This window comes from Ictalurus furcatus, chromosome 5, assembly GCF_023375685.1.
Source record: "Ictalurus furcatus strain D&B chromosome 5, Billie_1.0, whole genome shotgun sequence".
Taxonomy (NCBI): Eukaryota; Metazoa; Chordata; class Actinopteri; order Siluriformes; family Ictaluridae; genus Ictalurus; species Ictalurus furcatus.
The window spans coordinates 27,867,035-28,011,213 of record NC_071259.1 but is presented as its reverse complement, the minus strand read 5'-3'; the positions used below and the strand labels follow the sequence as shown (position 1 = coordinate 28,011,213).

At 39.5% G+C, this 144,179-nt stretch overlaps 1 protein-coding gene across 2 annotated transcripts; it reads right to left on the bottom strand.

The window, feature by feature from the left end:
* Positions 1-41,570: 41,570 nt before the first annotated feature.
* On the bottom strand, positions 41,571-133,831 carry LOC128608122 (fibrinogen C domain-containing protein 1-like). Of its 2 annotated transcripts, XM_053625582.1 has the most exons (8): positions 133,669-133,831; positions 133,058-133,523; positions 106,114-106,593; positions 96,322-96,490; positions 95,785-95,918; positions 77,163-77,259; positions 54,569-54,748; positions 41,571-41,876 (listed from the first exon to the last, which is right to left on the bottom strand). In XM_053625582.1, the coding sequence occupies exons 2-8, from the start codon at positions 133,103-133,105 to the stop codon at positions 41,614-41,616; spliced, it is 1,371 nt and encodes a 456-aa protein (XP_053481557.1). In that variant the 5' UTR covers positions 133,106-133,523; positions 133,669-133,831; the 3' UTR covers positions 41,571-41,613. The 2 variants fall into 2 exon arrangements, with proteins under 2 accessions (XP_053481557.1, XP_053481556.1); XM_053625581.1 differs by having other exon boundaries at positions 133,058-133,831.
* Between the last annotated feature and the right edge of the window lie 10,348 nt (positions 133,832-144,179).

Below are 144,179 nucleotides of genomic sequence, written 5' to 3'. Positions count from 1 at the left end.
ACAAAATAACCTAATCGAACAAAGAGAATCTTTGCAGATAAATCCATGTTTAATAGACGTGGTGAATCAAATCAATGAAAATATGTCATTACCTCCCGTTCAGAATATCGTCTCGACTCCAGAAAATGCTCAGGAACCTAGACCGTTATCTTCTCATGATATGATACACGAACTTAATCAAAGTCTTATGAGGATAAATGACAGTCTTGTTAACTTAATCGAAAACCCTGACAATATTGTACAAAATTCGGAAAACGATAATGAACACAACCGTCCGATGGAAAACATACACTCGCCTAATACCCAAGATTCCCAAATGGAAAACATACACTCGCCTAATACCCAAGATTCCCAAATGGAAAACATACATTCGCCCGATACCCAAGATTCTCAAATGGAAAACTCGCCCGATATCCAAGTAGAGCAAGAGGGTGATGGATTAGATCCTAATATTAGAATAATTAATCGGGAAAGATTCAACAACACTGAGATTAGGAGAAGAGTGAATTTTTCTTCTATCGCGAACGTTGACAGCTTTGCAGATTTTTATAATTATGTTTTAGAGATTTTAAACAGCGCGATTGAAATCGCTAACAATTTAATTTCTGCCAAGGATGTAGTCACCGTTGAAATTAGAGGTGATACGATCAATGTTTCATCACGCGTTCAATTAGACAATGGTGTCATCGATTTAGGTTCTTTTCTGACCATGCTCGAAAATGCAATTCAGAGTAAACGTGAAATTTTTACCGATAATACCCTCGAAATAGTCGTCCAAATCGTTCGACCACCTCGGGGTGGTGGAATTAGAAGGAAAATAGGCCATATATTCAAAACAGAAACCCTGCAGAAGAAAATGCAGCATCTATACATTTTTCACAACAGAGACAACATGTGCTTTGCCTTGTGTGTTAGCCAACTTTTGAATCGTGAAAAAAATGATTTTGAAACCGAACAAATCGCTAGAAAATTACAACACGATGTGGGATTATCCGTAAACACCGCTGTCAGCTTCGCTGACGTACCGAGATTTGAGAGACATTTGAATTGCAAAATCGTAATCGTACACTGTTCTGCTAGCAAAGCCGGATACTCTTTCTTTCAAACTAGCAAGAACCCCCACGAAAAAACCATTTACTTGTTTTTACATGACAACCACTATTACGGGGTTAAAAGTATCAACGGACTTTTAGGAACGAGTCATGTTTGTCATTTCTGCCATTCGGGGTTCGACGTTTTATGGAAGCATAAATGCGCTTATAGCTGCAACGTTTGTCACGACCCCGATTGTTACAAACACCCTAAGAATGTTACTAAATGTCCAGAGTGTCAGAGACTGTGTAGCTCCCAATACTGTTTCGAGAGGCATAAAGCAAAGATTCAATCGCACAAAGGCGAATATTCTATGTGTGAAACGGGATTCTACTGCGGTAAATGTAAACGTGTGATAAGGGATAATCCTTCTAATCGTGAGAATCACGTATGTGCCCATTCGAAATGCATACTCTGTGGCCAAAAACTCGATGAGGATATCGAGCATAGATGTTTTATACAGAGGGCCAGGAAAGAAAGCGAAAATACGGATTATGTGTTTTACGATTTCGAAACTAGGCAGGAAACAGGAACACATGTAGCTAATTTCATATGCTGTATTGATTTTAAGGGAGAGGAGTGGGTGGCTGAAGGGGATGATTGCGTCAGTGCCTTCTTTAAAAAGTTTCGGTGTAATGCATACCGCGGATACAAGTTTATAGCCCATAACGCTAGAGGGTTCGATTCATACCTTTTGTTAAACCATTTAGTGAAAGAAGGAATCACACCCGAAATCATAGCACAAGGCGGTAAAATTTTGTGTTTCATCGATACCGCGTTTCGTCAGTCCTACATTGATAGTCTATCGTTCTTACCCATGAAATTGAGTAGCATCCCAAAAGCCATGGGTTTTTCGGAAAGCAAGAAAGGCTATTTTCCCCATTTCTGGAACACCGTAGAACATCAGGATTACGTAGGGCCGTATCCTGACCCTAAGTTTTACGGTGTAGATGGCATGATGCCTAAGGATAGAGAAGAATTCTTTAAGTGGTACAGAACGGTTTCTGACAAAGTGTTTGATTTCAAGAAAGAGATGGCGGAATACTGTGTGAACGATGTAGAAATTTTGAGAAAGGGTTGTATAGCTTTCAGACAAGAAATTCTGGATAGTACAAAGGTCGATCCTTTTAAATGCATAACGATCGCGTCTGTGTGCATGAAAATCTTTAGAACCAACTTCCTGCGTAAAGACACTTTAGCTATTCCGCCTCTTGATAATTACATCACCACTCAGAAATCTTTCTCAACACCATCCATACAATGGCTCGAATATGTTTCAAAAACGCAAAACCTACCCATTCGCCACGCGTTGAACGAAGGTGAAGTCAGGTTCGGTACTTATTACGTAGATGGTTACTGTGAGGAAGGGGAAAACCGTAAGGTTTTTGAGTTTCTTGGGTGTTTTTATCACGGCTGTGAAAAGTGTTTTCCCTCAATGACCCCGCATCCTCTTACCAAATCAAATGCAACCTTCGGAGATATCCGTCAAAAATCGATGGAGAGAATTAAGAATTTGCAAGACACTCTCAATTTGCAAGTCACTCTGATGTGGGAACACGAGTGGAATGAAATGAAGAAAAACGACAATCTCGTGCAAAATTTTCTAAAAGACTTTGACTTTCCTGAGCGTTTAAACCCTCGAGATTCTCTTTACGGCGGTCGAACAAACGCGTTAAACTTGCATTATGTAGCTCAAACCGGTGAGAGAATCGATTATTTCGACTTTACCTCGCTTTACCCATTCGTAAATAAGACAAAGACATACCCGATCGATCACCCTATCATCATTTATCGTGACTTTCAACCTCTGAAAAATTACTTCGGTATCATTAGAGCAAAGGTATTACCACCTAGGGGTCTGTGGGCACCTGTTCTACCATTTCGTGTAAAAAGCAAACTCCTCTTTCCTCTATGTAGAACGTGTGCCGAACATCAGTTAAAACATTGCGATCATACGGCTCAGGAGAGAGCTCTTATCGGAACATGGGCATCTATCGAAATTGAGAAAGCCGTCGAAAAAGGTTACAAAATTCTAAAAGTGTTTGAAGTGTGGCACTTTCCTAAAAGGTCTGATAAGCTTTTTACGAGATATATTAAAATGTTCCTCAAGACCAAACAGGAAAGTTCAGGTTATCCGTCCTGGGTCGATGATGAATCATCTAAACGTGAGTACATTCGCAAATATGAGGAGAACGAAGGGATTACGTTGGATCCGAAATTTATCACTGTTAATCCTGCCAAAAGATCCGTGGCTAAACTCGCACTAAACTCGTTGTGGGGTAAGATGTGTCAAAGACCAGACAGATCGAACACGACCTTAATTCGAGATCCTGCCGAGTTTTTACAGTTCATGTTCTCCGATATTTATAATGTGAGTCAGTTCTCTTTTTTGAATGAGGAGGTGGCGATGGTACAGTGGCGTTACGCAGACGAGAGATTGATTAAACCGCTAAACGCTAATGTATTCATCGGCATTTTCACTACAGCGTACGCTAGGCTTGAGCTGTACAATTTGATGGATCGATTGGGTCAGCGTTGTTTGTACACAGACACAGATAGCGTCATTTTTAAAAGTAAGGAAGGTGACTGGATGCCACCCTTAAGCGATTACTTGGGTGGTCTTACCAGCGAACTAGATGATGGCGATCAAATCGTGGAATTTGTAAGCGCAGGTCCTAAAACCTACGGTTACAAAACCATGAAAGGAAAAACAACAATGAAAGCTAAAGGCATTACTTTAAATTATATCAATTCTGAAATTGTCAATTTGAAATCACTAACAGAACTGGTGGACGAGCGAGTGAAAAATCCGGATCATACAGGTCATCTCGTAACCACGCATAACCAAATCGTGAGAGATAAAAAGGGGTTTCATTTGAGAAACAAAACACAGTTGAAAAGGTTCAGGGTTGTGTACGATAAGCGTGTTTTATTATCTGATTTTACAACTCTCCCTTACGGATATTAAGACTATTCTTGTATATATGTGTATATAGTTTCTGTTGATGTGTTTTGTAAAGGAAAATATGAACGTGACTGCTTTTGACGCTAGGATGCAACTTCCCTTTTCATGTATCGTATGTGGACCGAGTAATAGTGGAAAATCTTTTTTTATCAAAATGCTGTTGGAAAACTGTAAAGAGGCAATGTCGGTTGTTCCGGAAAACATTGTCTGGTGTTATACGTGTTGGCAGCCTCTGTACGATGAATTATTGACCAGAATAAAAATAATTTTTCTTCAAGGAATCCCTGATTCTTTGTGTGATGACGAACTATTTCCTCCAAATAAAAAAAACTTGTTGGTAATCGATGACTTGATGGAATCCGCCAGTAAAAATGACGAAGTAGAAAAGGCTTTTACAAAATACACACACCACAGAAATCTGAGCGTCATCTACCTCGTTCAAAACTTGTTTTTTCAAGGAAAGACCAGTAGAACAATCAACCTGAACACCAACTACATGGTTCTTTTTAAAAACCCTAGAGATAAATTACAGATCAGCATACTGGCTCGTCAAATGTATCCGGGTAACAGCAAGTATTTTTTAGAATGCTTTCTCGATGCCGTCTCTAGACCTTACGGGTATTTATTTGTTGACCTGAAAGCACAAACGCCAGAAGAACTTCGTCTCCGTTCAGGGTTGTTTCCGAGGGAGAAACCGGTTGTGTATGTTCCGAAGAAGAAGAAAAAACTTTAAAGTATCGACAACAAATGTCTGAGCGATTGAAAAAAACCCTCCCGTTGCTGAATTCATTACACAGGTCTCCATCCCGAAGGAGAAAGGATATATTACGCGATGCGCCCACAGATCTCATCCTGAGCATATGTGAACTAGCTTTAAACGTGCTCAGGGGAAACATACCACTGACGACAAAACAGTATCGGGTTTTAAAAAAACAAAAAAAATGGATCAAACTATTTGCTGATAAAAGAGCATCCGTTGAAAGAAAAAGGAAAGTTATTAATCAATCCGGAGGATTTCTTCTGCCTTTGCTCAGTGTAGCCATTCCTTTTATAAGCAGCTTAATCGCGTCCCGCAACAATTAACATGGAGACTGCTGAGAAAATGTATTTAGTCCCTCAACATCAGATCGATAAACTTAGAAACATCACCGCGGAGAAGGAAACCATAAGAAAGACTGTTGAAAACAACTTGGACGATGCAATACGTGGTATTTTATCAAGGACTGATCTGAACGATTACGATAAGGCGAAACTCTACGCGTCTGTGCTGCAAAATTTTTTAAACTTGGTTAAAGTAGGAGAGCAGGAAACCGCCCAATTGACCCTGTCTCTACCTAAAATATCGGAAAGCAAAACGGAAGCAGCTGTGACCGAACACCCCAAAGACGAGATCGTGCAAGAGGTCCTCGCTAACATTTCTGCTAGAAACAAAAGAAACGCTTCGTACGTTATGGAAAAACTTTTAAAAGCCGGGGCTGCGTGGAACGATAGCGGTGAATTCATTTTTAAAGGAAACACTATCAAAGGATCTCACATGGTGGATTTGCTAAAAAATCTCACGGCCCCTCATCGAGTATCCGACGAACGGAGGCCTTTAGGTTGGAAAGAGTTCTTACAGACAGTAGCCAACCTAAATATACCCTTTTCAGCAATACCTAATGGCGGTGTTCGACGCAAAATATCTGACATAAAAAGATCTAAAGATATCTCTCATCTTGTTTCCCCACCTAAAAGCAAAGACCACGATTCTGAGCCAGTTTTCAAATCCCCCGTTTTTAACCGTACTGACTGGTTTGATTTTTGAAAAGGACGAGGGACAAAGCATGTTATGTTATGTTATGTTACCCTTTATTTCAATAAAATAACTATTGTTTAACATTTTTCTTGTGAAGCATCGTCATTTAACATTCCACTACATATGCAAATGAAACATATCTAGAGAGTTAACACATTGTACACATGTAATTGAATGCTTTTTATTTACTCTAGGGTACATTTTTTTAACGAATGACACAACAGTGTTATCATTTCTAATTAAATCTTTGCTATACATAGACATAATACGGTTAAATGAATAACCTTTAGCTTTGTGACACAGAAAAAACACACAGTGTTGCCCGCAGCAAACCGACGTAAAGTTTTGAACTTGTACAGGGTTATATTTTATTTTGCAACAGTTCTTTGTCAAAAAATAATGAATCGATCGAGGAAAGAGTTCGTAGTCTGGAGGGTTTCCGTACGAGTCAAAAAATTCTCCTGTGTTTTCGTCATTAAGGCATAACGCTAGCCAGTGCTCACCCGGCATGTGTCTCGGATGTGTGTTTACGATGAATAAAGCTGGAAACTTTCTCAGAGTACTTGTAGGTAGCTCGTCACAGGCCATCACGCCATGAAATATTTTATCTATTTCAGGACAACTTCTCATAACCTCCGTTAGTTCTCTGGTATCCATGAGTTACTGGTAATCGATGAGCACGTTTCTTCGATTGTTTATTTCTAGAATGCTGTCAAAACTGGCATACACTATTAGATTCACCGTGATCGGAAGTGGTTGACGAAATCTGAGTTCCAATCGCATATTGCCCGATTTTATTAATGACAAATGTTGCCCACAATCGTCATCGGGATTCATGTTGAAAGCGAATAAAGTATATCCGTTAAGGTACTCTTCTATGTTTATCGACAGTGCCTGATCTTTCAGCTGCTTTCCTGATGCTAAAATTAGAGAATGGAATTCACGGACCACGTTACCGGACTGAAAAACAGGCTGAAACGGTTTTGCGGGATATTGCGTACCATCTACGTACAGCGCGATAAACTCTGCATCGTAATGTTTAAAATTAAAAGGGTTTTTATTGTACGACCCGCTGAAGGCGTCGTTGTCAACCATCCCAAAGATAATGGTTTTAGGTAAGGGACCGAGGAAGAGGTTCTCTTGTGAACAAATGCGGCTCCCTGCAGCTAGACTGAAGGTCTTCAAACAGACTCTTTCGATCGGATACTTGGCTGTGGCGGTGAGAAGTGCTTGTCCGTGACCGATTTTTACAGACGGTGAGACGGTTACTTTCTTCACAAAAAGAGAAGCGTTGAGTATTTTCAGATTGAAATTTGCATTTCCTTCCTTCATCAAACAGAATTCAGCTTTGCTGCGAACCATTTTAATCCTCAAATCGATCCCGTTCAGTAAAAGTTTATCCTGAAAAAATATATCCGAGTGAATGTGTCCAATCAGGTCGAAGGTGTTGCTTTCAGCACTGAAACTGGCCCTTTTTTTGAGGCCTTCGTTTCGTCCGTCCGGGTCTGTGGCGTCCATATGCCCCGCTGTGTCTTTGTAGAATAGCCCGGTGCAAAATTGTGTTTCCAGTGTATCTTTTCCATAGTTGATAAGACTTTCAAAGGTGGCACGGTATGGGTATGTACTGCTAGATTGAGAAATAAGACGATCCCCGAGCATGACATCCACTTGTGAAAAAAGTGAGGCTACGGGGTAGTTAACGACCCCAACCTTTGCATCGTTAGCTATATTGGAACCGTCGGGGTTCACGATTTTACAGGTCAGATGTAAAAAAGTGTTGTTCAAGTCGAGGTAATCCTCCCCGTTTCCAGCCACATAGAACTCCAGGGGCCCGTTGTCCGTAAGAGCGGAAAGTGGTGGTATTTCGACATAAGTGTACTTTTCGATACTCGTTTGGGTAAAAGGTAATGTGAAAATATCCAATTCTGTCTTGGTACACTCTGAGGATAGACTGTGTAAGAACGCCATGATGTTAGAAAATGTTCAGCCGATTTCTCTTGTGAGAGATGTAAGGGTGCCTGTTGCCTCTCTGCTCGGTCTTTTTCACACTGTTCTTGATTTTAGTAACCTTACGTCTTTTATTAGGAACCACATGTCGACGCCCTGGGAGCCTTTTAGATTTTTTACGCGCAGTCAACGCAAGCCCCGATCCGTCTTGATTCTGAGCTTGTGTCTTGCTCATAATGTTGTTGAATACGTCACTTACGAACCCTTTAGCAGCTGTTTTTAAATGAGGCTTTGCAATAGCAAAACCCCTTTTGAGGAACGGAACCGCCATTCTAAAAAGACCCTTGAACAGTCCTCCTAGCCCCGACCCATACATGGTGGGGGCGCCTTGAAACCCAGGAAGACCATTTCCAGCCTGGTGGACATAATAATCCACGTAGGTCTGCGGATGAACGTAGCCCCTATCCATCATTTTACATACGGAACGAATGTTTAGCGGGTCTAAAGTGTAGTTTAGCAATAAATTTCCCGTAACTAAAAGGTATAGGCTTGTTCTGATCCGTTTTGACTTCGATTACTATATCGGTAATGTGGTTCTTGGTGAGAGGTACGTAATGCAACTTATCATAAGTAATTGTGACGACTTTGTTGTTTTCACCCGTTATATGTACGCATCTCAGTAACGGAGCAAAACTGTCACCAACTCGTTGATACTCGATAACGTCTGTATATACATACATCGTATAAAAGCCTGCGTGAATATCAGAGGGGTTAGGCGCTTCTGGTTCTCGGGCCGTTATCGGAACACCGGGGTTCATACCGAGCATATATGCTAATTTTCCATTAGCTTTGAACGCAAAATGTTTTTGGGATACGATGCGTATTTTATTTTTCATAGGGTTATAGAATAGCTCTATTCCGAGCTCCATTTTCTTTAAGTTGTTGTTGATTTCACTAACCACTTCATCGATATTTTTATAATATCCTGGAGTGATATTAAAGTTACTGTTTAGTGTTCTCTTTCCATCCCTCTGAATAATATGACACATACTGTCTTCCTCCGTTAACGAGTACCAACTCTGGATATATTGAACCTCTGCGAGCGATACTTCCCATATTCCGTTCAAATCGATTGGTTTGGCGAATTTAGTAGTGTAATGCGAGATCTTATTATTAGGGTAAATATCCAAAGACGCGTTGCTTGGAAGGGTCACAAAGAAACCACACTCTTCCATGGTTTAATGAGTATAGTTTTCAGTTTTGTTCACGGTGATCCTTTTGTTATGTTAACTACGTCTTCGACCGGAACCCACGAATTAAATTTATCGGGCCAACCCACCCATTTCACCAGGCAGATTTTTTTCTGGTTTCGGGTCTTTTCAGACAAGATTTTCTCAATTTTAAACGTCTTGTCCTTACCGATAATGATCTTTTGTAGCTCGGGTTCATAAAATGTTCCGTCAATTTTTTCACCATCATAGTCTCGTAATTTATACACTGGGGGATCTCTCGGTATCCGTTCGGAGATTGTAAAATATTCATCCGTAAAGTTTTGCTCGTATCCTTTCTCAAACTGTCTTTTTAAACGAGAAATTCTAACGATATCACCAACTTTAAACTTGAAATTTAGTTTCTTTAATTTAGGTGTGAACAATCCGTAGAGGGTTTTAAATACTCTGAAGGAATTGGATTCGTTGACCTCGGCAGGTTTCATTTTGATGCTGGAATGGTAATTGTGATTGTACGCTTGAATCAAATCCTGAACTATGTCGATGTATTTTCTCGTGTTAAAAGCGGTAAAATATCTCCACATCCTGGTCTTTAGCGTTCTGTTGAACCTTTCACACACCGATGCTTTTTGCCCCGTACCCGTAGCAAAGTGAATAATGTCATGTTTTTTCATTAATGTTTGAAAATTTTTGTTAAAAAACTCCTTCCCTTGATCAGTTTGTAGTTTTCTGGGGACCCTACCTTCATTTAGAATGGAATCAAAAGCTTTAGTTACTTCGATTCCGGTCTTGTTTCGTAACACACGTACCCAGGCATATTTGGATAAAATATCTATACACGTGATCATAAATTTCGCATTGTCGTTACTCTCTGACAAGTTGCTCATATCGACTAAATCAGCTTGCCATTGTTCATCGATGTTCTTCACAAAAACCTTGTTTCTTTTAAACTTTGTAGATACTGGTTTATGTAGACTGTATGCATCCTGCTCTGCTAACCAGTTTTTTATTTCAGTATCATTAGCTCTTTTACCTATTTTCTCAACAATAGCTCTTTGCAAACTCTCAACACCACCGTACGAACCAGGTTCTGACGGTGTATAATATATATTCTTCATCAATCGTTCAGTCATTTCGAGTGTCAAGGCAAGAATGATCAAATACCAGTGTAGAATAAGCATTTATCTCAGAACACGTGAGTAAGGTATTACATATTCAATCAAAGTAACATTTTCCATTCTAAACACACGCAGGTTTAGATACATGTTTAGTTTACATTCAATTGATTCAGCAATACATATAAAAAAAAATTTAAAAAAAAAAAAACTTGTTACACACCTATGTGTTAAGGACACACGCTATTTACGAATGTCTTCAGCATTTTTGTTTTAATCGGCTTCAGCCTTTTCTCGCAGTTAGAATAGACGTGGCTTGTTTTGAGGTTTCCCATGTATGCGATGGTTCAGCAGGTTCCAGAGATGAGTGAAAGTTCCAGTAATCTACGACGTCTTCGCACACTTGCTCGTTGAAAACGTCTTTGGTTTTCTCCTTGACCTCGTTCAGCACGGTTTTGATGTGAGGCTCGTCTCGCCATTCACACACGGTGGCTTCAGCGATGCCTTGAATTTTTTCCAGGGAAGGAGTGTGTTTGATTCCACACAGTTTCAGACCTCTTGCCAATGTGTATTTGAACCATGGTTTAAACAGTTTTTTCAGCAATCGGTAGGTGTTTAGGTGTAGATAGTACTCTTCAGGATCGAACAAACACGCGTGTTGGAGTTGACTCGGGTGATCGATCGCGCAGCCGTGACAGTTGTCCTTCAGATCTTGTTGGATAACTCTGTCCAGCAGTTCCCCCGTAACAGCACGTATGATGGTTAGAACAGTGTTGGTTATACACCCGTCGGCTTCATCGTTCGTTGTCAGATAGGTCAGATTTCTTTTTCCTAGGCTTTCACCGTCTTCAAAACCCGAACTGGTCACATCATCATCATCATCATCATCATCAGCAGCAGCATACAGGGTTGCATCAGAGGTGTAGAAAACGGGGTTGATTTCACAAGACATATTGCTGGTTGACGTTCAGAATACTTTGGCTCGATATGTAATCAGACTCATTTATATAGCGTGTGGGAGGAGTCTTGGGGAGGTGGAGTTTCTGATCAAGAATAGTATATTGACGATCTCAGAATAAGACTTCTTCTAGCCTTTTTTTTATTTGCATCATTTCTTTGTCTCTTCCAGTTTTTTGGAATAATTCATCGATTTGCCGGAAGTAGCGTTGCAGATCGTGCCAGCTGGTTCGGTCATACCTCACTTCACAATTCTCTTTGTTATCAGGGGCGTTGTCACCGGTTAATACAGCAGCACAGTGCAGTGAAACTTGGTTCTTGGAGAAATTTGTTGCTCTGATACGGTATTTGCATTGAAGAGACGTACTGTTCCATTTACGTCTGTACGCATCCGGGGAAAAGAAATCCATTCTAACAATGTAGTCAAAATCCTTGCACCATTTTCTGAACTTTTTCCAGTCACCTTTGTTAAAAGTTACGTTCTCTGTAGCACGGCTCCAGTGGATGTGTCCCGGGACCGAGAACTTGAAAAGCAAAACGGTTCCTTTTTCTGCATCGAAAAAAAACCCGGCTGTACATCCGTTTGACATTACCCAATATTGAATCTTTTCATGTTCTAACATTTTTTCTATTCTTCCCAAAAAAGGGTGAGCTTTTTTCGGCGCGTTAGGACAAACATCAGCCATGTTGTAAGATCGCACACGTTGTTCTAAGTACAGAGTATTATAAAGCCTAGAGGGATGCTCGACTTTTATAAGCAGGTTTGTATGCATGCGTTTGTCTGTACATGCACGTGTGTGTTTGTGTGTGTGTGTGTGTGTGTGGGTGTGTGATATTTTTGTTTGGATGTGGGATACACATGGCCGTACCAGGTATGGTCACGATTTGGATGTGAACCAGATTTAACAAAACTATATATATTTTTATGTCCTACCACAGAGAGTTTCATATTCTATGTGAAAAGATGTACCAGGTGTATGCAACTTGTGTCTGTGTGGGGTGGGGTGGGGTGGGGTGGGGGAACAAATGGTCGTACCAGGTATGGTCACGATTTGGATGTGAACCAGATTTAACAAAACTATATATATTCTTATGACCTACCACAGAGAGCTTCATATTCTATGTGAAGAGGAAAAACATGAGTATGCAATTTGTGTCTGTGTGGGGTGGGGTGCAGTGGGGTGGGGGGGGTGTGGGGGGGGTTGGGGTGGGGGGGGGGGGGGGACACATGGTCGATGACCTACCACAGAGAGCTTCATATTCTATGTGAAGAGGAAAAACATGAGTATGCAACTTGTGTCTGTGTGGGGTGGGGTGGGTGGGGTGGGGGGAACAAATGGTCGTACCAGGTATGGTCACGATTTGGATGTGAACCAGATTTAACAAAACTATATATATTCTTATGACCTACCACGGAGAGCTTCATATTCTATGTGAAGAGGAAAAACATGAGTATGCAACTTGTGTCTGTGTGGGGTGGGGTGGGGTGGGGTGGGGGGAACAAATGGTCGTACCAGGTATGGTCACGATTTGGATGTGAACCAGATTTAACAAAACTATATATATTTTTATGTCCTACCACAGAGAGTTTCATATTCTATGTGAAAAGATGTACCAGGTGTGCGCAACGTGTGGGGCGGAAAAACACACATGGCAGCACCATATATGGTCACGAATGGAGGTGATCCAGATTTAACATAACTATTCATATTTTTATGATCATGACCTTTGATCTAGATATAGAGAGTTAGAATGTGTATCTTTTTGACCTTTGACCTATACCTGTCAAAACTACGGTTACAATATATACAAACTATCTCTCTCTGTAGGCTATGAACTAGTGGGGAAAAAAGCAGCACATCCTAGATCTTTTTAGAATTGTATTAGTGTATTTCAAGAATGGCACCAAGATCAGGATATATATTTTATTTACTCACATAAAATGGCAAGTGTATAAAACATTTACTGGTACAACACATCAAAGTGACAAGATGTGGTCAGGAAATAGGTAAGTCTGAAATTTTCAGGAAAATGGAATGTAAGCTTTAACTCAATTAAGACTTTTACCCATGAATCTCAATGAAACCCGCAAGCATTTTTTTTTAACTCAATTTATAGCCATTGAGTATTCCATTAAATTCATTCTACTTATTATATTATATACTGGTCTATCTCAAAGCCTGGCAATATCCTTTATCTTGTGTTTTAGCTTTCTCATATGCTCTAGCTTATGAAACTGAACTATAATGTCATATTTTGAGATAATGCTATGCAAAATGTTTACTTGTATGTCAATATATGATTTTTGTTGTTTTTGTTTGTTTTTTAAATATGTTCTAATATGTACACACACACACACACACACACACACACACACACACACACACACACATATATATATATATATATATATATATATATATATATATATATATATATATATATATATAAATAATCTCCATAAAAACATGTGTATAGAATATATCAGATTGGACACTTGTGAGAGTGGATAGTATGTTGAAGTGGACTTAGGAACTCTCATGGTTTGAATGTTTTTTCTTATTGTTCATGTACAAATCTGTGTCTCCATAGATATGAGAATTTTATACTGTGTGCTTTGAAGAAATGTAAATGCAGCCAAGAGAAAGGTCAAATCATACTTATGTGAAGCAAGGTTGAGCTCGTAGCACTTCTGTATTCAAATATTCAGAACTGTTAAAAATAGAGTACGATTTGTTTATGCCGATCTGTGAGTGAAAGTGATGCTACTGTTAATTTCAGATGTTCCAGGAATTGTATACATAATTAAATACACTTTTACATGTCTACACGTTTTTCCTTGTTTTTATTTTTCTCTGGCTTTCACAGTTGTCCTCAATGTAGAAATAAATAAAAATATTTTTAGGTATATTTATAAGATTAAAATGACCTGGTATTCATTGCAGTTTACAGCCTAGCAGTAATATAATAATGTTTTATATAGTCATTATATTTATCCTTATAAACCATATATCACGATCTCACGGGCGGATGGCGCTGCGGCGTCGACGTGCACAGACAGCTGGAGAGTGCGCGCGTGCGCGAGATTACGTAATGAAGACTGTTTCCTATGGACACGTGCCTTTGTTTTAGTTTTGTTCTCTTCCTGTTCAGGTATTCGTTGATGTCCGAGGGTGTGTCATTATTGGTCCCAGCTGTCTGTGTTCAAGCGTGATTATGTTTGTTATTTAAAGCCCTCGTGTTGCTGTGCACTTAGTGCAGTATTAACTGAATAACTGAATGTTTAGGTGAATACGTTTAAGTATGCTAAGCGGTCGTGTTTTCGTGTCCTGTTCTTGTTACATGCTTAAACCTCGATTATCTCTTATTATCAGTCCTCGATAACCTCGATTATCAGTCTAGACCGCGTTTCATGTTTATTGACTTCCGTTTGAAAATAAAGACTTTGATCTGCGCTTGCTTCCGTTCATAGTTTCATTCCGTAACACCGTAGTACATTTGATTGAATGTTATATCAAAGGTATAGTGGAGGAAATAAGTATTGACTGTGTCAACATTTTTTTTTTCAGTAAATATATTTCCAATGAGGCTATTCATATGAAATTTTTGCCAAACTTTGGTATTAACTCAAGGAATCCACACATATAAAAAAAAAAAATCCAAACATCAAAGTCCATAAATTAAGTTATATGTAATAAAGAGGAATGACACCATAAAAAAGATTATTGAATGTAATTGAATTGACACTAAATCTGATTTGCAGTGGGTGTTGAATAATTTTGATAGCAACTGTAGTCACAATAAGAAATATATGTACTGTATATGAGTCATGCAGAAATAGCTAAAGTTTTAGTCACCCTATTTTTTTTAGTACAAACTTTGCTATAGATTTTTAATTTTATGACTTCTACTTTATCGAATCAGAATAAAAAACATTTTAGATTCCCAAACATTAGTTTTCTAGCACAAATTTAAATGTTACAGAAAAATGTTTGTATGTCATTAAAGAAAGCAACAGATTACATAAGAGACACTTTTCAGACAATAAAACACAATGAAGGCTGCTGGATTTTGCTGTAAAAATAGGAAGCAATATATATATATATATATATATATATATATATATATATATATATATATATATATATATATATATATATATTTTTGGACAAAGCATCTCACACTGTTTATATGTCCCTCTTTTATCCTTCAGTCCAAATTCAATCTGAAAGCAGTGTTTTATCATGCTGCTTTAGTCTTCCTTGCTGCGTGACCTCACACTGACTGGTTTCTCTCAGGGGGAGACAAACCAGTTTCAAATTCATGGCCCATGTGCTCATGTTGATAATAGAGTCTATAAACATGCATGTGTTCTGCTATGAACCACAGAGGAATTTAAATAAAGCCAGTCAGTATAGGTTCCACAAAATATCTCTAGACTTGAACTATATGTAAAAATGTACATACTGGAGAATCCGTTGGCTGTTTTAATGACCTCAGCTGCTGCCCTGCTGGTTGCAAAGATTCCTGACTGGCATTTTGAGCTCATTAATAAGTTTTGTTAGGAGGAATCATTGTTCTCTCACCGCTCTCGTCTCCACCACATGAAGGAGCAGCTCTTCCCTCTGTCGCTCCCCATGAGTTCCTGTTGCCATTAGTCCACTCAGCGGTCTTCTCTTGCCAAACACTTAAAGCTATTTTCTTTGCTGAGCCTGAACAAAAAAATTCCTTTCATCAAGCCACAATCTGATTGAGTCTAACAGAACTGAATGACATAACTGATCCCAGAATGGTGTATAAGGCAAGTCTTTATCCATAGCAACACTTCATGCATCGTTTTCAGCAAGTAAGGAATAAAATGCAATAGAAGGTGCTGTTATAGGAAAATAATTAGTGATAGGATGGTGTGATGGGCTGCAATGATAAAACTGATGAGTTACTGTTACTACACTTAACAAGTTGATTATTTTCCGATAATAGCACACTCCAAAGTGTTTTCTCTTATTTTTTTTTTTTATCTCTTATAGCACAAGAATTGTCCAACAATTACAATTGTTCATTTTGTTAATGAAGGAGATTTTATCTGTTTATAATTAGACTTAATGTTGTGGAATGTCTGTGAACGCTGCATGTTATTTATTCTTGCATTATAATGATAATGATAATGAGTCTTTATTGATCACATATACACTACAGCACAGTGAAATTCTTTTCTTCGCATGCCCCAGCATGCCAGGAAGCTGGGGTCAGAGCGCAGGGTCAGCCATGATACAGCTCCCCTGGAGCAGAGAGGGTTAAGAACCTTGCTCAAGGGCCCAACAGTGGCAGCTTGGCAGTGCTGAGGCTTGAACCCCCGACCTTCCCACCTTATATCAGCTATAAACTGTTGTTCTCTCACCAGCCTGTCTTTTTTCTGTCTCTTAAAGTTAGAAAGGCAAGAAAAAGAAAAAAAATTATTGTCATGTTACCGAGAGACATGGTGGAAAACTTGTTAACTGTTACAAAGCACTGACACCGGAGACTCCTTCCACAAATATGAAAGAAATGTCTCCTTACAGAAAGCTTGACCATGTTACCATTTGGAAGTTTTTCTTTGTTCTGCATTTTTATTTGTTTATAATTGGGATTAGATTTATGTATAGCATCTGCCATACAATTACCTTGAGATTTACTTGCTACCGGAGCTACTGTTAGCTACTGCTTAAAAAAAAAAAAAAAATCATGACCACCTTCTGACCAATCAGATTTAAGAATTTGACTTCAGTATAAATGTATATTACCACCCCTTTTATTTAATTTAGATGTATGCTTTAAGGCTTTTGTGATCAAATGCTTTTGTAGTTGATTAGACATCAGTTCTGGATCCCCGGTGGCTCAGTGAATTTCCTTTCATCTACATCTGTATTTTACTATAGTGAGCGTGAACAGATGGTGAGGAAGTGACTGATGTTTTCTAGCCACATGAACTTGCTGTGCTGATGATTCAAAGGTGAATGCAGTGCATGCAGCCATGTTCACCGTTTTTCTGCTTCACTCATCATGTTGAGAACTGGCTCACGGTCTCCTGATTGTGGAATGCAATTTCAGTCGTTCCCTTGTTGAAAAGGAAAAAAGATGTAGGATTCGACAGGGGGTCCAGAAAATAAAACTAATGAGAGTAAAACTACATATACGTAAATTTGTATTTATTATTTGCAACATATTCTCTACATGTTCACCTCTACGCTCATGTTTTTTTTTCACACGGATTTTGATCAACATATTCAGATCGACGTATTTGCCAACATATTCCCATTGGTTCCTGACTTTCTGGACACTCTGTAGTAAATCATATTCTTGTAGATGTAATAACATTTATCAATGTATACAATCAGCCTCATGTCCAGTGTTCCCAGGGTAGGTTACATAGTCACGGGAACCCTGTCCAGGATAAAGCGCTTGTTTATTAAACATGCTTATTTTGATAGCATGTACAGGAAGATTTACAGTGTTAATTCCTATATTTCTGCTGTAGATTGTACTTTTTTTATATATGCACTTTCAAGGCAATTTCTGTTTCTGGCACAGAATAAATTAATGTGTTATGGTTCACTCATTACATTGTGTAATACATATTTCACCACTGGATCTTCTATAGCAAGTTGCATTGCATTGTTCCTCCATAGCGATGAACTTTAAAAAAATCCCTCTTTGACATATATATATATATATATATATATATATATATATATATATATATATAACACACAACAATGATAAACTAGAAATACAATAATGAGCATTTCTAAAGCCTCATATTATTTATAATTCATTCATTTATGATCCCATAGACAATCTATTTTTTACAACATAGTGTGCAGGCCCGGACTGGCCTTCAGGAGCACCGGGAGAATTTCCGGTGGCCAGACAACTGATTTCGCCTGCTGCCCTGCTGGTTTATTTACTAATTTAATAAAATGTATTAATTATTTTATATTATTGAGTGTCCTGTATACTCAAGTGGTCCTTTCCAACTTCAGCATTTGACAATAAATGATAATAAATGCTACCATTCTCCTCAGATCCGGTGAGCGGTTTGGAACAGAGTCATCACTGCACAGAGCGAGGATGGAGAGGAATCAGCCAGGTGGAGCAGAGAGGGAAAGGGCACACAAATAGAAAGCCCTCTAAAAAGAAGCAATGGAAATGTAACAAAATTACCGACCAGTTCAGGGCTTCAAGTGCAGGTCAGTCTCATATTATAGCTTTGTGTTCGCTATCTTAGCTAAACAAGTATTAACCACAGTTTCACTACTAGCAAACGTTAGCACTATTACTATCATCACTCAAAATATGCTAAAGGACAGCATTGTCTATTGTACAGTTATAGGCTAAAGGACAGCATTATCTATTGTACAGTTATAATACTAAGTAATTTATCAGACAAATATCCAAATTTATTATTTTAAATGTTGAAATTACACATACAGCTAAGGCAAATGACAACAACAGCTACAGCAACAAGCACTGTCCAAAGCTATGAGTCATAAAAGACTGAGTAATATCATCCAATATCCAATATTAGGATTTTTTCTAAGTAGATATTGTCATGATTTAATTAGTATTGTGCTTACAGATATTTAGGCAATTTAGGCAATTATCTTCCCAAACTTTTTTCTCCTATTTTTCACAATAAGGTGGAGAGAGTGAACCTGGCACTAGCTCTGGTGCAGTGGTCACACTTCAGGGTCAATCTGAGATGACCGGTAGAGGTAAATTAAGAGAAAATAAATATGCTTTAATATATTTGAATGAAATATAGTATGGTTAAGTGTCAGGTATTTTTACGTATTTTTAAGTCTTAAAAAACCCCAAAACATTGTCCTAAAATGATGCCTTCATTTTAACTAAAAGAAGTTTAGATGTTTAGATTCTGTGCTCACAAATTACAGTGAGGTTAAACAGTTTTCTTTTTCCAACAATGTGGAGACAGTGAGAAGTGAATAATGACATGTACATGAAAAATGGCAAAAAAAAAAAAAAAAGGTGTCTTTTGTTTACCTTTTGTGAGTGAAAAGTAGAGAGTTACTGGCAGCTTTGCACTTCTGGTGTTTGTTAAATGCTTGGCATACCCATGTGATATAAATTAGGATTGCTTCACTACCTCTAGGTTTCTTGTTTATGTTTTTTATGGGATGACCATACTATGTGTAATAAATTGAATTCAGGAAAGAAAAAATAGGGTTGTCAGTGGTTTCAAAATTTGTTGTGGGTGTATGAGGTGGCCTGGATGACTGTGAGACTTCCGGCCTGAAATTACATCCCACTCCGGCCCTGATAGTGTGTCTGCTATAATCTGCTGTAAGTGCACTGCCCTATAAGCCCTAATTATGTGTTTATAATAGAATACAGAAATGGCAAAACAACACCATGTTCTAATTAGAGGAATATAATAATAGCATCCCGATCTTATTTCAGTTATGCATTTTAATAATTCTTCTCATACTCACAGTCACTCTGTTTTTATATTCATCCCTCTGCCTAGGCAAAGCAAAGCAAATATTAAAATGACAGGATCTGATGTAGTCATTGGATTTTGAATAATAGAATGAAAAAGGAATCATAAATATAGGCACAATATAACTAAATTTGAAACATATTATCTACAGATTTACCTCAACCCCCCGCCAAACAAACAAAAAAAGCAAAACTGATTACCTAAAGAAGTGAAAAGTAAATCTAGACCACTTAGAGTGCACTCAGCAAAAAATGTGCAAATAAAGCACATTAAGAAGATGGAAATGTGCTACATTTAGAAATGGCTTGCTATTTTATGGTAATAAACATCATATGGAGTAACAGGCCGAGGCAGCCATTGGTAATCTGTCACTCTGGTGAGAGATTTAAAAAAAAAATCTATAGGCTTCTTTTCATCCATTAGGCAACATTTCTCCAGGAAAGTGATGGTTTTCCTGGTCTGGCTGTTGTAATAATCATAACAAATGTCTGTTATATGTTAAAGATGTGAGATAAGTCTTGCTGGTGTGTCACAGATGTAGAGAAGATAGAACTGTTTTCTTCCCTGTTACAGCCAAATTACACCCCATTCACTGAAGACAAATCCTGCTGTTTCATTCGGTCTTTTTCATTAGCAAACTCAACTGTTCTACCGTTTGAATTTATATAATGCCTTTTAGAATAGGAGTACTGCTGTTCAAATGTGACTCCCTTTAGCGTTCTATCCCGTACATGAATAAAACACAGAATGACAAGCTTAATAAATAATAAGCCTTTTGTCTGATTTTTTTAAAAAACAAATTAATCTCTGATAACTGAGTCCATCCATGCCGCTTAACCTACACTGTTTCGCAGGGAGTCTGGAGCCTATCCCTGAGAACTCGGGGCACAAGGGGGAAGACACCCTGGACGGGGTGACAACCCATCGTGGGACCCAATCACACACACATTCATACACCCATTCACACACTACGGAGAATTTGTAAATGGCAATCAGCCTACAAGACATGTCTTTGGTCTGGGGGAGGAAACCGGCGTACCCGGAGGAAACCCCCACAGCACAGAGAGAACATGCAAACACTGCACACACATAGTCATGGCAGGAATTGAACCCCCAACGCTTGAGGTGTGAAGCGAACATGCTAACCACTCATGGATATCAAAGAATTGCAAACACAACACAGGTTTATCCAAAAAATATATTTGCTAAATATAGGTGTGCAACAATTATTGGCACCTTTTTAGTCAATACTTTGTGCTACCTCCCTTTGCCAAGATAACAACTCTGAGTCTTCTCCTATAATACCTGATGAGGTTGGAGAATACATGGCAAGGGATCTGAGACCATTCCTCCATACAGAATCTCTTCAGATCCTTCAGATTTCAACATCCACAGGCTCTCCACTTCAGTTCACCCCACAGGTCTTCTATGGGGTTCAAGTCAGGGGACTCGGATGGCCATGGCAGGACCTTGATTTTGAGGATTTTGTGTTGATTTTGATGTATGTTTTGGATCATTGTACAAGATCCAACCATGGACCATTTTAAGCTTTCTGGCAGATGTAGTCAGGTTTTCATTTAGGCCATGTACAGGAGTCCATGATGCCATGTATCCTAACAAAGTGTCCAGGTCCTCTGACAGAAAAACAGCCACAAAACTTTAAAGAGCCACCACCATATTTAACTGTGGACATGAGGTACTTTTCCATATGGCTCCCTCTCTGTGTGCCAAAACCACCTCTGGTGTTCAGTGGCAAAAAGCTCTATGTTGGTTTCATCTGACCATAGAACCCGATCCCATTTGAAGTCCCAATAGTGTCTGGCACACTGAAGACGCTTGAGTTTGTTTTTGGATGAGAGTAGAGGCTTTTTTCTTGAAACCCTTCCAAACAACTTGTGGTGATGTAGGTGACTTCGGATTGTAGTTTTGTAGACTTTCTGACCCCAAGACGCAACTAACTTCTGCAATTCTCCAGCTGTGATCCTTGATTTTTTGGCCACTCGAACCATCCTCTTCACAGTGCACTGAGACAATATAGACACATGTTCAATTCCAGGTCGATTCATAACATTTCCAGTTGACTGGAACTTCTTAATAATTGCCCTGATGGTGGAAATGGGCATTTTCAATGCTTGTGCTATTTTCTTATAGCCACTTCCGATTTTGTGAAGCTCAACAACCTTTTGCCGCATATCACAGCTATATTCCTCGGTCTTACCCATTGTTATGAATGACTAAGGGAATTTGGCCTGTGTGTTAACTCATATTTATACCCCTGTGAAACAGGAAGTCATGGTTGAACAGTTTCCTGTTCCTAGTCACCCAGGTGTACTAAAAATGTAAAATATTAATGGGAATATACTTCAAATATATTTTTATACATAATTACCAAGGGTGCCAATATTAGTGGTGGGCATTGTAGGTGGCATGACTAGCTAGGAGTCATGACGCTAAACTAAAGTTTCTGTTAAAAAAAAAAAACTGCCACATATTGCATACACAACTGCATATTGGATATCGCCCATTACACACGTCTTTTCCAGGAAAGTGTAGATATATCAATATTCGGAACTATGATTAGTGTGTCAGCAACTGGCTAATGCTAATTGGTGCCAATCAAAGTTTTCTTTTATTTTTTGGCATCAGAATGAGGAATTCCTAGTGCTTGATTTAACTAGTTTATTCATGTTCTGTTTGCTATTTTTACTTTTGTGATTGCATCAACTTTTTGTACAACTGTGCCTTTTTTACTAGGTGTAGTTCAATCTACTTCTTGAATAAACCTATAAATCATTTCAAATGTATGTGTAATAGTACTCATACAACTGTGCTGTGGGTGGAGTCACATCCACATGGCTATCCATACACAGATCTTAAGCTGTAAGCTCTAAGCTGTGAACATTCCCCACACCGTTACACCACCACTACCAGCTTGATCACTTGACACAAAGCAGGTTGGGTCCATGGATTCATGCTGTTGATTCCAAATTCTGACCCTACTAACAGAAATTAAGATTCATCTAGATTTGTCCAATTTTGTTGAGCCCCAGATTCTTATTATTGTAGCCCATCCATATCAAGGTTTGATATATTGTGTATTATGAGATGCTTTTCTGCTCACCATGGTTGTAAAGAGTGGACTCTCCTGTAAGCTTGAACTATCTGCTCATTCTCCACTAACTTTTCTCATCAACAAGGTGTTTCTATCCACAGAATTGCTGCTCACTGGAAAGCTTTTTGCCACATCAAAGTCTCTGAGATCATATTTTCCCCCACTTTCATCGTCGATGAGAACATTTAGAACAAACAATACCAACAAAAATGAGTGCAATAATGAGTCTGCAAGTTTATAAAGGCAAGGGTTTCAGCATGGACAATGACAATGTTATGGAGATGACAAAAGACAATATAGAGGTTAGGGATGGACAGTACAATACCAACAATTGCAAGACTGAGAGCCACAGCTTTCCCAAGTGCCACTTGGAAGCTATAATCAAGATATCCAGCTTGTCATTATTTAACTTTAGAAAATGTGTAGGCATCTGGTGTTTTAAGTTGTGTGAACACTTCATAAGTGAGGCAAGTGGGAGGACAATGGAAGCGTTAGTGCTACAGGTAAATTTGCATATATCTACATACCTGTAGAAATGGTAGAGCCCATGGCCATAGATAATAGCACCAAGAGGAACATGTGCATAATAAAAAGTACCAAGTGCAGATTCTTGTGGTGCACCTCAGGGGAAAGATAATGTGTGAGATTTATAATTGCCTAGTGAAAAAAATATATTTGTCTAAGAGGTAGATCTTATCTTAATATCAAATATCCCTAAGTGAGATTGGAGCCAAGAGAGGAGAGTATTATGATTATCAAAAAGTTATCAAATCAGCTTACTCAATATTGAGTGATTTGGGTTAATTGTCTGCAAACTGAACTAATTAGAAAACTGAAGAATTTTAAGCTGAGAGAGCAGTTTCCCACTTCTCTCCCACACAGCGACCTTCACACAGCTTTTGATTTGTCAGATATGGATTAAGTCCAGGTAACATGGTTCCTCAGAATCAGTTGGCAAATGGCCACCATGTTTCCTCTGCAGTGCCAAATTATAATTAGTCAGATATACACCAGTGCATACAGGGGAACCGGTTGACCTTGGGGCATGTGGAACATCACACAGCATGGTTTAATCTGACCAAGGAAAATATTAGATAGCATTAACTGAAATTCTCCAATTAAAGTTCTTAGAGGTCAGCTGTATTTTTAGTTAGAATTCAGACTGTTGCTGAGTTGTGGGTGGATGAAAAGCTGAGCAAAACAGGAAGGATTTTTTGCAAACCTGTAGCTGAATAAGGACAAATTTGAATTCCTCTATTCATTTCAATAAGCTCAAGTTATTATATTTTACGCTAATGCTCAAAGCAGTACTGTACTACTGAGTCAAATGAGTAAAATAGTGGATTATGAAGGGGAGCTTTAGCTGGTGCTGGGGTGGGTGGGGGTTGAATTGCTCGGAGCCTGTCATTTGGTTGCTGTGAAAAATGTGCTTGGTTGTTAATGCCAGATCAGCTTATTCAGCTATTGTCTAGAAAAGGAAGCACACAGACAGAACTGTGGATGTAATGTTTCACTTCTGATAAGCAAATGTGCCAGCACGGGCCACTGCTCTGAGCTCTCAGTAATGATGGTGTTGTTTAGGCCAGTGGAGCCGGATTTTCAAACAATCTGGTTTATTAAACATGTGATCGCTTCGCAGTGTTATGAAAATGGTTCCTTCACATGTCTCTGAGGAAATAGAGAGAAAAAGAAAACGTAAAATCTTTGGTGCATGAGTGTAGCAGTAAGGAGAAAGCTTTCGGAATACGTTAATTGTATTTGTTGAAGAAAAACAAAAGCATGGCTTTTACCATGTAAACATACATCCTCGATAACCTAGAGAAGCTCACTTGAAGATTCTACACAGTATACGTCACAAATGTGGTCATTTTACACCCTATAATGTAGCATCCATCCATCCATCCATCTTCTATACCGCTTAATCCTTTTCAGGGTCACGGGGAAACCTATCCCAGGGAGCATGGGGCACAAGGCGGGGTACATCACAGGGCACAATCACATACACACACCCTGGACACTTTAGACAATCAGCCTACCACGCATGCTTTTGGACTGGGGGAGGAAAGCAGCCCAGGAAGAACATGCAAACTCTGCACACACAGGTGGGAATCGAACCCCTGACCCTGGAGGTGTGAGGTGAACGTGCTAACCACTAAGCCACTAAGCCCATAATGTAGCATAAGTGTGTGAGTCAGAACATCAACTGTGTGAGTCACACCTCGTGTGAGTCAGAACATCAAATGTTAGTTACAACTATAAGTTTGTCTTTCATTTTTATGCAGACTTTTTTTTCCCCAAAGAACTCAAATACTAATTTAAATTATGAGATGCGATACACTACTTCTCATATAACGATTCATATAAAGGGTGCACTGTGGAGTAAATACTGGGGACTAGAAAGCATAAAAACAATGCACTTTCTCTTTTACTGGCAAACACACACTTACAGAACCAAAAGCAGAGAACAGACATAGAACTAAACTAGCCTAAGAAACTAGTGTGGGGTAACAAAACCCCACAGACTTCCACTGGTCAGTAAACACAAACATAAAGCAACATGCTAGTTTAACACTGCTGGCATGGACAACCTGTTAACAAATTTCTCAATACAATATTATATGCATAAGTGTAAAATTATAATGACTAAATCTGACCTATCAGATTTGGCCTCACTAAGAAGAACTTTCAGATAAAAGATTTTTTTTTTTAATTAAAAATTCTCATTTTATACAACAGTTGGTTCCAGTCCACTAATTTGATTGGTCAAGCGGCGTTCCAAGAGTGTTTATATTTCCTATAACTTCACTGGGACATTTTACTGTGTATATTACTCTGCTCCTCTGAGTGTGCACGTAAAATTCCACTTCCTAGTTTAAAACGATTACTACAGAAATGTTAGTGACATCATCAGCGGACATGGCAAACAGTACTTTTCAGGAATATAAGTTTTGACTTAAAATACGAAAGCTCATGAGATGAAGATGAAAAAGAAGAAGGGATGCCAGTTTTACCTAAAGCACCTTTAACGGGAACGTACAACTCAACATGAGCTAGGCCAGTGGTTTTCAAAGTGGGGGCCGCCAGGGGGCGCCCGGGGGGCCTCAACAATTTGGTGTGAAAAATAAATAAATACATGATTTTCTTACATGATTTTTTTTTCAGACAACCACACACACACACACACACAATCAATTCCTAATGTAATGTAATGTAAAGATGTAAGATGTAATTATTAATAAAAAATAATAAAATAAAAGGGGGATATATTCAGAAGTCTTGCAAAAGGGGGGGCTCGGTCAAATGTTAATGTCATTTGGGGGGCCTTGCCCTGGAAAAGTTTGTGAACCCCTGAGCTAGCCGACATTCTAGAAAGTGAGAGTAGATTCTTCGAGATCTTTTTCCGCTAACGGTGCAAAAATAAACGGGACATTTGGTCATATTGTGTCTGAAATGTCACTTACTCAATATTAATTTCTTGTTTATAGAACAGTTGTATAAAAGCAATGTCACACTCAGTCACAGTCGTAGGGTCAAACTGAATTTTGGTATGTTTGTGATTAGCTACTGTATTCAGCCTGCAGGCTCTTCCTCCAGCCAAATCACAGCCATACCAATATTCATGCTTGTGCGATATTGCTAAAACAAACATTATTATGACTGTCACGATTTCTTAAAATTAAGTTTTATGTAGTTTTGCCTGTTTCAATTTGTCTAGATTGTCTCATTTTTGCTATTTGCAACTTGTCTTTAAATACATAATGTATCTAATGCATTTAAAAAAAAAACAGCTGGGGGCGTGGTTTAGTGGCTGAGGATTAGATGGTGGTGTTTGGGGGATGATCTGCAGGTGTAATGACTAACGTAGCACACCTGCATCCTGTTTTTCCTGCTATATTAATGTGATCTCTCGCTTTCCTTGAGTTGTGAGTTGGGAAGCAGCCACATTATTTGTGTTGAAAAGTTTTAGTGTTGACTTATTCCTGTGCCAATGGAGCAAAAAGCTCATCTGTGATCTTGTTGCATTTCTGAGCAGTGTTCAGCTGACACTGAGAGAGAGAGAGAGAGAGAGAGAGAGAGAGAGAGAAAGAGTGAGAGAGCAAGACAGAGAGAGAGAGCGAGACAAAGAAAGAGAGAGAGAGCGAGACAGAGAGAGTGAGACACAGACAGAGAGACAGAGAGAGAGAGCGAGACAGAGAGAGAGAGAGTGAGACAGAGACAGTGGGAGAGACAGAGAGAGAGAGCAAGACAGAGAGAGCGAGGCAGAGAGAGAGAGAGAGAGAGAGAGAGCGAGACAGAGAGAGTGAGACAGAGAGAGAGAGCAAGAGAGAGACAGAGAGAGAGAGAGAGAGAAAGCGAGAGAGAGAGAGAGAGAGAGAGAGCGAGAGAGAGAGAGACAGAGAGACAGAGAAAGAGAGAGAGAGCGAGACAGAGAGAGTGAGACAGACAGACAGAGAGAGAGGGTGAGACAGAGAGAGAGAGTGAGACAGAGACAGTGAGAGAGACAGAGAGAGAGAGAGAGAGAAAGCGAGAGAGAGAGAGAGCGAGAGAGAGAGAGACAGAGAGACAGAGAAAGAGAGAGAGAGCGAGACAGAGAGAGTGAGACAGACAGACAGAGAGAGAGGGTGAGACAGAGAGAGAGAGTGAGACAGAGACAGTGGGAGAGACAGAGAGAGAGAGCAAGACAGAGAGAGCGAGGCAGAGAGAGAGAGAGCGAGAGAGCGAGACAGAGAGAGTGAGAGAGAGAAAGCGAGAGAGAGCGAGAGAGAGAGAGACAGAGAGAGAGAGAGAGACAGAGAAAGAGAGAGAGAGCGAGACAGAGAGATCGTGAGACAGACAGAGAGAGAGAGAGCGCGAGACAGAGAGAGAGACAGAGAGAGAGAGTGAGACAGAGACAGAGGGAGAGAGAGAGTGAGACAGAGAGGCAGAGAGAGCGAGACAGAGAGAGAGACACAGAGGCACAGAGAGAGAGAGAGAGAGAGAGAGAGAGAGAGAGAGAGAGAGAGGAGTTTTAGCCCAGGACAAAAGGCTGCAGCAGCAGGTCTGGAGCACAGAAAGAGGATCTGGATAATAATCAAATAATGATCAGACTAGCAGCTTATAAGTGAAGCACGGCCCTGTTACTAAGGAGCTTCCTCACTTAAGCTTATGCAGGTGCAAAACATTGAAACTTCCCAGAGTAATAAAGAGGCTAGGCACTGATAAATAAGATTGCTGCCTTGCTTCTGTCACTGGTCTTGCTTTCAAGCATGAGGTACGTGTATCATTTACCTTAGTAGGCCCATGAATGGACATTAATGCCTGCAATTTGCTTTTTTAAGGCTTCTTTATTTTTTAAGGTCAAATCATATTACTCCAATTTTATTCATATTACATTGGCTCCCTATTAAGTTTGAATTGTCTACAATGTTTTGATGATGACATACTGCTCAAAGATCTAAATGGTTTAACCCCGGCATATCTTCCTGATCTTCTGAAATGGTATAGCCCTTCTCGTGGGCTTCATTCAGCTGATGCAGGTTTATGATTAATTCCTTGCAGGTTGTAAATGTTTTTCCTATGTCACCCTTAAACTCTGGAATAGTGTTCCAGAAGCTATAAGGAACACGGGTTCTTTCAGATGTTTTTAAGTCCAGATTAAAAACGTACAGACTCAAACTGGATTATTCTTCGTTCCTGTCATTAACCTTTATTTGTGGCTGATAAATCCGTGGAGATTTTATTCAATATCTATCTATTGTTTTACTGTGAATTGTTTTATTAATATGATTTATTCACTGTTCTGCAAACATCACTGTTTACCTTTTATCTTCCATGATTGTTTTTCTTTTAATTATAAATAAATAAATAAATAAATAAAGATCTTAAGTTCTTTTCATCTTAACTATTTTTGCTTAATAATTACTTTTTTGTGAAAGATTTTGGACTCAAAATGATAAGTGCTATTTAAATAAACATCCTTCTTCTGATATTATTGTTGTTGTTGTTGTTGTTGTTGTTGTTGTTATAGCTTTACAGAGGAACAACATAATTTCTACTCACTGTAACAATTAAAGGCCAAAATTACATTCACAATAGATAACCAAAAGCTGACATGGTTTGGAGCAGAACATCAGCACAAGATTATGTTAATACAGCATGGAAATTTGTATGATCCAAATTTCAACGCTTGTCTTCTGCTTCTTTCTGATGTGTTGAAAATGTTTCTTTTTTATCACACTCAGCAGCGATTTTTTTTCTCCCTTCCATTTTGGTTGTCATGCCACTCACCATTACATAAACCAGCTCATTTATAGACTGAACAGGAAACAGCAAGGACTTGTATACACCAATACAGCCATTTCACAGGAAATGAAGCTCTCTAACTAACCAATGTGACTACATCTAACTTTGCAAATAATTCAGTTGCATCAACGTTACTTGGAGAATCAACTGTTCCTTTGGTACATTAGTGTGTTAGAATACCCAGCTAAATGAGAAGCTAAATGAACTCCTAAGGGTTCCAAAAACGTAATGCTGGTGTTGTTACTGAACACTTGCTTGGGTTAATGATTTGAGGCAAGGCATGCATTTTCAATGACTATCAGCTTTAATGTATCTAATCTCATTTGGGTAAAGCGTTGGACTGCGTTAATGTTAAAACAGTTTGCTCTTAGATAACTGTACTATTCTGGTAATGTGGAGCAACTCAAGGATGACGATGATTACTATCAAACTTAGAGGAACTGAGTAAATATCATCAGCAGTTAGAGAACGCTTCATCGCCCTAGTAATAATATTGTAGTAAATATGGACACAAATTAAGCCAGACTAAATGGATAAACCATGACCATGAAGGTATGTATCAGAACCTGTACATTTTACTGTTCTGAGATCTGAGAGAGCCTGAGGCTGACAACAGTGTGAGCTTACCAGTCATGGTTCCTGCACCTGTCTCTGTCACCTATGTTTCCTCTCCTGATCCTGGCCCAGTCCCTGCTTCTATTTCTTGTTCTGACCTTGTTTCACTTCCAGGCCCTGATCATGTCACTTCCAGGCCCTGATCCTATCCCTGTTTAAGCTCATGATCCAGATCACTCACTGATCTCATCCCTATTTCAGTCAGTATTCCTTATTCATATATTGAAGATGAATAACAGTGTGTCAACTGTCAGTCCTGTGATTTTGGTTGGTTTTATGGCAGGCACTTGCAATGACTTAGGAGCGCAGCAACTTCCAGACACCTGACTGACACACTGGAGGGAATTTTTAGCAATGTATTAAGTGACGCTTAATGTCAGTTAAATGTCAGTTAATACATTCACATGCTATGCAGCCAATGGCGGACCGGCAAAACTACGTTTGACTAGACTTGTATTTTTTTGCATTTATCCCCAATTTTCTCCCTAATTTAGTCTTGGCATATTTCCCACCTACCAGTTAGGTGTCCCCTATCATGCAACAGCTACCCATCCATGTGAAGATAGCCAACCTCATCTTTTAAAACTGCAGGAGCTCATAGACATCCATGATTGTCTAGTGTCAATGTGACTAATACGGTAGAGAGTATGCCACCTGTCCCACTCAATGAGTATGAGCAATTTTGTCCTCTTGGACTCCCGTCCATGGATGGCTGCGACGTTGTCGGGATTCGAACTCGCGATCTCCCGACTATAGGGCGAGCACTTTTCTTTATTTGCAAATGCTGAATCATAGTGATTTGTATGGTAAAATTATGATGGCCATACTATGATGACCAGGTAATGAGAGAAATGAACTAAACCCATGTAAGTGATTCTGCACTGTAGTCCTCTTCAGGCTTTGTCCTTGAAAGTCCTTCCTGTCTGTGATCATTCCTCTGCTGCAGATTATGAGTCTTAATCAGAATCCTTCTTAGAAGTGGCACTAAAGCTTCTCAGCATTGAACAGGCTCTACGAACCAAGATAATTACGCAGCTAGAGAGTCAAAAATGAGAAAAGACTGTCTAAAACCCATGAGCTGAATTCCAGTAGGATGTTTTCCATTTTTGAGCACAAATTTATAACATGGAGGAAAAATGGATTCCGAGTTACTCAGGAATTTGTTTTGTTTTAGTGTCAGATTTAATCAAAGATCTGGGGCCTTGGCCAGGATTTGCTACAAAAGCAACCATGCTGTCAAATTAATTAATGCAATGGACAGTCTGTAATCTCTGTTAAGGCTTATCGGGAGCTAAGGCTTTTTTTTTGGGGGGGGGGGGGGGGGTAAATCTCACACCCAAGGAACACTACAGGCAGCTGTTATCTCAGGATCTACTCAGGGTAGATTTCACACATTGCTGAATCTTTGGTAAGACAGTAAGCCTCTTGTGCCTGGCTTTTGTGGTTGGGTCATGATTTGTGTGGGATATACAAAGATTATAAAGATGGAGGAAGTTCTTTCTAATTCACTGTGTAGGTGTGTAGCCTTGAGCATAAGCTTAGTGTAATTGATAAGCAAGTTGTTCCACCTTTACAGACCCAAATGTTGCCGTTTTATACAACCAGGGTGCTGCCTTATTCTATTCCAAGTGTCACACTGGAAAGCTTTTATTATACAATGTATGATTATGTGAAAAATTCAAATAGGATTGTGCTTGTACAGCATGTGGGTGAAACATAAAGAACATAAAGAAGAAGGAAAAAAAAAACATAATATTTGTCATTGTAGGATTCCACTGCAACACAGTTTTTTTTTTAATTATATATTTTTATATTATGTTCCTGGTGTGTATCTGCCTCTACACTGGATCTCTCTGTATTAGACACCACTTGTACCAGAGGCAATAGCTGTTGTAAAGCCACTGGCAAGAGAAAGCAATATCCACAATAATGAGAGCAACGAGAGCCACTTCAAAAACAGAATAGCATTTTCAGCATCTCTATACTGCATTTCTGAAACACTGGGAGATACAGCTCAACATTTTTCATGTTTAGACATTATTCATTCTACAACCCCAATTCCACAAAAGAAAAATCTCATAAAGCCTTATGTTATTCACAATAGAACATAGAAAACATATCAAATGTGTAAACAGAGGAAATGTACCATTTTAAGAAAAAAAAAAGAAAAAGGTAATTTACTAACATAGACAAGAGCTGTTTTCCTTTTTGGAGATGCAAATCTGCAGCTTTCAGCATGCTTTTTATTAATATAAATTTTTATAGTTGCCTTTAACCCTTTCTTGCAGTATACTAGTTTTGACTTATTGGACATTTTCAATCAGTATAAACAAATGAATTATTTTATTGCCTCAAGTCAAGATTATAAGATTAGTCAGGACAGTGTTGGGTTTCTGTGTGTAGAGTATCGTGACTCTGTGTTTAGCTGCTGTTGAGCAGAGTGATCTAAGCCCGCTGCTGGGTAAACAATTCACACCTTTCCACAGTAACATTGGTACAGAGATAAATCAGACAGCTCGACTAAAGCGCTTTTGATAGTAAAACCCTGTAAACAACTGCCCCAATAAAATTATAATATTTAAACCTTGTAGGCTAGGTAAAAAAAAATAAAAAATAAATGAATATATAAGAAGTACTTATGGTCATATGAGCGAATAACCACTACTGTGAAGTGTGACATCACAAATAAATGCTGAACACAGGCAACACCAAAACAGGTGGAAATTCCATTTTTGGCTTCTGGTAAAAAGAGGTAATGTTATGGAATGTCCCTGAAGCAACATCGTCTCTCTTTCTCTCTGTTGAAGTGAATAAGACAAATTGGAGCGTCTCAGAAAGTGCAAACTCTTCTGTCCTGAAGACTTTCCCAGGTTGGAAAACGTACTGACTTACTAGAAATGGTCACATACCAGAACTAGCGCATTATTATAAACACTACTGTCAGAGCTGCTGTTCTGGAAAATCTATACACCGAGTACATCTCCATGAATCTATAACACAAAATAATGTCTCAATATGTTAATTAATTGATTCAATAATAATAATAATAATAATAATAATAATGTAACATTTCTTCTGCTGATGATGCTGCAAGTTTGCATGTTTGTTTGTTTCCGTCTCATTGCACCTCTGCGGCCTGGGGTGTGTGTAAGCTGGTCTCCTCTGTCACTGCCATGTGTGGTTTGTTTTGTGCGAGGAAGTTGTGTGGTAATTACAGTGGGTACGCAGGTGCCCTTCAGGGGAATAGACAGCAGGTGTCTGGCTCTCTATGAGTCCTTAATTACAGAAGCTCTCATGTTCTGAATCCAGACTACTGTGATCACACTCAGCTTTCTCCCTTTTGGGTTTGCTTTTGGACAATGTTTTGGCACCATTATGTTTTCGCTTGAGAAACATATTCCCAAAAGGAAAGGCCTTGATATGTAGGTCCAGGAGCTCGTAGAGTGAGTGAGTGTGATGTCATATGCAAATATCATAAAAATGTGTACGAACTTAACCATTAAAGGGTTAATGCCACGGTTTAATAGTCAATAGTAATTTCTTTCAAGAATCTGCAAAGCTTGAAAATTTTTAAAAGCTTCTAAAAACAGGCTGAATAAACCTTTTTTTTTAATTAATTTGTAATAATCTTATAGTAAGAAATATTTGATCAATTTGCCCATTTATACGATATTTTCACTTGCTAAGATATTAAGTTTTTTTTTTTTTCAGAACTAAGTAACAAAACGTTATTGCTCAGCTGTGAATATATGAGCTATTTTCCTCCTATGAGCTTCGATTTAAAGTAAAACTCAACACCAAATCATTATTGCATTCTAGTTGTATGCAGTAGTTTGCGCACCCCCTGTCAAACTGCATATTTTGTTGATTTTCGAAGGTAAAAGATAAACTAAACACAACCTCTTCAGCAAACTATTTGTAAAATAAAGTAACGTTTTGTTTCTGCAAATATTACTGCACTTTATATTTGATACCTATGGCATGTGCAGTTGCCATTGAACCTGACTTTAGTTGACACCTATGGCATTTCCCTTCTCAAGCGGACACGGTGCGTAACACTCTGTAACACAGTATTACTCTACAACTTGACAGCATGATATCAAATGATATACACTATCATAAAATATTCATTAATTTGATGTGTCTCTGTAAAATAAGCTAGGACAGGGTTCATAAGTCTTCTCTTAATAACACAGGCAAGGGCTGGGGTTTTTTTTTTTTTTTTTTTCTTTTTGTTTTTTTTGGAGATGCAAATCTGCAGCTATTTTTTTTTTTTTTTTCATGGTATGCACCCTGAATATTGAACAAGGCACTTGAGCGAGTGCTTTTAATATGGCTCTATTCAGTAAATCAATATGAGCAAGCCAGAGAGATGAGTCAAATCATCCCAGCATGCATGAGCATGAATTATTCAAAAGCGATTTACTAAACAGATAAACAAATCCCCAGTTGTAGTTGATCCCTCAGGGCAACGGTCAAGTTGACACTGTTTTATTATTATTATTATTATTATTTTTAAATAACAATTACAAACTGCTTTGAATGGATTTTTTAAAAAATTATTTTATTATTTAAATTTTTTGCGAAGACTAAAAGATTTCTTTCCCCCTGACTGAAGTTGTACTACACAAGTGCAGAATTAGTCTAAAACTATGGCCTATGTTTACACATTAACTTTCTTCTTGACGGGGTTATTTTCAGAAAACAGAATAAAATTATATTTATGAGACCGTGCTGCAGTGAGAATAGAAGATGAACACAAGAAAAGAAGTTAAATAACTTGCTCCACCAGGACAGCTGACCATGCTGCATGATGGTAAAACAATCACTCAAACCTTCCTCACATTTCCCCAAACCAACCTTTAAAAGATATATATATATATATATATATATATGACACTTCAAAAATAGTGCCAGGAGTCACAGTTCTACACACCTGTTGTGGATGGTCCAATATGGATACCCTAAAGATGTACGCTTCCCAAAACATGTTCATGCCCAAGTTTCTTTCCTCAGTGGATAATCTCACCTGGATACTGCAGACTTTCAGCACACACGTAGTACTGGTTTGCTTTACAGTATATAGGTGCAGAAGATTAATCATTTTTAATCCCACTCTCTGATGTCACCCCTTTGAGTCGGGTTCCTCTCAAGGTTTCGTCCTCATGTTGTCTCAGGGCCGTTTCCTCACCATGGTTGCCTCAGGCTTGCTCATGAGGAATCTAAATCTACATCCAGGTTTCAGCAAAGTCTATTGGTCTACTATGCAACTAAAATGACACTTAATTAAATTGAATTAATTTGCTCTTATAATATCCCCAGCTGCGGTTGTGTTTATGTTTGTGGATTCTGTATTTAATGATTAAATACCAGAAAAGTCATTCCACTGCACAATCTTTTGGATTTAAATAAGAGTAATTCACCTAATTGGTGGTTAGAAGGACCAGGTCAGACTGTGCATGTTTGAACTCCCGTGAACACAGGAACATGAATATGCCTGATAAAGAGCCCAGGATCAATAATCCAATATGACCCTTACTCACATTATCATTACTGAGCTTGTGCTTGTATACTTATCTTTTTAAGCAGCATAATTCTTTTTTCACACTTTTTGTATACACTATATGGCCAGAAGTTTGTGGACACCTGACCGTCACACCCATACAGTATTAATAAGTCTTTATTGATCACATATACATTACAGCACAGTGCAATTCTTTTCTTTGCATAACCCAGCATGTCAGGAAGTTGGGGTCAGAGCACAGGGTCAGCCATGATGCAGCACCCCTGGAGCAGAGAGGGTTAAGGGCCTTGCTCAAGGGCCCAACAGTGGCAGCTTGTTAGTGCTGGGGCTTGAACCCCCGCCCTTCCGATCAGTAACCCAGAGCCTTAACCGCGAAGCCACCATTGTACATGCTTTTTGAACATCCCATTCCAGATTTAGTCCCGATTTGCTGTTATAATAAGCTCTATTATATTCTGGGAAGGCTTTCCTCTAGATTCTGGAGCATGGCTTTGGAGATTTGTGCTCATCCAGCCACAAGAGCATTAGTTTAGCCAATAATTGTTGCACACCTACACTATATTTAACAAAGACATTTTTTTTTTTTTTTGATAAACCTGTGTTTTGTTTGCAGTTGTTTGATATCCATGAGAGCAGAGTATTTCTGTGAATTTTCTGAACAAAAGATTAAACAATAAAGACAAATTTTCACAGCATTCTTTGCTCATATTTACCGAGGGTGCCAATATTAGTGGAGGACACTGTATAACATGACTAACTCCCAGTGACTGAATGGAAATGGACCGTGACAAAGTCTTGTTAGCATTCAATTAATTCTCTTACTTAAAGAGAGAGGTCTGAGAGATTTAGAGTCAAGTTTCGGGTACCAACGACTGAACCGAACGTTTACCTCCATGAGGTCATTCTTCACCATGAATCAATTACAGTCTTAATAGATAACCTGGCTATGCCTGTCTGTTTTCATTGAACCACCAGCACAGCAGTGACTACTCCATCGAAAAGACTCTTGCCATACGACTAAAAGTGTGCAGTAAAGAGAGAGATGTAAGTCCTCCTAAATCACCACGTAGGCATGTAAAGCCATTAATGGATGCATAGAGTGAAGTGGTGATTTGAAACCCTGACCACACCGCACGTTATCGATCAGTCATGGGCAGGAGTCATGAAAGGTCTCAGCCTGGATAAACACTGCAAATCCCATCCTGTTGTGGTTGCCCGTCTTGTAGGTTTAGCATGCAGAACATAATCACAAAGGCTAAGACATATAGGATACAAGCGAGAGCAAGCTAATGGACAAGCTTATGATTTGCTGAGCGGTCCGGCAGCACTCAAAAGCAGACCTTGCCATCGAGGACATATCGAGCACTCGCCTCCTACACTCGGCCTTCTCAGAGAGAACACTGCAAACACAACTGAATATGACCTTGAAGAAATAAGTAGGAGAGCGAAGCAGAGTGCAATAGAGGAAGGAAAAATAATCCTCTAGTGTATTGAACTGAACGAGAGAATGAAAACCTTGGACATCAAGATCTGTTTATCTCGCATACGGGCTGGAAAAGTCAGATCTAAAATTGTCATGCATTTTGCGTAGTGACCATTTTCTTAAATAATAGTCCCCTTTAACCCATAATCCCATCATTAGCTAAAGATTTCCCATTAGGATTTTTTTTTTTTTTATCACTAAGAACGGGAAAGCCATGTGGAATAGCTGTGAAAAATATTGTAAAACCATTATATCTGAAATTCATCATAGAGATTAGCATCTTTATGATGATAGTTTATACCACAGCGCTGTTGAATTCTCGAATCTCATTGGTCAGAAGGTTTTGATTCATTTTCTCAAACAGCAGCTCTGACAAAGGTTTATATTAACGCACTCGTTCTAATACATCGTCGTTTCAATAGTAACGGCTAAATCAGATGAACTTGTAGGGCAGACATAATAACAGATTTTTCAAAAATCCATATTGTTATTTATCAAAGAAAAACATATAAACATCGAAATGGTAAAAGTGTTCCGTAAGGACATGTTTATGTAACTTTAACATTTAGAGAAGGAGTCTCCAGTGTCAGTGATTTGTAAGTTTTCCACAATGGGAAAATCTTCACGAAAGGGGAGTTTTTGAGTAACATGGCAACTTGTGGTGTTTTTTTTTTTTTTTTTTTTGTCTTATTAACTTCAAGAGATAATAAAAGAAAGGCTGTGGTTGTGTGAATTACGGTTTATAGCTGCTATAATGTAAGAAACAGGAACTAACTTGTTTTGTGGACATATAACAACATTATATGTAACTATAAACAGATAAACTAGTATGATGTGTCATTCACAAATAAATGTTTACATAATAATAATAATAATAATAATAATAATAATAATAATAGTGTGGTCGAAGAGGAATATAACACATCAGGGTGGTAAGAGTAACTCTGCTTCATGTTGGGCTGCATCACACAGCCCTGTCATTGATCTTTTTTTTTTTTCCTATAAAGGCACGCCCTGTCGTTTTATTCCATACGAAAAAAAGACGTTTCATTTGTGAAAATGATCGTCGCTACACCCCGGACTGTAACTATTTTGAGAAAGTGAAGCTACACTATAGTGCACCGTAGTAAAACGTCCTGTCAGCTGAAGTAATTTTTAATTTAAAATAATATTCGAAGTGATGTAATGGGACATGATGCCATGCAAATGTCTGCCCTTTACCTTGTGCTGAGAATAAGGGAGCATTACTCTTTTTATAATTGCAATGTAAAAATGTCAAATAAGGTGAAGCGTGGCCTATTTTACACCTCACTCTGCACACGCAGGAGGCTCTGAGCACCTCTCTGTCACGCTGAGATACAACGCGTCATTTGGTACCAGGCAGTCATAGTGACTTCAATTTTAATGAGCCCCATCAGTACTCGTTCTGTCCTTAAACTGAAGCAGAACAGATTGAAAAAAATAAAAAAAATCCCCCCCCCCCCCATTCCTCTTTTTCTGTCATCTTTTATGTCAGCTGCTGTGGCATTTCATATAGTCCTCACCTGGAAGACGTGTCTGCAGTGCTTGCCAGTTCCTCACCGAAACAAAGTCTACTTTGCTGCATTGTTCGAGGTGACTGACAAACAGAACCTACCAATTAATCTGTATGACAATGCGGCATGTCCAAAATGTCTACGAAAGCGTCTTTGCTTAACAATCTATATCTGACCGATGTAGACGCTCACTTCCTAATGAGCTGACCTTTGGCTGCTAGCTCAGGCCACGAGGAATAATTACAACACCCTTCTATGGAAAAACACCAGAGATGTTAAATAGAAATAGAAATTTCCGAAGTTTTATTCCATGTCATTCAGAACATTGAAACACATTTAATTTAATAGATTCAGATGAGAAATGAAGAGAACGTAGGCTTACTACAGACCAGACCAGAAAAGGTAAGATAGGATAGAAGACGTGACTACATCAAATGACCAGAGTGATTTTCTGCATTCCTACTGTACTTAACCTGTATCCCTCGTATAGTTAATTACTGTTCTGTTTTAGTTCTTCAAAATCATCTCATCTTGAGCAGTCAAACGCCCTGTTTAGGATTAACACGGGGTGGCCTGTGTAAATGTGTCTGTGTAAATGGGTCTTTTAGAAACCCACAAAGAAACTGTCCCGGTAACTAAATTAACTTAATTTATAAAATGTGCAATCTGTACCAGCATGAAACTCCAGCATCTTTAATAATAATAATAATAATAATAATAATATATGTACAGTATTAGTGATATGGAAAATAAAAGAATCATATTGATTGAACATTGTGACTAACTATTAAAGGAAAAATCCACCTTGAATCACCTTGTATATTCATTTTCAACATGCTCTTCAATGGAGTCCAATATTTTTAATTTATAAAGAAATTCTGATTTGAATTTATTATTTGTTTTATTTTCTTTGTTGTTTGTTTAAAATTCTTTCATTGACATTTCGGTCTATTTTCACTTTCGGTGAATGGTTTCCTGCATTATCCACAATGTTGTTTGAAACCTGCTCATAGTGGCGTCAGTGTATTTTTTCCTCTTGCTTCATTTCTACCTAAAGAGAGTGATGCAACAAAGCTCAAACAGATCAGCTTCCAAAGCATCAACTTTCATGCTAATCCCTCCATCAATGCCGTTTCGTAGATCACTCACTAGCAGAGCCGAGCAACTGCGTCGTTGCATTCTGGAGCTTTGACTCCATTGTGTGCTGTCTCCACTACTTCTACATTGGAATTGTCATTAATATGACGTTTATCGATGACGGAAATGGTGAGTGAGAAAAGAAGCTCTTGCTTTTGCGAAAGCTGGCTGATATCCCTTATGTTTGAAATTGAATTTTTTCCCTCTTTATTAAGCAGCACTGTAACTGCGCTAGCAGTGTCACATCAGAGCAACAGACAACCGCCAACTTCTCATAATGAAAATACAGGACTAACCAACAAATCAGCCCCACCATCAATAAATACTCCACAAATATTTCAATCGAAACATATATAAGATGTTTCAAAGTGGAACTTTCGTTTTAGACTGAAAATACTGCATTGCTTTGGATGGGCCAAACTATATTTTTTTAGTATAGTATATTCCCATTTGAAATAATTTCTTCTTTGCCTGTAAGTGGACTGGGCAATAAGACAGTACATTGATCTGAGATATTACAGATGTCATATCATCTTTTAATAAATATTATACCCTGAGAGCTGCTGATTTGAGGTTCAAAATTTATTTTAAATTAAAGTTTCATTAAATGTAAGTAAAGCGTTAAAACATTATTTTCAGTGAGTATTGTTGTTTTGTTTGTTTTTTTTTTTTTAAATATTAGAAGAAATCAAAACTGTCTCTAATTGAGACCAATTATGATCTGGAGTGATGTAGCTGATGTTGAAGAACTGTCAGAGCTATTTCTACTCTGGTATTTCTACTCCTGTTTCATCCTGTGGGTTTTCCACTGTTTCTGGCAACGTAGTGGTTAATACTGAATTCATAAATAAAATAAATAAATAAAAGTTTAGGCAGCTCCCACTTCTGTTTTAAATCTGAATACAGATACAGATATTTGGAGCACTAAAACAGATACAGATAATGCCACCCCAATTTTTCAAACTTGTGTTTGAACAGCATAACAACTTTGTTTTGAAATACTGAATGCTACAATATATGGCCATCACACCCATATTTTCCAGTTGAACATCCCATTCCAGATACTGTATAGTCCTCCTTTGCTGTTATAATCACCTCTGGATTTAGATTGCAAAGCGTGGCTGTGGGGGATTTGTCCATTCAGTCACAAAAGCATTAGAGAAGTTGGGCACTGATGCTGCACGAGGAGGCCTGGGGTGCGGTCGTGTTCCAGTTCATCCCAAAGGTGTTCAGTGGGGTTGAGGTCAGGGCTCTGTACAGGACACTCGAGTTCTTCCACTCCAACTTTGTCAAATCATGTCTTCATGGAGCTCGCTTTGTGCACAGGGGCATTGTCATGTTGGAATGTGTGATATACAACTGTGTGACTCCAACTTTGTGGGGAAGAACCACATATGGGTGTGATGGTCAGGTGTCCACAAACTTTTGGGCATATAGTGTATATACAGTAGAAGCGTTGAGATAGATTTACAATCCCAGAGCAAATCTAATTGTTTCTCTTGGTCATTTATAACAGATGAGACGTAGCTAAGAAATTCCCTTACTCAACTGCACATGACCATCAGCAAGGACTAATCGCCGTAATCTACTCCATAGTACTCCATGTATATGGAGAGCACTCCCAATCAGAAGTGAGCATGTTATTATAATAAGGTTTCCATTAATGTAATAATTCCTCCCACTCCTTGTCCCTCTGGCACACTGTGATTAATTACTGAACAACATGATATGACAAGCTCTCTATGAACAGGGATTCGGTATCTCTGCTCCATTTATAATAGCCTCTCGGTAATTGTGAATTTTACTTGTTGAGCTTTTTTTTTTTTTTTTTTTCTCCTCTCTGCTTTCCTGCAGGCTCAAGTAGCTGAGATACTCCGCTTTCAGGAGTTACCAAAGCTTGATGATGGAATAAAATGATTTTTTTTTTAAAAAAACAAACAAACAAAAAAACATCTTCTGTACATAATATAATCTTTCTGAGAACAGGGATAATCATTTGCTTTTTAAAACAAAAGTCGAGACAAATCCTTACTAAATTACACAGGAAGTCTTTTTTTTGTTGTTGCTTTCTTTTTTGTTATACATTTCGTCAACAATAACCTTAAGACAAAACTGACTGCATGGTTTCATAATATACAGAGAAGTAACCAGCTAGAGTGCGCTTCATCACTAACACTACACTACGACTGGAATTGGTGGACGATGGAAAAAGGGTTTGGAAACAGAACTACGCAAAACAGGAGGAGAATACATGGTCACGGAGTCCTCGTACATTTCTGTAGCTAGTGTCTCTAACACCTACATGCTGAAGATCCTCTTGTGCTTCACTCATTCGTTTTGCTCGCATGTAGGCCTGATTTTCATCTCCGTGAATTTAAGGGAGTACTGCAAACCAGTCCATGAGTACCACTCGATGCCGTCGGCGTAGGACGAGTGCTGGCCGCGCAGGTACTGTCCATTCAGGTTGGACATGTGGCAGTTCCGGTACCACCAGGCTCCGTGGTAGAAGGACGCGCAGTTGTTCTCCGAGTGATCGTTGTCCTTGTCCTTTGTAGTGAACTTCATGCCGTTATGTTTGAGCAATGAGTCACCTAAAGCAAAAGAGACAGGCAGGATTACTCTGTGAAACTGTGTCTCGGAGTCAATTTCAGAATTATTGGCACCTTTCAAGAGAATTACTATAATGGAGGAATTATTTAGCTCCATATTGGTATGCCTTACTGTCTACTACTGTCATATATATATATATATATATATATATATATATATATATATATATATATATATATATATATATAAACTGTGACTTGTCACAGTCTTTTTTGTCTACACTGTCCTATCCTGAAATAGTCTTTACAATGTCCTGTAGTGTTTACAATGTATATCTCACCAGAGAGAGCAGTGAGACAGTGTTTCGTTATGCTGTACTGTTTATACGACAATAAATAAATCCGAATTGAATTGAACAGAATCGAATTACCAACTCGGCAACCGCTTCTATCCTGAGGCAGTCAGATTAATCAATACACTGCTGCCTCCCAGCACCCACATGGTCTAATCAAACCCTTCCCAACACCCACCCTACTACCACCATCACTTCACATCTGCACTTTAATATGCCATACGGAGACGCTTTTTACTGTTGGGTCTTTTTTTTGGTTTTTTTACCCAGCTGCATGATAGTGAACAAGAGGTATATTCAAAACCTTCCCCACTTTTCCCTCACTTCTCAACCATGAGCACTGGACTAAACATTCTGAATGTGAGACATGAGGAGGAAGGAGTGGGGCTTCCAAATAGTGTCAGTGAATATCAGAGAGTTCAAAACGCCTGAATCATCATCTGCTGTTGATAATTTAACAAAAACAAACAAAAAAAAAAACTAGGAACTCTTATCCTACTCTGATCATAAAATGCAGAGCTCTTGCGCAAGATTCATAAATGTTGCCAGGTCTGAAATTTATTATTATTATTTTATATTTTGCTTTGCATGCCTCACTCGCAGCCCACGGTTTAATGACCTCTAGTGTAGAGCCTACAAAGACAACTGTTTGCACTGGTTCTTCCATCCAGTACAGTTCTCCTCTCCTGTCTAGATAGCGTGCACTGTGCCGTGTATTTACTGCAATTTATTGTTCACTTGTCTCACATTGACGTGTATTTGCACCTTATGTAGTTCTGTGTACCATGCTGCTCTGTTTTTTTTATGGATTGTACCACAAACCTGAAAAAAAAACTAAAACATTTCATTCCAATGTATATTGTAGTGCTGAGAAATGACAATAAAACAGTCTTACACTTTCCTTTAAAGAAAAACATTTTTAAATAATAGTATGTTTCCAAAAAAAAAAATGTCCTCTTTCTCTAAGTAAAAAAAAACACTGAAGGACATACAACAAATGCAATTTCTTTAAAAATTGCTTTTCAGGAACTTACATTGCCTTTAACCATGTTCAGTTTCCCTGTGGTATAAAATTGAGACTGCGCACATCTGTTTCAGTTTTAAAGTCGCCAGGAATGGATTAAGATGATGTATAGATTCATGTACAGTGTCATGAAAAAGTATTTTCTCCTTCCTGATTTCTTAAATTTTTGCACATTTGTGTCAGATCTTCAAACAAAATGAATATAAGACAAAGACAACCAAGATTTTAAATGATCATTTCATTCATGGAAGGATACAATGTTATCCAACAGCAACTGGCCCTGTGTGCTACAAACAATCAAATTATCAAACAATTAACCAAATTTAACTGATAATTAGGCTACATTTTTTAAAAACACACCCGCGTTTGATTAACGACAGCCCTGTTGAATCTAAACTTAGATTAAATACAATTGCATTGTGTTGTCTGAGATGTGTGTGTTGAATACATCGTGTTGTGAACAGACATCGAGGAAAATTCCTAATACATGTCAGTGTACACGGTGAATAAAATGATTCTGATTCTGATCAGAAACCTTTCCAGCAATGTGAAGTAAGCTGAAAGGTCTCAACAAGCAGCACACTTTGCTGCGATTAAAAGAAATTCCGGTAGAGATTTGAAATAAAGTTAGAGATATCAGTCTGGATAGGGGTACAAAGCCATCTCTAAGGTGCTAGGACTCCCAGCAAAAAAAAAAAAAAAAAAAAAGTGAGTGCTTTTATCTCCAAATGGAGAAAACTTGGATCTTTCCAGAAGTAGATGGCCTACCAAAATTCCTCCAAGAGTGCATCGACAACTCATCCAGGAAGTCAGCGAAAACCCTAACAAACACCCAAGAAACTGCAGGCCTTGCTTACCTCAGATCATGCCATTGTTCATGATTCCAGTATCAGAAAGAAGCCGGACAAAAATAGTGTCCATGTGAGAATTGCAAGGCGAAAACCACTGCTAACCAAGAGGAACAGAAAGGCTCATCTCTCAAAACAAGGCTCATCAAACCATGAATTCTGCTCTCTACTAGAAAACCCTGAAGGAGAATGTCCAGTCATCAGTCCGTGATCTGAAGCTCAAGTGCAATTGGGTTATTTCGCAAGACAACAATCTGAAGCTCAAGTGCAACTCCACCTCAAACAAAATTAAAGTTTTGGCATGGCCTAGTCAATCAGTACGTTTACACGGACAACAATAATCCAATATTAACCCGATTAAGACGATACTCTGATTAAGAAACAAGTATGTAAACAGCAGTTTTTTATGACTTTAATCCAATTAAAGTCATACTCGAAGTAAACACAAATTGAATTAAGACGTGTGGAGTATTCCTGCTTTAGTCGCATTATCGACGTGCATTACAGACATGTAAACACCTTAATCACAGATTAAGATTACTGAGATTACTATGTAATTAGATTACGTAGTCAGTGACTACGTTTACATGGACAGCAGTAATCTAATTACTGACCTTATTCTGAATAAAACAATATTGTGATTAAGGTGTTTACATGAGTCGCTTTTAGAATACTCCTTTCATGTTCCTGTTTTACATGTTATAGAACATGGCGTGATTAACGGCACACGTCATTACGTCACCGCGCCACGCCGTCCGACGTCCCTCCAGAATTTCACGTATCGACATACAGTTCGTCTTCGTTATGGGACCGTATATATTTAATTTAGAATTTTACGAACGCTTCAAGTGCAGTTAATTATTTGTCATGCTCTACGTGCAAATACACGACTGCTTGAAGCCGTGGGCTGCGTCTGAAACTGCGTACTTACCATCTATATAGTAGCTCAGATATGTGTATTTCACCCTATACAGTAGGTAAGTACAGGGTTTCGGATGCAGCCGTGCTCTCTTGTTTGCCGTAAAACGGTTGAGCGCTGCCGTGTGTGTACGTGTCCTGTCGCAAAATGCGGTGAAAACTCTCACACGACGTTAATAGTGTGATTAAAGTGTGTACATGTCTGTAATACACGTCGATAATGCGAGTAAAACAGGAGTACTCCACACGTCTTAATTCGATTAGTGTTTACTTCGAGTATGACTCTAGACAGATTAAGGTCATCAATAATCGCTGTTTACATGCTAGTTTCTTAATCAGAGTATCATCTTAATCGGGTTTATATCGGAATATTAGGAATGTCTTGACTTGAACCGCATTGAGATACTCTAGCAGGACCTTAAATGGGTAGTTCATGCTCAAAAGGCCTTTTAATATGGCTGAATTAAAGCAATTCCTCAAAGAAGAGTGGGCCAAAATTCTTTCACAGCGATATGAAAGACTGAGCTCCAGCCATCAAACATGTCGCAGTTACTGCTGCTTAATTTGGCAACACAAGTTATTAAGTTTAGGGGGCAATTAATGGTGTTGCATAAGCTTTTTCGTTCAATAAATTACATTTTCATTTTAAAAGATGTTTTGTGTTTCCTCATGTTTTCCTTGTCTTATATTAAACAGATGGCATTGGAGGCAAAAAGGAACCCAATGTTTCAAAATTGCAGTACTGTGATCAGCTGTGAGACACCACCTCCATAATAATAAGCTGGAAGGAATAATTTTCTCAAGAGTAAGGGTGCCGGTAATTCTGGACTTGACTGTAGTGTTGTCAAGGGGGGGGAGAAAAGGTAGAAATAATGTGGGAAGCCTAGAAAAATCACTGAATCGCTATGTCTCATTACTTCCCATCATGCAGTTCAATTACTTTGAATAACTGAGACTGATTAAACTGTAAAAACTATATTGAGTGTAATTTATCATGACAGACATTTTATTCTCATTGGGCTGTTCATTTTTGTTGTACATAATCGCTAAAATATCATTAATTAGCTTGTAAGTTTAACAAATGCAGGTATGAATGAATCTAAATCACAAGCTTTGGCTGTAGGCTCTAGTAATTCCTACCCAAGAATGTTACAATAGAGTAGAACAGAAGTGCAAAAGATGAATCGGCACAGCAATGCAGGACAGGAGAGAGGGGGAAAAAGAGCAACGAAGCAACCCAGCTGCTTAATGTGCCCTTTTTAAGCAGAGTGATGGACTGCAAATCTCAAGAATGTAATGTGGCTGTGAGTGTTCGGCCTCATCTATTCTAAACTAATCGCGGCTCTCAGACCGTGCTGATAAAATCAGGCTTTACTGCAGCACTGTGGCTCATGCTGGCTCTTTAACTGCAGCAAAGGAGATCGTAGCGATATAGTTATGCCATATCATAAAGAAGAGTTACATGCCATAAATCCTTCTCATGTGCCTCGAGAACTCATCAGTGTGTTTAGTGAGGTGATGAATGACCAGAATGATGACACCAATGAATGAAAAACAAGTGAATGTTAGAGTGTGAAGGGTTTCCATTAACATCTGAGGTCTATACAATGAGTGAAATATGTCCTATAATAACCTAAGTTCACAGATAGATGGTGCGGATTTTCAGGTTTAACTCCTCAAAACTTAGAACCAGGACATTCGATGTAAGATCATATCTTTTGCGATCCTGCCATTAATCAAAGCAGTTAACCTTAAGCCCTAGTCCAGGGGTGTCCAATCTTATCCGCAAAGGTCCGGTGTGGGTGCGGGTTTTCATTCCAATCAAGCAGGACCCACACCTGATTCCACGTGTTTAAGCAGTTGATCTTGGCTATCAAGAGACTCAGGTTTGGCTTCTGCTTGGTTGGAATGAAAATCTGCACCCATGCCGGCCCTTTCCGGATAAGATTGGACACCCCTGCCCTATTCAGATTGGATTAGATTTACATGGGGAAGTGGGGTAACATAATCATTACCATAGTATCCTTGAGATTTCTGTCCCATCTGAATTTGTCAAGTGAGTCATTTTTACAGGCTATCCACATACATTCATCTGGAAATATTAAGCCATACATCTATAAAATGACCAGTAGAAAGAACCCCAGGCAAAATATATACCATTTGAATTGACATTTTAGTAAATATTTTCATTACATGTGGGGAAAAGAGGTTTTGTGCATTTCCTTTACTCCAGGAATTCTTCTTTTCCATGGCTCTCATCGAAACCAAGTTTAAAGCACAGAACAATAAAATATATACTGTGTTTACACTACAAAAACCTGACATCTCAACCAAGTGAAAATCTCTTGAACATCGTCTAATGTATCTAGTATTTCCTATTATAAAACCACAAGAAACCATATATTAGATCATTAAACCTATTTCAAAACATTTTTTTTTTACTCATTTTAAGCTTTATTCAATTGGAAGATCATTTTGGTTCTTTCCAGCAATAAATGCTTAAAATGAACAACATTATCTGACAATAAAACCAGACTATTTCAAGCTTGAAATTAGTAGAAGAAGAAAAAAAAAATCTTATATTTGTGGTAGATTTATAAATGGTGGCAGTAATTTGATTAAGGTTAAAGTGATCAGGAATGTGGGTCAGAGAGACCATGTGAACTAAACCTGGTCAGCTAAACTGTGTCTAATTAAAATATTCTTCAGGGCACGTTTGGTTTAAATCTAATCCATGTTTCATGGTGAACAATGTAGTGACGTCATATATATCATACAAGTTTAGGAAATAAAATTTACAGTATGCAGTTTTATATTTTGCAGTGTGTGTTTGGATCTGGATGGGTCAATAATGCTGCCGTTTGGGACGTGAAGGACAAGAAATTCTTCAGTGTCAGAGCAAAAGTGAGTGCTAATTAGCTAACGTTAGTTTCAGATTCGCTGTAGTCTGCGTTCTAAGGCAGTAATATTTTGGTTAGGTTAACACAATATCCATCCATCCATCCATCCATCCATCTTCTATACTGCTTATCCTTTCTTCAGGGTCACGGGGAAACCTGGAGCCTATACCAGGAAGCATCGGGCACAAGGCGGGGTACACCCTGGACAGGGTGGTTAACACAATATCTAATGACATAAATCCAATCAAGAAAAATTTTTCAATGTCAGATAAACCTTTCCTGCTGTTTAAACTGTTAGTGCATCTGACTGAACAATAGCTATCTGGCATTTTGGCTAAACAAATCTGGTAAAAAAAAAAAAAAACAAACAAACAAACTGACGGGCAGTGGAAGAAAGCCCTCCTATGTTTTGCCCTCCAGGTGGGCGTTCCTATAAGAATGTGACATCATGTGAAAACTACGAATAGGAGCCCTTATTAAAACCGGCTAAAGAGAACGACTGAATTACTTAAACAGAAACTGTGATTTTAGTAAGAATGAAAATGAGCTCCGGGTCAAGCTGTGCTGTCGTTGGCTGCAAAAACAACAGCAATAAACTTTTTACGAATTCCTGGAAAATACTCATTTTGAGCACCAGCAAACCTGAAAAGAATTTCAGTGTAAGACGGCGCATGCCTTGCATTAAAAAATGAGCATGGCTTGCAGTGTTGAAGTTAAAGTACCTTTCTGAAGAATGCTTATGTGTGCTCTGATCATTTTGTGGACCAAAATCCCTCCGAAGTTCTGGAGCTGTAATGGGGATATATAAACGCCCAGCTGTTACCAAGCGGCGAAAGCGAGTGACCCAAGCCTGGCCTATTTTACTGCTATGCAGGTAATTATACACGTCTGTGCTTTTGTAATTTCACAGTTCTTCGCCATCAACGCTTTCAGAGAAACCGAAGAACTTAATTATATCAGTGTAGCTAACCTCGGGCCACAGCTTCACATCACCTGCCCAGTCATTAAACTTTGACAGGTGAGGCACTGTCAAAAGACGGTTATCGTGACACTGTAAAGTGTTGGTACTATGGAGCCATATGCATTTGTTTTTAGCCATTTTCACAAGTTTAACATCAAATGATCAGCCCGGAACATATGCTAATTAATTTCTTTTGTACTTTTTTGTAACAAACATTATTATAATGTCCGAGATACATACAGTATGTGAACATAGACAACAATGTAGTTCTTCCAAGTACTCGTCGAGTAAAAAAAAAAACCCAATATAATAAAAATACAAGAATCAGTAGACGACTGTAAATGACCAAAATGCCCATCCCTAATATAGAACACAAGGAACTTTCCATGTGACGAGTATGTGTACATTTTGAAGACTTATCTCGAGATTGCGTATTCTGTGCGAATCATACTAATTACATGATCATTACAGATGTCCTGCAGCAACACTACTTTACAGACATGCTTCCAGACATGCTTGTCCAGTCCAAAGAGTACACAAGTAGCTAGAACTTAAACCAGGAATGAATCTGCCTCCATGTTTGGGAGAATGAAGTGGTTATAATTTGGGTGGAATTCTCCGCAAAAAACGCCGCTATGTCTACAGGTGTATATTCACGCCGCAGTGCGCTTCAAAGCATAACAAATGTGTATAATTTCATACTGGAATATTCTACTCATACATTCAATCATCTTTTCCAAAACATTTGTTGGTGATGCAGCGCGTTACCGTAAAGGACTTTGTGCTCGTACATTGAACAGGTTTCAAAGCTAAAGCACCTTAATGGAGGAATAAAATTCAAATTACTCATTACTCGTACACTTATTCAGAAAAAAAAAAAAAAGCGCTCGACGAATACATTAGAGGAGGATTATGCATGCTTATACAACAGAAGTGTCAGCAAGAAAATCATGGCAGGCAGGCAGGCAGAAAAATCTGAATTTTACCACAAAAGCCCTAGTGCATGTCAGTGGCTCCATGCTATCAGAACAAATAATACACAGCACTTTCAGTCCCGGGCTTTTACTGATTATAGCCCACAGCCATGCTCTCTTGATTTTTTTCTATTTGTTCAAAAGACTGAAGCTTGTGAACTCAAAGGACAAAGTTCACCTGGATAAAGTGTTCGGAATTGGACGTAGCTGCTATCATAAGGAAATGCGCATATTTACAGCCTTTCTCCTTCTGGATCGATCTTTTCCACCAGAAAAATGTTAATTCACATTCGATCTGTTACTCGGACAAGCATCGTCGAAAGGCGTTAAAACCATCGCATGGCGTCTAACACCCGTGTGAATTCCAAAGTGTTTAAGGTTAAGTCAAGTGAAGTACTCAAATGGTTGATAATAATGGTAGATGCTAGTGTTTGATCCAAGTATGTCTTCATTAGAGGCCCTTTGACTAAACTTCTTCCACTTCCTATTGTATTAGAAATCAATTAATACCTGATTTCCCACCACGTAATTACCCATGCACTAGTACATCTTTCTAAACAGTAATCCAAGGAGGATTATGGGAAACTTAACTCTGCCTGCTATTCACCCCAAATCTTAAACCTCCTGTCCAAACTTGGCTTTCTCATTTTGGTGATGTCTGGACTCTGTGGAGCAGAGTTCCATTTGTTGGACACACTATTATTTAGGTTGTCGAGGATACAGAACTTTTTCACCCCAAACGTAACCTCAATCTGCTTTTCAGAAAAATTGCATTTCATGGGTTTCTGTTTTTTTCTTCTTCTTCTTCTTCTTTTTTTTTCTTTTTTTCTTTTTCAGAGCCTATGAACCTGTTTCACTCGCACAACGTAGCGGGTAATGGTGTAGACACCCTCCAGACTTAAGACCACTGCACACCAAAATGGATGCATTTTATTCATTTGAAAAGGTAGCAACGAACACATACAATTTGATGCACAATGGCGTCTGAGAAACCTTTTTCGCAGAGGAAGTGCAATCATTTTACTTCACGGATTTTTGAAGAAGGCGAGCAGTAGGTCCGAAAATGAGTTTGCAGTTGTTTTAATCTCAGAAAGTCAGAGAAAGAATGGGGGAAAAAACCTGCTATTGGATCCACAACGTTTTGAAGCGCTAAAAAATATAGCCAATTCTATTAGATCATTCAATTTTTATTTATTTTATTATTTTTTTGTTTGCCACATGCAATTCTACTTCTTCTAGTTGGAAACAGTTACTACAGTAAAGTTAGCGACAACATCAGTGGACATAGCAAACTATACCTTTCAGGAATTAAATTTTTAACTTATTATATGAAAGCTCATCAGATGATGATTAGAAGAAGGAAGGGACACCGATTTTACCCGAAGCATCTTTAACGGGAATGTACAGATCAATGTGAGCTAGCTTCTTATAAAGTGAGTGTAGCTCCTTGGGGATCTATTTCTGCTAGCAGAGCAAAAATAAACAGAACATTTGGGCCATATTGTGTCCGAAATGTCACTTACTCGATATTAATGTCTTGTTTGTAGAACTGTTGTATAAAAGCAATATCGCAATTGTGCTGTTATACTGAATATCGGCACGGTTGTAATTAACTACGGCACTCAGGGGTGCCGCAAGGGTTTCTGGGCCCCCTGGCTAATTTGTACTCCAGGCCCCAAGCCTCCACCCCCACCCCCCAATTATCTTTTCTTACTGCCATGTGTATAAACAATCATTATCAATAAGCATAACAATTATTGCATATTCAGTAGGAGACTATAAAGAACAAAATTTTAACAGTTTATTACTTTAACTGAAATTATGCATTCATAAATATATACAAATAACTATATATACAGTACAAGTAATTATTACCCCATTGTACTCAAACATGAACTAAAATGAACTAAAACAGTGACAGGATCACTGAATCAGTGAGTTGAACTCGAGAATCAATTCGGTTCTATTCGTGAATCAATCATTCAGACTGGTTTTCATCAACAGGATTCTCCAATTCATTGAAATGAACCGACTCAAGCAAACGATTCACTCCTGAATCGGACATCATTACAACACTTCTCTCATAAATTCAATCGGGACAATTAAAGCAGATTGATATGATTACATTAAATCCCGATCGATTCCTCACAGAAAGCTGCTGCAAGGCTTCGGAAAACTTGAATATATACAACACTGGTCTCGTTTTACTGTCGCTTGGTGCTTTTCTGTCCTGTTTTGAACGTCTTTTTTCTATTTGAAGTTAATTATAACAGCTTCAGACGGGCTAGCTTCAGAATCATAGCACAAAACAGGGAACATAAATCACCTTATTTTTTTTGAAAAACTGGGTGACTAGCTGTCATCCTCGTCTTGCTCTATCCTATTTTTCATGTTTTTCTTTCCTCTTTTGCTATCCCGATTTTGTCTGCACCATCTCTTGCCACCTACTTAATGCATGTAATGACTCGCAACTGTGAAGTGCCGCATTTCTGTATAATCCACGAACGTCTTAAGGGGACGCACACATGCACTCGGCACAGTCTGAGGTCATTCATTATAGCGTGCTTCTTAATAGATTATTGTGCAAAGAGGCCATTTAAATACCAAAATCATACAGGAAAGTATGGGGTTCTGCTGAGCCCCCTGCCTGTCCAGGGCCTAAATCGTCCTAATCTTCCCGCCCATTACAGAGCCCCTGTCTGCACTCATGCCTACGGCCGAATTACAGCTGTGTTGATAATCACTATAACCACACTCTTTCTCATGCATTATTGCTTAAATAGAACATCATTGTAGCAATGATTACAGTTTTCATTAACTGGCAAATAAAAGGTCTTACTTGTTTTAAAAAATCAGTTTATTATCAAATTAGTTTGTCATGTTACCAATAAACGGGTAAACTCAAGGTCCTCTGTCCAGAAAACAGCTTGAGCTCTGACAAAGTGCTGACACTGGAGACTCCTTCCAAAAATCCTAAAAACCTTCATACGATTTTCTGTGTCAAATAACAACACCTTCTTATTCCGTTTATTACTAGGCTTAGATTACACGGAGCGTCTACCAGTAAAGTCCCTGTGATTTAGCCGTTACTGTAGAAACGATATCATATTAGAACAAGCGAATAAATATAAACATGCGTTTTACATCAGAGCCGGCACTACTGTTAGAGTTTCTGTTATGGAAAATTAATGAACAGATTTGAGAATCTGCGCTGTTGTGTAAGATCGCATTCCATAATCCAGCCTTCATTCACTATAATCCTTACATCTTATGTGTGTTCATTTATTAGTCACATATAGTTTACATTTGTGTGTGTGTGTGTGTGTGTGTGTGTGTGTGTGTGCGGGCGTGTGTTTTCTGCTTGGAGCTCTTCCTGAACTGAAGCTTTGAAGTTAAGTGAAGTTAAGTGAATCCTGCTGTTAAGTGAAGAACTCCCTCATGCATCAAGATGGTTCTTTTATAATATGCAGCTAGTTAGAATTACGCAGACGGAGATAGAATTGCTCATTAATAGACATATATACAGATGGAGGAGACATGAGATAAACATGAGGATCATCGACTGGCTTGTTCGCTGCTATTTCATTATAAGTAAAGGAGAGTAAATTCCAGCACTAGATTGCTGTGGCGAGGAAAACTACGTTTAGAAAAAGAAAAACACAATCGGAGACGACGAGAAGGCTGATATGACCTAGCTTTTAAATATTAAAGACGGGAATTGCTGCATTATGAATGTTTTGATTCAGAAACCTGTAGGCATCCTGGTTAATTAGAGCAGAGTGTAAGCAGTCTTCTCTCCCTGATTTATGTTAATGGAGTGTTTATTTATGACTCCCATAATAATGAACTGTCTGCTTTCTTGAAATACTATTTACTTTATGCGTTGTGATGCTTCATTATCACTGCTCTTTTCTGTGCTCTGAAGGTCAGATCAGTGTGTTAGGCTCGAGACGAAAGCGAGGAACCCAGAAGAGGTCGAAGCAGAAACCCAATTAACGTTAGTTAGAGGACTTGAGGACAGTGCAGATAAAGCACAGTCTATACCGAGGTGTAAAACTTCATGTCTCGTTTTTGATCAGTCAAATTGAAAATGTCAACTTTTATACGTTTCCAACTTGAAATTGTGACGCATTAATGTAGCAAAGAGAAAATATAGTCAACAGGCAAATCTAGCATATTTGGGGATGCTAGATTGCATTTGGCAGACACACTTATCCAGAGTGACTTACATTTATCTCACTTATACAGCTGAACAGTTGAGGGTTAAGGGCCTTGCTCAAGGGCTCGGTAGTAGCACCTTGGAGGTGCTGGGATTTGAACTCATGGCTTTCCAATCAGAAGTCCAATGTTTTAAACACTGAGTAACCACCACACCAAAAATCTCAACCAGTCTTAAAACTAATTTTTTCTGAACTCCATTTAGGCCCATATGTCATGTTTTGCTTGCCCTGTCCGTCAAATTCCGAAAAAAGAAAATCCACTTTTTACTGCAGTCATTTCCTTAGAATTACAGCATACCAAACAAATGTCAGCCTATTTTTTTCACTAGAGGAAAAAGGCTGGATAGTGTGCAGCTCTTTTGTACAGCATGTGTCTTTAGAATAGACAGAATTTTACACTCCATAAAGCATTTCAGTATAATGCACCTGTGAAAGGGTTCCTCCTTCCCCATGAATCTAAAAGATTCATGCTGGGTTACGGAGTCCTCACCATATCTGCTGGATACTAAAGTTCTCAGGACAAAGAAAGAACCTACCGGCGGTTCCTGAGTAGTCCGCTATGCTCAACGGGTAGCCGTCTTCATCCGCGTCGACGGAGAACAATCCCACGCCAAAGGATCCATACTGCGCAAAGGAAGTGCTGTTCTCAAAGTCCTCCAGGTCAATCCTCAGCTCATAATTAGCCTGAATGGTCAGGGCATGAATCCGCTTCAGACCTACAAAAGCAAGAGTGAGGTCATGTCAGACGTTGTATGAGGGAACGTAACGGTACTTTTAGTAAACTTTTAGTAAAGTTGTGCTTAAATAAATTCATTGGAAGTAAAAATCCGCATCATATTTTCAAAGGAGTGCTGATTTTCTTCATACTCACATGCGTATAAAGAAAAATGCCAATCACTTGTGAATTACCAAGCGTGTTCAAAGCACAGCTGATTTACATTTTGACATCCATAAAACTCCGTAAAAAGCAAGAGCTGAAAACAAGAAAATACCTAATTAAATGAGCACTGTGTGTTCAGTTTTCCAATAACACAGCTCATCCACTGCAGCAAGTCAGCTAATATAGACACACACTAACTCTGTACCCTTTTGCAGGGTGCCATTTCTTTTGTCTGAATTCAATAGCTAGTCTTATTTGTCTCCATTTATGGATTTCTTTTGGACTGTATCCTTTCAAGAAGGGCTGGGCGATATGACAAAAAAAAAATCCTATCACGATACTTGCGGATATTTCTACAATACACGATGCATATGACAATAGATAAGCTAACAAACTGTTGGCAAAACAGTAGTAAAATACACCAAAAAAAAAAAACCCCGAAACTGTCTCTGACGATACTTTTCTTTAATGTCTACAAAGATTAAGTAAAAAAAAAACAAAAAACAAAACATTATGTCAAATCAACAGCATCCATTCAGTGCCGTTTAATTTTTAATTATTAAAAACGTATAAAAAAAATACATCACCATACCAACGATATCTCAGAAAAGTTTATCGCGTAATCATTTATCACAACATTGTTATTATATCGATATTATCACCCAGCCCTACGTTTCAAGTCATTAATAAGAAACGTCTGATTTTCAAACTATTTACTAAATTTGTGCGTATAACTAAAACAAATACGCAATTGAATCTTGACAACGTAATCCATACAGCATATACCTTAAAATTGTAGTAATACATCATTAATTATACAATATCGGCATTAACATCAGGGAGTCTCCTTATATGTACATTTACACAAACTCAGGAGCTCTTGTAGGAAAGCTTTTCCTCCAAACTAACTGGATTTTCATGAGTAAGACATTTCTTATGTAAATGCTCCTATGAATATTTATGAATAAATTCATTCATATCTTGTTTGATAAACGAGGCAGATTGTCTTTAGACAAGCTTAATTAAGATAGGATGGGTTGAAGTCTGGATGCTCCAACACCTGGACCAATATATCCGTTTTCCACATCTCAGCATATCTTCTACTAGATTGGGGCTTGTCATTGAATATGCTTTCGTTGCATGTTAACCAGATTTAGTTATTAGCGGCTTGTTTTGTTGGAAAGGCTAAGTATACCGAGTAATAACGCTTTACTTGTTTGCTAATTGTAAAGTTTAGAATTTGGTAGGATGCGCTACATATAACCCAAAGACCAGATTTTACATGGTGAAACAGCGTATTTAGAACTGTTAGTCCCTTAAAGAGTGTGAGGCCTGTAATCCTGTAATCAAAGACGTTTGGGTACACACTTGGATGAAGGTGGACTTTGCATTTGCTAAGCTTTGGAACAGTGTCCCGTTTGATGTCTCCTTGATCGCAGACGATTCAAACCACACTTAAACGGTGGAAGCAGGCGGAAATGATTGCTAGTATCGTATAGCTCTGGATGTGAACTGACAACCATGATTAGTTTCTTGTCCGTCATCGACAACATGGACGTGAACGACTGAAGCCTCGCTCTGAATGTCTGAATGTCTCTTTTGATACACGACCATGTCACTGTCAAAAGTTCTTCTTTAACAAGCATATTTTTGCCGCAACGGTGTGTGTTGTCTGTCAACACAGTGTTCTCATTTTAAATCGATTTCAAGAAGTACGTGTTTGATGGATATCATGAATTTTTGGCCCGTAGATTTTACTAGTTATACTCATACCTGGCATTCCTGATATTGGTAGTCTGATATTTTTGTTGACTATACTTACATGGACATTGTCTGTTTTTCCTCCTATGACTATGGCTATGACTGGCCATTTTATATTTGTCATTTATTAGATCATAACTGCTCTCTCAATTCTTGGAAAACCTATACTCAATACGTATTCATCCTGCTTAGTTTTCATGGTTGCACCTGGGGCCTGATCTAGAGAAGAAAGTAGACCTCGGTGCTGCTGAGACACATATCGTACTGTATAAGGGGTGAATAACAGCATGTAAAAGAAATAATAATAATAATTTGTCTGTAGATGATGGCACATTGTTACTTGTTTAGGAGATAGAATTTCAAAATGTCACTTTACCATCACCAGAACGTTCCAATATATAATCCAAACAAACAAACAGGGTTCTCAAACGCGGCCAGGGATTCTTTTAACTGTAAAATAAATTCACTGCTGAGTTCTTTTATGAACATAATCCAATTATCTAAACATCTGCCTCCGTATTTAGCGTGTGCAACAATATTTTTGGCTGTTTTCTCAAGCCGTAGAGCTTTTTATTCCTGAACTTTCCAGCAACTGGACACATTAGATATAAATATTTGGGTTTTTTTTTGCAAATGACCAGTCAAACAAGCGTATAGCTATAATCAAATACCCCCTTGACTATGTTTCCCCGGAAGCATTCTAGCAGTTTTGAAACTTTCACACTTTTGTGAAGCCGGACCTTGTCATTTCATCATAACGCAGTTGATGACCCATAAAAAGGACCAGATGGCCTTCTTGGTTCTTCTCAGAGCTTCAAGTGACTTATTCGGTTAGGATGAAGAAAGAAAGCAAGGCAGCACTCCAAACAACTTGAGTCAGCTCTCGAGATCAATACCTCTACTCCAACTGCAGAAAGTTTTTAAATTTAATATTCCTCACTCTGGCTTCACAGATGAGTGCGCTCCATCTGCAGGGGTCCAGGATTTGCTAACTGCAGAGCTTCTCACTCCAAAAAACAACATATTGTGCACAGGAGAAATGCTCGAGAAATGCCCGAAAGAGCCCGGTAATTATTAGCATAAAATTGCGGAATTAATAACAAGACTGCCTTTAGGGAAGAAGGGATTTCTGAATCTCTCTCTCGCTGAAGTTAATACTTTCACACTGTCTCGCAGCACATTTCTTGCCGTGTGATTCACACCGGAGGAGATGCCAGATCGATTTCAAATTAACTCAAACTCAAAAAGAAATGGCACTGGAAACGGGGTTAATAAAATGAGGTTCCAAATGGGTGAAGACAGCGAGACAGTGATGATTCTTTTCTCTTTTTTTTTGATGTCTCAAAGTCCTGTGTGAGAGAGAAAGTAGAAACTGTGTTAGAATAATACGACAGCTATATCGACTCTTATCATGTAGAGGATAAACGTGGTAGGGCGTGACCTGCAGGCGAGCATATCTATGCGACTCATCAAGCATAAACCCCACCCTAATGGTTTCTGCACTGAGCAAATGGATGATTTGTTCATGGTGGATAGCTGCTTCACCCCAGAGGTGCACTAATGTGCCCTCAGTGCCAGTGCAAAGCAGAAATGACTGATTCATCTGAATCATCAGCTGGTGTAATGGCCTGGTTTATAGGGCAGGCACAAGTTTCTTTATAAATACTCGTATTGTAATCTTTAGAAACTTTGCCGTCATGGGAACTGTGAATATGCAAAGCGATAATTACTGACTGGTCATATGTCACTTACTAATTAAGTCGTCCATAACATGGAAAGCAGTTACCTCATGTTTGCAAACTTGAGCCATTTACTGCTAAACAGGAAGTGTTGGCATTTCATAAGCTGTTTCTGGAAAGTTTTAAAACTGTCCTTGCAAGTCAACGACATGCAGCTCTGACAGTAATTCCAGCTTTAATTCAAATTATTCGAAGTCTTTATTGTTTCTATAGTAACAGTTCATTCGTAGGGTTGTACATGCTGGACATAATCTATAATCGACAGCTAAAAACTGCAGAATTAAAAAAAAATGTGTTATTTAACAAAGACAAACATTAACGTTGTTACCTCCCTCTCCCTCTCTCTCCTTCTGTCGAGCTACACATGATTTTATGGAGATGCCAGTGATCCTGACCCTTTCTGCTCTCCGGACCTGCCTGACCCATCCTGATGCCCTACCTCTGGATGGAGATCTCATCAACTGGAGGCTATAACCTGGAGATTGCTGAGGATGAGACCGCTTGAAGTACCATGGAAATGGTTGTGGACCTCAATTCCACATGGACGTTCTCACTGTGGTTGCTGGGACTACGGTTGCTGCGATGGCCTTAGGACTGCAATTACTGCATACAATTTTGCAGTCAAGTGTCCTTTAGTGAACAGTGGACTAGTTCAACAAACAGACTTCATATTAAACCATAATGAACTTTCCTTTACTTTCACACTATCCGTTGTTACCCAGATGAGGACGGGTTCCCTTCTGAGTCTGGTTCCTCTCAAGGTTTCTTCCTCATATCACCTTAGGGAGTTTTTCCTCGCCATCGTGATCACCGGCTCGCTCAATAGGTATAAATTCACACATTTAACACTGTATCCTGTGTTTATATGTTTCAGTAAAGCAGTTTTGAGACAATGTCCATTGTAAAAAGCGCTATACCAATAAAATTGAATTGAATTGAATTGAATGTTGATATGGTGAAGTTGATATGTTAGTTATTTATATCACATTTATGGAAGGAGTCTCCAGTGTCAGCACTTTTTAACAGTCGTTAAGTTTGCCGCTAAAGTCTTTGGGACAGACGAGTTATTCTTTTTCAAGAGAGAGAAAAAAGAGAGGCTGGTAAAGGAATATATGTTTATAGTTGCTGTATTATAGGTCACAATAGGAAGCAAATGTTTTGAAGATGCTCTACAACATTAGACTATAAATAGATAAAAAGCGCAGTATTGGAAAGCTGATGTGGCGTACGAGGAGTGAAACACTTCAGGATGTGCTGTTATTGGAAAATGATCAACAGGGTGGTCACAGTAACTCTGCTTCACGTCAGAACACGTATTCCTTAACTATTAAGTACAGATTTAGACATAGAAATGAGTGTCTGAGATGAAGAACTATCTGGAGACGTAATTTAGCCACCTGCTTCAAAAATCCCAAGCCTTACCGAACATAAAATACCAAGGTTTAATTGGGTGTTTAAGCATGTTCTGAGCTGTACAGGACATTCTTGGAAACTCATATCTTTCAATGCCCTCTCTGCAGACCCTGATTTATTTTTTGATGCCTCTAAGCGCTGACTCTTTTCCTAGACACGCTGCTTTCTTTTCCCTATTCACTATAGTCTATATAATACTCCGCAAAACCAAACACCAACCTTTTAGCCTTTAATATTCTCAGTTTTGTCAAGTTTATGAGCTAAAAATTCCTCTGAGCTTCCAGCCCTATCTTTTTCATGACAGACCGAACAGCAAAAACACACTGAATTGAATATTTTTAGTTCCAATTTCATATGGAGCTGACATATGAAATCAGGCTAAATCACGTGTCAAACGCAAGCTCTGTGGACCAAATCCGGCCTGCGGCCTCGTTTTATTTGGCGGACGTGAACATGGAAAAATTAACAGTAAAATGGCCTGCAGAAGGCCTACACTATTGCTGAACATTTTCACAATATCCATGATTCGCAGCAGATCCACAGCACTGAACAGCACGCAAGCACATCTCAAGCTGCATCACTAAAACCGACGATTTTTGGTGGAATGAAGAATTATAGAGTAATAAAACTATGAAGTAATGTCCTTTTCAAATCTAATGTAGAGTATGACATTAATAGGAACACCTGTAAATCTGTTCATTCATGCAGTTATCTAATCATGGACACCTAGTCTATTTCCAGTCTTCAAGTGTCCAGTGTCCATGAGCCTGTACCCATGATAGCCTCAGATTCCTGTACTTGGCTGAGAGGACTGGAACCTGATGTGGTCTTCTGCTGTTGTAGCCCATCCACCTCAAGGTTTAATGTGCTGTGCAGGCTGAGATGCTTTTATGCTGACCACAGTTACTATAGACATCCTGGTAGCTTGAACGAATCTGGCCATTTTCCTCCGACCTCTCATCAACAAGGTGTTTCAGCCTGCAGACCCTCTGCTCACAGGACATTTTTTTTGTTTGTCTGTCTCACTATTCTGTGTGAACTCTGGAGACTGTTGTGTGTGGGAAAATCCCAGGGGATCAGCAGTTTCTGAAATACACAAATCAGCCTATCTGGTAGCAACAACCATGCCACGGTTAAAATCACAGAGATCACAATTTGTCCCCATTCTGATGTGAAAATGAACTGGAGCTCTTGACTTGTATCTGCATGTTTTGTTTTTTTTTTTGCATTGCACTGCTGCCACATGATTGGCTGATTAGGTAACTGCATGAATGAAAAAAACACTGACAGGTGAAGTGAATAACTGATGATCTTGGGATATAATGTAAGGTGGGATATATTAGGCATCACCTGAACAGTCAGTTCTATTCACACATATATATATATATTGCTAGATTCACGTATGTTTGCTGGTGTCCTTAACAATCACCATAGAAACATACTCCTTGCTCTGGCTGGCTTATATATGAAAGTTCACGTAGCAAGTTACAGCTTACAATAAATACAAATCAACACAGCATCAAAGCAGCTATACAGATAACACAAAACGCTGTTTAATTCACTAACCTTTTAGAACATCTATAGGCACACACGAACACACACTCATTCGTCCAATTATCCAATCAGGCAATCATGTGGCAGCAGCACAACGCATAAAATCCTGCAGAAACAGGTCAAGCGCTTCAGTTTATTTTCCAATCAAACATCAGAATGGGGGAAAAGTGTGATCTCAGTGACTTGTGATCTCAGTGACGTGATTCCACGTGATTCCGCATGAAATCATAAGATCCCGTGTCCGTCGACGCGCATTTTTAATAGCCACATCGTTATGTTAATTCAAATGACCACTCTTTATAACCGTGATGAGCAGAAAAGCATCACAGCATGCACAACACGTACTGCAGAACCCTGAGGCAGATGAGCTACAACAGAAGACAAAACAAAAAAACATCCTGTGAGTGGAGGGTCTGCAGTCTGAAACACCTTGATGAGAGAGATCAGAAGAGAATGAGGAGCCGACAGGACGTCTATAGTAGCACTCTTTACATTGGGTTCCACTCCTGTCAGCCAAGAACAGGTATCTGAGGCTACTGTGGACACAAAGTTGTTGAAACAATAAGGCGATGTTTGTTCCAATACGGAAATCAATCCTAAACACTGACTGTTTAAATGTTTGAACCTGTGTAAGATTCGAACTTGGACTAAACCATGATAGATATAGCTAACAAACAACGAGGCTGCAGCATTAGTGGTTTTGTTTATTAATCCAGGCTAAGCCTACTGTTTGCAGTAGCTCCCAGCTGACAGTGTCTTGTATTCTCACATCTCCTCAGTTTACCTCAGTTTACCCTTGTCTGCCACTAGAAAGAAGAAGCTGCACATTCTGCCACACTTAAGAGGTGACTGACAGGCTGGTTATTTCCCACTCGTCCTCCGTGTGCGGAAGTATAGCTGCTGAATTTAAAAACCGATTCTGAAGTGTGTTTTTTTTTTTTTTTTTTTTTTTTAAATGCATCTTAACAACGACCTAATTTAACAAGCAAAAGTAACACGAAGTAAACTAAAGTAAACGTAATACTTTGTTTAAAAGTGATACTCTAGGTTCAGCATCCACAGAGGTGGCGGTATTGCTGGAGAAAAACAGAATTTTACCACTTAAAACCCTTGCACGCGATGGGAGCAGGGGTGGGCGATATGACAAAAATATCATAACAGGATTCTCGAAGACGTTCCTATAATAAACTATATGATTAGCTATATATCATATCGCGATATATACGATTGCTAACAATTTCCCTGCAATGCAGCAGTATTGCATTTTTCAAAAAAAAACAAAAAAAAAACAATTCGATATGACACAGGTCAGCCATAACATTAAAACCACTGAGAGGTGACGTGAATAACACTGGTTATTTCGTTACAGTGGCACTTGTCAAGGGGTGGGATATATTTATTTAAGCAGAGAGTGAACAGACAGTTCTCAAAGTTGATGTGCTGGAAGCAGGAAAAATGGGCAAGCGTAAGGACCTGAGCAGCTTTAACAAGGGCCGAATTATGATGGATGGACGATTAGGTCAGAGCATCTCCAAAACGTCAGGGCTTGTGGGGGGTTCCCGGTATGCATTGGTTAGTACCTATGAAAAGTGGTCCAAGGATGGACAACCGGTGAACCGGCGACAGGGTCATGTGCACCCAAGGCTCACTGATGCGCATGTGGAGTGAAGACTAGCCCGTCTGGTCCGATCCCACAGAGGAGCTACTGTAGCACAGAATGGCTATGATGCTATGATAGAAAGGTGTCAGAACACACAATGCATCACAGCCTGCTGTGTATGAGGCTGCGTAGCTGCAGACAGTCAGAGTGCCCATGCTGACCCCTGTACACCACTGAAAGCACAAACAATGGGCATGTGAGCATCAGAGCTGTTAATGGTAATGGAGCAATGGAAGAAGCTGGCCTGGTCTGATGAATCACGTTTTCTTTTACGTCACGTGGACCGCCGAGTGCATGTGTGTCACTTACCTGGGGAAGAGATGGCACCATGGAGGACCTACACTATATTAAGACAAGTGGTTATGGCTAATCGGTGTATGTATAATGTCTACAAAAATAAATGGATTTTTTTTATATATATATATATTTAAACATTTTTATTTATTAAAAAATACAAAAAATATTTAACACTAAAAGGAGAAAAAAAAATGAACATTTTACGTTTAAAGATTAAGTAAAAAGTGTACTTTTTGGATGGTTCATCTATAAACACAGCAAGGTTAAAAATACGCAGGTAAATCGTCGGCTATCCCTTAATGATTTTGGCGTGTATGAAGGTGTCTAATTATTTTCCATTATCAAAGCTCATTAATAAATACACAATTCAGCAAATATAATATGAAAACAAATGAATTATGTAAGACCCTGTAAGCTAGTTGGCCTTTGTTCTGCACTCTACTTAATTCTGCTGATACAGTATGCTCTAAATTACGTGTGAGTGTTAATAAATAAAGCTGTTCCTTTTTTTTAAACAAAATAAAAAGCATGTAGATGTTTTGCAGCGGAGCGTCCTGACACTCAGCTCCGCTCTCCTTTTCTTTCCATGCAACGCAACTGGGTCATTAATTTTTAATCACAGTACTTCATCTGCGTGTCAGGAGACGGTGTGGTACTCATGGGAGAACTTTTGGGAAACAGGTCTTGTGTGCGTAGATGTTCCTCTCACCGTGTTACACAAGAGAGGAGGAGAGGAAAGAGACGACGTCTTAGTGTATAAATACACACACAGCTACTAAACACATACACACAGCTACTACCCGCTATCACTCACACGTCAACTATGCACACACCTCCTGCAGCAGTGACACATCTAAACACACACCCAGCTCTCACCTCCTTTGATACCGGGTTTCTGTACTCCCGATAACTGAGTGACAGCTCTTTCCAAAATAAATTGTTGTTTTTTTTTCCACCCATAATACATACTACACACACTCTCCACATCTCAGCCACTTCTAGCTTCATATTTCCCTCCCGTTTTTCAAGAATTGAACATTTTCAACGCATGCACTGCAGATTGTTTGCCACCATGTTCTCAACTGTATGCAAATCAGGAGGCAGATGTTGTAATTAGGTCGGCTATCTGTCTCATTTTTCCCGGCTGAAGAAAACAATAAAGGATGTCTCTGCTTCGGTTGTCTTTCTAGCAGTGACGGAGCCTGACACAAGCGCGGTGGCCGTCCTGTCAGCATTTGAACGGGTGGTTCAGGGCTAAGGATAAATCCATCCATGCGAATCCAGGAACAATACTCAAAGGCTATGAATTTAAACAAAGGAAACGAAAAAGCTCAAAGCACATACCGTGTACCAAGATCTCCCTCTCTGTAAGCAGAGACAGAAATCGGGGATCAAGACAAAAGCTAGATTGGAATAGCTATCTAGACAGAGTGAAAGTCTCGATCCCATTTGGCGCCGGAGATGCAAAGATGTCTGAATCTGCTGAAGTTTTGTTGTGGAAGTGTGTGAGCCGAGTGTCAGCAGAAACAAGTTTCGCTCAGCAAGACAAATGGCATTTGTGTGCATTTTTAAGGATTCATATCTAGATCTTAATGAACATGTGTACCTGCATTTGCATCTGTCTGCCTGTTCCCTCACGTGACACTGTCAAACCAAAAACAGGCGGGATCTCACTAAGGCAGGATATTCAATAAAAGTGTGAACAGTGTTTAGCATTCACTTAATTTACACCTACAATCCTGCAAGTGAGGTGTTGACACACTTTTTTTTTTTTTTTTAAATATGTGTTTGCAAGCACCATGGAGACTTTGGAAAAAAAAAAAAAAAGGTTTGGCAAAAAAGCTTGAATAGAATCTAGACGTATTACATCGCCATGTTGGCGTTGTCATGTGACCTACAACTTAAAAAGAGCCGACGCTCTGCCTTCTGCTCATTTTGATTCTGACAGCTCTTCCGCACCAGTTCCAATGCCTTATGGGATAGCGTGGTGTCCGTTACTTCCATACTACAGACTCTCGGTGGAAGCAGTAGGTCATCTGGGTATTTCTCACCTACTGTTTTATGAATGCTGAGAATTCAGACATATAGTGGTGCTTGAAAGTTTGTGAACCCTATAAACATTTTTATATTTCTACATAAATATGATTTAAAACATCATCGGACTTACACAAAAGTCCTAAAAGTAAATAAAGAGAACACGATTAGACAAATAAAACAAAATATTATACTTGGTCATGTAAATGGAACACTTATATAGCGCTTTACACGGGTTCTCATTCACCCATTCACACACACACCAATGGCAGCAGAGCTGCCGTGCAAGGCGCTAACTTGCCACCGAGAGCAACTTGGGGTTCAGTGTCTTGCCCAAGGGCACTTCGGCATGTGGAGTCATGTGGGACGGGAATCGAACCACCAACCCTACGATTAGTGGACAAAAGTATGTGAAGCTTTGTTTTCAGTATCTGGTGTGACCCCCTTGTGCAGCAATAACTGCGACTAAAAGTTTCCGGTAACTGTTGATCAGTCCTGCACATCGGCTTGGAGGAATTTTAGCCCGTTCCTCAGTACAGAACAGCTTCAACTCTGGGATGTTGGTGGGTTTCCTCACATGAACTGCTTGCTTGAGGTCCTTCCACAACATTTCTTTTGGATTAAGGTCAGGACTTTGACTTGGCCATTCCAAAACATTAACTTTATTCTTCTTTAACCATTCTTTGGTAGAAAGACTTGTGTGCTTAGGATTGTTGTCTTGCTGCATCACCCACTTTCTTTTGAGATTCAGTTCATGGACAGATGTCCTGACATTTTCCTTTATAATTCGCTGGTATAATTCATCGTTCCATCAATGATGGCAAGTCATCCCAGCCCAGATGCAGCAAAACAGGCCCCAAACCATGATACTACCACCACCATGTTTCACAGATGAGATAAGGTTCTTATGCTGGAATGCAGTGTTTTCCTTTCTACATGGATTGAAAACACCTAACTCTAATTTCACCTTCAAATGAAACTGCTAATCCTACAGGTTCACATACTTTGGCCACTCACAGATATGTACTATTGGATCTATTAAATGACCAAGTATAATATTTTTGTCTAATTTGTTTAATTGGGTTCTTTTTGTCTACTTTTAGGACTTTTTAAGTTGTTTTAGGTCATATTTATTCCGATATATAGAAAATTCTAAAGGGTTCACAAACTGTTTTTCACCTACTGTGTAGTAAGCCAGTAGGGATATTCGGCTTCAGCCTGTGTTTCAAGCCAAGCAAAGCCAAGTCAAGTTTTAAGTCCAAATGAAGGCAAGACTAAGTCAAGACTGAGAGTGAAAAACCATCAAGAACTGTTTGAGGCCAAGCAATTTAATTCAACTATTTAGCTTCATTCATGCATTGCAGCAATGATAAGGCTGTTTTCTAGAAGAAGGATTTATGTCTTGTCAAACTTGTGAAAGAAAAGACAACACAAGCATTATGCTTAGAGCTCTCAGTCCAGACCTAGACCATACTTAACACGTCTGATGTGCAAGACCAAGACAAGTCCAAGTACAAATGCCCCCAAGTCCAAGTCAAGGACTGCCTACAACCCCACCATTCATACATTTTATTAATCAGTTTCTACTCCAATCAGAAGCTTTCGCAGCCCATAACAGGACACAAACAATGTACAACGTACAATGTAATTCATCCACTGTATAAAATTAGTCAAATTCTTTTTTATTAATTGTTATTCCTAGGTATCCAAGACCTGCCACAGAGCTACCGCTGACCTTAATATCATGTAATGTAATTTTATTTTGTATTTAAGATCGCATTTAAACTGGAGACCATTAAAGGAAATGGATCTTCCTAGTGTTATCCATAGGAGAAAGATCAGCATTGAGCCTTTCAATACAAATTTATCGTATAATGTGACTTAATATCTGATAACACTAGAAAGAGGCATTATTAATATATTACTAACATATACTAATTATCCATAATGTTCTGAAATTATTCATCAGCGTTGGTGTTCAGGACATTTTATCAGAGTAAATGCCTATTTATCTCTTCCAGTCTGTACTATACCATCCAGGTGTGCAGGTGTATTTTGCCCTAGGTAGGATGCCTGAAGGGAGCAAATCAGCCACACACTCGTTATTAAACAATACACCAGCCAGAAAAAAAAAGAGCACAGTAGAGTCTGTGAAAAGGGAAACAAGAACATGAAAGCGCAAACATTCCCCGAGGCAAATTTGCGGACAATACTTCACACTGGCCACTGGGTGTGACGGTGGAGCATTTATGATGGAGTGTGTCTTGTGTTTGATTCCCTCTACAGGTGTACGCTGGAATCCAGCTGTCAGAGGCTAGGGCAAGCAGAGAACATTAACGCCCCTTATACTCTGCCAAAATGACTCCGAAAATTACTGCCAATTATTTGGGAAGGGGGTAAGTGTGAACACAAGCCAGGGTGAAAATTCTGGGAAGATTAATGCATGAGTTGCTTGGGCGAGACTACAACAATTGCTGGGAAATTAATCTACCGCTGTAGATTCATCCTGAGGCACTAAATTCCACCAAATGCATTGTATTTGAGATTTGTTAAATGACAAATCCCGTAAGAGGTCTTTCCAGGAACATGTCCGCTTAAAGTTTTTAATGATATACACATTGTTTATGATCGTGGCTTTCTTATTTGTCTAACCTTTAATGTTCCGTGAAAAAAAAAAACCCACTCAAGATTTTGGACTCAGTATGAAATTTCAGTCAGTACGTGAGTACTGTATGTAAGTATGTAAATAAATACATACTTGTCTACAACACACAGGCAAAGATAAATAAAAATACAGTAACTATTCACTAGAAATATTCACTGGCTTTTTTCCCACCTTCTCTGAATCTTGTATATTAGATGCCGGAAACATTCCCAGTGTGTGTATTAACACGTTGTGGCAAAAATGTCACACATTGTGCCTCATACAATTGGGTGTGAAATATTATGAAGGTCATTCACAATTGCTGGCTGCTGCATTTTCGGAAAGTAAACAATAGTAAAGTGCACGAACATGAAACTTCAAAAAAAAAAATGAGCTTCAACAGATACACAAGGGGGCTGACAGAGAAGAGGAGAGAGTAGAATAGCTGGAGGGGAAAAAGAGGGAAGGAAGAGGAAAAAGGGCAGTAAACATGCCTGTCAGCAGAATGAGTCTCATACAGAAAAACTCAATTGGATTTTGGGAGCACAGCGCAGACACGGCAGGGAACGAGGGAGCAAAACCAAATAAGCATGAGAGCAGAGGGAGAGCAAGCTCTGGCACAAGAGATCGCTGACAGTTTTGTGGTGAGACAGGGTCTCCAGCCGTACCACTGTGCCCCAATCTGCCACGTCCTAAGATCCAGGATCCAAATCGGCTGTGCAATGCTTATGTAAGAAACCAATATAGTATTACCAGAGAGATATATCACACAGCCAGCAGCAGCGGCAGAACATGGGCCATCATGGCCTCCTGTGGCACCGTAGCTCATTTCAATGCTATTAAGATGCCGAGTGTCTTAACCGAAGCTCTCTGTAGCATAATGAATCAGCAGGCAGAAGAGGAACAGCCCAGAGGGGACGCCATCTTTTTAACCCGCTTTTTAAAATGCACGCTTTCATTCAGGGAGGCCTCATGAAGCATGGCTAAGCTCAGTGAAATCAGCAGGACTACAGGGTGTGAAGGGAGAAATAAGGGATGAAAGCATTATATTAAGACATAAAGACAACGGGAGAACGAGAACGAGACGGGAAAGGATAACGGATCGAAATGCTACTGGAGTCAGCAGTACTAAATGTGCTGGAAAGGACCAAGAGCAAAAATGGGTAGTAATGAGGTCAGTGCTGCTGCTAAAACAGATTTGGAGAAACAAAACCGAACTAAAGGTGGCACCGTGTCTCAGCGTGTAGCATTGCTGCCTCATAGCTCCATGGTCCCTGGTTCACACGATACAATCAAGCTCCACTCCATGTGTCCTTAGCACACTACTTTGAAAGGAAATGAAAGGTAAAGAGGAGGCAGATGAAACACTGAAATGCAAGAAATAGCGAAATTAAACTGTAAAAGAATTTGGAGGCTCTTGGTAATGAAAGTCTTTTACACTACATTAAAAGGCTTGATTTTTAACTACACGTGAACAGCCTTACTTCCTGTGTCATCACAGTGTCTATGATGTCTTGTGTGAGGCCTTGCATTAGGAACATTCACAAATCTTATAGACTACGACTGGGTTTCAAGCCGAATTCCTACTCCCAGATGTTGTTGGTGAATTCCCCCTGGGAGAGTGAGATTGAGACTGATTATTTATAGTATTACAAATTCAGCCATTTATTATTAGATTGCGCCGAGCATCTGCAATACAAGTCCTATAGAAATGATAATGTATGAAAACAAGTTCGTTAATGTAAAACTGTGATTTGCCTTGCAGCTGGAACTACTTCCAGAGCTGCTGTTATAGAATTAATCAACACCTTCTGCCCAATCAGAACGGAGAACTCAAATGTGTTGCGGTACAATCAACAATAAGACATGACTACTCAATTCCAGCTCAAAATATTGAGCGCTTTCAATGTCACTAAAAGAGCTCTCACACCAAACTTCCTTACTATACTTTTCTCTCCAGCATTACAGCGTTTAACCTTAGAACCGTTTCAGAAGGTGATACACTACAGCTCCGTTCTGTCACTCAAAGCTTCACAGAGGTGATGACTCAGTGTTCTGACCTCGCACACCATCACTGGGTTTATCAGACAAGCAAAGGCTGTTTCTGTGAGATTGTGGATTTAAGGTGCTCTAGTTTTGATGATTCAGGACTGGGCTGGATTTCAGGAGTGCAGTACCCGGTATCAGGTAAACATCATTAAGGACTTATTTCCAAAAATACTTCAGGAGATACAGGTTTAATAAAATGTTCTAGCATTGTAATGGGTTTTTTTTTTTTTTTTTCCAAGCATATACGCTTGAAAGAATTTTCATCTAGCACCTGAAAGAAGTGAAAAACCATTAACTAGAAAAGGTTTTTAGAAAAAGTACAATCTTAGAAAAAAAATACTAAAATGAACTCTAGAACTTTTCTTCACCCTGTTGCTCTGGTAGATCCTTCAAAGGTTCAAAGGTCTACAACAGACTGTTCCTCTTTCAGAGATGGTTCTCAGTAGAAACTTTGAGGCAGGGTCTTTTTTTTTTTTGGTTATAAACCTTTCAAGTAGTCACTTAGGGACCACCAGGGGGACTCATGAGTTTTAAAATAAATATGAAAAAAAAATGATGGATTATGTATCAGACAGTTGCAGGTGGCCCCCATGTGGTGTGAAAACAATACAAACTGCAATTTACGCAACTAAATAGAGAAACTAACACAGGTAACATGTCATTAATGCTAATTAATTGGATTTTTGTTCATTTAGCTAGCTGGCTAGTATCTAAATTAAAAAGTGTTAGGCTAACACATATTAAGTTACTAGCTAGCACACATTCTTACTAGCTATGACAACTTATCATGGCTTGTTTACTCAACTCCAGTTATTTTAAGAACTATAGCAACTCTATCACTATCACATCCAATGAAGAAGTTCAAACCTTTCCTCATGCTAAGTAGATTAATGGTCTAGTGGTCATATTTCATCTTCTATAAGGAGATATTTGGGGTGGGAGTGGGGCTTTTACTTCCGTGTGTACACAGTTCTTGTTCAGTTGTTTTTATTTTATTGTTTACTAAACAATCAAAGATACTGAAGTGTGTAAATGAATATGACTGGCATGGGTGGGGTGTCACATAGAGCTCTATAATGTTTCAAAATGGCCCTTTGATGGACATTTAATGATAGCTAGAGTTGGTGAACATCCAAATATCCACCAAAGAACACTTTCTGCACCATCTGAACAGTTCGACACATTTGTTCAGAGGAAAGAAAATCGATCAACATAATCACTTATACAATATATGGCCAAAAGTTTGTGGACACCTGATGGTAACAATCATATGTGCTTTTGGACATCCCATCCCAGACTTAGCCTCTCTCTGCTGTTACAATAACCTCCACTCTTCTGGGAAGGCACTACGTTTTCGAGTGCGGCTGTGGTCCGTTTGTGCTCAGTCAGCCACAAGAGCATTAGTGAGGTCAGGCACTTATGTTGGCTGAGGAGGCCTGGGGTGCAGTCAGGGGCATTGTCATGCTGGAACAGGTTTGGGCCTCTTCGATCCAGTGAACAAAAATTGTAATGCTACAGCAGACAAAGACATTATATACAATCGTGTGCTTCCAACTTTGTGGCAACAGTTTAGGGAAGAACCACATATGAGTGTGATGGTAAGGTGTCCACAAACTTTTGGCAATATAGTGTTCTATCTTATAAGCAAAGGTCAGTTTTCTTGCTCTTTTATTAGTACCGGAAAGAAAAGAAAAAAAAACTCGGAATCTGTATCATAACGAAGGCTGGATTTGTAGATTCCCCTCATACGCCTAGTTTCATAATACTATATACATGTGTGTGTGTGTGTGTGTGTGTGTGTGTGTGTGTGTGGTACATGTGTGGGTATGTAAGCTAGGAAAATGAGCTATTAATGAGCACTTGAGTTTTGTGTGAGCACTGTATTTGGGAAAGAGAGTGAGAATATATACTAAAATACAATGATTCGCTTCAATAATTAATGATAAAAGCCCAAGTTTATTTATATTTCTCTGATAGGAGGACTGTGAGTAGATGTGATGATGCACAACAAAGGGGGAATTATAGCATGGCAATTCAAGCCCACTCCTTTGATGACATAAGCTACATTAATATTTATATCTCTATTATAATGAATTGCCTCATTGCTAATGAGCTGCTATGACGATTTGAATATTCACCCTAAGCACTGGCAAAGTTTCTGCAGTGTTATAAAAGTTCCTTGTTTTAATTTGTCAGAGATGGGATGTATGTGTCTCTCTCTTTCTCCTTCGCTGTCTTTGCTGAAGGCCCTGTGGCCTGCGCTCTCTCTCTCTCTCTCTCTCTCTCTCTCACTCACCCTGATGCCTGTGTACTGTTTATGCGTCCCCCCCCCCCCCAGCTCATCTCTCTGGACCCATAGGTTAATTGCGCTCAAGTTCCTCATGTCTTATTGATTAGTAAATGGTTGAGAGTTTCATGCTAATCTTCATCGACAGCAGTGGTGTCCCAGAGCTCCATTATCAGGCAGATCTGCTAGGTTCTTCAGTCCACAGAAAAAGGGCATCACTTGGCATCCAGACAAACACACCGACATAGGTTTTAGGCCCAGACTTCAGGTCAGTGCTACAGGCAAGGCTTCTTTATAGTGCAGGAGCCAGAATAATCCACCATGGGAAATGTCATTCCTCTTCTCATAAAGATCATCAATCTCAGGAAGCTCACATTCACTGAGCGACAGGCCTGTCATTCCACATTACTGGACATGATTACACACATGGTCAAAGGCACACACTCTTGCACTGAACAGCAAAATAAATAAGACTCCAGATTTGCCTCTAAACTAGTGTTGTCAGCTAGAGGTGTTTAAGAATGAAATATGAGGATGCATGCTGTTATAGGAAAACAATCAACAACAGAACGATGTGATGTGGACTGACAGGAAGTGGAGTTACTGTTACCACTCCGAAGGAGGTTATTTTCCACGAACAGTACATCCCTAAGAGTTTAGTTTCTATTATATCACAGAAATGACTACAAGACTACAATAATGACATATTAACGAATGACATGTTGTATCATTTAACAGTTTATTGTTACACTGAATGTTGTTCACGAAACAAATCCGTTCCTGTTATATACAGGATAAGATTTGTGGAAAATTATTGAATGTAACTTTTCAAGACACGAACAAAAATATAGAAAAAACACTCAGTGAACTCGGTGGCAAAAATTTAACATGGTCTTCAAATAAACAGCATTCTGTGTTAACGGTTGTCTAAGCTTCGCCTACACTAATCATGGTTTATGAATGCGCGGCCAGAGTTTTCGTTTACGCTCCGCAAGTTTATATTCGCCATTCTGGCACAAATCAGTTGTGTGGGCGGGGCTTAACGGTGCTTTACTCTTATTGGCTAGTGAGATTCAGATCGAAAGCTCCCTGACCAGAAGTATAGACTTCAGTGGCGCAAATTTTGGACAGCGTTCTCGATGCGCTTCTCTGTATAGTTCTAGTGTTTGCACGGCCTTACTTAGGCAGTATATTCGTTTGTAATTAATATTTGAGGTTTGAGTAGTCTCATACGACTATTTTTTCGAGATGGGCTCTCAGGAGTGGCATTCGCGTCGTCGTGATCATCAATGTCATCATTCTCCTCCTCCTCAGATGGACATTCGAGCCGTCAATCCAAATTTCACTAGCCAATGAGAATAAATCGCCGTGTGTTAAGCCCCGGACACACATGAGATTTGTGCCAGAATGGTAAACGTAAATTTGTGGAGAGCAAACAAAGTTTGAAAGCCTAAAAAAAAAAAAACCAACCTCTGGCAGCGCATTCATAAACATTGATTAGCGAAAACGAATCTTAGAAAACTATTAAAAAAGAATGCTGTTTATTTGAAGACCATGTTAATTTTTTGCCACTGACGTCATTGTTTTCAGTTTCAGAGTGTTTCTTTTCTTTCTTTCTCATTGTATATTTCTGCTCGTTTCTTGAAAAATTACGTTCAATACTTTTGGCACAAATTTAATCCCATAATTATCGCCGCTATGAACTCTCATTCCCTCACCAGCTGCTCTTTTTTCTCTCTTTCTTGAATTGAATAAGACAGTTTGTCATGTTAACAAGATAACAAAAAAGAGCATAGCTCTCTGTCTTAAAGACTTTCCGGCTGTGAAAAACTTACTGACACTGTGGAGTGTCTCTTTCCGTGAACCTTAATTAAACAACTTTTTACAGAAATCCTCACCATAGCAACGATTATACATTTTTCTTTCAAATTTGAACATTTGGTTATTATTAGACATATTAGATGATATGGCACATCCACATTACACGAGCATGTATAAGTTGTTATTATAGAAATGATAACGTATTACTATAACAAGCGCATTAACGTGTAATAACTTGTGCATTAACCCCATAATTTGTGATTTGAACTGCAGTAAGCACTACTGCCATCTGTAATAAAAAGTTCATCGATATCTCCTGACCAAGCGGTATTGCGAAATCAATAACGCCGTGTTATAAGTCAATGTGAATCACTTTGACGAACGCTCTCCATCTTCTGATGCTGATAAAGTAAAAGAAACCTTTCAGTAAATAAATAAATAAATAAAAAGTCATTTATCTTCTTTATGTTGGAAGGAAAAAGAAAAGAAAAGGTCCACCGTATGCACACAGAAAGACACCCCCATTTATACACATACTGCATATACACATCAGTCAGTATAAAGAGCACTTATATGTTCGTTTCTAGAGGAAACTATTCCTGTAGCTATGAGACACATTGGGTGGTGGTAGATTAGTGGTTAAGACACTGGACAGATCAGAAGGTCAGAAGGTGATTTCAAATCCCTGTACTGTCAAGCTGCCACTGTTGGGCCCTTGATCAACTGCTCGGTTGTATAAATGAGACGCTCTGAATAAGGGCATCTGCCAAATGCCATAAAAGTCATGTAAATGGACTGTTATTGTTGCATCTCTTTTCAAGAGAATCTATGTGAATTCCACCCTCTGAATCCATCATCAACTCTGTCACGATGCGGTGGAAAAGAATACTTCCCTCCAAATGTTTCGCTGTAAATGTTCTGCCAATAAACCCTGAAAGCTGTAGCCAGAAATTAATCTCAGGCATGATAAGGAAATATACTGAATAAAATCACTCTGCACAATTAAATTGATAAGTGCGACATGCTCACGCATCTTGGGTGGATGCCAGACAGTAGTAGAAGCGGTGTCGTATTCAGAATATAATCAAGTAAGACATGTCATTTTTACATGCATTTAATCATCTGTATACAGTATGTTTTATGTTAACCAACTCCATCCCCCCCTTTGCTAAACCTCTGCAAGTAAGAATTAGATTTAAAAAAAAAAAAAAAAAAGGCATTACAGTCTCTCTCCCTGTAGGACATTATTGCACAGGTCAGCAGTTTTGAAAGAAATATGTCATTAATTCAGGACCTCCCTTCGCATTAATACCGGTGGAGCAGCACTGGTGTGGTTTTTGCAAGAGGATCACTTCCTGATAACGCTCTCTCCTCTGTATTTTATCTCTCCTCATTATAATCTCAGTCTGTTCCTGCTCAAGTTGACCCAGTAACTCTTCCTGTCTTCCCTACATCTACATCCCAACAAATCTCGGTAAGTGCTCAGATCTCTGAGCTGCCGTATGCCAGTAATTACGAAAAGGCATCCCACCATTTAAATATTAACTGAATTACCTCGTGGACATACAGTAAGCGTTCTGGTTTAGGGAAAAATGGAGGACATTTTGACATGTACATTCTAAAAAATACTGGACTATTTTTTCTACCAAATGCTGGTTTGGACCTGTTGGTTCATTTGATTGGGATATTAGCGCAGTGTTGGATGGAAACACTGGTTAGGTGACTGGCTCAGTCTCAGACCTTGTCCATATGGATATTTATGAAAATGTAGTTTTTAACCTCACATGCTCACATGAGCATGTCAGGCCAGGGTGGTAACAACTAAAAACAAACAAACAAACAAACAAACAAAAAAAACTATTAAAAAACATGCAAAGAATGCATGCTTTCCTAGTATATAATAACTAATTAAAAACTGCGACAGGCATGTGTAGGTTGACGGTGTAACGTCAGCCTTTTCAAAAACGTTTTTCACATCCACATGTAAAAGAAAAGAATTTTTACATTTCTCCACCCTTAAGGGCATTTTATTGACCCAAAATGCTGTTCTCATGTGGACAGGAGAACAAAGCACAGAGAAAATACCACAACGCCTCAGCGCCACTGAAGGCAATGCGGATACAGACCACCCCTCCCCCTCTCCTACATCTTTACCTCAGGTGTACTGAAATGAGCCATTTTCTCTGTGGCACACTTTACTAAGAGTAAAGCTCCAATTCAAGCGGAAAACTAGCACAATTTCCTAATAAAACAAAGGTTTGTATACACTTTTTAAACTAGAAAGTCATTTTAAAAGAGTTAAAACTGCAAAATCCTATTTCATAAGCTAGCACTGTTTGCCTAGTTGCTTAGCTAGCGAGAGTATGCCTTCTTGGTAGTTAGCAGGGTTGCCAAAATGTATAAAAAACATTTTCCGTCAATAAGAAAGCTAGCATCCAGGCTTGTTAGCTAACTTTTCTTGTATTAGCAACAAAGATTATAGACATAAACATTTGAGTACATCGAAATTATTTTAGAAATCCTGTCAGGTTAGCTCATATTTTGCTAGCTGACTAGCATGAACAGTGAAGCTTTATGGTCAGCTGAATGAATGAATGAATGATACATGGCTTTTTAAACATCGTGTCATTTCAACACCTAAGAAATTGTCTTCTCTGTGAGGAAAATTATAAATAATATTTCCCCAAACTTTCTTTTCAGAAACGGTTTACTTCTAACCGCCGAATGTTTATCTGAATTTGAAGCAATTACCAACTTCAACATATTGTTAACTGCTCAGCGGGGAAGCAAAAAAAAATCCGCTCCACAAGCTTTTGCAGTTGTCTGCTAACATGATCACTTCATTTGTAAAAGCTCTGGCTTGCTCGTATACAATAATATTGTTTATTAAAATACCATCATGATAAGAATACCTTTCATGGAAAAAAAAACACACACACAAAAAAAAAAAAACCACGGGAAATGGAAATAATTCCTGAAAGCTGGACTTACCAAGCCAGTGTTCTCCTGTAATCTTGCCAAATCCCTCTTGATACGCGGCCCATTCCCTGTAGAAGTTCACAGAGCCATCTTCTCTGCGCTGGAACACCTGGAGCACAGACATATGAAAATAAAGGTATAACATTTCTGCTTGAAGATTTGAAGGATAACGTTGTCATCACACAAATAGCTATGTACATTGTAATATATATGAAAATGAACACTGAATCAATAATCAGTGTACTGTATGTTAGGCAATAAGAGTTTGCTTGTCGACAGAAACATTTAACACTCTGTTCTCTATTTATGACTGATTTTTATAAGCCCCCCCTTACCACCCCGCCACCCCCCCACCCCCCAGCGCCACCGCGAGATACTGATTCCAATAGATTTTATACAGTTAGATATTTGACGTTTATTCATACAGTATCTAACTTGAGTGAAACTATTTGTGTGCAATAACAATCCAACTTTTTTAACTGCACCTATACAGTAGTACAATGAGGAGACCAAAGCACCAGCCGGTATTATTCTCTATCATTGCTCTCTTCTGTTCCTCTCAGGGCAAAAAATAAAAAATAAAAATGCTGAGTCTATAGAAAACCAATCCTGTGCCATGCTCAAGCCCCTCCGCCTGACCAAGCACACCCTCTGTTTTTGCCAAGAGCAAAACCTAAGAAATCTATGTCTATATTTGATATCTCTGCTTCATAGTCAATAAAATACCCCTATTTCAAATAGATACAGTATAGGGCCAAAATTCTGTGGACACCTGACCACCACACCCACATATGGGCCTTAGCAAAATGTTGCCACAAAGTTGGAAGCACACCGCTGTATAAGATGTATGCTGTAGCATTACAATTAACCTTCACTGGATTTGTGCACAAAGTGAGGTCCATGAAGACATGATTTACCAAATTTGGACTGGAGGAACTCGAGTGTCCTGCACAGAGCCCTGACCTCGACCCCATTGAACACCTTTGGGATGAACTGGAACACTGTATCATCGCCCGACATCAATACCTGTCCTCACTAATGCTCTTGTGGCTGAATGGGCAAATCCTCACAGCCCCGCTCCAAAATCTATTGGAACACCTTCCCAGAAGGGTGGAGATTATTATAAGAGAAAAAAAAATGGGACTAAATCTGGAATGGGATGTTCAAAAAGCACATAAGGATGTGATGGTTTTGGCCATATAGGGTATTACATGACATGATGTCCTTTCATGAGTTGCCAAAAAAAAAAGGTTTTGGGGCTTTGTAAGTAAACTGGTGTGAAGGTAAGACCTCATCAGAATTTAAAGTGTAATTCAGGCACTAATTGACTGCTGATGCCCTTTAAGAAAATTAATCAAGCAAGCAGTGGATCAATGACTGCTGAAAGTACCAGCAATGGGAAAAAAAAAAAAAACCCTGGATAGTAACGTAAAGGAGGCAAGGGCATGTGCTCAGCATTGCTCCGTCAGGACGAGAACACGCACTCGGACACACATCTATACACACAAACGCATCAGGGAACTATATAAATTGAATCCACAATGATGTCGACACATCCTCTGGCCTGAATTCGAAATCATAATATTGTCTCCGTGGGTGTGTTTGTCAGCGATCGACAGCCTCCTACTGAAAGAAACGGTTTGTGCTTCAGTATAAGCTTGTTACGGTGGTTTAGCTGTTACTGAAGGCATGTTCGTGTGGACGTATAGTGTAGAACCCGGATCCAACAGTGAGGCCTGGGAGCTGCACCTTTCAAGCGTCTTGGAAAGCACAGCACTTCTCTCGAGACAGCATGCGAGAGCTCCATGCAGGTGCTCGGGGCTGCATTTAAAATGAATAGCTGTGGCTCGTCTCAGAATAAACCCTCTCTTTCAATCCTCCTCCAATCCACAAAGGAACCAAAGAGAATTTAATTATTCAGCATAATCTCTGTAACTACTTACCGAGTCACCTTTCAGAAGCAAGAGTTCTAAATCTTCATTGCACCATGAGGACAAACCTATTCAAATACAGCGAAATTCGTGTGTTTTAATAAATATTTCACAAGGATATTCCCACTAGGGCAGCACGGACTGGCTTTCGTTTAAAAAGCGATAATATGTTCAATTGAAAAGAGAATGTATTGCCCGGCACGAGCGAGCACTCCTGTGGTAGAGATGATTGGCTGTGAATAAAGGGTGTAGCTTTGGGTAACATCTCCCCAGCAAACTTGCTGACCTTATCGTCTCATACGCAGGGTAAACGGGGAAAAAACATACATTATAATGGCATTAGATGGAGTGGGAGTGGGTGTGTGATATTTCCTTCCTCATGTTTCTCTTCATATCCACCATAAATCTGCTTCAGCCTTCACACAGTGTGTCCACAAAGCAATTTCTCTCCCTGTAATGAATGTCCACTGGCAGCGGAGCACACAATAGCTGACACTAGTCCTTCAGCTCAGATGAGCTTCAGCAGCAGATTACACTGCGTTGCCATGTACTCCCGCTCACTTTTGTCTACTTTTGTCACGTTTGGCTTTAACCTCGAGGGACAACTTTGTTGAATTACAGAATAATGGTTGTAGGAAGTTTGCTCTGAGTGTGTGGATACTGCACAGTAAATATGTGTGCGTGTGTTTAACCGCTTCATAGTTCTATTAATTCTAATGTTTGTCCTGTTTATAGTTCCTTTTTTTGTTGTTTGTTTATTCTCTTTTTTAAGTAAGATTAATTAAAGCAAAAGCAAAGAGCATGACGTCATCACAGGAAAGTGTGGTCTTAATGTGATCACATAAAGTGTTCCATAAATCATTTCATTCATTATTAATAATGCTCACAAAACAGTACCGCAAACTGCTAAGGTCTGGTTGCTAAGCAACATACGAGGGCAAAAATTATGTACAGAGCAATGGCTTAAGTGTATATCGAGGCTCAGCCAAGAAGCTTTTAGAACCAAAACAATCCATTTTTATAATTTATGTCATGAAATATTTGCTAATTAATACATTAAGTATAAGTGAAGCATAAATTAAGACTTTTAAGTAGTTTAAGTAATTCATATTGTAAACATTGATAATGGTATATGGAAATAATATGTTCGTTATCGTTACTGTAATTAGTTTTAACCGCATTAACCATTTAGTAATGTTTAATGTCAGTCCCGCGAGGATTTCGCCATTTTGCAATCGCAGAAATGAACGCAAAATCAAACAAACTCCGTAATATTCTGAGGTGCTTGCAGTTTCTCAAAATTACCCCGGATTTTCCGCAGATTTGCCCCGAGACGCTTCATGTGACGTCATCACAACGCACATTCAGCTAAAGCCCTCTTCGATTCACGTGAGTCGAACATGAGTACAGCAAAAAAGGTCTCATTTGCCAACAAACATCACTGTGAAAAACCGTGAACAACAGTTTCGTGCAAGTGTAATGGGAATACTATAAGGATTACATTTTTTTTTTTCATTTAAAAGCAAAGAAATTAATATTTTGACATAACACAATATTGACAGGTGCTTGATTATAGTTCCGGTCGTCTCTTGCCAGTCGTGGCTCACATGAGCAACCTCCTGGTGCATGTGCAAATAACTTTTGGTAGAAATGAACACACATTGTTCTCTGAAATGTTTTTGTTAGGGTGTCCATACGTCCTCTTTTTCCCGGACGTCCTCTTTTTCAGACCTTAAAAAAGCGTCCGGCCGGGATTTCTAATTTTGAGAAAATGTCCAGGATTCGGCTTTAGCTTCGTTATGATGAGGCTGCACCAGAGATCTTCATTTCTTTGGGGCGTTATTGGGCAATAGTAGGTTTGGTTTCATTCACTGCCAACCAAGAACAAAAGGTGAAAAAAAAAAACAAGCCCTGCAGCAAAAACGACAGAAAAACAAAGCATGTGCTTCTGTAGTTCCTCCCAGCAGGCTGCTTCTTTAGGCAAGAAGGTACAGCAGTGTGATGATGACAATCTACTGCACTGACAAACACCACAGTGAGCCAGTGAGCACTGAGGGCAGGACGCGCTTGTCAACATGTCAATCGACTCAGCTCCGCCTCCTCTGTACGGGGTCCAGAAGTACATTGAGGAGAGAGCAATGAAGAAGTGAGTGGGCCCACAGCCACACAGCTGGGTCCTATCTGATTCAATAGTGCAGTTATTGTCTCCTGAAGTACTGCAGGCCTGCTGTAAGACAACGAGAAACACACGCTCTGTGATTACAGTGATCGATCCACTTTATTAAATGAGCATAGCCCCAAAATATAGCACAGGAATGTAGTAGACTAAAAGCATTGCTGTATTTTCTTCCCAGTTTACAGCCTCTCTATAGTTCCTTTACACCATCCAAATTACGCACGTCCATCAATGACAGCATTCGGCAGGGAAGATAGAACCTTTAACTTCTTGGGGAGACACATAGAGTCCACAGAACCTCTTCTGCAGATCTCTGACCCTCGGTTGTTTGCATCGATGGCACAGCGGAGAGGCGAAGTGAGACGCTTGAGCTTTTCTTGCTTCTAACCACAAGATTAGTCAAAAGAACCAACTGTTTTATTTATACTCTGCTATTCCTACGAATGACGATGCCTTATAAAACACATTCAAAGAAAATACTTAATAACAGCACTAATCAATGGGATGGTAGGAACGTGTCCAGAAACAACTAGTCCAGAATGTGTATTGTACCAAGTGCAGCAGGACAGCATCCATTTGGGCATTTTTTTTTTCTTCTGACTGTCAGTGAGTAATCAAAGAATGCAGAAACAGGATCATGGAAAAGAGGAAGAGCAAGAGAGGACGAGAACAAGAAGTCAAGTGTTCTTTGCTGCTATTCTTTTGATTAGAAGAAGCGACCAAGGCTGAAATACAGAATTACAAACAAAAGCCGAAAGGGTAATTATAGTCACTCTTTCCAACTGGCGGTAATATGTTGAAACGGGGCGGCAGAGCAGTACAGCGGACCGCTTTAGGATTCCTGGTTCTATCCTGAGCTTGGTTTACTCTCAGGTTTTGTATGGGTTTCTTCCTGGTTCTCTGGTTTCTTCCCACCTTCCAAAAACATGCCAGTAGGTGAATTGGTGAGGTGTGAATTCATGGTGTCCCATCCAGTGTGTATTCCCATCTTATAATGAGTCTTTATTAGTCACATATATATATGCACAGTGAAATTCTTTTCTTCACATACCCCAGAATGTCAGGAGGCTGGGGTCAACCATGAGGTAGCGCCCCTGGAGCTGAGAGGGTTAAGGGCCTTGCTCAAGGGCCCAACAGTGGCAGCTTGGCAGTGCTGGGGTTTGAACCCCCGACCTTCCGATCAGTAACCCAGAGCCTTAACCACCAAGCCACCACTGCCCCCTGGTGGTGTGGGATATATCTCTAGATCCACCATGACCCTGACCAGGATAAAGCTTTTACTGTAGATGAATGAAAGAATTAATATGGCGGGGGTTCGAATCCCGTCTCTGCCATGTGTGCTCGGAGTTTGCATGATCTCCCCGTGCTCCGGGGGTTTCCTCCAGATACTCTTAATTTCTTCCTGCAGTCCAAAGACATGCGTTGTAGGTTGATTGGCATCTCTAAATTGTCCGTAGTGTGTGAGTGTGTGTCTGTCCAGGGTATCCACCGCCTTGTGGCCCGAGTTCCCTGGGATAAGCTATAGGCTCCCCACGACCTAGAGTAGGATAAGCGGTACAGAAAATGGATGGATGGATGGATGTGAGGCAGCCTGGGAAAGCCCATCAGATTTCACTGTAGCTGGCAAACATAAAAATTAGACTTTTCTACCTGCAACATGCTTTGACACGTCTAATTTTATTTAAAACATACATAAATTTTTCTCGCCGAAATGATTTCAAAATTCTTCTGAATAGCACTTAAGTCAGTAGTCGGAGTAGAGATGTGTGGAATACCTGTGTTAAATCCTCAGTATGCATGTGTAGCCCAAGTCTTAGTGAAGTCCAAATGTAATGGTATCAAAAGTACTAGGTGTACCAGGAGTTTTTGGTACGCGTTCAACGGGGCGGGAAAGTAGTGTCTGTTGCTGATTGGTAGCACACAATTAAGCAGCATGTGACACACATATGTACACACAGAGATGTCATTTTTATGCAAACAGTGTTGTGCTGTGATGACGACATAATAACGAAATCGCTTTTACCGTCAGCACTGAGCCTATTCTGGTTGTCTCTCAAACTTCTGGACAATAAACTAGCTTTCCTTTGTCTTCATTTGGGGCAGTTGTTGAGACTGTACCATGGAAAAAGGTTCATAGCTATTAAGACAACACACACAGACACACACACACACACACCAACTTCAAAGAACCAGGCTTACACAGGCCGCTGAGTCACCACACACCTAATCATCGCAGGCTCTTAATCCAGAACAGGAAACTGGAGATAGCACATTCTGAAATGATGCATGCCACTGACGTGAGAAGACTCATGCCAGCTCATTTCCCTTCACGTTATGGAGTGTGCTTATCCGGTACATCCAATAACTCCATTCCCGACAAAAGAGCTTCCACTTTACACGGCGCTCTCCATCGCTCCTTCAATCACTGTAGCAAAACTACACAGAAAAACCCTCATTTTTTTCTTTTCTTTTTTTTTTTTTAACTTAACGGTTAAAAACGTTATCACCGTATTGACCCTGATTTAATTTGCTGTCCATCACTCGGCATGATTTCTAAATATAAATGTCAGTTGGAGAGCTTTTCGGCATTTGGAGTCCAAGAAGAACATGGCAAAGAACAGAGGGATTAATATACCCTCAGCGCAATCTGTAAATACTTGTTAATTATGTAATATGCAGTCTGTGCAATTAGATTGAAGAGGGAAAAGCGGCCAGTCGAAATCATTGCAACCATCTGCAACCCATTAGCAATTAAACACCCTGTTAATGTGATTCAGATTGAATCGTGACAATGGACGTTTGCAGCTCCTCTACCTGCAAATCATGGAAATCCAGTCGAGGTTATCGAGGATTATCCGGATAGCATCTGAGGTGAACAGCTACAGATGCCATCCGTGACTCGCGGCCGTTTATTCACACAGCACTTGACGTTCTGCACCTAGATTTGTCACATAAATAGGCACCGAGGGCACTAGGAAGACAAACTGAGTAAGAACAGTCATATAGCAACTGGGCTCGTGCACAAGCCTGGACTCCTGAGGCGCTTTTTTAAAAGACCTTTCCGCAATCTTTATTAGCACATATCTGCAGACGAGGCCATGTTTTGTCTTCAAGACATAGTGAGTGTTTTCTAGCTTATACAGCTATACCCTCTCAGTACGAAGGTTAACATTGCCTTGTTCGTCATTCAAGCTAATACAAAGACAGCTGTTTCCTTTCTGAATGTATTCAAGACGCTGAAATGGTATTCACACGGTGATGCAGTGTGACGAAGACAATAGCTCTGCACTCGGTTTTTTAATTGTTTGGTGGAAGAAGGATTGGATTTTTAGGAAATTAACCTTACTGACTGAGTGACTGACTGAACATATGCCCATGAGATGTTATCAAAAGCGCATTTTATGGTCAAAAGTATGTGGACACCTGACCATGATAACCAATATGTGGGCCTTCCCTAAGCTGTTGCCATGAATTTTTAAGCACACAATTGTATAAGATGTCTTTGTTTATCAGGGCTCTGAGCAGGACACTCGTTTAAGGAGGCAGCCTGTTTAAGGACAGGGTTTGGCACTTATTTAAGGAGGCAGCCTGTTTAAGGACAGGGTGGGCACTTATTTAAGGAAGCAGTCCGATTAAGGCCTGGGGTTTGGCACTCATTTAATGAGGCAGCCCGTTTAAGGCCGGGGTGGGTACTCAAGGCGGCAGCCCATTTAAGGTAAGGGTTTGGCACTTATTTAAGGAGGCAGCCCATTTAAGGACAGGGTTTGGCACTTATTTAAGAAGGCAGCCCGTTTAAGGACATGGGTGGGCACTTATTTAAGGAGGCAGCCCATTTAAGGACAGGGGTGGGCACTTATTTAAGGAGGCAGCCCGTTTAAGGACAGGGGTGGGCACTTATTTACAGAGGCAGCCCATTTAAGGACAGGGGTGGGCAGTTATTTAAGAAGGCAGCCCGTTTAAGGACATGGGTGGACACTTATTTAAGAAGGCAGCCCGTTTAAGGACAGGGGTGGGCACTTATTTACAGAGGCAGCCCATTTAAGGACAGGGGTGGGCACTTATTTAAGAAGGCAGCCCATTTAAGGACAGGGGTGGGCACTTATTTACAGAGGCAGCCCATTTAAGGACAGGGGTGGACACTTATTTAAGGAGGCAGCCCTTTTAAGGACAGGGGTGGGCACTTATTTAAGGAGGCAGCCTATTTAAAAAATGTCACAAAATATCAAACTATGGTGCAGACATTAGCAAACAAGCTAGGTGTGAAAACAGCCAAACGCTACATCTTTAAAGTTTTGCTCTGGTTGGTCTTGCCTTGTTATGGATTGTCATCATCTTGACTGCAACAACACTGGCTGTTAATAGATGCTTAGACACTTTGGAGACATCTTCAGATCATAATCATAACGTAGGGTTAATCATCCCTCAGCAGGCCACCTTTCTGGATTATTCAAATGTTAAAGCTATGAAGGACATAATTATACATATGTCCAATAAATGACCTTTTATTCATAAGTAACTTCTGCAAAAGTGTAGTTGGAAGATCCTGTCCTCATGTTTTGGAAAAAAAAAAAAAAAGGCTCCGGCGCGATGTATATAGAGCTCTAGATGTTGTTATTGTCCATCCTTTTGGGTTTATGCAAATAGCTTAAGGTCTGTCAATCCGTAATGTCTTGGGATTAATGGAGCCTCTGAAAGGTGACAGCGGGAGCCGGTGTTAGATAATGAAGTTGGACAGCAGTAATGTCCTCAAGGCCTGCTGCTTTTCCGAGTAGATGAAAAAGCAAAATGTGTGCTTTAAAGGAAACTCAATTTATTGCGAATCCTATGCAGACTTCAGTCGCAAACATATAAAGCGCCAACTCCCGCTGAGTTTGAAAAGAAACCCAGGGAGCTTTCGAAACTCTGCGGCACTCTGAGAATTTTGTTTGCCACTTTTCCTCAAGAAACACAACACAAAAGTGAATGCTGTCATACTTCTGACCAAACATTTGTGCCATTCCCTCGATGGTGAATATTTCAGTAGAGGCACCTTCCCTCCAGTCATACAGCCATCTGATATAAATAAAGCATTTCTCTTCCTTTTACCAAATAAAAGTCATAACATCAATAATACAATATTGTCTTGCAAATGAAATAAATCTCAGGCAAGCGTGCGGTTTGAACTAGAAGGATGATGATCATTCTTGAAGCTAGCCGGCAGGATATAGTTGCAAAAAAAAACCAAAAAACAACGAAATAAATACTAGTTTCTGAGCGATCAGTGGCAAGGCTGTACGATTAAGTATGCATAGTTCAGTCATTTTAAACTAACCTTAAACTACATGCTTGCTGTTCCAGCTCTGAGAATATAAATAGAGCAATTCCATAAATCCTTAGAGCTTCAGACCTTTAGTGGTCATGCAAAATTCAAACCACAGAGATGGAAAGAGAAAAGGAGAAGTAAGGCTCTCTAGTATTAATGGTCCTTTTATCTCTCATCACCTTTTAAAGTTCCTGCATAAAAATGGATCCTTTTTTCACCCTTCCGCTGAGCTGCATCTCAGAGTTTGGAGTGCAGAAAAAAAAAAAAATACAGCAATCACTGAAGAGGAGGTCGGAGCTGGAGATGTGCAAGAAAGCCTTCTTTCAAGGAGTTTTACGTCTCCTGCATCTCTATCAAAAAAAGATAAAACAGTCTAGATTCAGACGACTGAAGCAAGATCAACGCCATTCATTCCATTGCCATGGACTTCCTCCAGGGCGCACGGTGGCTTAGTGGTCGGCACGTCCACATCCAGGGTCGGGGATTCGATTCCTGCCGTGGCCCTGTGTGTGCGGAGTTTGCATGTTCTCTGCGGGGGTTTCCTCTGCCAGTCCAAAGACATGCATGGTATGCTGATTGGCGTGTCTAAAGTGTCCGTAGTGTATGAATGGGTGTGTGAGTGTGTATGTGTTTGTGTGCCCTGCGATGGATTGGCACCCTGTCCAGGGTGTACCCCGCCTTGTGCCCCTGGGATAGACTCCAGGTTTCCCCGTGACCCTGAAAAGGATAAGCGGTATAGAAGATGGATGGATGGGTGGATGGACTTCCTCCAAACACTGCTTCAGTTTCCACTCCCATGCTATATTTCTTTATCTTGCTTTATCATGTGATTTAGACAGATTCCTGTAGCAGAACAAGTTTAGTCGAACAGTTCTGTTGCTTCTGTAGCATCACGTCATCCTCAACATATTTCATACCTGAAAAGTTACTTAGCAATAGATGTAGTGTTCATGGGTCATTTTGACTTTCCGCCACTGAGACAGAAAAAAACAACAACTTGTTTTCTTTGTTCATGTTTAATTCACAAACATTTGAAAAAAAAAAACTTTTTGAGGAAAAGAAAGACAAAAACAATCCACTTCTCATGCCTGGGAATGCTTCAAGCAGTAGGTGTGTGTGTGTGTAATCAGGTATGAGTGCATACAGCAGATTGTCAGGTACTTCCCCTGTTCTCAGTGCACTTAACCTGCCCATAGCGCACGATTCCAGGTTGACATGACATTGTTTACATTATCACGTGTTTTTGTTTTGGTTTATGTCCTATCTCCACCCATGTCCTGTCATTAATAATAATAATAATAATAATAATAATAATAATAATTCCTTACATTTATATAGCGCTTTTCTTTCTAGACACTCAAAGCGCTTTACATAGTAAGAGGGAGGGAATCTCATTAACCACCACCAGTGTGTAGTATCCACCGGGATGATGCGACAGCAGCCATAGTGCGCCAGAACGCCCACCACACACCAGATATTAGTGGAGAGGAGAGGAGAAGAGAGGAGAGAGTGATGTAGCCAATTCAGAGTTGGGGATTATTAGGGGGCCGTGACAGAGAAGGGCCTATGGGGGAATTTCGTCAGGACCCCGGGGTTAGACCCCTACACTGGTATTGTAGGTCATTGGTTGTCTCGCTCATGTGTCTCACTTGCTTTCAGTTTCCCTTTGTAGATTTAAACCCATGTGTTTCTTCGTCCAGGACGAAGTATCGTTCAGTGTTTAAAAGTGTTTAAGTGTGATCCTCACCGAGGCTTTTTTCTCTGTTTTTTTTTTTTTTTTTGACTTCTCACCTGTTTTTTTTTTTGTGTGTGTGTGTGTGTTTTACCTCACCTATTCTGTATTCTTTGTCCATCTCTTGACCCACCCTTGTTTCTGGATACTGTCTCTGCCTGTCATATTGGATTTGTTTGCCTGCCTCTCAATGAAAGCTTTTACTGCACTTGTACCCGTCTCAGCCTCCCGTGACGTGACACAGATGTGCTATATGGAACAATGGCTCTATAAATAAAATCAATATAAAAAGTAAATAAATAAAACTCCACAACGAATAGACAAAATTCAGAAAAGGCTGAAAAGCAATTCCGCTTAGACCTTGAGATATTTAATGGAGCCAGAATTTAATGAAGATTTTAATTATTGCCTAACACTTTATTTAGCCTGAGGCCATTTCAATTGAAAAAAAATGTTATGTTGGGTCTCACACACACACACACACACACACACACACACACACACAAAAAAAAACCCCAGCAACCTTTTAAGACAAACCAATGAATTGAAGTGTAAAGTAATCAGAAGTTAGAAAATGCCAGAAGGCGGCTGAAAGGGAAACGCTATGTGACCCTCATTGTTAAATGAGCTTTGAAGCTCCAACTGTCAGCGCGGTATCCCACAGTGCAGCGGGAGACTATTAGCACGGTTCAGCGGAAGCACCAACCTGACGCAAACACAGCGTGTCACTGTGTGAAAGAATCTCCTGAAGCTTGGATCCTCACACAGTTGAAACGACTGAACTCAAAGTGAAAATAAATAAATAAATAAATCCTTTGCAACACCATTCACATCCTGTGCAAACAGAGCCCATGCAACAACAACAACAACAACAACAACAAAAAAAAACCCACGTGTTTGAACTGTTGCTCCCGATCTGTGTGAAAGTTGACACCACTTTGCTCTCGCTGCTCTCTAGCTTTATAAAGCTGAATGAGAGCAGATCATCTCATTCACAAGCTGCAGACAGTGACAGAGGTCCAAACTGTGTCAGGATCGTCACGCTCTTCAGCAAGCGGCATGGATCTCCAGCTCCATTTGTGTTTTGTAGAGTTTTCATAATTCTACATTCACACTAGAAAGTGACAAAATGACAGGTGAATACTGATTTCCTGTCTAGGTTACGCAATGTGCAGGCACGACATCAGTAACATCTGAAGTGAGATTTTCCCTCTGAAAATGAGGTATTATGTTGTAAAATCCAGACGATTGGTTCGAATAATTCCTCTGACCATTAATTCCCATTTAATGTTTAATTTTACAAAAAACAAACAACAACAACTCTTATTAAATGTCTATAGAGATATTATCAAGAAAGGGAGACGCTTTCACAGACTTCTTGTCTGAAAAGTGAATACATAGCTTGTTTAAAAAATTTAAAAAAAACAGTGGATGACAAAAACAGAATGTTTAAAGATGAATGGACAAAGAAAGATGTGTTTATTCTCTACTTTGAGTTCAAAACAGAGATCTTATCTGTTCAAAGTCTGCAGAAATAGTCCAAAATGGTCAAATAAAGCATTTCAAATTGTTCACCAGTTCAAATTGTCTTACTTATAGCTCTGAACTAATCAGTAATGGTTAAGAATTAAAAGGTATCTATAGTCACTATAGCTCAGACATGTTTACTGCACTACATGGCCAAAAGTATGTGAACATCCTGACCATCACACCTATATGTGGGCCTTCTCTAAACAAAGCTGGAAACATGTAGATAACAATTATCTAGAATGTCTTTGTGTGCTGTAACATTACAATGTCCCTTCACTGGAACGAAGAGGCCTAAACCTGTTCCAGCATGACAATGCCCCTGTGCACAAAGCAAGATCCACGAAGACATGGTATGCCAAGGTTTGAGTGGACGAATTCGAGAGCCCTGACCTCAACACCTTTGGGATGAACTGAAATGTCAGGTGCACCCCAGGCGTCCTCAGCGGACATCAGTGCCTGACCTCACTAATGCTATTGTGGCTAAATGAACACAAATTCCCACAGTCATTCGCCAAGCTCTAGTGGAAAGCCTTCCCAGAAGAGTGGAGGTTATTATTACATTAAAGGGGGAGAAAATCTGGCGTGGAATGTTCAGAAGCACATATGTGTTGGTGTGATGGTCTGGTGACCAGAAACTTTTGGCCTTATACTGTAGTGTATCTCTACCTTTGTAAGCAAGGACTTATATTGTGAGTCAAATGAAAGCCTTAATTTCACTGGCTGCACATACAAATAGAATAATCCTTACTAGAAATGGGGATTATATGGAAAAATTTTGCACTTTCGTGATACTTATTTGTAAAAAAAAACTATGCAAAAAAAAAAAAAAACCCTAAAAAGAAGAAAAGGTTTTCATTTGACTCACCCTCATGTGCAGCTGAACCTTTAAGAAATAAGGGTTTCTCAAGGGTTCCTTGCTTCCCAAAGCTGTTCCACTTGCAATCCATCCATCCATCTATTTTCTTCCATTTAGTCGAAGCAGAGATGCCCAGACCTCCCTCTCCCTGGCCACCTACTCCAGCTCCTCCATGGGGATTCCCAGGCACTCCCAGACCAGATGAGAGATATATTCTCTCCATCTAGTACAGATGGATCTAAATAGATAAAATACCTCCCCTGGGAGGTGTCCAAGAGGGATCCTAGCCAGATGCCAGAATAACGGAGAGGAGAGGTGCAGCGACTCCACCCGGTCGTCTCTAAGCCTGAGCCCAGCCACCCTGTGAAGGATGCTCATTTCCACCACTTGCAATCCTATTGGATTATAAGCTTCGATTTTCAAAGACCGTTTTTTTTTTTTTTTCTCCGAGTGCATACATTGCATTACATAGAGTGAAATGCTTTGCAGTTTTACATTTTCTTGGCACATGGTTCTCTGTTTTTCACTGATCTGGAAGGACTGCTTGGTTGATTGAAGAAATATACAACCTCTCAGATGTCTAGGATGTTATTTTTAGCAACACCGCCCAACTCTGCTATGGTTTGACATTTAGGCTTTGGGTGTTAATGGTGGAAATGTTATTTGACATGACGTCAGGAAACGTTCCAGGCTGCCTTCAGATTTGATGTTTCTAATGGTGGTATTAATAGGTCTATATTCTCAAAAAAATGAAAAAAGGTTCCACGCATGCTTTTATTCTAAGGTCATAACAGGACTAGTCACATGTTGTAATGGGAAGCTTCAGTATGAAACAAAGCACTGAACTGAATCTTTTTTTCTTCTTAGAGTGTATGTGGTTTCATTTTTTTCTGGCCTTGCTGAATGATATGTGCTAGAGGCAGTAGTTTAATGTTGCAGTAGATTACTGGGCAGTACATCTAGGTTGTTTATAGTCATATTAAAATTCCTTGTTGTTGTTGTTGTTGTTGTTTTTGTTTTTTTTATCTATAAAACAGAGAGTGAAAGTGGGTTATTTACAAATATTATAAAGCACCACTTTGACTTTTTTTTTTTTCTCTCCAAGTCTGTCTAGTGCTTGTTGATTTGGGAAAGTTTTGGAATTGTCGTTTTTAAGGACTGCACCTGTGTACATACTGAGGTAGAACAGGGTCATTATAGCAGACATGCCTGACAGCCACAGCTGTTCCACAGATGTTTATACATCTGATTTTGGCAGCAAAAGTGTCTGCTCCAATTAACCACTGTGTGTTACAGAGACGTCCTGTTTTTTTAATTAATTTTAGGCTCTCTCGGTTCACTCTAGCCATCTTCCTCTATTCCTTGTGGCAAAAATGAAATGGAAGTGAAATATCAAGAGAAGGTATGTGAAGCGGGGGGGGGAAAAATAAACCAGTGTGAAGGTGTTTCATTTGTATGTGTTTGATAAACAGAGCTGAGACCTGAAGGGTGTGTACGTCAGAGAACCAGGAAGTCCCACTCCATCTTTCTCCATACCGATCTTCAATCTTCACCACCTCCCTCCTTCACTCACTTCTTTCTCCAGCCTCTCTCTGTTCTGTTGTCTGAACTCAATCTGCTCCTCTCCAGCTCACCCTCATCAGCAATAAAACGCTGGAGGCCAGAGATGATGAATAGAGGCACTGCGACTATTAATTCCTCATAACAGATCCATTCTTCCTCTTCAGGATCCTACTGATGTTGATGCGCTTGGGAGGGAAAGAAAACGAGGCTAACGCTTTCACAGAACTAAGCACATTTGATTAAAATGAGAGCTCCACCCTACTTCAGACGTGACAATGAAGGCAAATCAAGAAAATACGTGTTTTTAATCATTCTGAATGTCTTGTCGTGATGATGTGATGGCATAACTCTTTGTAGAGTCTGTCTGAACTACTGAAATGTTGACATGGTTTTATCTTTTCTACATCCACTAGCCAATCACTTAAAGAAATTCAACAAATTAAACACCTAATCCTGAATCAAATGCAGACTGATTAGTTAAAACAAGGGCCAAGATTAGAAGTAAACACTGCCTGCCAGGATAATGGATTCAAAATAGGGCTGCAGTGATCTGTAATCACGCAGGTACCAACATCCAATACAACATGACAGTATGTGACATAAGTCTGGTGTATGTTGTCACACTAATAAACCGATGACATGAAATGATGGCAATCTGTATGTATTTCACAACTGGCAGTCAAAGCAAAGCAGAATGCAAACTGTGCTGTCAGATAATACCGAGACGAGAAACTACAGCATCTTCCTACGATTTCTACGAAGCGTTTAAACAAAATCAGAGCACAAAGTGGCCGACCTGAGTGTGCGCAGTAGTATCGGCGAGCGTGGGCGTTAAAAACGAGCGCAAGGTATCGTGAATTGTACGATTCGCAAGCATGGAGCAGTGAGGTAACGCACATAGAAATGATAGCATGGGAGCACTTCCGTTCTGCCGGCGCTGACACAACTGCACATCCTTTTCCTCTCACACTAAACTTTGTGCAATTCACGGCCCTCGTTTTGAATGACCATGCTCACTGATATTGCTCTGTGCACTCAGGTCAGCCAGTCTCACGCCTCTATATTAAAGATATGGTATAAACAATATAACATCTTAAACATAACTTGGCACAAGGAGCTCATTATTATCAGCATACTGCATCGACCAAGCAACCAAGCATCCATCCCTGATTGCTTACTACTAAGTACAGTAGGTTAATCATGTTGGTATCAGTATTGGTATCGACGAGTAAAAAACATACTCGTATACAAACTCTATGTGAAAATAATAGCATTAATGCTTGAACCTTATCTCATCTGTGAAACATGGTGGAGGTAGTGTCATGGATTGGGACTGTTTTGCTGCATCTGGAACAGGACGGCTTGCCATCATTGATGGAACAATGAATTCTGAATTATACCAGCGAATTATAAAGGAAAATGTCAGGATATCTGTCCATGAACTGAATCTCAAGAAAAAGTGGGTGATGCATCAAGACAACGACCCTAAGCACACAAGTTGTTCTACTGAAAAATGGTTAAAGAGGAATAAAGTTAATGTTTTGGAATGGCCAAGTCAAAGTCCCTTACCTTAATCCAATAGAAATGTTCTGGAAGGACCTCAAGCAAGCAGTTCATGTGAGGAAACCCACCAACATCCCAGAGTTGAAGCTGTTCTGTACTGAGGAACGGGCTAAAATTCCGCCAAGCCGACGTGCAGGACTGATCAACAGTTACCGGAAACTTTTAGTCGCAGTCATTGCTGCACAAGTGGGTCACACCAGATACCGAAAACAAAGCTTCACATACTTTTCCCCCTCACAGATATGTAATATTGGATCATTTTCCTCAATAAATAAATATCCAAGTATAATATTTTTGTTTCATTTTTTTTTAAAGGGGGTTCTCTTTATCTACTTTTTGGACTTGTGTGGAAAATCTGATGATGTTTTAGCTCATATTTATGCAGAAATGTAGAAAATTCTACTTTCAAACGTTCAAGCACCACTGTAATGTCTATGAATGATTTATCAATTGATGTAAAATTTCACAAAATTACAGTCTTCATTTTCCCGGACCACCAGAACTTGGTGCAGGACTGCATGCTGTCATGTAAGTTCTGTCTAAGGCTCCACAAAACAGTCCTGCTGGCATGTTAAACCTTTGGCCAGTGCCTGTTCCAACAGATATTTCGCGTCTTTAGAAAGCAGCCTGTAGTGAGACTCTGGGGTTAACATGGATCTTTGAACAGATTACCTCCTCAGAGTAATGACCAAACAGAAATGGTAAAGCATGAAATCAGAAAATATCTGCAACAGTATTGTTCTGACAATCAAGCTAAGTGCGGTTGATACCTTTCGTGGGTGGAATATTCTAAAAATTAACTATGGACACATTTCTCCATTTAACTCCCTTTCAATGGGTTCTAGGTCATCAGCCTACACTCCTTCCATGCGAGATAGAGACAAGTTATATAAGCACAGTGGATTAATGGTTTTAGAAAATGTTTTAATTTTTCACACACACACACACACATACACATCAGCATCTGTGAGAGGAATAGGTAGAGTATTGCTATAACCAATGATTAACTTCAGTCATAAATATGCTTATTAATCACTGTTTATTTTTTTCCACCTGGGACTTTTCAGTATATGGCTTGGATCCAAGGTTTTTTTTATGGACTCCTGACCATTATACTCATTTGTGCTTGCTGAACATCCCATTCCAGATTTAGTCCCCCTTTGCTGTTATAATAACCTCCTCTCTTCTGGGAAGGCTTTCAGCTAGATTTTGGAGCATGGCTGTAGGGATTTGTCCATTCAGCCACAAGAGCATTAGTGAAGTCAGGTAGTGATGGTGCACGAGGAGGTCTGGGGTGCAGTCGGCGTTCCAGTTCATCCCAAAGGTGTTCAGTAGGGTTGAGGTCACGGCTCTGTGCAGGATACTCGAGTTCTAACACTCCAACCTTAGCAAACCATGTCTTCATGGAGCTCATTTTGTCCACAGGGGCATTGTCATGCTGGAACAGGTTTGGGCCTCTTAGTTCCAGTGAAGTGACATAGTAATGTTACAGCATCCTTTGCAATTGTGTGCTTCCAACTTTGTGGTAAGAGTTTGGGGAAGAACCACATATGGGTGTGATGGTCAGAAATCTACAAACTTGAGGCCATATTTGTATATCTACATTGGGGTCCAAAAGTCTTGGACCACATGGAATATCTGGGATGTTTTTGTTTTGAAAGATTAGAGTTAAATTGAAACAGAAACATTTTTTCAGTCAATGTAGCCTATGATAAGTGATCCAGGCTTCTGTAAACAAGAAATTGTATGTAACATGGCACTAAATAGCACGGATCTATAGCATATAGTTCTTAAGGTTTTAAGATGCCTTTTAAGATATAGAAAAAGCAGACATTTTGGTCTGCTTTCCGTTTTGATTTGGCTTTGGATACACCTCGGCTGCACAGCTTCAAGTCATTACTTCAGCAAAAACTCATTATGAAGATCTTCATGTGCAGGTCAAGTATGTCTAGGGATCGATAATCAAACAACCAGGACTCACCGTCCAGCCACCTCCCTCGGTGCTCATGTCACAGTAAACCTGGAAACCTGCGGGGAAATGTATGGGAAAGATGGAGTAGATCCCGTCTTCATGCTGTCCACTAGCATAGATATCGCTGCAGTCTCTTGGTCGACCTGCAAAAAAAAAACATCATCATCAGGGACGGCTGTGGCTCAATTGGTAGAGCGGGTTGCCCACTAATCGTAGGGTTGGCGGTTCGATTCCTGGCCCACATGACTCCACATCCTTGGGCAAGACACTGAATCCCAAGTTGCTCCCGATGGCAAGTTAGCGCCTTGCATGGCAGCTCAGCTACCATTTGTGTGTGAGTGTGTGTATGAATGGGTGAATGAGACACAGTATAAAGCGCTTTGGATAAAGTGCACCATTTACCATTTATCAGGATGCACTAAAACCGTCTTGCAAGAAGTGACTGTTGAAGAGTTAGTAGAAGGTAAGTCTACAAAAAGCAAGGGGTCATTACTGCCAGATGGTTACTGTACTATAGGATGGTACGTTAACGACATGAGTCTTTACCCTCTCCGCTGGAGCAGCCCCTGGACCGGATGCCACTGCGCACTGGAGCCCTCTGCAAGTCTGCCTTCAGGAACACCTTCATGCTGCCAGGTTCCTTCTGCATGGAGTCGAACACGTCACTCAACGTGTTCACGACCTTCATCATGTTACTTTGGCTTTCGGATAACAGCTGAAACACGAGAGAGAGAGAGACAGAGATTTCTTGACATTCGAGTGCTAGATTCAATGCTGACTCTAACACGTTATGGAGGTTCTTGCGTTTTAGACCGCAGGGAATGTGTCAGATCTGCAGAAGGACCTGTCTTCAATTAGCAAAGCTTGTTTCTGAATGTGAAAAACACTCAGATCTCCAAGATGCTGTCTTTCTATGCGTGTGTGTGTTGGAGTACCCATGACAATAATGGCAGCCCATGCACTGGTGACCTTGTGAAGAAACCAGCATGGCTTGATCTCGCATAGACTCACATTCAAACACCCATTTTGTGCATTACCACAGCAACCATGCTTACCTGTCATTCATGAGTAGGATGGCCCAGTAGTAGGAATTTTTTTTTTTTTAAATAATGAATAATACATGACAACCACAAGGGGAGAAGCTACGTGCTTTCACTGGTTGATGCGTTTCCTCCACAGTCTGAATGTATCGTCCTGTATCCACTACCTAACAGTATAGTACAGTATCATCCTTCCCAAGGAGAGAGAATCTGTTTTGTTTGTGCATACATAAGGGTTTGGCATTTATCACTAATATACAATGGAACTCTTCCTCTTAGGGATGTAACGCAATGTATCTGCGTCTCTTCAGTGCTCTAAACGTTCACATCTACATCTGTATTTGGATATAAACCCAAAGTGGGTGTGGCCTCAACCAGAAGGGGTATATTATTATTAATGTTTTTTTTTAAATTAAATATGAACTATGTCCCCTGGAAACACTGGAAAGGCCAGGGGTAAAAATCCCAAAGGTAGAAATGCCAGCAGTGATGTTTCCTCAACCTATTATCATTTGAGAGATGTGCATGGGAATGCCATTTTATATTTTAACGAATTTACCTAGTTTTATTTTTTACAATATATAAACAAACTACTAGCCTAATTGAAACCACCACTCAGTCACTCAGACCAGGCAGTTCCTAAGGACCACCGCACAAGCTTCGTCTGACAACTCACTCATGCCCGCATGAAAGTACATCTTCCCCCTCATGCAACTTTTTCTAAATTATGTGATCATACGGGTTACATCGCTAATTCCAAATACCAACTGTTTTGTCTTAATAATACATAATATTAGATAAATTAGTGAGTGGGAAATGCATTAAAGGATTCCTGTTAAAATGGCTATTCAATTGGAAACACTTAATTTATTGCCAACTATTAAACATGAGTTTTTACTAGGACTTCATAGTGCATATTTGTATTATTATTGTTATTCTACAACTCCTTTGGACTGTCATACAAAATATAGTTTAGACAGTGGAATGGTCTACTTTCCAGATTGGGTCCGTATTGAATACTAATAGGTTAGCCATTACATTCTACTAACTTATTCAGTGCATGCAATGTGACTACTCATAAGGACTTTACAATGTAATTTCAGTGATTGATTGGTAATTGGGGTATCACAGTGGTACAGTGAGCTGGAAGCTCTGCCACCTTCCAGCTCCAGGGTCCTCAGTTTGATCCTGAACTTGGATTCCTGTCTGTGTATATGGGTTTCCTCCTATTGTCCAAAAATATGCAGTTACTCTAAATCGCCCCTAGATGTGAATGAGTGTGTGAACGTGTGTGTGTGTGTGTGTGTGTGTGTGTGTGTGGTGCGCTGCGATGGACTGGCATGAATTCTTCCACTTTGCGCCAGCGCTCCCAGGACAGGCTTCAGAGCCACCGTGAAACTGACTAGGAAACTGCGGTTACTGAAGATGAATAATGAATCATTAGTAATTATGGAAATTCCATGGTTCTCCGGCATCTTTTGGGATTTATGGGTGTCATGTATGGTATGTGTCAGACAAACATGCTGGCTTTTCCATAGCAGGCTAAGTATGAGAAACATAAATTTTCATGGGCTCCCAAATAAACATCCCACGATTGCCTAAGCACATATCATGGAGCTCCAATGGTGATCTATCCAACCCCACTCATAACCGTTTGGACTCCAGTGGGAATCCAGTGGGTGTTTGCCATAACTAATAGAGGATTTTCAATAACAACCCATCCGATTAAAATGTATAGCCTGCTCATCCAGGGGTATCTGATATTCGCACTTAACCGTCTGAATCTTTAAATGGAGTGTTAAAAAGTAAAGCCAGATTTAGACTAATTTCATTGGAATTAAGGTCTCGGTCCTGCGCTGGCCCGCTGTTGGCAGATAAAGCTTGTTTTGATATTGTAATTGGACTCTGTAAACGTTCAATGATGGTCACTGCTACTTTGTGAACATGATTTAAAATTGGTGGTTGAGATGCATTCATTAATCATGGACACATTCAAAGCTGCTTTTTTTTTTTTTTTTTTCTTGCTTCCTATCAGAGTGGGCATCTGAGTGTGGAACAAAACTCTCACTTAAAAAAAAAAAAAAAACAAGACTTCACTCGCTGGAAAAGAAAGATTAATGAACACAACAGCATCAGAGGAAATTGAATAGAAAATAGCAACCCAGTGTCAAGCAATCGCAAGCAGAAAGAAGAGATTTATAAAGTATATTAGGTTTTAGTCTTCTATTATTTATTTATTTTTTTAAGAAGCACTGTTTTAACAGGAAATAGTCAACATTGGGATTGTCATCTTAGATGTCATTCTGCGCTTTGATTTAGATTCTTCTTGTTCTGCATAGGCATAAAATAAAGTTTTCCACTCTTCTAAGATGCAAAACGAGGGGGTATGTTAGTGTGAAGTTTTACTTCGACATGACAATTAAACACATTTCCACACACACACACACCCCCCCCCCACACACACACACAAAACAATTATACCCATTTTCCTCTGAATATAAAAGACTCCTTCCCGACCAGCCATTGCATCATCTCATCGCTGCTATTAAATTGGTTTCTAAGAGTTGTTTGTGGGTTTTTTTTGCAACCCACAGTGTTGTCGCTTTGCATAGTTCAGCGTTATTGTATTAAAAACCCTTGGGACGGTAAATGAAGGCTTGAAGACATTCGCTACATTATTTCTTCTCTGAAGCGTGCCATTATAAAATCGGAGTTTTCTAGTGTCTCTGACAATCCCTGCCAGGTTTCACACGGTCTAAATATAGATATCTAAATAAGCGGTTTATACGAGTTGGGACGAGGAGATCGAAAATAGTCGCGTTGGTATAATGTCATGCCTGGGCTTGCACTCAATCTTCAAAATTAGTCTCAGTGTTGTCAGAACGTTCCTCGAGTTGATCAGAGAGACCGCCTGAGGCCGATGTAGCCTGCACTGGTATTGTCAGAGCGCAAATTCTGCTATTCTGCCACCAGAATTAACATTCCTGTTGGATAGCGATTGGCATCATAACAACAATCACGACAGTCAAAGAAAGTTTAAACAAACTTTAGACATATATATGTGTGTGTGTGTGTGTGTGTATTTATATATCTGTGTGTGTGTGCACCACTAATTTTAGTCAAGCATGTGATGCAGCTTTGCCAGGAGATGATGGAAAGTGTCAGGGTGGATTAATTTCAGCGCGTGTCTGACAGATGAAAAAAAAAAATGTTTCTTTCTTTTCACTCCTTCAAGGGAAAGGGCAAAAGCGTGTTGTCTTGGTGAAACAGGTCTCTCGCTAGGCAGAAGGATGGAAAAGGGTCTGACTCACCATACAATTACCCACAGCACTCGATTTCACAGGCTGTTCTGATAATTAACTACAGAATATGTTAAATACTCCTGTAGCCACCTTCTTGACTCAAGTCTGCCCTTTGCTAAAGCTGTGCTTTTACCACATAATCAGCAGTGCCAAGATCACCTGAAACTAGAAGAGCAACGTGCAGACTACTTTCGTTAGATGCATTCTAATTTTACGTTCAGGCCAAAATGGCTCATTGTAAATACTCAGTAGAAGAGAATAGTTCTGAAAACGATATACTGCGGGGGTTTCCTCCGGGTACTCCGGTTTCCTCCCCCAGTCCAAAGACATGCATGGTAGGCTGATTGGCATGTCTAAAGTGTCCGCAGTGTATGAATGGGTGTGTGAGTGTGTATGTGATTGTGCCCTGCGATGGATTGGTACCATGTCCAGGGTGTACCCCACCTTATTCCCGCTGCTCCCTGGGATAGGCTCCAGGTTCCCCCGTGACCCTGAAAAGGATAAAGCGGTATAGAAGATGGATGGATGGATGGATGGTATTAGTAATTATTATATGACATAAATTTAATCTTGAAAACGTTACGGACGTGACACAGCACTGAAGCGTCGTGATGTCCTAAATGTAGCCCTCATAAAAGGCATTCAAAAGGCATCGCTGTGATGGCAAAGTGAGCGGATTTATTTCGGATTTATAAGCGGTATAGAAGATGGATGGATGGATACTACATATCACGATCATAAGTAAGGCTATAGCTTTTTAATGTCTGGTTACCGCCAAAAGGGAGAAAGTGACATTTAAAGATTTAATTCTGGCTTTGACGCAGGAGAAACGGACACACTTTGACAGCCGGTATCTGATTACAAATTGAATCGATTAGGCTTTTGTTCAGTTCGCTATGGCGTACATGAGATTTGTGTCAGAACGGCGACCGTACATTTGCATAAACAGAAATTCTGGCAGCGCATTCATAAACCACGATTAGCAAAAACTACAGTTAGAAACTACGATGTTAGCAGAGAACGCTGTTTGTTTGAAGACCATGTGAAATTTTTGCCACCGAGTTCACTGTTCTCAGTTTCAGAGTGTTTTTCTTCTTTCTCATTGAATATTTCTTGAAAAGTTACGTTCAATACTTTTGGCACATACAGTTATTGTATTCTAATGCAGGGATAAATAAACAAAATCCTTAACCATTACAGAAAATGTATCGATGTATGCGTTGAAATTTCTAATGGTTTAATATGTTTAGTGATATGCCACCATTTGAAATGAATTTCAAATCTATCAATCACAAAACATTTGAATCCTATTAGAAGTTGTCCAGAAAATGCCTAGAGTTCCAAGTATATTTGTATTTTGTATCATTTGTATCATTTTAAATATATGTGGTTTAATAGTAACCTCCGGCGTTAATTAATTCTCCTGTGTATGCTGAGAAATTATATACGGGGGGCATTTACATTCGCTCACAGGGAAACCTGAACAACTATACAGCATAAAGTCATATAATATAAAATGGTGGGCTACAGGTTCATGTTAGCTACCTAAAAATATATATATAGTGTGACAAATATAGAAAGTAAATATTTACAGTTGAGGTCATAAGTTTACAGAATCTGCAAAATAAAATAATATAAAATAATAATAATAATAATAATAATAATAATAATAATAATAATAATAATAATAATAATAAGAGGGGTCATAAAAATTGCATTTTGTTGTTTATTTAGTTCTGCCCTGAATAAGCTATTTCACATAACAGATGTTTACATATAGTCCACAAAACACAATAATAACAGAATTTACACAAATGAACCAGCTCAAAAGTTTACACACGCTCGATTCTTAATACCGTGTGTCGTTACCTCGATAATCAATGACTGTTTCTATGTTTCGTGAGAGTTGTTCATGAGTCCGTTGTTTGTCCTGAGCAGTTAAACTGTCCACTGTTCTCCAGAAAAATCCCCCAGGTCCTGCACATTCTTTCCTTTTCCAGCATCTTCTGCATATTTGAGCCCTGTCCAACAGCGGCTATATGACGTTGAGATCCATCTTTTCACACTGAGGACAACCGAGGGACTCGTACACGACTATTGCATAAGGTGCAAACGTTCGCTGATGCTCAAGAAGGCAACATGATACATTAAGGGTAAACTTTAAATTTAATAAATTAAGGGGAGGGTAAACTTTTGAACAGGATGATCGGTGTAAATTGTTATTACTTTGTTTAAAGATCTTATTTTTTTTAATTTACCTTCAGAAGCTATATAAGAAAGTTACAGCACAAGTTTCCCAGAAGACAAAATAATAACAATTTACACCGATCATCCTGTTCAAAAGTTTACACACCGTTTACAATCAGTGACTGCTTATGTCTTGTGGACTATATGTAAACATGTATAATGTGAAATAGATTATTGAGGGCAGGACTAAATATAAAAACAAAATGCAATTTCTATGATCCTGCTTTTTTTTTTTTTTTTAATGAACATTTTCCAGATTCTGCAAGGCGTATGTAAACGTACGACCTCAACTGTACTTTAACGTGACCCTTCCACGTATTCAGGGGGTCCATGCTTATGCTTTCTATTAAAGATACTGCTTCAACAGCACCTTTTCCAAAATCACCACACATTTCCTGATAACCAGGTTAGCAAATGATATCCATTAACACGAACCTGACCGAAATGACAACGACTAACTAGAATATACATGATCAGAGAAGAAAAAGTGTAATATTGTTTTATGGAAAAACAAAATCCCATGTGTGAGAGAGTAAAAAATTTTAATTAAAGATATAACATAGTAGTAAAATAATAATATACGTTTTGCAAGTAGGGAATCATAAAAAAGTAGATATTAAAATGAACTCATATATTTTAATGGGACATTCCACCATCAGGGTATTTTTCTTCCGAGGGTTAGGTGAAACTTTTCCACTAACGTTAAGGTTACGTGTGCTAATCGCTCCACATCACAGCCTTTCTTAAGTTTCATATAAGGCATCGTGAAACTGGAGCAGTGTTATTAAAGTTAGTGTATGTAATGGGGCTTTCTTCACTTCCTCTGCTTTATGTTTCCAGGGAGCGAAGGGAAGAAATGTTCCAGCGTCTTTAGGTATCTTTAATGATCCAGAGATTCAGAAGTCAGATGAGTGATACAGACAGAGACGGTGTAGAAGCAGAAACTGGCCACTGCTTGAAATATAAATGAGGCTGTATCATGTATTACGTTTTTAAAAAATCAAACTTTTTTTTAAAGGCAATCACCTTGTTGGTAAACCCTAGTGATACTCCAAAATGAAAATTCCTGGCCTGAATAAAACAACCCAAAAAATGACCACAGAATACCTAGATCTTTTTTTAGCAGAGTTAAACGCCAAATGTTCAAAATCCATGTTTTTAAACTCTTGTTCATCAGTTATTAGTTTATACGTCTCTCCCCTTTCAAATAGATACTGTAAGAGCCTGGTCATGTATGAAAAGACTTGGCAAGTAGTGTTACCAAGATGGCCACCAAATGGACAAAACTTTTCTATAGGGACGTTGCCAGAGATTCACAAAAGAAGCCTTTTTTTCTTGGGTTTACAGATAACTAGATGGCAAACGCACTCAGCATATCAGCAATCTCTCTCATTCTAAATGAGAAGAGCACTCGACTTACAAAGAAAGGGGAAAAGGCGCATAATACCTGGGAAGCGCTCTGATTCCAGGTTAAGGGGCCGAGGAAGCCGCTTAACCGTCAACTCATCAGCTCGATTGTAAGTCGCTTTAGATAAAAGCGTCTCCCAGATGAATAAATGTAAACGGATCAACCGAAGCGTCTCCTTCTTCCTATTTAACGTCCTACAAATTCCCAGCTTCTCTAATGACGATGACGTTTCTGCACCCGCCACTTCCCCATCTCCTCCGTACTAGTCAACAACTCCTACCTAAGAATCTTTCAGCAGGGGGGAGGGGGAGGAGGGGAGTGTGTGTGTGTGTGTGTGTGTGTGTTGTCTGGATATTACGCACAAAAAAAACACAAGCTACCCAAAACTGCACTCACTCTGTAAATGTAAATGTACAGCTCTTGTCTGAATTCTCCTCAGGAGGTGACTCTTCGATTCCCTTTTTAAAAAATGCCTAACAGTCCAAGTGTCCTTCAAGCAAAGATTTCAAAACCCATTTCTAAACTTGCCTAAGTGAATATGACAAATTATAACCAGACACACCGCAGGGATTTACAGGAGATGGTTCAGCCCCACTGTTTATTGCCTGGCTGAGGAAATCTAATGAAAATACGATCCTAGTTTGCTGTCTGAATTCATAAAATGCTGATCTAAGTGGAGAGACAGTTGGTCCCATCTGTCTCTCAGTATGCTGGTCAGCACTGAAACAACACTATTACAGGTTACACAGGAGCTTCTCTAAATCATCACCCTGCCCACTAGAATCACTAGGTTTCAAAGAGCATCTCCAGACAGAACTGTCTTCAGGTCAGCCTACATTCCTGAAGGAATATGGAGCTGAACAGTGCTTTAACACACAGCAATTTAAACCTGTGAAAGGCTTGTAATTGAACTGATGAGCCCATCTTGTGCTGGAGTTCAATCTGCAAGTCATTCACTACTAAATGTCCTTACTGTGAACTGTGATTCACATTACCGCATACCTGCATCTGGACAAAGAAAGGGTTTATGGGTAGGCATAGCTTACAGAGAAGCCAACCTTTAAAATCTCAACTATACTGAACTTGTCTTGCAAATGTCCAATGCTGTGTGTCAAGCTTGAGATGCAAATAATCCCACAGAACATCTGATAGATTTTGCACACTTTTCTGGCCACGGGATTCAGACTCTTGCTGGCTGAAATCAGTTTGTCGCTCTGCACTCCCATTTATATGCATGTCCCTGTGCAGGTTTGCAGCTAGAAGAGAATATGCTGGACACTGGGAGGCGTTGAGCTTTTTGTAGAAAGATTTAGTCATTAGACTGGGACAAAAATGTTCAGGGAAACTTCTTTTGAACGTTATTAAAGACTTTTGTTTGAAGCAGTTATGGGTGAGTAAACAAGATAAGCTCAATAAAGGGCTACTGGGAAATCTCTGCACTTGGCTGTCTGCCATGTCAGGTAAAATGTCTCTTTCTGTGACAGTAGGTGTTTCTTGGACTTTTTTAAATTCCTTTTTTTTTTTCTTTTTCTTTTTTTTTTAAAAAAAGGACCCAGTATACTCTGGAAACTACCCAGACCTCGCACAAAAGCAAAATTGCTGGGCAAAGGACACAAGGCATTTTCAAAACTTTGTCCAAACCAGTGAATGGACAGTAAATGTGTAAATAAACATCTGGGTGAATATCCAAAGGTACACTACATTCATTTAGAAGAGCACCGAACAGCGCTGCTGCTAGTTTTAAACTAACCATGTGAAAAGCAATCACGCATACAAAATCAACACATACATTCATCTTAAACAAACTCTCGAACCGTTCCCAGCACTACAGCTGGATGTGCCAGAGTTGAGCAGCAAGTTAAGGCAAATACGTCACTTACGTTTGGATTTTTACTCTACAGTGCTACTGCCAAAACGTCCACATTCTCAAATGTCCGTCGATGTTTCAGACTTGGTTTTTGCGTGGTTATAACGTTGTGGTGTTACTGGTGTTTGGATTTGTGTTGTTGGATTTTGTTGTGTGTTTTCAGATTATGGTTAATACTGAGGTTATTTGTTTTCGGTTGTGGTCAATCTCTCGTGTTAAGCATCGCCAAAAAGGGCAGCTTAGCAATGGGATATTAATTCACAGTGAAATTTTACCTGCGATGGAATGAAAGCTTAGCAATGGGATATTAATTCACAGTGAAATTTTACCTGCGATGGAATGAAAGCTTAGCTCCTCTCATAAAATGTTGACTATATACCCAGATGTTCTTCTGGGTTAGCGGTGGTATACTGAAAAAAGGAGTGTTAACTCAAGCTGTGGGCCTGGTCTGGTTTAATAGCGTGAGAGTCTCACCTGGATGAGCCTGGCCTGCTCAGTCTGCAGCATGCTGATCTCCTGGCTGATGCTGCTCTGGCCCTGCCTCAACGTGCTGTACTCCGCCTTCAGCTGGCTGCCGTGGGCTGACAGCTTCGCAATTTCCTCAGCCAACTGGACAAGCAGTGCACGCTCCTGTCCCTTCACTGACTTCAGGTCTGTGTCATGGTGACTGAGCGAGTGCAGCAGTGACGTCTGTAACCCCTCCAGTCGCAAGAAGTTGCTGTTGTAGTCGGGGCAGTTGGGGTCGATGAAGATGTTAATGCGGGAGCCATCACCCCTCTCTACCGTCACCAGGGCGTTACCTTCGTCTTGATTGGTAGTGATGAGGGGTGGAGCATCGGGGCCTGAGGGTGTCTGGGAGTGGTTCATTAAGAGGATGGTGCCTGTTACTGTAACGGCTAGTAGCACAGCAACAAAGAGGAGAATGGTGCACAGGAGGTAACTACAGCTCGTCCTCTGTGAGAGAAAGAGAGAGAGGAAGACGACGAATAAAAACCAGGGGAAAAAAGCAGGAGAAAAACGCTAGACAAAAGGAAACACGTTAGACAAAAGCATTTCAAATGAAAGTAATTAGAACGGAAGACTGGAGCTGCCACACCGGAGATCCTGTTTTATGTTTTAAAGACGTCATGCTCACTCACTGCTTTACAGTTGACGCTTCAGTAATGCACCTGACACGCCAAGCCAACAGCACATGTCAGGAAAATTAGGAACAAGCACAGTAATAAGTGGGTGTTTATTACTCCACTGCAGCTTTATGAGTGGTTAAATCAACAGCCAGCGCACACTACAGACAACGCACATGGGCAGGCTACAATTTGGATGTTTCTTCCCCTTGAGAGCTATATACTTGAATATGCACTATGTCTATATGTATGCACAGAAAAAGAAGAAGGAAAAAAAAACAGCTGCTTGCAGAACACTCTACTGAATGCTGGGGAAATTTATGATCATTATTTTCTCTTCCGTTCCCATGGTGAAAATCATTACACTTTAGGGGTCGCAAGCCGAACTCCTATTACCCTGCTGTGTGCTGACTGTTTACAATACACCCATGGAGAGAAACTAACCACAACAAGCCTGCAGGACTCGTTTCCTCACACTCCGCTGAATCTTCCGCAGTCTCTGTCATATTCTTTCGAAAGATAATAAATATGCACAGAAGAAGATGCCAATCTACAGTCATCATTAGGCTGCAGAAGAGAGCAGTCTCTGCAGAATAAAGCAATAATATCTGATGTCTGCTGGGATTAGGAAACCTTGCCTCCGGCCCCCTGCACAACTAACGAGAGCATCATTTGGCTGCGAAGGAAGAAAGACTTGGACAAAGGTGTGGGGACAAATGCAAGCTATGAGATGGGCTCCTTCCAACAAGCACATATAAGAGTCATGCAGAACCTTTGTAGAGAATCAACAGAAGCGTTTATAAAGGAATTTCAGCTTTTCAAGATGAGACAAGATAGCCCTTAGTGTCCCGTATTTTCTTGGGCTTTCCAACTGTCACATTGTTACCATGGTGGATAAATCATAGATTTATTAGCTACCCTACTAGGCAAGTAAATGTTCCAGTGTGCTGGCCAGTCCCTTGTATTGACTGCCTGGATAAAAACGGATAAAAAAGCAATACCGAGTCCATACCACGCCATCAAACCCCATGTATCCCAGCCATGGAAATGGAACAAAACCTGCACTAACGTCTTTATTCATGCAGTTGCTAGATTCAAATTTTTGAATTTCCGCTATTGGGGATCAATAAAGGTAAAGGTACATTATCTTATCTTAAATATCAGGGCTACACGTTCAATTACTCAATATCGAGTGGATTATTTAAAAAGACTCGTGGCTATAGAAATCATCACTTGAAAGAAAGTTATACTGTACCATTCGGAAGTTTCACTGTTTTTTTTTGGGTTTTTTTTAAACATGACTGCACTAATGAGTGTAACTGCTATGATCCATCTTCCAAGCTGGCTAAACAAGACAAGCTAGTCTACTCTTTAATAGCACTGTAGGATTACTAAACTCATTTATAATGCTGTGTTTAATAATGCTCTCCAGTTCTTCTTCCAAAACTCGAAAAAAAAAAAAAAAGGTACATATAAAGGACGCTCGGGACAGGGCTTCATTGTAATGAATGACAGGCCTGTGATTAGCAAATCCTCTAGGTTCATAAACCATCACATGATTAAAAATATCAAAATATCTTGCACTTATGCAGCACTGGAAAGGAAGACATACCTATGCATATCATGTATAATATATATATCATCAATTTGTACATTCATAACTCCACAAGAAATCTAATCCTAAATTAGCACATGGTTTGTGCACACAGGTCCCAGAAGTCCACAGTGGGAGGGCTTTGGCAGACAAACTCTGACTCACTGAGACGGTATGCTATGCTACGCTACACAGCATGTGTATAAAGCATCAGTCTTGTCTTCCTCTGTGAAAGTGATGACCTTTCAAAGAGTGCCTCTAGGGGACCGGGAGAGCACAGAGCCTTTTAAACATTTTACTAGCGAACGCCAATTGGAATACCAATCAGGGAGCCAGTGACCATAGAGATTCCCAGACACGTACACACCCACACTTCCACCACCACCCTGCTCCTCTGGCCCCGGACAATAGTGGCTCGAGATCATGAGGCCATGCTCAACCAGGCATGGACAATATTTTGAGAAGAGCTTTTTATGTGTTGTCAGTGAAGCGACGCTGGTAAGGCAAAGGACATGAGGACAGCGCCGAGGGTATCTAAAATAAAAGCGTAGCAGCATTCTCCTCTTCAGCTCATCTTTCAGTGGCACTTCACCCATGGCAGAGTGACACCAATAGCGCTGAGGTCAGAACCAGTGCAGAACATACAAAGCGGGAGAGCACTCAATGATTACTATAATGATTGGTTCAAAAGAGTCATACAAAGACGCCTTCAGTCAGTCTTACCTCCGTATTGCTTTTAAGCTTAAATTAAGTGCAGGTGCTCTGGAGAGAAAAGGCTTATTAAGGAGATGGATGGACAGATAAAAAGGCTTAGCTTTCTTTCAAGTGATCCATTGTATAGCCATGTGCCATTTTTAATGACCCAATCAATATTGTGTAATAAAAAAAAAAATTCGTGTGGTCCTGATATTCCATCCAAATGGCTACCTCCATGAATGAAGATATTACAGGTTTTCCTCTCCATTACTAGGGCTCAGATTCGTGAGGTCAGATTCAGAAAGGCTCCTTCATGGACACATCAATTGGTGTGTGTTTTCAACGGACTGAATAGTCTAACGATGAATGGCCTAAATAGTGATTTACACAATGGTTCATTGAATGAGCTTGTCTTATGGGCCAGTGGTTCTGAGGGTGCTTTCAAACTTTCGTTTAGTGATGAACACTCAGTACTCAGTACTTAGTGACTGTTCTGCATATGACGCAATATGAGTGACAATATGATTGTCAGACAAAGAGTAATCCAGTGACCTTTCATTCTACTAGTACACTAATAACTGTTGGTTAACAACAATAGTCAGGATTCCGACTTTTCTCTAATAAAAAAATTAATTTTCCTGAACAGTAGATGTAAAAAAAATACAAAACTTTTATCAGAACCGATACGAAGCATCCACCAAAGCACTGCCAAGTTACTGACCGATAAAATAACACCCACACATACAAACAATTTGGTGTGCGTGAAAGCTGTTGCAATGTGTAACCAACTGAATCAAATGAAAAGATGTCACAATGTCACAAAAATAAATAAAAAAACAACCCCGAAACAGATTTCAGCAAACAAACTCAGTGTAAAAATTGACCACGGTTCATTAGGAACGATAATGCACTCGTTATGTGGAGCAGGATATTAAAAACGACTTTTCATGAGTTTCATGTCTAGAATTGTAACTCTACGATAGGTTTCAATACATTGCATCACTCGCACGTTGCAATCTCTTAGTTACATCTTCCAAAGAAAAACAGATAATCCACTGCAATATGTCCAACATGTTTCATTTTTATATAGATAAAGGCTCCAGCTGATCTCTGTGTGATGGCAGGACCAGCACTGAATCCCTGGGCTTCGCATATAACCTGAGAGGAGGCCAGAAATAAAAATCAAAACACCGATCTACCTGCCAACTACACAAGCTGCAGACCTCACTGTGGCTTCCTCATTATATTACAGGCCAGACAGGGAGCTCGCTTTCGCCTACGACTCGCTCAACAGGATACGTCCAAAAGCCTTTAGGATTAGATAACCATGAATCTCAGATCAGGAAGCAAAGCACTGATGGATTTTTTTAGCATTTCTAGCACTTCCTGAATCTGGTTAATGGGTGGAATCTTGCAGACAAGGCAGACTGATGTATGGGAAATCAAATGATAGGACAGCTGGATTGATGTACAGTACAAACCAAACAGACAGATGTTTATTTGATTTTAGTGGTCCAGAGTTTCCAGAGACTGATTTCTATGTACCATGCTATTTTACCCTAAAACTGGGTTGCCTCTGCCTGAAGGTTAAAACCTGGCCACAGATTAAACTTTCAGCAAGATAATGTTAGTTAGTTACAGTTACATTTATATAGTGGCTTTTCTAGGCTCTCAATGCACTTTACATAGTATGTATGCCCGGTGGGGGGGGTTTCTAGTCAAGCACCACTAGTGTGCAGAATCCAACTGGATGATGCCATAGTGCGCCAGAACGCATAATGCCTCCAAATTAACACAAGAACAGTGTTTTGAAACAATCGTCTCCAGATTGGAGAATCGTCTACTGATTGGAGAATCGTCTACTAATTGGAAAATCGTCTACTGATTGGCAGGTGACTGGAATGTGAGCTCAAATCCCAGCACTGCCAAGCTCCCATCGTTTGTCCATAGTCCTTGATAGAACCTCAGCTGTCATCTGCTCCGTTGTATTACAATATTGTAATTTGCTTTGGATAAACATATCAGCCAAATGAGCAAAATGTAAAAAAAAAATAAAAATACATTCAAGATATGAGCTATGACATGAGATCCATCCATCCATCCATCCATCTTCTATACCGCTTAATCCTTTTCAGTTTCACGGGGAAACCTGGAGCCTATCCCAGGGTGCATCGGGCACAAGGCGGGGTACACCCTGGACAGGGTGCCAATCCATCACAGGGCACACAAACACATACACACATACACACACCCATTCATACACTACGGACACTTTGGACATGCCAATCAGCCTACCATGCATGTGTTTGGACTGGGGGAGGAAACCGGAGTACCCGGAGGAAACCCCCGCAGCACGGGGAGAACATGCAAACTCCGCACACACAGGGCCACGGTGGGAATCGAACCCCCGACCCTGGAGGTGTGAGGTGAACGTATGACATGATATATAGACTTATTAATGGCAAGGACAGATCATTTTGACCATAGTATCTTACATAAAATTAAGCACAAAAAATATATATAGAACGGTATAATTACCTAGTCTTCTTACCAGACAGCTGCTTTCGAGAAAGTAAATGATGCACATATGCAACAACTGTCTTCTTATCCCTGGTTTAGCGATTTACACGGTTTAAGAGTGTAAGAGTGCAGGAATTAAAAGCGCTGTGAAAAGCTCTGCAAACGTATGACCACTTATGCTCTCATAGCACATACTGTACTGCTCGCTGATTTGAGACCAATGACTGCCAAAGGATCTGGCAAGCAGAATGGTACTGCACTTAGAAATGTTTAAAATTCTCTCTCTATTAGAGCAAGACATTTAGAACTGGATTTGCTGTACAAGGAGCAAATCTCCAAAGGATGTAAACACCCAGCTGATAACATGTTTCGATGTGGTTTAAATTTTTTATTTTTTATTTTTAAAAAAGCTTTCCGGCTCTCTTATGGATTACATTAAAATGGTGGTCTTTAACTAAAATTTGTAACCGCGCAGTTACATAAAAATTTCTTACTTGTGGTCCAGATAAGCAACGGACACTTACTGATTAACAGTTTGTTTACGTCTATAAATAAATTCCAGGTAGCTTCACGTTACCACTCGGCACCACTCGGTGTACTCAAGAAGAACAAACACATCCCGTCATCTTTAAACATTCACTGTCAACTTTTTTAAACAAGCCATGGCATCACTTCACTAATCGGACTAGCGATGCATTCAAATGTCCCCATGACATGAAAAAATGCATTAAAATGTCCCCCTTTCTGACCTAACGTCTCTTGTCCGATGAGCTGCCTTCAGCTAAAAAAATGCAAGTGGTCATGCTGGTTTACGTTTACAAAACTGGACAGTACAGTCACTACAAAGAGTTCAAGGTGTTGACTTGGCCTCCAAATTCCCTCAGATCTCAGTCCGATCAAGCATCTGTGGGATGTGCTGGACAAAAAGTTTGATCCATGAAGACGCCACTTTGCAACTTACAGGACTTAAAGGATCTGCTGCTAATGTCTTGGTTTCAGATACCACAGCACACCTTCAGAGGTCTTGTGGAGTCAATGCCTCGACGGGTCAGAGCTGACTTGGCAGAACAAGGGGGATCTACACAATATTAGGCAGGTGTTAATGTATATATACCAAGTCAACACCCTGAACTCTTTGTCATGTTCCTCAAACCATTCTTGAACAATTTTTGCAGTATGACAGGGCGCATTATCTTGCTGAAAGAGGCCACTGCCATTATGGAATATCGTTGCCATGAAGGGGTATACCTTTATCTGCAACAATGTTTAGGTAGGTGGTACGTGTCAAAGCAACATCCACATGAATGCCAGAACCCAAGGTTTCCCAGCAGATCATTGGCCAGAGCATCACACCGGCTTGCCTCATTCCCATAGTTCATCCTGGTGCCATCTCTTCCCCAAGAAAGTTACACACACACAGCCGGCCATCCACATGATGTAAAAGAAAACATGATTCATCATCTTCCATTGCTCCCTGATCCAGTTCTGATGCTCACATGCCCAATGTAGGCAATGGAGAGGGGTCAGCATGGGCATTCTGACCTGTGTGTCTGCGGCTACGCAGCCCCATAGACACCAAGCTGCAATGCCCTATCTGATACCGTTTTTAACATAGCCAGCATAAACTTTTTCAGCAATTTGTGCTACAGTAGTTCTTCTGTACGATCGGACCAGACAGGCTAACCTTCGCTCCACACGCACGTCAATGAGACTTGGGCGCCTATGACCCTGTCGCCGGTTCACTGTTTGTCCTTCCTTGGACTACGTTTGGTAGGTACTAACCTCTGCATACACCGAACACCTCACAAGACTGTGACCCAGTCATCTAACCATCACAATTTGGCCCTTGTCAAAGTCGCTCAGATCCTTACATGTGACCATTTTTCCTGCTTCCAACACTTCAACTTAGAGAACTGACTGTTCACTCGCTGCCTAATACACCTTGACAGGTGCCATTGTAAGAAGATAATCAGTGTGATTCACTTCACCTTTCAGTGGTTTAATGTTAAAGCTGATCTGTGAATTACAATATTTCAAGTACTCAGTTCAGTCCCCTGAAATACGTTGCTGGGTCCGCAACTGAACCTCAGTGCACTACAAAGATGCAAGAGCACACACACACACACTCTCCAAGTGTCAAGAACATTTGTGCAGCCTTGGAGAGTAGAGCTTCATTAGATGGCTTGAGATGATAAATGTGTAACAAACGGAGCACAGAGAGATCTTTACTTCAGGCATTCAGAAGTAAGCTGCTCCAGTTTTTCCTCTCCCATGAGTCCTTAACCTGAATGGTTAATACAGCATGGCTTTCTTTTTTTTTTTTATTCATCACACCAATACCCAGTGTGCGAAAGCATCACTGGAAAAAAGATCATCCTTTAAAGGTAGAGTGAAAATCCCATAAAAAGATTCTCCACCATTCATGATGATCTGAACTTCACAAATCCTTGGAGTCCTGATCTTTACGGCAGATATCTTTTCATTCTTTCTAGTAAAAGAGTGATACGACTAGCCTCTAGCCAATTCTATCAATCAATCAATCCACAAAACAAAAAAAAAATGATGAGATCTTTGACTATATACCCACATCAGAGTCCAGTCAGTGTGCATTCTCATCACTAATTCTTGAGTGTAAGTAGTTCAGGCATATATCCTGACCCACTGTTTTCAAGAATATTTGAAATTATCGGCACAAAATACTGTTAGGAAATAGATATAGAAACAAAACACACACTCTCAGAAAACAAGGTACTAAATTGTACTACTGGGTCTCACTGGGTGGTAGCATTCCTATTCAAAAATACAATCATGGTCCTTTTGTAACCTCAACGTACACTACATTGCCTTGCCAAGGTAAAAACAATTTGTACAGTGACTAGCAATGTGTACATTAAATACAGTTTAGGACCTTTTTTGTACACATCTCCCTGGAGGTGTACAGCATTGACACATACAGGTTTACTTTTTACATTTTCATTGCTCTATAACATGTTTTCTTAACAATTAACCCCTTTTGGGAAATTACTTTCAAGCCAAAGTTAAAGAATTCTTTTACAAAACTAGCAGCATAAAAAATCTCAATGGAAAAAAATACGAGCTGAAATGTGTGTGAATGCAAGAAAGAGTTATTGCATCATAAAATGTAAGAACCTATCAAGTTCCATATGCAAATGAGATGGCAGGGGCATCATCGTTTCTGGATTATTTCATTAGGCTAAAAATGTAGGTGCTTCTGTAATGGCTTTGTGTAGAACCGCCGTGTCAAGAAACGCATTCAGTATAGGAGAATTTTTTTTTTTTTTTTTTTTTTTACAGGTTTTAGAAATGTCAATTACTGTCATTTTTTTTTTCTGTTCAAATAGAGAACACTGAATGATAAGCATACTTCACAAGCTCCAAAATGGCCATGTTACATTCATGGAAAACGAATTTTCATATCTGTTTTGTGAAAACGAAGATATTTTGATTATATGAAGCAGCGGCGTCCAGTCTAATCCACAAAAGGTCAGTGTGGATGAAGGTTTTTCATTAGTTCATCTTGACCTTCAATTGACTATCATGCTTGTTTGGGACAAAAACCAGCCCTTTGTGTATTAGACCGGACACCCATGACATAAAGTATGCACCGCTACAGACTATTGGAATTGTGTGTGTTACAGTGGTTTTAAGATTAAGCGTTAGCTACCACCAGGCACTTGATGAACGGCAACACTATTTTAAGGGACACATATTGGGGATTATATTAAGGTCTTCTTCTGTTTCAGTCCAAAGCTACTTGGACTGGATGTAGTTTATTCACAATAAATGACCTTATTCACCTGTAATGCTTCATAATTGGAGATCTGCCAAGGTGGAAATGGTTAATAAATGCATTATTAATTGTGATATTGCACAATGCACAGTATACAGTAGCTAGAATTGATAATCTCGTATTAGTGTATAATTGGCCGCACGTTCCGCGTATGCTGTAGATTCTACAGTGGTGACGTTACGTCGCCGTCATGAGCAATTCAACCGTTTCTTCTGAAACCATTTAGACCTGAGCAATTCCATGCAAATGTCAACCTTACCTTTAAATAATAAAGTTCTTAACAAAAGAACAAAGGCCTATTTAAGTTGTCCATTTAGGTCTGTATTTTACTGCATTAATGTGCTTTGATATTTGATTTGTTTATCCAGCACATATGAGGTGTGCACCAATACTAAAATGACATTTTCACAGACAATTTTTAATATTTTAAAAATCATTTCAAAAACCCCTTTAAAAAAAAAAACTTTATTACGTTAACGATATTAACAATACGCATTTTGCAGAAAGATGGATAAATGGTCTGAGAAATAAATCCGCTCACTTTGCCATCACAGCGATGCCTTTTGAATGCCTTTTACGAGGGCTACATTTAGGACATCACGACGCTTCAGTGCTCTGTCACGTCCGTAACGTTTTCAAGATTAAATTTATGTCATATAATAATTACTATTACAAATAATTTAAAACTTTCTGTACGAAGCTGAATTATGTCCATGCTAATTGTCCATGCTAAACGTCTTGTCGGGGGGGAAATATTTCACATAGCTGCTGATCTAGCTCATGGTCTCATGCACACACCAAATTCATGGTCTTGAACAACGCCACGCTGGTTACACCTTAACGGCATCAGAGACGCTGTGAACTCAGGTTTAAATAATCCATAAACTCTTGCGGTGCTGTGATTTCAGTTTAAAGTCCACTAATTGTGCAGCGTTACCATACTGATGTCTCAGAAGTCAAAGTTTGGTGGTTTAAATACCTACTAGAGGTCTCTGTTAAAGTTTTTAAAGCATTTTTTTATGCTTTTCCATAGTCAGGTACGTCCCTAACAATGGTTTTTCCTCATGAATGCGAAAATGGAAATGAAAATAAAATAAATATTTCATGCTCTATGGAGAGCCAACCCTTCTCCATTCGGTCTGTGTTAATACTTCTGGTTCGTGCATTTTACTTCACAGAATTCCTACAAAGTATTTTGTATCCAAAAAACTCGTGTCCTTTTTTTTTTTTTGTCATGTCCATAACACAGGTATATTTCCCACATCTAAAATACAAAACATGTGTATAGACTGATATTTCTCTTGATGTCTGGACTCTATCGTCAGGGGTTTAGGAAAATATAAAAAGACCGCTCAGCATACTCATAATAAATACAGAATTTATGTTCTAATTTATATTCTTCGATATTTCTATAAATATGAATATAAATATATATTCGAGTTTTCGCTATGAATGGCACGTCCATAACGCCGGAATTGCTCGTCTATTTATAACTCTATTATAGCTATTTGTCACCTTCACACAGTGGTCAACGAGGAAGCTTTCCCACTGCGGGCCTTGAATTGCCCGTGTGTGTACTGGCAGAAAAATAAATGCGACGGCATTTACTGAGATGTGGTGTTGAGGACGCTGAGTACTTTCGCAGCATCCCAGAAAAGGTTGCTTGTGGTAAGGAGAGAAAATGAGGGCTTCAGCGAAATCTGTCCTGGAAATAACAGTCATCTACGACTGGCGTCAAACTGCAATATCCTCATCATTACGTTTCAAACCGAGCGGCACTGCTAACCTCTTTCAGCTCTGCATGACTTTGGGTCATGTGGTGTTCATGTGTGTATAACAGGTTTAACATTTAGCTCTTCCGTATGAGCGGGTACTGCACTCAGAATGGATTATAAAAGCATATACAGTCTTATATAGTGTGCATAATACTTTCTAATCTCTATATAATATGAAGGCTATATATAAGCTTGTGTAATTGCTCATAAGTCCAGTGCGTACAGAGGGTTTTTTTGTGAAAAATGCTTGATTTTGCTGCGGCTTTTTAAAAAACTGGACTCGATGCGATTTGCGGCTTTTTCTGTGCTTTTTTTGTGGAAAAATACTCGAACTGGCGAAACCAATGCATGGAGTTGTTTTGCACGGTCTTTCGCAGTGTTCCTAAATGCAATCTTTTAGCTGTACTCATGTTCAACACATGTGAAGGCTTTGGCTGAATACGCATTGTGATGACTTCACATGACACAAATCTGCATTAAATCTGCGCTAATTTCGAAAACTTGCACGCTTCACCGGATATCGCGGCGTTTCCTTGATTTTGCATTCCGGGAGGGACTGAAAACAGTTACACGCTTGACACCTTTTATACCACAGTGCTGCTGAATTCTTGATTCTGATTGGTCAGCGTGGCTCCGACAGCAGCTCTGACTGCAAAGCAAATCACAGCTTTATAAGACTGCACTCCTTCTAGTACGTTATTGCTTCTATAGTAACAGCTCATTCACAGGGCGGATGCACCACATGACCTAAACATAATAACACAGTTGTTATTATTTACCAAGGAAAAACTTAAAATCTTTGATTTACTGATGCTTTCTATAAGGAGGTGCTTACACTGTAAAACCGGATAAGTTCATTTAACGCAAAAAATTTGAGGAAACTAATTACCTCAAAATGTTTAAGTCGATAAATCAATTTCTTTAAGATAAATACACTTAAATATAACAAGTTTGAGTCACATTTTTGTTATATTTGAGTGTATTTGGCTTAAAGAAATTTGATTTATCAAATTAAAAATGTTGAGGTAATTAGTTTCCTCAAATTTTTTGAGTTAAATGAACTACACGGTTTTACAGTGTGTTTAGAATTTTTGGAAGGAGCCTCCAGTGTCAGCGTTGTGTAAAGGTCAGAGGTATAGCTGTTCCTTTAAGTTTTCCGCCACAGGAATGTCTTTAGGCCGGAGAACTTTGCACTTTCTCTGTAGGAACAGGAGATAACTCGTTTACCGAATATTAAATGTAACTATAAATGAATCAAAAGTATAACACTTGCTGTTATAGGAAAATAATCAACTTTTTGTCGAAACGGTAGCACGAGACATAAATGTATTCATGATGTCAGGGCTTATAATGCATTATGAGATATGTCTATAAATTACTTATAAACACTAATAGTGTAATGTACTATAACAATCTGTGGTGCAGTCGTACGGTATCGTTACGTTATAAGGACAATCCTGTTTTATAATGCATTATAACCTTAATTCCTACAGTGCTCTAATGAACAGATATTATAGTGCATCTCTCGTTCTCTCTTTCTCCATCTGTATCTTCGTGTGTGTCTTTGTACGTGTGTATGACTGCGAGAGACCATCTATAAATCTATGGCGTTTCAGGCTACCGTTTCTACTGTCCAATTTCAGCAGGTTTCCTCAGCAATGCAATTCAAGGACGTGTGAACAAGCAACGATTTGTCTTTCAGCCAGGCACCTAGGCTGCGGAAAACGTTGCAGGGGGTGCATAACTCTCCTATCGCTCGTTCTTTCTCTCTCGCGCGCGTTTCCTTTTTCTCTTTTTCTGTGCTCCCACTGGACCCGCAGAAAGCACATAGCCCCAGTCTGCTCCGTCTCACTTAGTGGATTAGAAACACAAGAGGACAAAAGATTAACTTGCACACACATTATTGCACACATATCAAAGACAGACACGTACAATGCACCATTTTTTTATCTGTGATGTCTCATGCGCCAGAAGAGAGGCTGGGGAAAAATGTAAGATTTTCGCAACAAATACAGCTGTGTCTGAACACGTTTATCGTATTATCGTAATATTTAATTTCTTGTCATTATTATGTACTTTACCTGGCTGCTACCGCAATAATTGCTATAGTATGTCCACATTTGGTATAAGCGAATCTGTTGAATACTAAGTCATAGCATGTTATGTTTACATTTATGCCATTTTTACATTATATTGTTACTCTTTGGCACTTATCTTTTGCAATACCTGTTATATCGGACACTTCCACACTAAAACCGTGTACTGTTCGGCGCTACACTGTCACTTCCTGTGCCTATTGTCCTGTTTTAGGCGTACTGTGCTGTCCTGTGTTGTTAGCACACGTTTACACGTGCACTTTGTAAAAATGTTTAGATCTTATTAAGTTCTGTGTCGTCTCATGTGGTCAGTTTTATGTAGCACTGTGGTCCTGGAGGAACGTTGTTTCGTTTGTACTGTACCAGCTGTATGTGGTCGAAATGACAATCAAGCCACTTGAACTTGAACTTGATTTACATTTATTCATTTCATCAGCTGCTTTTTATTCCAAACGGATACAGTCGAGGTTTACAGCTGAGTACTTACAGCCAACAGTGGTTCTCAAGCAGTCCTGGGAATTAACCTCAAAAGCTTCCAATCATTAGCACAGAGCTTTAACCAATGGAGGCTGATTTATACTTCTACAAAAACATATTACCGTTAAGACACAGAGAAGAGCATAGCTCAGAGAGGCTCAAGGTGTCAAGGTGAACACGGCAGGTTCATCTGTGGTGTAGTGCAGCAAATAAGCGCTGATTTGATAAGCAGAGAACTGAGCATTATGAGATAAGGCCAGACAATCCTCGACCAAAACCAAAAGACATGATGTTATAAGCACGTTTATTACCCGTCTTTAAAATGTAAGTGACACTACATTCTTGGGGGGAGAGAAAAAAAAGCTTCGGGCAAAGATTTGTACATGCCCTGACAAATATACCTAAACTACATACTACAGTGCCTTCCACTAATATTGACACCCTTGGTAAATATGAGCAAAGAAGGCTGTGAAAAATTGTCTTTATTGTTTAACCTTTTGATCTTTTGTTTAAAAATTCACAAAAATACTTTACTCTCATGTATATCAAACAATTACAAACACAACACAGGTTTATCAAGAAACAAATCTTTGTTAAATATAGTTGTGCCACAATTACATATATTACTATATTAATAATATTAAATATATGTGAGCCATATTTTGTAGTACACCTGGGTGACTAGGAACAGGAAATTGTTCAACCATGACTTTCTGTTTCAGGGGGTATAAATATGAGGTAACACATAGGTCAAATTCCCTTAGTCATTCATAACAATGGGTAAGACCGAGGAATATAGCTGTGATGTGCGGCAAAAGGTTGTTGAGGTTCACAAAATGGGAAGTGGCTATAAGAAAATAGCACAAGCATTGAAAATGCCCATTTCCACCATCAGGGCAATAATTAAGAAGTTCCAGTCAACTGATAATGTTATGAGTCAACCTGGAATTGGACGTGTGTCTATATTGTCTCAACGCACTGTGAAGAGGATGTTTGAGTGGCCAAAAAATCTCCAAGGATCACAGCTGGAGAATTGCAGAAGTTAGTTGCGTCTTGGGGTCAGAAAGTCTCCAAAACTACAATCCGAAGTCACCGACATCACCACAAGTTGTTTGGAAGGGTTTCAAGAAAAAAGCCTCTACTCTCATCCAAAAACAAACTCAAGCATCTTCAGTTTGCCAGACACTACTGGGACTTCAAATGGGATCGGGTTCTATGGTCACATGAAACCAAAATAGAGCTTTTTGGCGATAAACACCAGAGGTGGTTTTGGCACACAGAGAGGGAGCCATATGGAAAAGTACCTCATGTCCATGGTTAAATATGGTGGTGGCTCTTTAGTGTTTTGGGGCTGTTTTTCTGCCATCGCACCTGGACATTTTGTTAGGATACATGGCTTCATGGACTCCTGTACATGGCATAAATGAAAACCTGACTACCTCTGCCAGAAAGCTTAAAATGGGCCATGGTTAGATCTTGTACAATGAACCAAAACATACATCAAAATCAACACAAAAATTATTTACTGAACACAAAATCAAGGTCCTGTCATGGCCAACCCAGTTCCCTGACTTGAAACCCATAGAAAACCTGTGGGGTGAACTCTAGAGGGAGAGTCCACCAGCGTGGACCTCAGAATTTGAAGGATCTGGAGAGATTCTGTATGGAGGAATGGTCTCAGATCCCTTGCCATGTATTCTCCATCCTCATCAGGCATTATAGGAGAAGACTCAGAGCTGTTATCTTGGCAAAGGGAGGTAGCACAAAGTATTGACTAAAAGGGTGCCAATAATTGTTGCACACCTATATTTAACAAAGATAATTTTTTGATAAACCTGTGTTTTGTCTGAAATTGTTTGATAGCCATGAGAGCAGAGTATTATACAAAAGATCAAAAGGTTAAACAATAAAGACAATTTTTCCCAGCCTTCTTTCACTGCTCATACTGTATTTACCAAGGGTGCCAATATTAGTGGAGGGCACTGTATGTACACGTGACCCTAACAGCAAAAATGCACTCTGAATGACTTCTGAGTCGACTTATTTGAATCTTTCCTCGCCAGGTTGCTCTACATTCATTTACAACATTACCCACAACACCATTCAACCACAAGCTGAGAGTGGCGCCCTTCCTTTACCTCTACCTAAAGGTAGCGATGCAGCGGCACTTTAGTTTTTTAGACTGTCCAGTTCTCTCACCTCCTGTACACTCTGCTTAAACAGATCACGTTCCAACACGTTCCAACAGCTTCAACATTAATGCTAATACCCCCTTTTAACACCATCACACTCACCATCTCTTAGATTGCTAACTAGCCGAGTCCCCGCTGTAGCTCAGCGCAACTGCGTTGTGTAGCTGCATTGCGTTCTGAAGTCCAATGTGTATTGTCCAAAAATGGTGAGTGAGAAAAGACAAATGTTTTGTCTTCTATTAAACACAATTGTAGCTGTCCTAGAAATGTCCTTCGTGGCATGTTCAACAACCATCAAAGTCTCCCAGGAATAACTAACATACAACAAAGACCAACAAATTAGCACAAAGCACATAAACATTACAATATAAACCTATTTAGTGTACGGTGTTTTTATTTATCGTTTCCGGTATTTGACTACTTCTGTTAATTTTGTCTGTTTCAGTGCCACACAAAACTTTATCTGTACTTTTCATTTTCTGAACATTCTGGTTTGGTACATGTGACACTGCCCAATAGTGCACAAATACATACTACATGCAAGTTTGCTGGCAGACACCAATGCGAATGTCTACCCACTACACTTGTACATGTTGGCAGAATATAAATCAGCCCTGAGTCACCACGGCTCACAGAAGAAAACAATAGTTTGCAGTGAAATCAAACTCTTGGTTTTTATAACTTTTTGGTATTAGAACATTACTACTGAAGCACTGGAGAATAGGAGACTTGCGCACAAGGGTAATATATTATACATAAAGAACTGATGCCTAATGGTGCAGTAAAGTGAAGTGGTTTTCATATCACAGTAACACTGGTGTACGGCACCAAGGATGCTTGCCTTGGTCATGGTCCCAAAGTAGCGTTATAGAAATCTGAATGAAGATTCAGATCCCTAATAAACAAGCAAGAAGTGACACTGGCAAGTAAAAACTCCCCGAGAAGTCATGAAGAAGAAACCTTGAATGGACGCAGACCCATTAAAAAAATTAACCCATCCTCTTTTGGGTCGACTTGGTAGAGGTAAGTGTGCTGAATGGATGTTCAACTTGAGATGAGAACAGGAGTCTTTACGGTTTACATCAGCAGTTCTTGGGTAAAAGCATACAGTATACTGGTTATACTATCCATTGATGCAAGGCTGAGAGATATTAAGGCTTTAGGGCAGTGGTCACCAACCTTGTTCCTGGATCGCTACCTTTCTGAAGACTTAGCTCCAACCGTAATCGTGACCACCTGACCATCCAGTCATTACCTTAAGAAGTTCTTGATCAGCCAAAACAGGTGTGTTAGATTTTGGTTGGAGATGAAACCTGCAAGAAGGTAGATCTCAAGGAAGAGGGTTGGTGACCACTGCTTTAGGGTATTCACATGGGACAAGACTCAAGAGCAGAAATCGAGTCGCAAGTGCAGTGGAAGGAAACTGGAGGACCTGGAAAATAACACAACAAACACTAGCTTGTGTATGTGTTGCCTTGTACATCGGGTGAATGCATATTCTGTTCTGCTTTCGAAGTCCAGTTTAAAGAAAACAACCATGTGAAGACCAAGTGTGATGGTTCAAATACCAAGTCTTGAATCAATCAAACACCTCAAAGCCTCCAATATTTGGAAGTAAGGAGGCGGCTCTACCTCAATAAGAAGCCTCATAAACTTGCTTACGAGTCCCAGAGCAGGGCGCACGGCACAGCAGCACCCACTCACTGTTCCGCTGTTTCCACAACGTACTACCAAGGGATCACGCTGAAGTGTTTAAGGTCTGAAGAATAAACGCTCAGCCAGACAGCAGTTTAAAGAAAAAAGCAAATGGAAGAATTTTATCATCTGGGACATCAGAGAGTGCGTTGAGTTATCGGGGTCATCCATTTTATTTACACACGCACTGCTCTTCTCCACAGTCACATTAAGATGCTTCCAGGTACACACACACACATACACAGAGAGAGAGAAAAAGAGAGACAGAGACAGAGATAAGGTAATAACATTTGCTGTTGAACTAATCCATTACACAAAATACAATTGCAATATAATTGCAAAAATGATTTCACCTCTGTAAGTAGCTGCTTCATTTAATGAGCTTTATCAAGGAGCTCCAACACCCTACCAGCTACTTCTATTTTTCCACCCAATAATAATACAACGCTGAATCAATTATTCTATTTTATTTAAAAGTTTAGTTGCATTTTTATGGAAATATGTTACTTTTTAGATCTTTTTAGACCACAGCACCGTGGCTTCTGCGTATGATGACAGAAGAAGGATGGTGGACAAAACTGTAACAGTATAGTAAGACGTATAGTTGTATTTGTGCCCCCCCGGGAAAATGATGCAATCCGTGAGTTTTGTGATCTGTTGCATCCCTATTGTAAAGTACAAGACAGGCTGTCTGTGACCAACTTATTTCCCTTCCCCTATTAGTATCTCAATCTATGCTCCACTTTCATCTCCAGTGAGATTTTCCTACAAATTCTTGAATGTTAGCCTTTTGCACTTCTGCTATGTTTTGCCGCCAGGGAAACGACCCCCATTGCTGTGGCAGTACTGCGAATGCTACTCTGCCTTTAATGCCCTCCAGCAACCTTCCGTGACATATAAGACATTTGGTATAAATTGAAAACACAAACAGGGGATGAAGAGGTCACATAACCCAAACTGAGAGGACCCAGGGCACACGACTGGAGAAAGCTCTAGATTTGTCAAGTTTAGTGGGAGAAAAAGATGTGATGTGTCATATTTGTGTAACCTTCTCTCAGGCTTGTTCATAATTGTTCCCCTGAGCCTTATATAGATGAGTATATAATCAACTTCAATAATCGATTTCATTAAGCCACTACAGGAACGAAGCTTGAGATATTATTACCCTTTCCAATGCTTCTCACATTTTCAGCCTGACAGTGGGATGAAATGGTAATTGCACAAATGGGTTGTTTGCTGTAATAGTCATTACACAAGATAGCACAATAAGTACCAGGTAAATGGAGCACAAACACAAAAACTTGCATTCACTGGGCTTGTGGATGAACCGGCTACACTGCCATGGTGCATGTCTACAGTCCCTGGTTTGAGTTTACATGGGATAGGAGATAGGACTAGGGTAGGACTCCCCAGCAAGGCAAAGTATTTGCCACCAGGACATGGTAATCACTACAATGACTACTGTTGATGCTCCACCTGATGCACGGTCCCTGGAGGATGGTGAATTGCTGCCAGTACCTCCAATACCTCAGTACTTCCTGGTGCCTTGGAGTATGCCAACTTTCCAACCATGGCTACAGTGAAATCTAGAGCTATTAGCTGCCACAGCACTGTATACTGCCCCAGAAATCATCACTTGCAAGCTCCTGAATTTAGGAGGTGAGACAAGGCCCTCAGGCACTGGTTAGGAAGGAATGTTCAGGGCAGCTCTGCCTCTTTGGTTCAGTCTTTCTTCAGCCCAGGGACCGAAGCTTGTCTTATGGTTAACCCACTCAATGGAGTCAGGAGCAACAGGGTAGAAAAGGTGAGGTAGAGGTACCATAATACTTCATGCTCTGTTGCACCTTTCCATAATTATTTGGCGTAGATTTGCCAAGGATGTGCAAGGATGTACAGGATGTGTGGAGAGGACCAGGCCGGAGCTGTAGGATTTTAAAGCCATATGCTAGATACTTTAGATTTATACTTACTTTTGGTCTGTGCAATCTATAAACAAATAAATCATTGTTTCTGTCCCCAATCTCACAGCCTTCCACCGCAAAAGAGATCCAATGGGGCAAAAAGCCCTAAATGCTGCTGGCTTCAAAAAGAAAACCAATAATACCACGGACTCAAGGACAGCATCATTTTAGAACTTAGAGCCCTTAACTCTTCAAAGAACCACCAAGGATCCCTGTTTTGTATACACAAGGAAAGGGTTTTCAATCAGGTGGAACCTTATGGCCTTCAAAACTTCTTAAAAGGTTTGTTGGACCAGCAACGCACCTTCTCAGAAGAAAAGACAGCTGCTCCTGCCCTGTAAACATTCTCCTGTGAGTTCTCTCTTTGTTTGGCATGAGTCAGATTTTGTCTCTCCTTTATTCACTCACAATGCTATAATGGATACTTAGCATGCACAGCAATATTGGAGACCATAAGCTGGAGACTCTGTGAGATTTCACGCTCATCCACAATCTGTCAGCTAAAACCAAAACCCGAAGATTTAATTATACACACAGACCTCGTCTGAGCTGAGACACATCATTCTTAGCCGTAGTGGGGCCAGAAAATCCTGCAGGCGCTAAACATGCTTGCTGGAAAATGTTTCACAGTTAATTTCTAAAAACTTGACCAAAGAATATTTGCTTCCATTAATAAGTGCAAATATTCTAGGGACGAATAAAAAACATATGCGCCAATGTTAATGGAAGTTGATTTTCAAGAAATTTATACCTGACTGTCCACTCCCACATACACGTAAAAGTAAAAACTGCCACTCCTATGACTTTCCTCTTGGATCACGCGATTATCTTAGTCCCAATGAGTTTCTAAAAGACACGTGCTAAAATGTGTCCTGAAGTGGATTGAGCAAACAGGTTTAAATATTTCTTGCATTTGCACTTTTATTTGTATGTGAATAATCTCCATCCAGATATAATCCTGATACTCAATAAGCATGAAACAACCAATTGTAAAGATTCCGAAATCAGGTCAAAATATGTAATAGCACACACATAAAGCTACGATTTTGACACAGTGCTATTCTGACATACCATCTAGTATGGCCTTCTGCAGTTTTGGACATCACACATTTCATTTCTTACGCTTTATAACACCTTTTTATACTCACAGCAACTTTTCCACCTCCAAAAAAGGTAACAACGTTCTTTTTTTTAAAAAAAAATGTTCTGGTGTTTTCATCATGTTTTTTTTTTTTTTTCCATACACAAACTCAAGATTCACATAAAAGCAGATGGTATGCCTAATACTGATAAGAGCTGAGCCAAGAAACATGTTGGCAATCCTCAGTCTATCTGTCACTGATTTGATTAATCTAAATAACAGACTGAAGCAAGCTGCCACTGCTCATCCTGCTTAATACAACACATATTATAAGAAAGTACTGTGAGAGCATTTTCTCCAAGCTCATCTGTGACTCACTTTCTGATACCCCTGTTCTGGGGCTCACCAGTTCTTCACTTCTCAGATCCATTATACATGTGAGCGGCTGTGTTTGTGGAGAGCAGAACAAAATGGCAGGGTCTGTCATGAACCACTCATTCGTGTCATTATTTGAACAGCATGCCAAGACCATTTCAGGGTGAGTTTATAGGCAAAGTGCATAAGAAGTATCCATACTCCTGGAGCACTTTGCAGACATTTCAGAACCAGGAAACAGCACCCATGCTTCATGATACCCATCCATGCTTATTAATATTATTATTATTATTATTATTATTATTATTATTATTATTATTATTATTATTATTGCACGGTGGGGGTTTCATGCTGTGAAACGTCTGTAATTGGATTTGGCGATTCTCTTGAAGTCTGCCTGAATACAGCTTATGAAGCTTTTTCTGTTATTTGTGTTGGGAATTCAAAGCAAATATGTAATTTTTTTTATTTATTTTTTTTAAATGATTCTTTTTATTGCCAATCTGGAGCTTGAACTGACTAAAAATGTTGCTTGCAGTAGAGATTTGATGTACACAAAGCAGATGGCAATTGTCTCCAACGTCTCGAATGTCTTCTGCCAGAGCTGTGAATATGGAGGATTTTTTTTTTCTCCAATGAAATTGAATATTTCTGTACACAATTTTTTTTCACTCTGTTGTCTCAAGTTGCAAGTAATAAATGATAAAAAATGAGTGCGAAGAATAAAATGCTATGTGAATTTTATGAATTTCTTACTTATGTTAGGAGACTACGGTGGAGTAGTGGGCTTTAGCTTTTTGACAGTTGCACTGGAAGTAAATCTTTACACTGCAACACAGCAAGAATTAACCAGACAAATGCTTAACCCTGCAAACTAAACGTATGCTGGTGAAAGCTATAACTTGAGCCCAGAAAATAAATTGAAGTTTTTTGTGAATCGCGTTGCATTGATTGCGGCACTGCGTGAACATTCAAATCTCTGACTATCCGAGATGGTGGCCATTAGAGGTGAGCGTCTCGGCCAAATCAGTACTCTTGAGGGGTTTTTTTATGGGTAAAACAGTGACAGCTCCAGTTTGACTCTGCAGCTACTGCATAATGGATGTATGGAATTATTTCAATAAATAAATAGACGTGTGACTACCAAAATGCAAATTCATTTACATTTGGTGACATTCCATTTATACTGTTTGTTTATTACCACTTAACACAATACATTTATCCATATATCCATTTTCTGTACCGCTTATCCTACACAGGGTCACGTGAAGACTGGAGATTATCCCAGAGGGCGGGGGACACCCTGGACGGGGTGCTAACCCATCGCAGGGCACAATCACACACACCCATTCACACACTACGGACAGTACCTGGAGGAAACCCCCCGAAGCACACGGAGAACATGCAAACCCCGTGCACACAGGGGGGAGCCGGGAATCGAACCCAAAACCCTGGAGGTGCGAGGCAAACGTGCTAACTAAGCCCCCATGCTGTCTTTGCATCGATTATTTATCTTATTTAAGTTCACTTGTATCCTCCGTATCACTTCGTATATCCAGTCACTTTGTATTTCACAAAACCAGAAGGTCAGTATTTGAATGCTAATTTTAAGTAAAAGTGCTCTCTAGCACTCTGGAGGAAATGTGTCACCCAGTAGTGGAGGTGTTTCCTCCTTCTCAGTCTTGAATTAACCATCTCTGTGATATGGTGGAGGATTTATGAGGTGACACATCTCCAGACCTGGAAAATGAACACATTTATCATCTGATTGTATTGCAATGGAAAGCATGTGAATGAAACAGACGATGGGTTTAGGTCTAACGTTTCATCCTTAGACTTCTAATAGTTTGACTTACCTTTAACAGGACACAGCAAGTAAAAACCTTCCTGCACTGAGATAGATCCTTTCTATAAAAGGCCACCGGCTCATGACTCTCTGGACCACGGGCCCTATTTTTACCCCTTTTAAACAGGTACAAATCTCACTGACCGGGAACCAGCTGTTTCATCCCATCACACAGGAACTGGAAAAATCATGACATTACATGCAGAAGACAGGAATACAGCATGGATCAATCAAGCCCTGAGCTATAGTGTTTCACTCTGCAGGTGGGTTTTTTTCATCCCATAAACGCCCCTTACGCTTAACGAAGCAGCAAGCCCTGAAATAATGTATGCTGTGTAAAACAGGAGCAGGATGTGAGATGAGCAGGTGCAACACTCTGTGTGTGTGTGTGTGTGTTGCATGACAAAAGCACTTGGAAGAAGTAAGACAGGTGAGTTAACGGCAGCGATTAAAAAAAAAAAAACGCCGCTGACCGTCGATACTGACGTGACACACGGAGGTGTAATGACACAGTAGCTTAAAAGGATGTCACAGTAAAGTAGAATTATGCCTCGTACAATCCGGAGTGATGAAAATCTATCCAGATCCTCACAGCAGATGAGTGTGAAACAGTAAATAACAGGAGAATGATTTTTTAAATTAAACTGCCATCAAGAGACAAACAAGCATCAATGCAGAAACAGGAAAGCTTTAACATTCTCTTATCTGAGCTACACGTTCTGTAAACAGCCTCATCCTCACATCTACTGTGCGTATGTGTGTGTGTGTGTGTGTGTGTCAGGCAAACTCCGCAATATATTTCAAAATTACCGCAGATTTTTTCCAAAGCCCTCTATGATTCATGTGCCTCGAACACGAGTACAGCTAAAAGGTCTCATTTACCAACAGACATCACTGTGAAAGACCATGAAAAACAATTCAGGGCAACTGTGATTTCACCAAGTCATTTCCCACAAAACAAACGCACAAACTCTGCCTTTCTGAAAAAAGCCGAAGCAAAATCAAGCGTTTTTGGCCGCAACAATCACAAATAAAACTCTGAGAAATCTTGTACAGACCGGCTAGTTAGTTCCTGTTATCACTTCCTTCACTCAGCAGCCTCTTTTTTTAAGTTGGGGCGGCTGTGCCTCAGGTGGTAGAGCGGGTTGTCCACTAATTGTAGGGTTGGCAGTTCGATTCCCTACCCACATCTTCACATACCGAAGTGTCCTTGGGCAAGACATTGAACCCCAAGTTGCTCCCGATGACAAGTTAGCACCTTGCACGGCAGCTCTGCTACCATAGGTGTGTGAATGTGAATGTAAATCAGTGAATGAGAACCAGTGTAAAGCACTTTGGATAAAAGCACTATATAAGTGCAGACCGTTTACCATTAAAATTAACAAGACAAAGACTGCAGTTTGTCTTGTTTACCGAGAAACCACAAAGTGCAAAGCCCTTAACGTCCTAAAGACTTTCCTGTGTAGGAAAACATACAGGAACGGCTTTACGTCTGACGGTCACTCCAGCTGACACTAGAGACTCCTTCCAAAAATGTTACATAAACATCTCTTCGCGTTTCTCAGTAGAGCATCCAACATACAGGACTGGGTATAAGTTATTACTATACAGTAGAATATGATGATAATGTATCAAAGCTGATCTGCGATTTCCCTTGCTTCAACACCTTCTGACCAATCAGAATCGAGAATTTTGACAGCACTAACACTTCCACAAGCTCAAATAAATTAAAGAATAGGCTGTCTTTACTTCATTATGGTCACATGACCAGGACCATGTACTTCAAACATCTGAAGCACCTGAGAAAGAATATATCAGGAGGATCATATACAGACAGAAAGAATCTTTAATGAGCCTATTTAATGAGGTTTTATTAAGACTGCTCTGCCACGTTGCTATCATTCTCACAGGAAGTACAAAAGGAAGTGTAATCTGTCCCAAGTGCACCCTGGGATAACACATGCCTCATTGTAAATATATAATTGGTTGTTGATTAGCTATCCATGCTGCACAGATTTTTAAAACAATGTTATGAAAAGCAGTTACGCGGGGTAAAAATAGTTTTTGTGATTTTATTATAATTTTTATAATATAATATTCTAATCTTAAAAACAATATAAAATAGTGGAAATATATTACTGTTGATTTTATTATCATTTTATAATGTTTGCACATGTAATCTAAGTTAATGCATGGGTTTAAATATTTGTTAATACTTTGGTTTCCCGAGTGTTACAATTAAAAGAAAAACTGTATGTTTTTTTTTATCTTTACCAAAAGGGATATATTTTTCCACAGTTTGCAGCTTGCTCAATTACCTCCTACAGTGCCGAATTCACATTTGCATTGTTGATTTAATGCAGAGTTGAATAACATATTCGCTGCTGACTTAACACCCACAGTTTCCATTGAAATGAAGTCTCAGGGTATACTTTAACAAGCAGCTGGATACAGGCTCTGCGGATGTGAAGTCAGTACTGGAAGATTCTGTCTTTCACACAGTTTGAAGTTCCATCATTCTTTAGTGAACTGATTGTACGTTCTCGCAAATCTTTCACACTTGGCAATGAAACATCGTCCCTCACTTCCTTCTCGGAGTGAGTGTTTGTCAATCTCAGTAAAGGTACTAAACTGTATCATTCCTTGTCACTGAGGTGGTACCCTCAAGTACCCTCGAGCTCATTCGTGACTTTAGGTAATAAGCCACATTACACCTCATCTAATGTCCAGTGGGCTGGACACGTCGACAACATTAACGTGTTCATTTATCGATATTTATCTGAAAGCTACACTCTGAATGAACAAACTGACTAAACATATATCACCTTCAACAGATAGATAGATAGATAGATAGACAAACAGACACACAGATAGATAGACAGATAGATAGATAGACAAACAGACAGACAGATAGATAGACAGATAGATAGACAGATAGATAGATAGACAAACAGACAGACAGATAGATAGACAGATAGATAGATAGATAGATAGATAGACAAACAGACAGATAGATAGATAGACAAACAGACATATAGATAGACAGATAGATAGATAGATAGATAGACAGACTGAGAATGATAGATAGACAGACTTACTCAAACAGTGCTGTGCATAAGTATTCACCCCCTTGAACTTTTACACTTTGTTACTTATTTCCACTCTATTACACTCTAAAAATAAAGGTACCAGACTGTACTTTTCTTTGTCGCTCACGCGGTACCATCAAGAGAACATCTTTTGCATCTTTAATATCTATCTTTCACCTGGAAACATGAATATAGTGTCCTAACCGGACCTTAAGGATCACTGATGTGCCTTAAGGGTAAATCATATGCAGTTTTCCAGGTAATAAGTACGCGCTAGTTACAAAACATACACCATATATGGTCCCACCCCAGCCATAAGGAACATTATGGATTGGCACCTTTATTTCTCTAAATGTATGCGGGACTTAATTGGGATTGTATGTCATGAATCTACACAAAAATAGTCCGTTTTTTGTGTGTATTTTGTAATAGTGATGACAAAGAACAGCTCTTTTATTTTAAAAAAAAATCGTTTTTACGAGTTTTTTCATTTTGAAAAACGGAGTCGAAATTCAGTGACCGGACCGGATTAGGACCTCTATCCTATACTGGCCCGGTCCTGGTCTACGGGTCATGTGTTTTTCACTCCTGCTCTAAAATGTAATTACGGTTCAAACAGACGTAGGAGATAGACATTAAAGGTACAAAGGATAAGGGTACCACCCCAGAGACAAGCAAGGCTACAGTATAGTACCCTTATTTCTGAGAGTGTCTAGAGAAGTAGAGGACGATGAATTTCATGATGCTGTGAATGCAGAGAGCAGAGCACCCGCTACTCACCGGTGTAACACCTTCATTTGTATTATTTTATTACTATTTCTATCATTTCACACTTTCCCATATGGATAATAATAATAATAATAATAATAATAATAATAATAATAATAATAATTGGAGAATGGAAAACACACTCATGGCTTATGCTGGAAGTTTGTAACATTCCTGTTAATCCCTGCATCATGAGGTGTAAGCCAAAAAATTATTTCAGACAACTAAAGCTAACAATCCGAGCCAAAGTATTGAGGGAATGATGTTTAAATGAGACAGAGTGTGTAAAATGGCTGTGTCTCATTTCGCGCTGTCTACCTGAGCCTTGTGCTGCGGTCCGTCTTCAAGCTCCGTGACGCTGTTCATGATTTTCCACACAGCTCCTTCAGCAATATTCTCCGACAAAACAACCTGCAAAAATCCCAGATTTGTCCTCACGGACTGTAAAGATATCCTGCTTTGTTTAATCCCTCCATTAACACACAGTTTGAGTTTCTCTCTAGGAGATGTGAACTACTTCAGCAGCACACACACACACACACACGTCCAACACAGAGCTACTGAACCTGCTGCAGGTCTGATAAACTCATTTAAAAAAAAAGAAGAAAAAAAAAGAAAAACACACTTACAAGATCCCTTAGTCATAAAAAAAAACTAAGAAGAAAAATATGTTCTTCGAATTTTCTGGAAAATGTCGGAGAGAGTAAACACGCTCGAGTGATGCGCGCGCGCCGCTTCTCCTCACACAAATCCTCCTGTGAGGAAACTTCCTCTGTCCGTTAACCTGATGAGAAGAACAAATAGGTTACAAAAACAGAGAAAAATGTCGGTATTCTAGGACAAATATGTATCCAGAGCAGTGTTGCAGTGCGTATTAATCCCGTAGCGTCCATGAGAGAATATTTGTAGTCATTAAAAATGTGTCTCACATCACACTCCGCGTCTCTGTAGCGTGTCTCTGCTGAGCTAAAGCGCCGCTTTACAGACGACAAACAGCACAGGGTTGCCAGATTGGAGTCATGGTTGCCAGGTCTGCAGGCGAAAATGTACTCAGTTGCCAAACAAAAACCGCCAAACATTCTTCTCAGTCCGATTCACGGTCCGACTTAAAACATTTACTTTATCAGATCGATTTTAACGAGGTTTATTTATGATGATATATTCATTTTGGCTGAATCAATGGCACAGGATACAAATGAGAAGCTAAGGGTTAAAGAGTAAACACCGCTTGCATATTCATGGTTGTTAATAATCAGTCCATTCAGGATTTCGCGATCACAGAAATCAGTGCAAAGTCAAGGAAACTCCATGATATTCCGAGGAGTTTGCAAATTTTTTTAAAATTACCGCAGATTTTCCACAGATTTTGGCCAAGATGTGTCATGTGACATCATCACAATTCGCATTCAGCCAAAGCCCTCTTCGATTCAGTGTCAAACATGAATACGGCTAAAAGGTCTCATTTAGCAACAAACATCACTGCAAAAGGCCGTGCAAACCTTTTTTTTTTTTTTTTTTTTTTTGCAATTGGTGCAATTGCAATTTCTGCAAAAACAAGTACTTTTCCACAAAATAAAACAACAAAAAACTCTGCACGTTGCATCACAAACTTTAAAAAAAAAAAAAAGCCACAGCAAAATCAAGCATTTTTGGTCACAACAATCACCCCCCAAAAAAACTGTGAAATCCTGTACGGACTGAATGATACTTAAGATGTGATTTTCAAATCCAAGATTTGCTTAGTTTTTTTTTTTTAGTCCACCTAGAAAGTTACTGCTTATGAGATGGTATGATGTGATTATGATGAGGTCTGTATTTAAATGGTTTTGGTCAGGAAAAAAATTAACGTTGTGGGGAAAAAATGGGATGTGGGATGGCAAACTTCTTTTGGTTTCATTTATTTTTGTATCATCAATGATGTTATATTAACATGCAAAATTACCACTTAAATAACACTCATACAAAAATATAAGTTCCCAAGTTGTAAATACAATATTGTGGTGAAGTGCACTCACCTTGACAATATTTCTGACAGGAGCTTTCTGCATTACCCATTCGACAAAAGACTAATAGCAGTACCAATGACATTTAGACCTTGCTTAAAGACCGAGATGCTGCAGCACTTTAGTCCTGTCCAGATCTCTCACTTCCTCATCAGCCTTAACGTTCTTGCTAATACCGCATCGTGCTTGACATCTCGTAGACTGCTAACTAGTTGATTATTTTATATATCACACCATTACATCACTGATAATTTTCCCAGAATACCCAATCTCCTCATCATGTTTTATTCTTTACTTATACAAGATTGTAAACTGTAAATGTGGTCTTGGCCTGCTATTATTATCACTAATGGATTGTTCCCCCAAACATTCATTATATATACAAAGTGATTGGTGCATAATGGTGCAGTTGCTGCCTCTCCGCTTTAGGGTCTCCAGTTCGATCCTGAGTTCGGGATTACTGTCTGTGCTGAGTTTCTGTTCATGTGTTCAGATGGGTTTCCTCCGGGTTCTCTGGTTTCCTCTCACTGTCCAAAAACATGTTTGTAGGTGGATTGGCTACTCTGAAATGTCCCTAGGTGTGATTGACTGTGTGCATGGCACTCTGTGATGGACTGGTGTATATCCACCTCATGCTAAGTGTTCCTGACGTAGGCAGTTGAATCACCGTAACCGTGATCAGGATAAAGCACTTTCTGAAGGTGAATGAACAAGTGACTGTGAAAACATGCATGTAAGTTAAATTTCCATAGGAGTTCAATTTCCATAGGCTTACAGATGTGTGGGTGGTGAATAAAACAAATGAAAACTTTTCATTTCACATAAACCAGCTGGAATCAGTGAACTGTGAGTAACAGCCAAGTCGAGAGAGATTCTTTCCAATCTGGCAACCCAATGACTTTCCCAGCAAAGCAGCTGTAGCAGAAGACAACACTAATACATTACTCTAATGAGTGTTTTATAGGTGCAGATTGATTACCTTGCTGTGGACAGTTCCTAACAAAATTCATCAGGGTTGAACTAACACTTTTATTACTGCTATAATGTTTAATTAATATCAACTATGTTGACTTCAGTCATTTTTACAGTGTAAATATAAGTGTAGCTGGACACAAAACAAACTAGGGTTGTAACGATACATATCATATCATTCAGATCTGTGTATCGAACAATAAATTCAACAGACTGCATAATAAGGTAGGCTATACACGATAAAATATCCTTTTGAGGCTATTTTGCATTATAGGTATGCAGCAAAAATGCTTTGCATTTGATGACTCTTTCAAAAACATAAAAATGACCAGAAATAGATTTGATAATTCAGCCATGCCATTCTGGTCTATATGTACTGGAATAAAGCACAAAGACTGTATTTTTATTTGTTTGCTTGTTTGTAAATGGCATAAAAATTCCAAACAGACCAACACTTTATCAGTGATTTAGCCCTAGCATTATGTATTGCACTATACATGAGTACAAGCGTCCTTACTTTATTTCAGGTTTGAGCAGCGTAATGGAATCAGACCTTTGCTGGAATTAAACTTTTTCACTAATTAAACCTATTCATATCCTATGACAGAATAATCACAGGCACACTGTATGTAGGAGACCTTTGTGTTTTCCATATTTAAATATGTGACATACTGTGAACATTACATGAAATATTCATGTAAATGAGTCATTAGTATGCATGCATTTATACATCCATTTTAGCATCCAGTAAGTTGTGCATATCTCAGTGATATCCTTAGAATGTCCTTAGAATGCAGATGAGAGCTAAATAAAGAGCTAAATGAAGTTAAGTAAAAGAATTTTTTTAAAAAGTTTTTAAAAAATGTAAAAATGCCAACAACAAGGCCACTTTCGAGATCCAAAAATATTTCAAAAGATATCTGTGTTTCTAAAGTGTTTTTCCATCACTATCCAGCTTTTTACACATTATTGATTGGCTGTATTCAGTGTTGTTTCATTTAGGAGAGGTCTGGTACAGATTGAGCAAGGTGAAGCCATTCAAAGTCCCTCCAGCATTTCATTTTTTTTTTGCGATCACAAAAATTTACGGAAAATCATGCACAATATACGGTGGAGCTTGCTATTTTTCAAAATGACCACAGATCTTCTGCAGATTTGGCCCAAAGTCCTCTTCCATTCACATGCTTCGAATTTGAGTACAGCACTATGGATGTAGAAACTTTGGTTTTCATATATCCTTTGGTTATCCATTCTGAATGAATGCATTGTTTGCATTGTGTGATGATGACGCATAGTTTACGTTCTGTAAAGTTGATGCACTGGTTGAGTTTTGTTATGATGATGCATAAATGGCATGCTGTACTATTTGATGAATAGCTTGTGTTCTGTTAACTTGCAAGAGTACAGATGATAAAACTACATAAAACAAACAATAGCCACTTTAAAATTAAAACTATGCTTTTACATTTTATGTGAATGAATTTCACTAATTTTTTTTTTTAATTTGGTGCTAAATTAGAATTGAAATGTTGAAATTTGATTTTTCAGTGTTTTTTTTAAGTAGTTCTCTTTATATATATTAGAGCACCCAATGGTTCTTGATGTCATTAAAGTAATACTGAAAAAAAGTGTACCGAATGTTAAAAGAAGAATCCTTTGTTTGTAATTTCACCAATTTAAGTAGTTTTCCACACAAAAAAAAAAGCACAAAAACTCTGCACATAGCAAAATCAAGCATTTTTGGCCGCAACGATCACAAAACAAAAAATCTATATTGACTGCATTCACTTTTATTAATTTATGAAGCTTCACACACTGAGAGGCAGCTGAGCCAAAATTATCATCCACAGTGTGATAATAAGACAAGCATCACTGACAGCTCAAAGGTTCTACTGGTATGTTGTGTTGCTTTCCCACTATAAGAACAGATTTTCTTTCTGTTAAGGAAAAACACCAACATCTGTTTTGACAGTGTGCTGGAGATGGAGCTGCAGTTGAGGCTGTTTTTAATGGTGAAGACTGTGTTATTAAAGAAACTCACTAAATAGTTTGTGAAACTCACGATGAATATAGCAATTAGTCCATCAACAAGCTGTTTGTCGGACAAGTGTTACAGTAGACTTCACAGTCTTTCCGTCTCACATACATACACAAACACAATATTCCTGCCTCTCTCATTATTTAGTCTGACATGTCATAGATTTAAATCATACTGATGTGCTACATTCTTTCATATTCTTTCATCCAGACAGCTCTATTGCCAATTACCCATCATCTTCCCCCAGAGCAGTATACTCCATTGTCTACCTCCACACACGCACACACACACACACACACACACACACACACACACACACACACACACACACACACACACACAGAATCTGCAGCAAATTTAAGTCTGAAGGATAATAACCACAGAGAATAATTACAAATAAAACAAATGAAAAGCTGAGTAAGAAGCAGTAGTGCGATTTCGTTACGTTGAATTAGACAGTTCAGACAGTTCAAGGTGAAAGAAAATCATTTCAGACTATATTTCTGTTGAATATAAAGTGTTTGTCAGAGAATGTGTTTCCAGGAGAACAAAATACATTATTTTGTAACTTTGCATTGCAAAGCATTATAAATATAATACATATTATTATACCGTATATAACATAAAATTATTCATGGGGTCACAATGGCTAGGTAGTTACCACATCTGCCTCGCATCTCTAAGGTTGGAGATTCGAATCCCGGCTCTGCCACGTGCGCACACAGTTTGCATGCTCTCCCCATGCTTTGGGGGTTTCCTCTGGGTACTCTGATTTCCTCCCCCAGTCCAAAGACATGCTTTGTGGGCTGATTTGTAGGCATTTCCAAATAGTGTGAATGTGTGTGCTGTGTCCTGTGATGGGTGTCCCCTACCTTGTGCCCCTAGTTCCCTGGGATAGGCTCCAGGCTCCCCCATGACCCTTTGTAGGATAAGCAGTATGGAAAATAGACAGATGGATGGATTATCATTCAACTTCAGTAACCGCAGGGACACTTTGAATCCAGAGCCTAACACAGGCTGTGAGGTGGGAATACACCCATGATGGGACACGAGTCCATATGCCTATGCCCACTGTAGACTCAGATTCCTTTCTTGGCTGACAGGAGTGGAATGCAATGTGGTCTTCTGCTGTTGAAGCCGATCAGCCTCAAGGTTCAACATGTTGTGCTTTCTGATATGCTTTTCTGCTTGCCACGTTTGTACAGAGTGGTTATTCGAAATAGACTTCTTGTCGGCTCAAAAGTGTCTGGCTTTTCTTTTCTTTATCAAGCATTCCTGCTCACAGAACTGCTGCTCACTACATGTTTGGTTTTTGGGGGGTTTTTTTGTACCATTTTGTGTAAATTCTAGAGCTTGTCGTGCATGAATATCCCAGGAGATCAGCAATTTCTTCCCTTTTTTTTCTTTTTTACTTCAGCCTAATCTGACCTGTTTCAGTTCTAAAATGATTTAAAAAAAAAAAAAAAAAAGGTGAGGTAATGTTGGAAAGCAGTTACGTTTTCAGAGGCTTTATTTATTTTATTTTTTTAAAGAGCATGAAATGTACTCGTCTCCCTCTTCCATTTACTTCTTTCCTCTAATCTTCCTTGGATATTGATTGCCTGTTTGAATGCGTTCTCTCTCACAATCTGCATGAATCAGGGCTCGTTTCATGTAAATTAGATGGTGTGTCATTTGCACGTTACACGAGGTTGTGTTGAATGCAGTGTTATATCATTCTTGATGTTACTGTCAAAAATGAAAAAACAAAAACACTGTAATGTAGGTCTGGAAGGCTAACTTATATTAATTAATTAACCTCTGGGCATAAAAAAATATTCAACCACATTGTACAAGCACAGACTGCATGGAAATGCATTAGTGCTGGAAATTGTAATGTATCTGGGGAAATATTTGTTGGAATTGATTTCTGTTAGACAGAAAAGCAGATAAAGTATGATGTATTGCACACTGTTGCAAGAAGTCAAATATTGGTTCGGGCCTCATATTAATTTTCCTGCATCGTCCAGAACTATCCAGAGGGAAATATTTCCCTACTCGGGAGCGAGCAGCATGGTGGCAAATTTACAGCCTGTTGGAGAATCAGAGCTCTGCTTCAAGTGAGAACGTCACAAAGAGAGACAGATGTGTCTGCAAACCTGTGAAACCCACACCTGCTCTAACCGCCGCGATTGTCACATCTTTGCATACAAAAGAAGACATGGGCAGATACAAGCAGAGAAAATGAGAGAGTGAGAGAGAGAGAGAGAGAGAAAGAAATACAAAGAAAAAGTGGAATACAGTACATCACAGATACCAACCAGTTACAGATCAATATTATAACAGAAACAAGCATTATTTTTAAATCCAGATGTAGACATAGATCCCTAATTAGCAATTAAAGTTGACAGCATCAAGGAAAAACTCCCTGAGATAACATGAGGAAGAAACGTGGAGAGGAACCAGACTCAAAAGGAGTCCAACCTCTTCTACAGCTGTACGGTATACTGTAACGTCAGACAGTGCTAAGTGTGTTGAAAGGATCTTCAGTATGAGTACAGGAGTACAGTCTTTATGATTACAGCAACAGTACTGCATTCTCACTGAATTCCTGTGAATGATGATTAACAAGCCATTAAAGGTCTAGGAGAGACAATGACACAGTTGTGAAAGCCTCTAGAATTAAACTATTTCCTAAAAGAAATTCTCAGATATTTTATGCACCATTCAAAAGAACCATTTGAGATATTTCATGACACCAAACGAAAGGCGATTTGGAATAAAAGCCTGTCAAAGAAAAATAATTAGTATGTAATCACGGTAGAGGTTTAACAGTTAGACATAATGGGACCAAATCAAATGTCTTATAGGACTTGAAGTAAAGAATGAAGGAGCACTGATATTAATAATGGGTTTTAACCTTGCTGGTAGGTTGATCTACACCTTTATACTGATCTCAAGTTAGACAAAAACTCACACAAAGAAAAAAAAAAACTGATTCGTTGTAATGACCAGAGGTTCAGTTCAGATTTTGGGGGACTTGTATGATCTCATTCAATATTTGTATCACAGCAACTCCAAAAGTTACCAGAGGTCGTCGTGTCCTGCGTACTGGTCTAGTTCCCATCTTCTCTTTTGTTGTGTTTACTGGTTTCTACTATTTCTACTCAGTATTTGTGAAGGCTTGCTAATCCTTCTGTAATGTTTTTATATCCCTAATCTTCTTTAGTCAAATTGCCTATGGATTGCCCTTTTTCCTGAGTTTGCCAATGACTACCTGTGTACAAGGGGTGTACGACGGTGACACTCTTGATCTTTGTATCTGTTTAAGTGGTCATGTTCATATCCCTATTTGGACTTCCACCCAAAGTGGGCATGGCATACACCAGATTATTATTTATTATGTGGATTTATTTCCCAAAATATAACAACAAACAGATACACTGCAAAACTTTCTGGCAAGTTTTCTTTAAAAAAATTTAAACAAAAAAAAAAAACAAGTCTCCTTTTTACAGCTGTAATTGTAGCTGTTTAGAACACATTATCTATTCGATCCGAATAATGTGTTCAGATTTGGTTAACTTACCACTGTATGCCAGTGATGAGGTGAGCATGAAGCTCCATGAAGTGTGGAAGCTTTCCAGCCAAAAAGCTTGCTGAAAAAAACCCCAATAGAAACCATCACAGAAATTCTTTTGGTTTCCACTACACATACACTATAAACCATCAGCTAACCATTAAAACCATTACCATTATTGGTCCTTGATGATATCCACTAGACTTGCCACCAACAGAAGGCAAAAAATTACCAGTAGAGGCCCCCAGGGACAATTACAGTTTCCATTAAAACCAATACAATTCCAATTATAACCATTAAAACCATTACAAAATCGATGAGGGTTTCTATTGTGTTTTGTTTTTCCAGCAGGGCACTCTAGGGGCCTCTACTCGTCCAAAAATATAAAATGTTATTACATTTTTATTGTAACAGACAGACTCTAAATCATACAGACTGTCCTGAGCTTATCCCAGGACTCTTACTCTTACAACAATGTCACTGTTAACACTGTTTCAATGTACACTTACTATTTAATATTACTCTTCTACACCTGTATACTGTAATGATTTCTATTCCCATTATCTGGTGTCACCCAGAAGTGTCATGTTTGAGTCTGGTTCCTCTCAATTTTTCTCCCTCATGTTGCCACTTTTTCCGTTGGCTTGCTCATTATGGAGCTAAATCTATATTTATATGTGTAAAGCTGCTTTGTGACAATGTCTAGTGATAAAAGTGCTATCCACATAAAACTGAATTGATCTAAGTAATATATGAGCTTATGATGCTCTTTGTGTCACATCGAAATTGTTAGTTATGGGTCATTGATGTAATCAAGTACCTTTATCTACAACCTAGATTAAGACTGTTTGTTTAAAAATGGGCAGTGAATGGGATTTTGACGTTGAATAAGCTTGTACATGGTTGGAATATAGACTGCTGGAAACAAAACTCGACCCATTCTCAAGGTTTTAAGTCATCAGTGATGCTGCCATTACAGGAAAACAACACAAGCATCAAAACAGAGCTTCACCTGAAAGTCCTCTACCTTCCTGACACACTGCCAAAGCTGCCAACCATTGCCTGTCAATTTCACTGACTCCTTGGGTTATCCTTTCTGTAAACCTCACACACGGATCCCATCTCTCTCCTTCTCCCTCTCTCTCTCTCTCTCTCTCTCTCTCTCACTCTCTGTCTCTCTCTCTCTCTCTCGCTCTCTGTCTCTCTCTCACTCTCTCTCTCTTACTCTCTCTCTCTCACTCTCTCTCTCTCTCTGTCTCTCTAACGCTCTCTCTCACTCACTCACTCTCTCTCTCTCTCTCTCTCTCGCTCTCTCTCTCTGTCTCTCTCTCTCTCTCGCTCTCTCTCTCTCTGTCTCTCTCGCTCTCTCTCTCACTCACTCACTCACTCTCACTCGCCCTCTCTCTCTCTCTCACTCCCTCTCTCTCTCACTCTCTCTCTCTCTCTCGCTCTGTCTGAAACTTAAATGGTGGCTGAGATTCTGTATACCACTTGTTACAAGCTGATATTTCTTAACAAATAGATCATTTCAGCCTCTCTCGCTCTGTCTCTCTCGCTCTCTCTCACTCACTCTCTCTCTCTCTCGCTCTGTCTCTCTCTCTCTCTCTCACTCACTCTCTCTCAGTCTCTCTCTCTCGCTCCATCTCTCTCTCACTCTCTCTCTCTCTCGATCTGTCTCTCTCGCTCTCTCTCGCTCACTCACTCTCTCTCTTGCGCTCTCTCTTGCTCTCTCTCTCTCTCGCTCTCTCTCTCACTCTGTCTCTCTCACTCTCTTGCTCTCTCTCTCTCTCTCTCTCTCTCTCTCTCTTTCTTTCTCTGTTACTACACACACACATACACACATTCTGAGTCTTCATGGTTACATTGTTGGTTTTTTCGAGACAATGCAGGAAGCTGCAAAAACCTTCAGCAATATATAGAGAGCTCCATATTCCAGCACTAGACTCCTATACACAGATAGTAATAACAATAATGAGTCTTTATTGGTCACATATACATTACAGCACAGTGAAATTCTTTTCTTCGCATACCCCAGCATGTTAAGAAGTCGGGGTCAGAGTGCAGGGTCAGCCATGATGCAGCACCCCTGGAGCAGAGAGGGTTAAGGGCCTTGCTCAAGGGCCCAACAGTGGCAGAACCCCCAACCTTCAGATCAGTAACCCAGAGCCTTAACCACTAAGCCACCACTGCACCGCTGATTTTGAATTTGAACCCCCTCTTAAATATTTTCACACAGTTCCAGATGGCATACATCGCCGTGATTGTGCTATAATGATGTTACTGTAACATAAGGTCACATGTAACATGTCACTTAGTTTGTTTAATCACATTTAATCTAAATGGTAGGATTAACCAATCAGGATAATGCATTTTCCCCATTTTTGTTTGAAAGCAATTAGCCAGCTAGTTACACTCTAAGTTTATGGATATTAATCATTTAGTAAACGGGACTGCAATAAAATCTTTTTATTTCTGATGTGTTCTTAATATGGTAAGATTGTCTGACTGTACATCTTGCCTTAAACTTTACCACAGTTTTGCCTCCCCAACAGAGTTTTTAGACTGCGAGTCCTCTTAGTCCATGACCTAGTGACCCAGTATCAAGACGTATTTATTGATAGAGATTTCCAAGCACTTCAAGTTGTTCTGAATAAGGGTGTCTGCCAAATAAAATGTAAATGTATTCACCACGTCAACCTCTGTCTGACATCCACACAAAATGCATGAGCGCATCTCGCTTATCAATTTGATTGTATATAATGTTGTGGTGGTTTTATTTCTCATATCTCTTCACCTCCCTCTGAATTAATTCCTGGTCTAATAAGTCACTGGTCCAAACGGATGTCCAGTCAGTCCACAATTTCGTTTTTT

Bases quoted from the DNA above. Each gene is read 5' to 3' on its own strand.
- LOC128608122 (XM_053625581.1), bottom strand. From the start codon at position 133,105: ATGAACAGCGTCACGGAGCTTGAAGACGGACCGCAGCACAAGGCTCAG. The intron at 95,919-96,321 runs GTAAAGACTCAT...TTTTTTTTGCAG, and splicing joins GGGCTGCTCCAGCGGAGAGG to GTCGACCAAGAGACTGCAGC. The intron at 77,260-95,784 runs GTGAGTCCTGGT...TCTGTGCTCCAG, and splicing joins CCGAGGGAGGTGGCTGGACG to GTGTTCCAGCGCAGAGAAGA.